The sequence below is a fragment of the Pithys albifrons genome, chromosome 20 (genome assembly GCF_047495875.1).
Source record: "Pithys albifrons albifrons isolate INPA30051 chromosome 20, PitAlb_v1, whole genome shotgun sequence".
Taxonomy (NCBI): Eukaryota; Metazoa; Chordata; class Aves; order Passeriformes; family Thamnophilidae; genus Pithys; species Pithys albifrons.
Genome location: NC_092477.1, coordinates 2,461,678 through 2,583,573, shown reverse-complemented (window position 1 = coordinate 2,583,573; position 121,896 = coordinate 2,461,678). Strand labels below are relative to the sequence as shown.

The window sequence follows — 121,896 nt, the reverse complement described above, 5'->3', positions numbered from 1 at the left end:
ACTGAGGATGTGTGTTGTTCAGAGGTTCTGTTTTAACTGGAAATTTTGGTATGCAGAACAAACCTGCAGACCCCGTTTTATCCCCAGTCTGGTGTGGTTGTGCCTGGAGAAGCCCGTTTTACTCAATGTCCGGTGCGCCTGCACCTCCCATGGCACGGGGAATATCCCGACCCCGCACAGACACCGTGGTGAGAAGGGCAGAACGAGACCCCCAGACCTGCCCCGCCCGCAGCCGGAGGCTCATCCCGGGCGAGCTTCGCACCGCCCGCCCCGGCGGCACTGCCGAGGGTGCCGGACCCACCGCGGCCCCGCAGCCGCTCCCGAGGGACAGCGGGACATCTCCGTGCGAGCGTCGCCCGCAGCCCCGCACCGGCCGCGCTGGGGGGGCTGTGCCGCAGCGCCCGGGGCGGGCGGGGGTCCCGGGGGCGGGCGAGGGGCGGGCGCTGCGGCAGCGCGGGGCGGAGCGGAGCGGAGCGGGCGGTACAGCACCAGGGAGAGCGCCCGCACGGCTCCCACCGCCCCGCGCCGAGCCGAGCCGAGCCGGGCCGGGCCGGGCCGCGCCGAGCCCGCATGGGGCCGCGCTGAGCCGGGCGGGCGGCCCGCGGGCCGGGCGGGCGGGAGGGCGCGGGGGGCCCGGCGGGCTCCGGGCCGCCCGTGGATGAGCACCATGCGACTGCTGCTGCTCGCACTCCTCTTCTCGTCCTCCTTCGCCCGCGCCGGCTGCGACCCCAAGATCGTCAACATCGGCGCGGTGCTGAGCACCAAGAAGCACGAGCAGATCTTCCGCGAGGCGGTGAACCAGGCCAACAAGCGGCACGGCACCTGGAAGCTCCAGCTCAACGCCACCTCCGTCACCCACAAGCCCAATGCCATCCAGATGGCCCTGTCCGTCTGCGAGGACCTCATCTCCAGCCAGGTACCCCGGGACGGCCACCCCTCCCCGCCCCGTCCCCGCAGGACTCCGACCCGCCGCCCTCCGGCCGTGCCGAGCCCCCCGGTCCGCGGAGCCCCCCGGCCGTGCCGAGCCCCCCGTGCGGGTCCTGCCTCGAGCGCGGGGCGCGCTGCCCGCATTGCAGCCTTTATGTAAGCGCGGCCGGCTGCGCGCTCCGCGCTCCCCCCGGGGCACCCACGGGCACCCGCACACACCATGGGGCACGCACGGGCACCCGCACATGTCCCGGGGCACGCACGGGCACCTGCACACACCATGGGGGTCGCGCGGGCACCTGCACACACCATGGGGCACACACGGGCACCCGCACATCCCCCGGGGCACACACAGACACCCGCACACACCATGGGGCACGCACGGGCACCCGCACATCCCCCGGGGCACACACAGACACCCGCACATGTCCCGGGGCACGCACGGGCACCTGCACACACCATGGGGCACACACGGGCACCCGCACATCCCCCGGGGCACACACAGACACCCGCACACACCATGGGGCACGCACGGGCACCCGCACATCCCCCGGGGCACACACAGACACCCGCACACACCATGGGGCACACATGGACACCAGCACATTCTCTCCTGGTACGCACGGGCACACACACACCTAGTGGGGTGTACAAGGACACCCACATACACCTTGGGGCTCTCTTGGCCACCCCTGTACACTGCAGGGCACACACAGACATCCACATACTCCCTGGGGCACTCACGGGCACCCACACACACACACAGGTATGCATGTGCACCCACATACACTCTGGGACACACATGGGCACCTGCACAGCCCATGAGATGTACACAGACACCCGCACACACTCCAGCACAGGCACACCCCCCAGGGCACACATCAGCTCACACCCTGGGGCACACACGGTCTCTCTCACACACACTCACACACACACACGCCTCTGGACATGCATGCTGGGGTGCACACGGGCACCCATGGACACCTCAGGGCACACAGAGGCTCACACATGAAGCCCAGGCACACGCAGACTTGCACACACACACAGGCCCTCATGCACAGAGTGGGTGCACATGCATGTCCCCCCACTACCGTGTGTGCAGAGAACAACATGTATGTACACATAGACCACACACAGCCATGCCATGGGCACACACAGGCACACACAGGGCTATGTGTGCACATGCTATGAGCACACATGGGCATCCACACATTGTGGGAAGATGTGGGCATAGGGAACACCATCTGTGCACACTTACTGTGCACTCACACATGCTCTGGGAATGCCCACGGTCTGTGCACACACATCCCATGAGCACACATGCATTGCTGTGCAAACACAGGCACACACTAAACATGCATGTCTGCACTCATGCCAGTGTGCAGGCATGCTGTGCCACAGGCATGCACACATCCATGTGCACACAGGAGCACACACTGCACCACACACACACATAAAACTGCCCTGTGTGCTCTGCAAACACACACACACAGAATGCTTCATGTACACCACACACACACACACACACACACACACAGAATGCTTCATGTACACAGTTCACACACACAGAATGCTTCATGTACACCACACACACACACACACACACACACACTCACGCAGGTCATACACTGCTGCACCCCCCATGGCACACAACACCACAGACCCCCCCCACCACACAGTGGTGCACACCAGCACCCCCACTGCCACACACACCCAGGGCACGGGCACTCGGCAGGGATTGCAGGGACACAGACACTGCACACCCACTGCCACACACACCCAGGGCACGGGCACTCGGCAGGGATTGCAGGGACACAGACACTGCACACCCACTGCCACACACACCCAGGGCACGGGCACTCGGCAGGGATTGCAGGGACACAGACACTGCACACCCACTGCCACACACACCCAGGGCACGGGCACTCGGCAGGGATTGCAGGGACACAGACACTGCACACCCACTGCCACACACACACAGGGCACGGGCACTCGGCAGGGATTGCAGGGACACAAACACTGCACACCCACTGCCACACACACCCAGGGCACGGGCACTCGGCAGGGATTGCAGGGACACAGACACTGCACACCCACTGCCACATACACCCGGGGCATGGGCACTCGGGAGGGATTGCAGGGACAGAGACACTGCCACACACACCCAGTGCACGGGCACTCGGCAGGGATTGCAGGGACACAGACACTGCACACCCACTGCCACACACACCCGGGGCACAGAGACACTGGGCACAGCCACACAGACACGGTGTGTGCTGCGTGTGAATGTGCACGCAAGCACAGTATGATCCCCTCTGTCTACATGGCTTGTTCTCAGCACACCAGAGCGGGCAGTCCCAGTCCTCAGCGGTGGTGGGTGCCCGGGGTGCCCTGGGGAGCCTGTGGCCCAGGCTCTCCACCTCCCCTGCATGTGCTCTGGGTGCTGAGCCCAGTTACCAGCCCCGGTCCCCCCAGTCGGGTCCTTCAGGGGGACAAACAGGCAGGTACAAACCCATCCGCTCCTCCAACACACCCACACACATGCAAAAAAGTCTACATGGACCCATGTGCGGGTGCAAACACACCCCCAAATTGGAGGAAAGCCCTCACACACAGAGAAATGCATGTATGCACCCAGGCACACAGCGCCAGGAGGGGAGGGGGCTGGAGGTGCAGATCGGAGCGGAGCTGACACCTTCTCGGCTCAGCTTCCCAGTGCGGAGGTGGAGGGTGGCCGGAGACATCCCTTGGGGGTGGCCAAGCCGGGCGCAGCACGGGGTGTGCCAGATCCCGCTGTCCAGCAGCAGCAGGAGAAGGCTCAGGCGGGTCCCTCTCTGAGCCCAGGCTCCATTTGCTCCTCCCGGCCGGCGGATGCCTGTGTCCATGCCACCTCTAAGCCTTGTCCCCATGGCAAAGCCCACGGAGCCCTGCACTGGTGCTGGCGCATCCCTGCGGAGCGGTGGGATGCGGGAGGAAGCCAAGTGGGGCGCAGGAAGGGCTGGCGATGCTGTGGGTCAGGGTGCTGGGAGTGGGCGCTCTGTCCCAACACCCAGGGGTTCTCCCAGCCCCAGGGGCTCGGGGCTCGTCCACCCTCGGTCCTCTCTCGCCGAGGCTGTGCCCGATCAGGGGGGCTGCGAGGCAGAGGAGGGGCTGGGAGCCCGCGCATGTAAAATGGCTCCCGTCGGGCAGCTGCTGTGCGGCACAACACAGCACATCTCTGGCCCCCACACAGCCCCCAGCCTCTGCCCCCAGAGCCTGGTCCTGTCCCAGGGCCGTGCCCCAGCCCTGCTGGTGCAGGTCCTTGCCCACTCCATGTCTGGAAGGCACCGGGCATCTCTGCACTGGACATCCCCTCCTCCTGCCTCCCCAGGACCCCCCAACTCCCTCCCTAGCAATTCCTCCCTTCTCCCACCGCAGTCCCCAGCCCCTGCCCCAGCTGCCTCTGCATCCCAGCCAATGCCAGGCAGGATCCTGCCTCTTCCCCCCAGACCCCAGGTCCCCTTCTCCAGACATGCTTCATTCTCCTCTCCAATCCTGGCAATCTGTCCCTCCAGCCTGGGCACAGAGCACATCCTGGGGCTCGGCATGATGCTTGGGGGAAGAAGTATTATTTCCTCCCAGATATCAAAGTCCTTGAACCGATTCACCCTCGCGGCAGACCTGTCACAAGCTGATGACATTCCTTGAGCTGTGAAGGGGCATTAGTGTAACAAAGGGCCCCCCAGGGATTACCCATCTCCTTCTTCTCCATTTGACACAAAATAGGATCCTTCTTGGAGACCAAAATCCCAGCCCTGCAGCAACAGCAGGATTTTGCAGAGATCCTCCTTCCCCCTTTAGGTATAACCCAGTCCCTTCTCCCTGACATGCTGAGGGCAGATCCCAGCTCCTGCCCCCAGCTCCTGCCCCCAGCTCCCTCATTCCTGTGCCCAGGGCCAGATGGCTGGTTCACTCCCTGGCTCTGCGCTGCCGCCGCAGTCCCAGCTGACCACTTTGTTTGTAATAGTCCTCAGAGGGGAATTACAACTGAGTATTAAATGTGTGGTTACAGAAATCGCATTACACAGTGTGACTGTAAGGGAGATGTTTCCCTTTAATCTGTAATCCATGGAAGTTATTAGTTTAGAGAGTGGAGCGGGTAGGCACGGCATTTCCATTAGGATATAACCCTGAGCAGACCCATCACCTCCAGCCATGGCACAGTCCCTGCTTCCCTGTTTCCAGTTATCTCACTGCTGTTACTGTGCTAACATGGGGCTGTTTAACACTGCAGAAAAGAAAAGGAAAAAAAAATCACACTCGACAGCCGATGTGCTCCTATGAAATAATGTTTGTGTCGTGTATCCTGTCCTGCAGGTCTATGCAATATTAGTTAGTCACCCTCCTGCTCCCAACGACCACCTCACACCAACACCTGTATCATACACAGCTGGCTTCTACAGGATCCCTGTCATTGGTCTGACAACACGCATGTCTATATACTCCGATAAGGTAATGATGCATGTTTCTAGCCTAGTACCTCATACATGTGCTGTAAATCAAGAGTGCCCATCAGGAGGGTTAATGATGTCTACACTCTGTCTGTCTGTCCATCCTCTACAGCTCATCCTGCAGCTCCCTCTCTCTCTCCTGCATTCCCCACTACATTATTTTTTCGCAGCTGCCAGTGTTGACCTACATAGTGCTGGATGATTTCTGCAGTGCTGCTCTGCCAGGCTGCTGGGCTCGCTGCTCTTCAGCCAAGCAAAGGCATGAGCTGGCTCCTGCCCTGCTCACTAGTGACAGTCAGGAGGTCCTGGGGGCTCCACAGGTGCAGGGGGCCCTGTGGAGGGGCAGAGGGATCCTATTAGAGCCTGTACATTGGGCAGGAACTCTCTGTGGCTTGAAGGTTGTTCATTTACATTCACTTACCTGGGTTAATGTGATATTGGTAGGGAGATAACAGAATATCCTGAGGCTTCACAAGACATTCAGTCTGGCCCGCACTCAAGACAGAGGTTCACATTCCCATGTCTCAAACCACTGTCCCTGTGGGAACACAGAGACTTCCAGACTGGATGAGGGTCTGGGGGCAGTGCCCTGGCCTGGGCAGTGAGGTGCTGCCCTGGCCCTCAGCTCAGAGTCCATCTGGCAAACACACCTGGTGATTAGTGACAGCAAAGGGAGGAGCTGAGCAGAGCCAGGACATCCACGTGCCCTTGCAGGATGTCATCCAGGCACACGAGCTCAGTGGGTGAGATAACCCTGTTTCGAGGCACGAATCGGCCTTTGCTTGGAAAATGTGAATATTCACAAATGTAAATGTTCAGTGTAAAAATAGTCACTCCGCCTACATGCTAAATGAAGGCAAATTTCAGGAGGGAGGAGCAGAGGCTCCCAGAGATGCACCAGCAGCACTGCTCAGCTGGAACAGCAGCAGGTCTTGGCATCTCCCAGCAGCAAAGCCATGGTAGGATGGTCAGCAAGGCAAGACCACAGCAGTGAGGGTGGTGGTGGCTGGTTGGTCTGGGGACCTGCATACCCTGGCAGAGTCCCACCAGGCATGGTTAGATGGAAAGGGGTGGCAACAGAGCTGGCAGAGCAAGTGTGGGCAGACAGTAAACATGCAGGGGGAATTTGTTTCATGCTGCTGTGGGGCAGAGGTAAGTCTGATAGAAACATCACTGAGAGGGACCTTATCACAGTGCCCATGATGCAGGGAGAAGGGACCTTGCACACTGTGGGTCCCACTCAATCTCTGCAGGGTTGTGCTCACCAAAGCAAACAGGCCTCCTGTCCACAACACAGCCTTGTTGTGGACAGCTCCCAAGGGGCTGGGAGCTGACCCAGTAGTCTCTGTTTCTGAAAGGTTTTCCCTATTTAAAATGTTTTCTGCAAATCTGTCTCATAAACCCCACCTGAATCACTTCAGGGCTGGAGGAGTGATCCACTGCCACAGTGGTGACACAGTGCAGTGACAGGAGTTGCTCTCCATGGAATATTTTGGGGAGTCCAGCAAGTGCAGGGCTGTGGGCTGCACTTTTCTGGCAGAGACTGGGCATGGAGACCACACTGCCTGTACCAGGCTCGTTGCACCCATCTGAGCACTCCTGCCTGTCTGGCCTCGTGCTCAGCCCCCTGCCCACCAGGGCAGCCAGAGGTGGAGCCTGGGGGCTTGGAGCTCTCTGCAGAGGGGGAAGAGGCTGGCAGGAGATGGGGCAAAGTGACTGGGTAAAGGAGCAAAGAATGTTGAACAGTGGAAGGGGCAGCAAAGGTGTGAGTGGAGTGGGGGACAGAGGGGTGCAAAGCTCTGCACACCCCATGCAGGACAGGCTGCCTCAGGTGACACAGGGACATTCAGCTGTTCCCTTTTTGGTTCCCAGTGATCAGCTTGTTTTTTGGTTTTTTTTTTTTAAATTCAGTAAATTATATCTTTCAGCTTAGTTTCTATGGAAACAAGCTCATAAGATCACTTTGTATGTACGCCCCTGATTGGTTTTGAAGCATCAGGCAATTTTAGCTAAATTTCACATGGGTTTGAAGTGGAGTTAATTATGGTCCTCTCAAGGCTATACTGCCAGGGGAAGGAAGGGTAACCTCAGCATAGACAGGTTTGCCCAGTACCTTTTGATGCTCCCAGAGCATCTCCAGTTGAGCACAGAGGTCCATGAGCTGTAGCCAGTCTACCAAGAAAGGTGCCCAAGGGATGTGAGATTTATTGCTCTCAGTCTCCAACCATTTGTTGTAGAAGTGGTACTGCAGTCATCAAGCTGAAGGCTCTGGCTTGGCAGCCTTTGGCCTCCTTGTACATACATCTTATAAAATCACTGCCTGTTCCTTCACCAAGACCCTCACGCCATCCAGCACAGTCCTGTCTGTACAGTGAGGAGTCTCTGGAAACCCAGTCACCCCTGAGTGAAGTGAACAGAGAACTGGAGGAGGCAAGGGGGGGTTCTCATGGTAAAGTGATCAGAGCAGTCCCCATTGTCGTGGTGTTCATCCCTATGGAGAGTCCTCCATGGAGATCTCACAGACTGAACATTGCCAAAATCACACTCCAAGCTTCCTATGTTGGGCCCCCTGCACAGACAGGCTGGACTGTGCCTTGGTGCTCCTGTTCCCACGTGTCTTTGGGGGTGTTTATATCTCCTTTGCATCTCAGCTGGAAAAATGAGATGATGCTGACATCTTGGCAATATGAGAAATATGAGAGGACACAGAGATTGTGAGAGCAAAGCTTGAGGGGAAATGCACAGCTCAGGAGTCAGGAAGGTCTGGTGCTGTTCATCACCACCATGTACACCACAACTATGTGGTGGGGCTGAAGGGACATCCTGGGTGCCAGAGGTGCTGAGCCCCACACCATACCCTCATCAGAGAGCTATTGCAGTGCAGGATCAAGGGGGTTTAACTGAGACTTGCTCTGCTGGTGAAAGAGATAGAAAATGGAGTTTAGTCATCCTGCACTTGGAGCTATTTCAGTTCCAGCACCTGGTCCTGGTAGTTGAAATGAAGTGAGGTCTGTCTCTCTCATTGTCTCTCTCTCTCCATCTTTGGGGTGGCTTTTCCCTCTGGTTCCTGGTCTCAGAGTAACCACTTCATGCTCAGAAGTGAGTTACTGCTCACTGATATTTTTCTGTATTACTGGTCTCACTAGCAACCCATGATCAGTGACCTTGTTAGTCAGGGTGGGAGGCTGCACTGGAAGTGGGAAAAAGTGATTCCCCTTGAGCAAGGTCAGGATCAGGACTCTTTCACCTGTAAGCAATGACTGGAGAGGCAGGTTGGTGTAACATAGAGATGTTTGCCCTGGGAATGGACAGCACAGCCCTGAGCTGGGCAATACAGCCCTCAGCAGGACAGCACAGCCCTCAGAAGGGCAACACAGCTCTCAGCTGGGCAGCACAGCCCTCAGCTGGGCAGCACAGCCCTCAGCAGGACAGCACAGCCCTCAGAAGGGCAACACAGCTCTCAGCTGGGCAGCACAGCCCTCAGCAGGACAGCACAGCCCTCAGAAGGGCAACACAGCTCTCAGCTGGACAGCTCAGCCCTCAGCTGGACAGCACGGCCCTCAGAAGGGCAGCACAGCCCTCAGCAGGGCAGCTCAGCCCTCAGCTGGACAGCTCAGCCCTCAGAAGGACAGCACAGCCCTCAGCAGGGCAGCTCAGCCCTCAGCTGGACAGCTCAGCCCTCAGAAGGGCAGCTCAGCCCTCAGCTGGACAGCTCAGCCCTCAGCTGGACAGCACAGCTCTCAGAAGGGCAGCACAGCCCTCAGCTGGACAGCTCAGCCCTCAGAAGGGCAGCACAGCCCTCAGCAGGGCAGCTCAGCCCTCAGAAGGGCAGCACAGCCCTCAGCAGGGCAGCTCAGCCCTCAGCTGGACAGCACAGCTCTCAGAAGGGCAGCACAGCCCTCAGAAGGGCAGCACAGCCCTCAGCTGGACAGCTCAGCCCTCAGCTGGACAGCACAGCTCTCAGAAGGGCAGCACAGCCCTCAGCAGGGCAGCACAGCCCTCAGCAGGGCAGCACAGCTCTCAGCTGGACAGTACAGCTCTCAGCTGGACAGCACAGCTCTCAGAAGGGCAGCACAGCCCTCAGCTGGACAGCTCAGCCCTCAGCTGGACAGCACAGCTCTCAGAAGGGCAGCACAGCCCTCAGCTGGACAGCTCAGCCCTCAGCTGGACAGCACAGCTCTCAGAAGGGCAGCACAGCCCTCAGCTGGACAGCTCAGCCCTCAGCTGGACAGCACAGCCCTCAGCTGGACAGCACAGCTCTCAGAAGGGCAGCACAGCTCTCAGAAGGGCAGCACAGCCATCAGAAGGGCAGCTCAGCCCTCAGCTGGACAGCACAGCTCTCAGAAGGACAGCACAGCCCTCAGCTGGGCAGCACAGCTCTCAGAAGGGCAGCACTGCCCTCAGAAGGGCAGCACAGCCCTCAGAAGGGCAGCTCAGCCCTCAGCTGGACAGTACAGCTCTCAGAAGGACAGCACAGCCCTCAGCTGGGCAGCATAACCTTCCGCAGGGCAACACAGCTGTCAGCGTGGCAATACATCCCTCAGAAGGACAGCACAGCCCTCAGCAGGGCAGCCTGGAACATTCCAGAGCAGAGCTGGGCAGTGCAGTGATAGCCCAATGGAGCCCAGTGATCCCATTCAGGAGAGCTCTCCACAGGCTCTCAGGATTCCAGCTGGGACGACAGAGCAACCCCACCAGCCCACAGTGTCATTCCTCTGAAGTGCCACATCCCTTCCTCTGTGAACTGCGGGGAAAGGCAGACAGTGCATTTGAGCCTGAGCTCCCCCACTGAAATCCCTCCCTGCACATGTCTGAGCTCTCTCAGAGTTATCTCGGCTCCCTCCCACGTCCACAGCCATCACGTGGGGCAGTGGGCAGGCTCCTTCCAAGGGCACATTGGCCAAGGCTTCTTTTTCATACTGAGATTTTTACTAGATTTTCCAGAGCTATCTAAACTGGGTTCTCTGTCAATCTCTTTGAAACTGCCCAGGCAGCTCATTTTGGGAGTGAATTGCCCACTCAAGCCTTTGAGGCTTTAATTTTCCTCTAATTTTCTGTAGGAAAAATTATTCCATCAGCCATGGACCATGAGCAGGAATGAGCCCTTAGGCAGACAGGAGTGAGAAGACAGCAAACCCTTCACTCATAGCCCTGTACATGGTCCTGGTGTGGACACTCACACACTGCCTGGTGCTCCCAGCCATGCCCTGTGCACATCCCCTACAGACACGAACTCCATCACCAGGCACCCACAGAGGCATCTTCCCCAGGCAGGGCATGGCCATGTGCAGACTGTGCCCAGGGATTCCAGCACCCAAGCGGTTTCCCTGCAAGGGTACCTGTACCCACATGCTTTCTGCACAGACATTTGTGCATGCACAGAGCCCTGGCTTTCACACACACACATGATTGGCTCAAACAGCTTCAGTTTGTATCTACTTGCATCACCTGTGTCAGGACAACTAATAATTTTCAGTTCCCAAGTCTTGACCTCAGATAGAATCGTCATAGAATCCTAGAATAATTTGTGTTAGAGTGAACCTTAAAGCTCATCTCATTCCACCCCTGCCATGGCCAGGGACACCTCCCACCAGCCCAGGTTGCTCCAAGCCCCATCCAGCCTGGCCTTGGACACTTCCAGGGATGGGGCAGCCACAGCTTCTCTGGGCAACCTGTGCCAGGGCCTGCCCACCCTCACAATTAAGTCCCCAAATTATAACCATGCTCTCTCCCTGTGAATTTTGTCCCCAGCCCCGTGGGCTTCTACTGAGCTTGGAGGCCTGGATTCCACCCCAACCTGTACTCACTGAGTTTTGGCAGGAATGGAATGAAGTGAGGACACCCAGGGCTGAGCACCCAGGTTTGGGTGGGCTATGGGGAGCTATTGCAGGGAGCTGCTCCTCAGCTGGTGTTGGTGTCAGTGGTTCCCACACTCACATCCAGCCCTCCCAGCACGCCCAGAGGAGAGCAAGGGATAAGAGCTCTGCAGAGCATCTTTCAACTGGTGATTTGTAATGAGGAGCATTTTTCCCTGTGTGTCTGATCTGAGGGGAGTGGGTGATGACCCATGAGAGCTGAGTTTGAGCACTTGGAGCAGCAGGGCTGGAGCTGGTGAGTGGTGCAGCTGAGATCAGTGAACACACTGAGCTGTTTGTCTCACAGAGGTTCTGCAGAAAAAAAAAATCAAAGCAGGTATTTTTTAACAGTTATTTGCCTAAAAATGTGCTAATCAGGATGAATAAATCTTTACATCCACATACTCTGCAGTACAGCCCATGTGTCCATGTCCAGGAGAGCTCTGTGCTGGGTTTCAGAGGGATTTGCCAGAGACCTGCAGGATGTCACTGTGTGCTGGGATGGGTGTTATGAAGTTGCAGGTTCCCACCTGCCTCTGCACGTCACAAGTTGGACATGTGAACCTTTGGGGGACTCTGCTTTCATTTTCCTTGGGTGTTGCAAGGAAGCTCAGGAGTCCCAGGCGCTTCCAAAGCTGAGCACAGGCTGTGAGTGCTCATCCTGAGATCTCAACTCAGAATTTGACATGAATTATTCATTATCCTATTTAAAAACCCCAATTCTGTACTCCAAAAGCAAGCCCATGACCCTTTTGACACCACCTCAGAAAGCAAATTTCCCTGAACTGTTAAACCAAGTTGCCCTCAACAAAATTGTTCATCTGAACCCCGTCATATGTAGTTACAATATTTAAGGAAGCCACAATCAGCTCAAACACCATTTTTACAAGCTAGTTGGGAAACTAGAAAATCATTTGGTGTGATATACTGAACTCTCAAAGATTTTTTCATTTCAAAAAGCAATTTAAAGGATTTTGTTCGAATTTTGATTTTTTAACTTGTATTTTTCTGATGGTGTTTTTTTTTTTGCTGAGGTTTTGTTTATTTGTTTTGGGGTTTTTTAATATTAGCTTTTTTGTTCTTTTTTACAGCTCTTTTCTGATTTTTTTTTCCATTTTCATTTTCCCTGGATTTCCTTAAAGCAATTAAAAATGCTCAGGGGCTAAAAATTTAAAATGCTCAGATCTATCTTGTGCACACCTGGCCCAATCTCTGGAGCAGTCCCTGGAAATTTCTGGGCATCTCTGCTGACTCCAAAGACATCTTGAACACTGTGTTGGTGTGGAGACTGTGGTTGTCCTTCCATTGTTTGTCCCTGTGGGACTTCTTCACAATCCCATGGATTAGGGCTGGGCTTATGGGGTGAGCTGCATTTCTCCTGTTCTTCCTGGAACTGGGAATGTTTGTACAGTCAGACAGAACTGTAGCTCTGAGGTGCTCACTGTGGCTCTCCTGTTTTGCTTCTTCCTTTGTTTAAACATCCACAGTTCTGTGTCTCAGTAACCAGGACATGTTCCCAGTGCTTTGGTGGTTTTGCTGCCTCCATCGTTCCCATGTGTTGGGCCAGGGCCACAGCAGAGGTTTTACACTATTTTCTGTGCATTTCGTGGTTTGGTTTGACATTATCACTGTGTTGAGTGTGAGGACAAGGCTTTATTTGGTGTGTCTGTTCCTTCTGTGTGGGGCCATGGGGGACATGATGCCTTTTCCCTTCCAGTGTGAATTAGTTTGGCCCATTCAGGATATTTCTGACCTGTGCTGGATCTAGTCTCTGGAGAAGAAGGTTTGGACAAACCCTCTTTGATCCAGACAACCATCTCAGCCTTAAAGAAAGAAATATTACAGTGCTTTCCTTTTTGTTATCTCTAGTTCAGACTTCTGCCTCATTCCAGCACGTAACTGGGTTGTCAAGTAGGTCCATGCTGAGCATGAGCACTTTGACTTTCTAATATTTGACTCTAGGGCCTTTTGGAAAAGCTGCATTTGTTTGAGAGCTCTGTCAGCTACAGCTTTTGGTCCGATTGCTCCCCTAACAGTGCTGTGCTTAATTAGGCTGGAATTGCTATTGGACAATCACCCAACCATAACGATGTCTTTAACCAAATCAGAGAGGTCAGCTGGGATGTGAGTTCAGAGCTGCCTCCTCCTGTGGAACAGGCTGACCTAGAAACAGCCAGAAAGCATGTTACAAAAGTGCTTTTCTGAACTTCTCTCATGGCAAATAACTAATATATAGCTGCCTGTACCTGTCTCTTGGCACTCTGTGAACAAATTTGATTTTTTTTTTTTTGCTCTCCATTGCTGAGTAACGATTTGGAAAAGTCAAGAGGCAAGGCTGTATTTGCACTGAACATTGCTGGCCCTTTGTGGCTTGATAGGCTTTTCTTCACTGTGCATTTATGGACCACAAAGCAAAAACCCTCTTTGTCATGCTATGGATTAAGCACAGAGAGGTACGAAATCATAGCCAAGGTTTGCTTCTCAGCCAGAAAGAGGGAGAGCAGGTTAGCACTAGAGGTGTGCTCAAGGTGGGCAACCCAGAGGTCTTCCTAAAATGGCTTTGTGATCGCAGCCCTGTCCCTGCAATCCTGACTGACAACCCCACAGCATGTGTTGAGCTCTTATTCTTCCTTGCAGAGCATCCACCTGTCCTTTTTGCGCACGGTCCCACCATACTCTCACCAGGCCAATGTCTGGTTTGAGATGATGAGAGTCTTCAACTGGAATCACGTCATTCTGATAGTCAGTGACGACCACGAAGGTCGTGCTGCACAAAAGAAGCTGGAGACCCTCTTGGAGGAGAAAGAGTCCAAGGTCAGTTCCTGAACATTGTCTTGTAGCTTTGTTTAAGCAACAACAAAACTAGAAGTCTTGGGCTGTTGTTTGTATGTAGATTTCTGTATGTAAAACACCTTTTCTTTCCATTGTAACATGGCTAACATGCTTAAAGCATCAACAGTGTCTGACTAGTACCTGACAGAACTTTGTACTTTATTCATTTCACTTGCTTTGCCATGGTCAAAATCTCCTACATGTAAATCGACTACAAAATGAAGGGAAGGATAACCTGGAGCTCTGCAAATGCCTCGCCCAAGATTCCCACCTAAGGAGAGGACCAGTCGCTCAGCTTAGGGAAGCACCTGCCCCCTCACAACCCCCCGGGGCCAGGCAGACCCAGCAGTGCCAAACCAGCCCCGAAAAGCAGCTTCTGAATTGGCTTCCCGGGGCTCACCTTAGAGGTGTAGGAGGGGCTGGGTGCTGCCCCGAGGGGTGGAGCCCCCTCTGCAGAGCTGTCAGCCTCAGGCTGACGCCCTGTTCCCATCTCCATCGAAGCACATGCCAAACGTTGCTTTCCTGACACCCATCGCTGTTGCCAGAGGGCGGTTGGGGCTGCGGGAGCGGCTTTGTGGAGGAGGTGCACTGCACCTGCACTCAGGGCCAGCAGGGAGCAGGCAGGAAGGCAGGGGAGGTCCCGAGCCTGCTAGAGATTCAGGAGGACAACCAGAGACCTGTGGCGTGGAGAGAAAGGACCAACCAAGCATTGTACACAAGCAGGAGAGGAGAACACGGGAGCTGTTTGGCTGCAATCTGGAAGGCAAGGAATCACCTCCTGCCCTGCAGGGTGAAGTCCCAGCACGTCCTCTTGCCTGGGGCAGGGTGAGTCCACCTCAGATGTGCAGAGACTGAGCCCATCCAAGTCTCCAGCAGCATCAGGCCAGGAACCCGTTCGGGGCTGTTCCCTCCTGGGCCACAGGCAGGGACCTCAACCTGCCCTTCTCCAGCCTCACCAGCTGGACCTTTGGCAGTCAGGCAGCAGCTGAGGAGATGTGGCCATAGACACTTCCCATGCTTGGAGTTGGCGGTTGAGATGAGATACCAGAGCAAGCAGCTGGCGACTGCTCTTCATCCCCTCCCTGGAGGAAGGGCTGGTGCAGGGCTGTGGGCTGGCACAAGCCACGCTGAACTGGCTCTTGCTTTTGGCAGTGATTTCCAAGAAGTCTCATCCTTGTTGCATCCTAGGCCATTGTGAGACACTAAAGTGCCACCAGCCATTGTGGCATCCTCCTGCTCCAAAGCCATTTTTCTGCTGGGTAACAGCAGAATATATTTCTCCTCAAAGCCTCTTCCCAGCAGAATGTCACTCACCCAGGGAGAGCCATTGCCAGTCTGTTGTCCCTTTCCTTGCATCTTTTGATTTCCACTTTCTGTTTTCCTGCAGTTCCTGTGTGTTTCCTTTTGCTGTTTTCTCTCATGCCTCTACTCCCTGCTTGCTCCATGTGATGCTCCCAGACACAAGCTGTATTTCTTCTTCAGTCTGTCCATCTTGTGGCAAAACTTTTAGATCTGGAACTTGACAGATGGGGAGGGTGGTCTGTCCTCAGACCTGCCCCACAGTGGCACTGCATCTACATATGTCTTGGTGTCTCCTGGCAGCCACTGGGCTGCTGCAGATGCCTGGGCCACTCCCCAGCCTGGGGCACCTGCACTGTGGTGGAAGGTCACCTTGTCTTCCCCTTGGGTGTGCCACTGAATTGTTTCTTTTTCCTTTGGAAAAAAGGGCAAACAGACAGGTCTGACTGGTCTTGAAGCTGGTAGATATCCCTCTGGGTCTTTACTGTCTTCATCAATTTCTTCTTCTAATTTCTCTTCTGATCACTGATGTGCTGACTCTTCGTGCCATGAACTGGTACCATGGGCCCTTCCCAGCCTCCTTCTGGGGAGGGAGCAGGTACAAGACCTAATCTCGACCTCTTGAAGTCTGGATCACAGTCCCTGAGGACCTGAGGGACCTGCTCTGGGTCAGAAACTCACCTGCCCACCTGAGCTCTTGGACTGGCACTGTGTCCCCCAGCGTCTGCACTGGCCCTGGGTGTCACTCAGGCACCACTGTGTGGGTTTGCACTTCCACCAGCACTCTGATCCCAGCACTCAGGCCATGTTGGCAGCCCTGGCATACCCATGGGCTGGCCTTGTCTTACATCTGTCAGCAGTAACTCTACTGCTCCGTCCCAGAGCAACTCTGCTCATTCACCTGGGCAGGCCAGCAATGCTGCTCAGCCTCAGCAGTGAGGTCTGAACACTGAAATCAGTCTGTCCAAATCAGAGGTGGCAGGTCCCTGGTGTGCTGGCTCCCTTTCTCTGGGACAGAGGCATTCATGGAAGTGGCAACTTTTTTAATGAATGCTGGAGAACATGGTGGAAAGGGAGCTTTTAATTTGTGGGCCCCTGTGTGAAACATGGGCTGAGGAGCTGGGGAGGGCTGCAGGACCACATTTTGAAAAGGGAATAAAAGGGAGACATTGCTAATCTAGTTCTTGAAATAGGGACAGTGACAGGGAGAGGTGATCAGGTGCCAGCTTTGCTGCACCCAAGACTCTGCTGACCAGTCCAGACCAAGGTACATATCTCAGGCACACAAAGTGATTCATGGCTGGAGGCTGCAAGACGAATAACCAAGTTTTTGGCTACATTGACTAGAGAAATGACCAGTGTCCCATTACTGGAGAACATTCATGCTGTCCTGCTGCACCTCTGTACTCCTTGGAGGCACTTGATACTCCAGGTCTCACTGCAATCTCAGCGATCTCTAAGAAGCCGCTGCAAAAATCCTGGCTCTGGATGTCATCAAAAGTGAAGGCAGACCTGGGCTCTGAGCAGATTTTGCCTCCTCAGATTGCCTTGCAAGGATCCAGTTTCTTTGAACAACAAAAAACCTGTTGGGCTGCACCCAAGAAGAAAGCAAAGATCACACAGCTGCACAGAAAGGAGACCTGCAAAATGTGCTGCCAAAGACTGGCCTGAGTGCTCAGGAAAAGGCAAGCTCTTTAGTTTGAAAAGCAAGACACAGAGATAAGACCTGACTGTCTAAGGAACAACGTGGGAACATGAACCCTTGCACTCCAAGGGTGCAAAAGATCTAGTTCCTGGCAGGGACCTGTTGCCATTGCTATAAGGTTCTGGAAAAATGAAGATCAGCATAGAGCTATGTCCCATACACCATACACACAGATCAGGGATGTTCAACTGTGGTGGGGTGGGGTCAAGAAGAAGAGGTCAGATTTTGTCCCACCAAAACCTGTGAAGCCCTCTCCTGAAGGCACTGTCAGGTTGATGTCACTGGCCTGACCACAGAGGCTGCTCCCAGGAAGGTCCACGGGGCTCTTTGCACTGTGCTGCAGGGTCAGAACTGCTGAGAGCAGAGGCTGTTGGTCCTCAGCACACTGCCTAGAGGAGAGGAAACCTCCACAAGTAGGTTTCATACTCTGGACTCCTCTGGGGCCAAGCAAAAGAGGTGGCTCAGGCAGGAGACAAGGGGAGGAACAGGCTCTCTGCTCCTGTCCCTCATCTCCAGGGTCAGTGCATGCTGTCCTGACTCCCACTGTGATGCTCTGGTCAGCAGCATGGAGACCACCAAGCAGAGAGCCCCACTAGCCACAAGTAGAGCCAGGTTATGAGCATTATGGTCTCAGGTAGCTGCACCTCACAGGGCCACCCATGTGCTGCAGAGCCTTGAGGTGCCCTTGGCCCTCCCCAAGCACAAGGTAAAAGCTGCAATGTCATCCCATGATCACCATTGCTTCATATCGCCACGCTTTGAGCCAACACGGGATGTAGAGAATGTTATCTTTCTCTTTTGGATGTCAACAGAGCTCCCAAAGGCTGCTCCCTCCTTTCATGGGGTGAGAAGTTCAGCTGAGACACCTCACTTGCTGTGAACTCTCTGAGGGTGAACAGGATTGTAATGCTCATAGTGACTCTAGTATTGCTAATACTCTTAACTGTAACAGTTTGCCTTTATCCAGCGCTTTCCGTACACAACATTTTGTCCTTTACTTCCACAGTAATTCCATGGAAACCCAACCACTTAGGCCCTTAGAGATGCGTAGATTGTTTCTGAGCTTAAGATAAAAATTTCTTGCCGAAGAATTCCCCAGTCCCACAAGGGAAATGCAACTGCATCGCACCAGCTGTGACCCTCAGGCTTGCTCTGTGTGCTCTGGCCTTGCACCGTGACCTCCCGTGAGAGCTGAGGCACTCTCTCTCCTGATAGTGGTTTTTGCGAGCTCCAGCGTTATAGAGACCCTTTAGCAAACAGTGGAGGAGGAGGAGGTGGATGTTGGATTGCTTTACTACACGTCATTTTCAACTGTTTATAATATTCTTCTGTGTCTACATATTTTCTCTGTGCACATTATTCATCAGAGTAAAAAAAGGAACTATGAAAACCTCGACCAACTTTCCTATGACAACAAGCGAGGACCCAAGGTATATATGCATGGAAATGCACGCCGCCCACCAACCTAACTAGCAAATGAAAAGTAGCCACAGCCACCAGAAAAAAAATAAAAAAATAAAAAAAAAGAGAAAAAAGTGAAAGAGAAAAAAAGAAAATAAAAGAAAGAAAAAAAATTTCATGACTATGTTTCTTGGTAGCACGTTTTTATGTTGAGATAGTTTGGTTTGGACTTGAGAATGGAAACTTAGCCAGCTGATCCTGGAAGGATTTCTTTTTGAAACATGCATGTGAACCAGTAATTAACTTGCAAGTTTTTGGTTTTTTTTTTTTGAAAAGTTGAACCAACCCCCTTTCCTCCCCAAAGGAAACGGTTCCTTGGTGTAAGTTGTTCACTTTGACTCCTAAAGGTTAACCCTGTGCAATATGTTTTTTTTCATTTCCCATGTTTTTGAAAAACAACACTCGTTTGAGTTTTCAATTGCATTTCAAAGCCTTTTTCTCTTTCCTGTACAATGCACGCCTCTTTTTGGGTCTTGATTGACTTCAGTTTGCATGCACAGTGCAAAAAAAGTAAAAATAAAAAAAATAAAAAAACAAAAAGCCAAAACCTTAAAAAAGAAAGGAAGGAAGGAAAGAAAGAAAAGAAAGAAAAGAAAGAAAAAAAGAAAAAATAACTATAACCAATCTTATTTAGCAGACTTGTGCAGTTTAATGAATTCTCTTGACCCTTTTCTAGATAGCATGGCTCTCACCACCAGTCCTGGGGCTCCCACACTAACCAGCTTTGCTCACACTAATCACAGGCTGAGAAAGTGCTTCAGTTTGACCCTGGAACGAAAAATGTGACCTCGCTGCTGCTGGAGGCGAAGGAGCTGGAGGCTCGGGTCATCATCCTCTCTGCCAGGTAAGGCAGTGCCATCCCTGCCCTCCCTGCTCTGAGTGCCTCACTCTCCCCTCTGCAATTCTGCCCAGCACTGAAGTCGAAGTATATTTGGGGGGTTTCATCCTTCCAAGGAGCCTGAGAGAAACAGGAGTTGGGGTGAAACAGCAGCCAAGCCCCTCACAGCCACTCACTCACTCCCCCAGCAGTGAGTTCCCACAGACAATCAGAAGGGAAAAACTACAGAAATCCTGGGCTGAGATAAAAACAGTTCAACAGGGGAAGGAGAAAGCAAAATCTATACACACAAGCAAAGAAAAACAAGGAATTAATTCACCCCTTCCCAAGGGCAGCAGGTTGTTCAGCTACTATCAGAGAGCAGGGCCCCATCCCACAGAACAGTGACTTGGGAAGACAAACTCCATCACTCCAAATGCCCACCTCGTTCCTCCTTCCCCTCCACTTTATGTACTGACCATGCTGTCAGATGGTTTGGAATACCCCTTGGGTCAGTTGGGGTCACCTGTCCCAGCTGTGTCTCCGCCCAGCCCCCCATGCACTCCCAGTTTCCTCACCAGTGTGGCCGTGTGGAAAGCAGAAAACGTCTTGGCTCTGTGTGAGCTCAGCAATGACAAAATACACTGTATTATCACCCCTGTCTTCAGCACAAACACAAACACAGCCCCACAGCAGCCACTGGGAAGGAAATCCACTCTCCCCAGCTGAAACCAGCACAACCCCACACACGGATGTCCCAGGTAGATGGTGGGTGCTGTGCTGTGCTGGACGTGCTGCTGGCCCCAGACCTGGCAGTCACCAGTGTGGTTGAGATGTCTGTCCTACACAGTGTTAGCAGCTGCAGAACCAGCTGCAGTTACTGATGGCGTGTCCTGGTGCAGTTGTGCAGGAGGGAACTCTTATTGCCCCCACGCAGCATAAGGCCTGGGACAGATGTGCAAATGCTCAGCAGTGCTGGGTGCTGTGGGATCAGATGAAGCTGGGAGAAAGGTTCCCATGGCATCAAGAAATTAGCTGTTACCCAGGGGAACCAGCTGTCAGAGAAGGGCTATCTGGGGTTCTGTCTTCCCTGGCACTGCCATCCTCTTGGGACCTGATACAGGAGTAAAAGGGCCATCCAGCACCTGGAGCCACATTGCCCTTCCCTTCATTAAGCCATTGGAGAGTGTCCAAAGGAGGGACATGGAGATGGGAGAGGGCCTGGAGGGGCAGCGTGTGAGGGCACTGAGAGCACTTGGTGTGTTCAAGTGAAGGAGATGAGACGAAGGGGAGACCTCAGTGCAGGTACAACTTCCTCAACAGGGACAGAGGAGGGGCAGGCACTGAGCTCTGCTCTCTGGGACCAGGGACAGCACCCAGGGAATGTCTGGAGCTGTGCCAGGGCAGGGTCAGGTTGGATCTCAGCAAAAGGTTCTTCCCCCAAAGGGTGGTGGGCACTGAGCAGGCTCCCCAGGGCAGTGGGCACGGCCCCAAGGCTGCCAGAGCTCCAGGAAGGTTTGGATGATGCTCTGGGGCACAGGGTGTGACTTTTGGGGATGGTTCTGTGCAGGGCTGAGGGTTGGACATGATGATCCTTGTGGGTCCCTTCCCACTCAGCATATTCTGGGATTCTGTGATTCTTCTTGTTGCAGTGAGGATGATGCAGCCACAGTGTACAGATCAGCAGCCATGCTCAACATGACGGGCTCGGGCTACGTGTGGCTGGTGGGGGAGCGGGAGATCTCGGGCAATGCCCTGCGTTATGCCCCTGACGGTAGGCACCTGCCTGAGGCACCCACCCCGCTGCCAGCCAGGCTTGGAGAGCCTGCACAGAGCCAGGACGAGTGGCCCCTGCTCCCCACAGGGATCCCTGGGCTGGGGGAACGTGGTGCCATGGTGGTCCCAAACAAGTGGAGGGTCCCACATGTCTCTTGCCACTCCCTCTGCCTGCATGGGGAGTCAGCAGTCCAGCAGCCTTGGCCACACTGCCATACCCCAAATCCACGTCACTGGGGTTTGCAAGCTGACCATCACCTGGGGAAAGGCTTGGTCAGGACAATGGAGATGGAGCACGGAGTGTCAGTGGTCCATGTAGCTGTCCCCAGACTCCTCTGGCAGGCAGGATGGTGCCAGCCCAGGGTCACTGCCCCTGCCTGAAGCTCAGACAACTCCCCACTGCATCCAAGGGCCCCCAGCCCGTAGCCAGGTTCTCCCCAAGCCCTGTTCATGGGAACAAAGCTGGAGCAGCCAGCAGGCCCAGCAGTGCTGACCTGCCTCCCCTCCTCTCGGGCAGGAGTGATCGGTTTGCAGCTCATCAACGGGAAGAACGAGTCTGCCCACATCAGTGACGCTGTCGCTGTGGTGGCCCAGGCCGTGCACGACTTGTTTGAGAAAGAGAACATCACAGATCCACCACGGGGCTGTGTGGGCAACACCAACATCTGGAAGACAGGACCCCTTTTCAAGAGGTATTTGGTACAGGGTCCTGCTGGAGAGAGCAGAGGACCTTCTGGGGGAGAGCTGGAAAAGGTGGGAGCATGTGGAAAAGGTGGAGGAGGATACAGTAGCTTTGTTCAGTGTATCTGCCACTAAAGCTTTGGGGCATGTGGCAAAGGGCTGACTGATTCTCCTGCATGATTTGGATGTAAAGGCTACATGTTTCCTAGAAAACTATCCCAGTCATGGGCTCAGGCAACAGTTCCCAGTTTTTCCAGGCTGTTAGGCCTGGCACCTATTCGAACCCATGCTGTCCTGGGCAATGCATGGGCATCTGGGATGTGTGGGCAGGGAATGACTCTCAGAAGAAAAGATCTGGGGGTCATGGTCTCCTCCAGTCTGGATCTTAATTCCATGAAGGAAAGTGGGAGAGAGGAAGTTTTCTGCTATATCAGGCTAGAGGGATATTTCTGTCAAATTGGAACTCGGTGTTGTGAATGCATTTCCTGCTGAATATTCTAAGGACTGTGGCATGGGTCAGCATGCTGCAAGCAGGGCTTGGTGACAAGAGCCCTCCATGCATGGGACAGGCTGCTCTTGGCTGTAGCAATACTGGTGCTGTGGATTTGGGTATTGGGATCTCAACAGATGAGAGCATGTGTGTGTAGGGTCTTGCTGCCACGGACAGAGGGACCAGCAGAAACTGCATGTATTTCCCAGAACCCAATCTTTGTGCACATCACTGCAGGTGCTGGAGCCACAAGGGCCTCTTCTGCAGGCTGGACTGTGGTACAGCAGCAATTCCCTGCAGAGTTGGGTTCTGCTGAGCTTGGAACCTTCACAGCCTGAAGTTTGTTTTAGAAATATTTCTGGCATCCTCTGCAGTGACGCAGTCTTTGACATGAGCGAGTAAAAGTTGTTCTCCACAAGTGGCTCAGGCAATTGTCCTGTGTCTGCACTATCATCTTTCCAGCATTTAGGGGCTGTTGCCCCCTTGGTGATGTATGTGAATGCCTGGGGCACTATGTAGGCTGTGATGAGCTGGTGCCAATCAGAAGCACCACGAGTGGTGACATGGACATAGCTCCCAAGGGATACCCAGTGGCAGGTGTTCTTGGGTGCTGTGGGACAGATCATTGCTTAAGGTAATGGGACTGATCTGCTGAAAAACAAGGGGCAGTGACAGCAGATACAGTAATGAAAATTCAGGAAAATTACTCCATCCACCAGGAGGGGATGACCACAGGTTTATGAACAGACCATAGGTAGCCTTGACTGGACTTCCATAGGATAGTGTGCATATGGCAGGTAACTGAGAGAAAGATTTGCCTTTCTGATGCCTTCTCAGGTGTCCCAATGACCACAGCAGGTTTCCTAGGTTGTCTCTGCTGTGTTTCTCCCCATAGAGTGTTGATGTCCTCCAAGTACTCGGAGGGTGTCACTGGCCGGGTGGAGTTCAATGAGGATGGGGACAGGAAGTTTGCCAACTACAGCATCATGAACCTGCAGAATCGGAAACTGGTCCAAGTGGGGATTTACAACGGCAGCAATGTATGTACAGGCCTGTCCTGGGTGGGACGAGTGTGTGCTCTGGGGTGTCTGCCTATGGCCTCATGTCTTTCTGCTTCCTCTGTCTCCAATCACAGGTCTTGACCAATGACCGGAAGATTATCTGGCCAGGAGGGGAAACCGAGAAACCTCAAGGCTATCAGATGTCCACCAAGTTGAAGGTAAAAGCAAATGGCCTTAGGAGTTGGCAGGTCTCCTCAGCTCTCTGTGTGCCAGGCCATGACTTCATCTGTCTCCACCTCCACTGCTCCTTTTGCAGCCTCAGCAGCTTTTGCAAACCCAAGGCACCTCAGAGAGGATAGAGCAGAGCAATAGAAGGTACTGGAGGGTGTTCAGAGCACAACTTTCAGCTGGAGTCAAACTACACAGAGTAGCAGGGATCCTTTGGTTTGGAAAGAGACAGATGGGAAGGACATATGAGACAAAACAGCAGTGAAAGGATGGAGGGACAAGGTGTTCACCATTCCTTGTGGCTTGGGATCCAGAGGCCACCTATCACAGGTTTGCAGGAAACACAAGAACGGCCTCCTTTGGCCAAGGCAGGGTTCAGCTATGGAGGTAGATGCTGCTAGGCAGTGCAGAGGCTGAATGGAGAGGTTCAAAAGGAGATTAAACCCTCTTGTAGAGGGTGAGTGGCTGGTGGCTGTGAGGATGGGCTCAGGAATCCCTGAGGAGCTGATGGCCACAAGCTGGAGGTGACAGTGGCAGAAGGTCCCTCCAGTCTTACTGTGCTACTCTTGCTCTTCTCTTAGGTGTCACCCAGCAGCCACTTTAGTGACTTGAGTCTGGGTAGGCTGGTCTTACCAGTATGGCCATCCATCTCTCTTACTCTCCAGGCAAGGGACCCATTCCTGCTGGTGCATTGGGATGCTGCACAACTGAAAAGGTCCAGGGCAGGACTGAAATATCTGCATTAGCTTGTGGCAGTGTGACAGTGTCTAGAGCCCCTTTCCAGGCACTAATCCTGGCTGTGTGGTGTCTTCTCTCAGCTCCAGTTAGGTAGAGGGGGTTTGAGGCTCAAGTGAAAGTGCCACATGAAAGACATTGATACAGCTGTTCCTCATCTCAGGAGCAGGGAAAGCAAACATGCTTAGTGGTGGCCTTGGCAGTGTTGGGTTAATGGCTGGAATTCATAATTTTAAAAGTCTTCTTCAACCTGAATGGTTCTGTGATTCTGTGATTCCCTGTGCCAAAGCCAGGTCCTGCTACTGGGCTGAGCAGTCTCATGGCAGCTGGGGAGGGCACCAGGGCATTTTGGCCACACTGCCTTGGAGAGGGCAACCCAGCTTCCCACCAGGGGAATGCAGCTCTGGAGGGGGACAGAAACAAGAGAGTGTTTGTGCTTTGCTTTGCAGATCGTGACGATTCACCAAGAGCCCTTTGTGTATGTGAAGCCCACACAGGCAGATGGGACGTGTAGGGAGGAATTCACTATCAATGGAGATCCTGTGAAAAAGGTCTTCTGCACTGGACCCAACGAGACCATCCCAGGTAACTCAGCCTGGTGGTGACTTCTCCAGCCCACCCAGCTGATGAAGATGCCCAGCCCAAGAAAGGGTCCTAGGGAAGGTGCTCAGTCACAAAGGAAGCCTAGAGGATGAGGAACAGAAAGGTGACAGCACAGTCAGCCCCCAAATGGCTCCCACCAGCTCAGCCTCTCAGTAATGCTGTGCAAAAATTGGGCACTGGATTCAGGTTTTTGAACCAAACAGATTACTTTCCCACTGTCTCTTTTCTGGAAGGGCTCCAGGGCTCTTTTAGGGTGTTGCATCCCAAGTTTCTGTCTCCTGACGTGCTCCAATTCTCTTTGCCTCCATCTTCAGCAGAAGTGAGAATCTTGGGGTACATTAGCACTTCCTGCACTGATATTAACAGCTCCAGTTTCAAACTGTTATGGAAAGCCTGTGTCAGGGTTAGGAGTGAGCACCTGGGGGTAGGGTGAGCAGCTCAGCAATTCCAGGCTTGCCCAAACCCACCTGAACTGCATCACACTTTCCTGTGCACAACCCCCACATCCCTGAGTTGCATCCTGTGCTGTGTTCAGTGTCCTGGGTCCAGAACACACACCAAGCCCCCTCCATGCTCTGCAGTGGGTGGGTAGCACCAACTCTCAGCCCACCTCACTGGGACATAGCAAAGGAATCTTTTGCCCCCAGCTTGCCAACATCCAGAGATGATGAAGGTAGTGAGGGGGTGGTCAAGGCAGATAGCACTGATGGATAATGTGGTTACATCCCATGTGGAACCAGGGCCACAAGGTGGCTGCTCTCCCTGGGGCAGGTATGGGTCCTGCCTGGGGTCCCTGGCAAAGGGGCTGCCTCCACACAGCCCCCCATTTCCTCCTGCCCATAGGCCGTCCCACCGTGGCTTTGTGCTGCTATGGCTTCTGCATAGACCTGCTCATCCGGCTAGCAGGGGTCATGAACTTCACCTATGAGGTTCACCTGGTGGCTGATGGTAAATTTGGTACCCAAGAGCGGGTGAGTTTTGACAGCCTGTCATGTCTCTTTGCCTGTATTTTGTGTTGAAACAGCCCCAGGCCCTGCTGTGGATCAGGGGGTGGGGTGGGAGGGTCGTGCAGGATGCCTGACACATGTGGGGTCCTGGCTGGTGGGCAATGTGTGTCAGGGCAGGGGTTTGATCCTGTGTTGGCTCTCTGGCAGGTGAACAACAGCAACAAGAAGGAGTGGAATGGGATGATGGGGGAGCTTCTGAGTGGCCAAGCAGACATGATTGTGGCTCCCCTCACCATCAACAACGAGCGGGCTCAGTACATTGAGTTCTCCAAGCCCTTCAAGTACCAGGGCCTCACCATCCTTGTGAAGAAGGTATGGGCTGGGGTGGGAGGATTTGTAGAACAGTGGAGGTGCCCCCTGGTCCCCAGATTGCAGAGGCATGCCAGTTGTGCACCATGCCCAGTTCCCTCCGTGTTGACCCTGCCCACCCCAGGGCAGGCCCCGCAAATCCCAGCCTGCAGGCCGATGAGTTTAATGCTCGGTCCTGTCTGTGTCCTCCTGACCCTTGCTATGTAGCTGAGCAGGAGGAGCTGGGAGCAGGGCAGGGGCCCCCTGGGTCCAGCCAGGCAGGCAGGGTGCTGGTGTGGTGGGTGCCAGCGCTGTTGACTTCTCTCTGTGTGCCAGGAAATCCCACGCAGCACCTTGGACTCGTTCATGCAGCCCTTCCAGAGCACCCTCTGGCTACTGGTTGGGCTGTCTGTGCACGTGGTGGCAGTGATGTTGTACCTCTTAGACCGATTCAGGTGAGTGCACTCCGGGCCATCCAAAGGCTGGAGGGGACAGGGAGATGCTCCTGGGAACTGTCCCCTGGGTCCCCGCAGTGTCTTGCTCAGTCACAGCCCTGCAGCCCTTTGGGGGACTCTCAAAGGACCTAAACCCACCTTCTCTGTGCCACCAGGCCTGGGCTGAGACTCCTGGCCCCTCTGACTGCCTAAGTTAAGAGACGTGGATTTGTGGGGTACCTAGCACCTGGGTATGTGAGAACACACCTGTCAGACCAGGCACCCTGAAGGTATCTAACCAAGAGGATTGTCAGGTTCTGGGCTCTGAGGTAGTTTTCTTGGCCCTTCCTTGGCCCTGTGGCAGCTCCTCTGAAGGGCAGAGAACCTGTCCCCACCTCAGCCCTGTACCCAGAGGCTTTGGTGGCTCAGCCGCAGAGAACTGTGTTGCTGTGGGAGAGGCATGAGCTGGCCAGGATCAGATGATCTTTGTGGTCTGCAGAGGAGTGTGATGGGACTGGCACCAGTGTGAGCTGGACAGGGTTTCAGACCAGCACTGGGGATGTTCAAGGCAGTGGGACATCACAGGGAAGGGCTGTTTGGGACACAGGCACAGTCTGTAGGGATAAGTATTACAGGACTGCATCAGGACACTTAGGGCACAAGGGAGAGCCCCAGGAACAGCATAAGGGAAATGAGAAGAGTTCATTGTCTTGTTTTCCAGCCCATTTGGACGGTTCAAAGTAAACAGTGAAGAGGAGGAGGAAGATGCCCTGACACTCTCCTCGGCCATGTGGTTCTCCTGGGGAGTCCTGCTGAACTCTGGCATTGGAGAAGGTGAGACACAGCACACAGTGGGACTGCTCTGCCCTGCAGCCCTGGCCCTGAGCTGGGGAGGCTCAGGGAGAAGCTTCTCACATGGCTGATGCCCTTCGGGGACCTTGTTCCCTGAGCCTTCCCTGGAGCCAGCTGGTAAAAGATTTGGTAATGCAGGGTGTGGCACACTTGTGGCACCTGAGAGGGCTATCCTTCCACTCCCAGCATCAGTGGGGAAAACAGATCTTTCTTGGATGTATAACTTCCCCAGCATTATGCACCCACTAAGTCTGGGACACAGCACACTCTGGAAGGAACTGGGTTTTTCTTGGTTTGGGCAATGCAGAAGCTCCTTGCACAGCTGTTGGCAGAGCAGGTAGATGGTGCATGGCTGCAGCTGCCATTGGTCTCACATGGCTTTGGCGACCAAGCCCAGCCCTTGTTGTGCCAGTCTGATCTCTCCTCTCTCCCACCAGGTGCTCCCCGGAGTTTCTCTGCCCGTATTCTTGGCATGGTGTGGGCTGGCTTTGCTATGATCATTGTGGCTTCATACACTGCCAACCTGGCAGCCTTCCTGGTCTTAGACCGACCTGAGGAGAGAATTACAGGCATTAACGACCCCCGGGTATGACCCCTCCCTTGCTTTTCCCCTCTCTGCCCTCCTCTGGGCATATAATGCTTGTAGTTCCCACAGTCCTGATTTACCATGGCTGGGATTGTGCCAGGAGGGTGAGACCCAGGTAGCTCTGCCTGGGCTGGTGTGGGAGGGTCTGAGCCCCTGCACTGGATGAGAATGGACAGACATGGGGAGGGATCAGCAGGAAAACCATGTCCAGAAATAGCCCCTATGCAGCCACACTGCCTGCCAGTTCCTGGAGAGCCTCCACTAACCAACGAGGAAACAATTCATTATGGATGAGTTATAACTAATGAAATTGTCCCTGTGGTGCAGTCAATACTCTCCACATGCCTCAAATCCATTTCCTGCTCTGGCAAGGACACAGCCTCAGTTTATCAGCCCAGGCACTCAGGAATGTGCCCTGCAGCAGCACTGACCCACAGCATCCCACACCCTGCTGCGCCCCTGCCCATGGCACTGCCAGCCCCATGGGCTCCATAGGCCTCCTGCACCCTCAGTGCCACTGAGTCCCTGTCCTTTAGAATCCCCCTGCCCTGCCAACATGGTCCCAGAGCACCCACTGCCCTGTGTCATCCTCTGAGCAGATCAAGCTCTTCTTTAGGAAACATGCCCTTGAGGGAGATGGGAAATTAGGAAACACAGCCTTAGGGTGTTAGAGGATTCTGTGTCGGTGGAGATCAGGCATCATGACATTAGGGTGAGTCAGTTTTACTGGTGAAGGACAGAAAACATAGGAGCCCTGTCACAGACTCACTCAATATTCTGAGTTGGAAGGGACCCACAAGGATCATCGAGTCCAGCCCTTAAGTGAATGGCCCATTTGGGGATCTAACCCATGACTTTGGTGTTAGTAGCACTGTGATCTACCCAACTGAGCTGACCTCAGGGTCTGTCGTCACCTTTCAGCTGCGCAACCCCTCCGATAAGTTCATTTACGCCACGGTGAAGCAGAGCTCTGTGGACATCTACTTCCGACGGCAGGTGGAGCTGAGCACCATGTACCGGCACATGGAGAAGCACAACTACGAGAGCGCTGCCGAGGCCATCCAGGCAGTGAGGGACAAGTGAGTGGGGCCAGCACCTTGCCTGGCTGTGCTGGGAAGGGTTTCGGGGAGCTACAGGTGGGTGGAGCGAGCAGGGCCAAGGGAGTGGAAGTCAAAGTGTGTCTTGATGGGACCTCCCAGCTGGTGATGAGTGAGATCTTCCTAGTCCTGGTGCAATCCAGGTCTCTGGGTGGAGAAGGCAAGGTCTGTGTGGGGAACAGCACAGTGGGAATCCTGGACGTTCTGGCCTCTGCTCTTCCTTCTGGACAACTCTGGGTGCCTTCAGTGATTAAATCAGGGCAGGGAGCGCCCTCGCTGCCCCCATAGTGGCCACAGACAGGCTGGACTGCCCAACCTCACCAGTCTGTCCTCTCTCGGTGTCCAGCAAGCTCCATGCCTTCATCTGGGACTCGGCAGTGCTGGAGTTCGAAGCCTCCCAGAAGTGTGACCTGGTGACGACGGGGGAGCTTTTCTTCCGCTCCGGCTTCGGGATCGGGATGCGCAAGGACAGCCCCTGGAAACAGAACGTCTCCCTGGCCATCCTCAAGTCTGTACACAGCTCGTGGCATGGGGCTTGCCCCAACTGCTTGCATGTGTTTGCACACAAGTATCCTCATGCCAGGCACTGCCACCCCTCCCTCCACACCTCTGCAAGGACAGGGTCTGGGGGCTGCTGTGTCTCTCCTGGCAAAGGGGACATGGAGCAACTGGGATGGGGCACCCAGACTCTCAGCTCCAGCTCACAGGGCTGAGGAAGCATCACGGGGCTGGTGGGAGGGCAGAGCAGAGCAGAGCAGGGCAGGAAGCAGGAGCCAGGCTTGGCCAGGAGTGAAAGGAAAGCTGGCAGAGAGAGCTGTAGCCACCCAACACCAGGTCTCGGCGAGCAGGGTGTGGGTGCTGCCATCTCCCCACTTCTCCATGTGTGCTCAGCCAGCCCAATAACATTGCACTGCCCTGGCTTGGCCTTCCAGGGGTTTTTCTTTCAACTCTGGCTATTCCTGTCAGGACTCCCTCTGTGTCCACCTGGGGCTTTTACCCCAGCATGATCCTGCAATGCAGCGTTCCACAAGTCAGTCTGGTATTGTGGGTGAAAAGGGATATTCTGGGAAATGCCACACTCATGTCAGAGAGAGGAATGTGGCAGTGGATGAACAGGCAGCTGGAAAGCAGCAAGTGGAGGGAGAGGGACATGTGAGATTCTTTTTAGGAGAGACAGGGTCAGGAGCCACCATGGTCCTGCCCATCCTGCCCAAGATGCAGAGATGAATGGCCTGAGACAGAGAATGGACAGGGTGTGGAAGACACAGGCAGGATCCAGGGTAATGCAGGGAGCCATGGTGCCCCACCTGTGGGGTGGTCATGGTCATACCGTGGGGATGGGTGGCAGCAGGACAGATGGGATTTGGGACAGCAATGTGAGAAGTCTGAAGAGGCCACAGACGTCCTTGCTGTCCTTCTGGGAGAGGATGGGGAAGCCCAGGCCTGCAGGTGGCCCACAAAGGCAGTGGGGATGTGCCAGGTACAACAGGAAGGAAAGTGCAGGGGGCCCATGGTGAGATGTGTGTTCTGTGCCCACCTCCACCCCCACAAGCTGCTCAGGCAGAAACAGGCACTGTGGGCACACAGTTTGGTTTATTTCCCCCCAAGCTGTGACACCAAGTGAATGAGAAGTCCCAGCCCTCACTGTGCACCTTAGGGAGCTGCCAGACAGCCATGTCCTGACCTAGAGGGTGCTGGGGGTCCCCAAAAGGGATTGGGGTCCAAAACTACCTGAGCTCACAAGTGTCCCTGGCAGGTGGGGGGGAACATTCTGGAGGAAACCAGGAGACATGGTTCATGTCCACTCCCTGCAGCCTCTGCTCAGGTGTGCTCTGAGCACTGCCTACAGCTGCCAGCCCCATCCTTTCCAAGGGAACACACCTTACACACAATGTACACGTGGCTCTTGCAGCAGCAGCTGGCTGCCCCACAGCTCTCCCAGGGACACTGCTCCTGGGAAGCTGTGGGTCCTGCTCCCATCCACTGCTCTGTGCACTGGCTGTGTGCAGGGGGTGTGTGACCACATGCAGCACTGGCAGTCGGGCCATACACACACTCTCTAGACAAAGACCACACGTGCACACGCGTGTGCACTCACACACAGCCAGCACGTCACTGATTCCTATGTTTACAGGCTGCTGGAAAGTGCAGAGCCCTAAGACAGAGGGCACAAAGGCATGTGTGCCCCAGATGCCTCTGGCTGGTCCCCAGTGACTACTCTGTCCTTGTGTTTCCAGGTCCCATGAGAACGGCTTCATGGAGGATTTGGACAAGACTTGGGTGAGGTATCAAGAGTGTGATTCCCGTAGCAATGCCCCAGCAACACTCACCTTTGAAAACATGGCAGGTTTGTTCTGCAAACCTCTTTCTTCCCCTATGCTTGGTAGTCTGCTTTGGCTCAAGATACTCTCCTCTCCAGGGCTCTCCTCTTGGGCCAAATCTCTGCTTCTCCTGGGTCTGTGCTTTCCTCATGCTGGGAGGCTGCTGTGGTGGGCTCCAACTCCACCTTGTTTGAAAGTTCCACAAAGCTTCCCCCACATTCTCTGGGTGCCTTTCTCACCAGTGGGGCTGCCCTGCTGTGAGCATTGCTCCCCTCTCTCTGCTCTGGCCAATCTGTAGCTGTCACTGTGGAATCAGGACTGTCCCAAAGCAGAGGGGAGCAGCACCTTGAGGAGGGCAAGTGGGGACCTTGATACAGGAGGGGACTGGTGATGAGGAAGAGCCCCCAGCCCTGAGGAGCCCTGGGCAGGGAATAGGAGAGGACAATCGATACAGAGGGGTTTTTATCTTGGTCCCCCTCTTTGTGAAGACTGTGAGAATCCCCAGACAGGTTGTCCCTTGCAGTGATGTGATGCTGCTGGTCCTACACCCAGTCAATTCAGGGATGAGGGGTGTCTGATGGGATCCTGTTCTTGCCAGCATCACCAGCAGGGCAGAAGCACTTGGAGAGGAGAGGTTATTTTGCCCTGTCTCCTCAAGACACCACTGCAGAGCCCAGAGGGCTGCAGGCACCCAAGGACAGCACAGAGCTCTGTGCATGGCCATGCTTCCCAACGAGTCAAACCAGAGCACCAGACCTGGGTTTTGATGCAAACAACCCCATCATCCCATGGGACAGGGTCTGCCTGGGGGCTTGGTGCAGCACCCAGCACCCAGCATCACTGCAGCACAGAGCCCTGTGCCTGCCCAACCAGAGCTGGCATGGACATCTAGCCCCCCAGCACCTCTGCCCACCACTGCAGTGCCCACCCTGCAGCACCTGCCATGTAAACCTCCCCGGCCCCTCCAGTACTAGGATGGATAGTGGGCAGACCCTGGGTTGGCAAACGCTCCTGTTGCTGAGTGTAATACAGAAGAAATGAAGTGTCATGCTACAATTTCTATTGCCCCCTGTAACTTTCCTGCTTATTTCAGGTGTGTTTATGCTGGTGGCTGGAGGTATTGTTGCCGGGATATTTTTAATATTCATAGAAATAGCTTACAAAAGGCATAAGGATGCGCGGAGGAAGCAGATGCAGCTGGCGTTCGCGGCCGTTAATGTGTGGAGGAAAAACCTGCAGGTAGGACAAACCGTTTTTAGAGCAAATCTCCACCAGGTGCGTTTTCCATTCCTTCACCAAACCAGTGAATGCAGAGCTGTGGATTAGCATGGGGCCCTCTGTCCCCCAGCCCCCACCCCAGTAGCTCCAGCTGGGCATTACCGGGTGCCTGGAAAGCTGTAGGGTAGTGCCTTGTCCCCGGGAGCTGCCCTTGGCCAATGCAGTCTCTCTCAGGAGGTGTGCACAGCTCCAACCGGGATAAAGATCTGGCCCAAATGCCCCCACAGGGACTCTGCTCTGCTGGAGAACACGTGCTGGAGCCATATCTTGCCCTGGCCAAGCAGGTGGTGCCGGGGTGGCTCCTTTTTTGCAGGTCTCTGCCCTGCTGTCTTGCTCTGGCTGTGCTCACCAGCAGATGGGAGGGTCAAACACTGACACTGAGCAGCCCTTTCCGGTGCTCAGGTAGAGAAATGCTCCAGGGGTGGTTTCCATCACCTCCCTTCCCTGCCTGCTCCCCAGCCATGCAGTAGCCCTTGTCACACCCAGGACTGATTCCAAAATGAGGTGGTGCGTGCTCTTGTCCCTTGGAGACAAGGACATCTCCCCACAGGAGCCAGCAATGCCAGTCCCTGTCAGTGTCAAGGCTGCCTTGGGCTCTTTCCATGGGGGCTGTTGCTCTTTCTGGCTTCTCCCATCCCTGGAACACCTCCTTGCCACTCAGGCAGGGAAGTCCAGGAGGGCCAGAGGTGCCTGGCATTGACACTGAGCCATGGGCCTGTCTGTGGGCCACCAGCCTCACATTTCCCTTACCCTGCTGCTTTTGGGGCTGAGCCCCAAGTGCCCCTGAACCCCAGTTTAGGGCAGCTGAAGGCTCTGTCTGAATTGCCCAGGCTGGTTTTTTTCCTTGGGGAAGAACACGAGAGTTCAAAGAGCAAGAGATCCTTTAGGCGACTAAAGGAGACTGCGCTCGGAGCAGAGCCAGTGAAGGCAAGAGAGAGAACGAGACTCAGGGACCCCCAGAGGAGCCCTGAGTGGTGGCCATGGGGGGGCAGTGCTGGCTGGGGTGCTTGGGGGGCTGCCTGGGTGGAAGTGACCTGCCCGAGAGCAGTGAGGGGAGCACAAGGCCGGGCTGTGCATCCTGAGAGCCGGCTGGGTTCAGTTCACTGATACGAGTCTCGGAAAAGCCATTACTCAATTTTTTTTTTCCTTTTTTACCTTTTTTTTCCTTTGCTTCCAAAAAGCAGCAGCACCGAGGGGGTTAAGGCTGCTGGGACAGAGCACACTAGTCGCACTGCCATTTTTCACTTGCCAACCTTCTAGAAAATACTGCACTGGGTCCTTGGGCAGAGTCTGTGGGACTGTGAGCAAAGCATGCTGCCCTGTGGGGGTAAACAGCCTCATGGTAAAGAGCCGTTTGACATTGTAAGACTTTTCCACAGGAGGAAACGTCAGAGCACTAGTATCTGGTACATTGCTAGAAGGTAGGCAAGTGGAAAGATTTATTTGTTAAAACAAACAAACAAAAATAATGGTTTTTGGGATCACAGTTTTGCCATGGCTATTTCCTGAGATGCCATGGAAGAAAAAGACATTTCATTCCATTCATCTTGCTTTCCTTTCCGTTTGTGCATGTCCGCAAAAGAGAGAACTGAGAAGGAGGAGCAAATGTATCCCCGAGCATGCTCTACGCACCAGCGGGATACATTTTGGTTACCCCCGTGCGGTAGCAGAGCCAGACCTGGTCACTGCGTCCCCCGGCGGAAAGGTCACACTCATTGGCACGAAAGCAATTGGGGAGGAATCGTTGTCAGCGCCCGCCGCCAGCGGGCGGTCCCCTCGGCTCGCTGCCCCCGCACCATGGCGGCTGGTGCTCCCAGCCTGCGCCAACCAGGTCCGACTCGCTAACTCCAACGCCTACATTTTTCAGTTCTGTTTCTCTTTGAGTTCATCCTGACCCCGACGACATCATAGCACTAACGCTTTGCCTCCTCCCTTTCTTTTCCTTTTTCTTTTTTTTGTAATTTTCTTTTTCTTCCAGTTTCCTTTTTTCCTTTTTCTTTTTTTTCAGCCTGTTTTACTTTGGAAAAACAAAACCAAACCACCACCAACAACCACGTTCGGCTTTGCACAACTGCATCATTTGAATTTTTGAACACTTTTTTTTTTTACAGAATATTCATACAATGACTTCTCTTTCAAAGCAGTCCTCTCTCTCTCTTGTGGCACTAGGATTCAGCCTCAGAAAAGGCCCTGAGCAATTTTTTTTTTAGTGGTAGGTGCAGCATCTCACGTCTCGGTCCAGCCAGGGTAGCGGCGGATCGAGGGGCAGAGCGCCAGGCGGAGCATCCCCAGGAAGCGAGGTCAGCTGTGCCAGCCTGGCCACAGACACCCAGGAGAGCAGGGCTCCTCCCAGAGGGGTTTCCAGCACTCCAGATGCAAGGCTGGCCCCTCGTAGCTGTAGCAGTGTGGTGGCTGTGCCATAGCCATGGGTCATGGAGGCCCTTGGAGGACTGGGAGTGACAGAACACCTCCAGTAGCTTTCTCACCTAAATGAAGGCCATGACACGGGGCAGTATTCAAATAGATTTAGAGTTTCCAGCAGCACACTAGAGATCTAATTACTTATACATATTCATTTTAGGATAGAAAAAGTGGTAGAGCAGAACCTGACCCTAAAAAGAAAGCCACTTTTAGGTCCATCACCTCCACCCTGGCCTCCAGCTTCAAGAGACGTAGGTCCTCCAAGGATACGGTAAGAGGAAGAAGAACAATTCTGCCCTCTCTCTTTCTCTCTCTTTCTCTCTTCTGCCATCCCATCGACTGCCACACACCCATCCCGAAGCTGCCAGTGTACATGCATAGCTCATGTTCGTCACCAGTCAGTCAGTCAGTCAGTGAGTCAGTCATCCCGTGTTCCGGAAAGGATGCTGGGATCCTGGAGGGCAGGCAGGAGGTGGCTTGGAGTCCTGTGATGAGTTGGGAGATGCAAACAAGTTTTGTTTTGGTTTTTTTTTTGTTTTGTTTTCTTTCTGCCTGGATGATTTCTGATGTTCCTCTCTGTGCTTCGCTCACCTTACCGGTGCTGACCTCTTGAAACCAATGACATAATTTTTCCTTTTTTTTTTCTGTTCCTGAGTGTTCCTGTACCTGTTTGTCATTGTATGCCTAAAAACAATCACCCCGATTTACTTTGGGCACCGTGTCACCTCACCAAGAGCCATGCGTGTCACATTCTCTACATGTGATTTTTGTTTGTGACGATTAGCATTCGGGACATAGTCCTGGGCACAGGAGTGACAGCTGTCTCTGGTTCACGTCAGCAGTAGCACAGCTCTAGAAAAGAGGTGCAAAGGCTTGAAAGAGATGGTTGTTAAAGACCCAGCCTTGGTTCAAACTTGTGCTTTCCGCTGCTGTCGCGTAACCAGGGAAAAATTCCAAATTGCTGCCTCTAAAGCCAGCTGTTTCCAAATGTGCAAGTGTGTCTGCTCGTGCTGGAGCTTCAGACACTTCAGCGTCAGGTTGGGCTGTTGGTCTGTCGGACTGAGCCGTGTCCCTCTGCATGTTGCCGTCTGTTGTATGACACTCTGCACTGTGGCTACTCTGTTGTCTCGTGTGGCAGCGCCGCTGCGTGTTGCTGCCTGACCTCCTGGCGCGATGGGCTGGCCAAAATCCCCTCCCCGGGGCGACCGGCGGGTTTGTGCCCAGGGCTACCCAGAGCAGGCTCCCCGCCAGGCTGCCCGAGGCGCGGCGGGGACGGGGGGACGGTGGCAGGGCAGGGAGATGTGGCCCCCTTGGTGGGTGGCCCGTCCCCAGCCGCAGGCTTGGGGCGCCCCGGGGAGCAGCATGTGATACCGCAGGGGGTCTCTGGGCCACGGCTCACCTGCCAAATGGAGGAGGCTGCCTTTGACACCAACGCAGGCTCCATACCAAGAAGCTCCTGGAGCACCCCTGGGACACAGCCCCAGGGACAGCCGAGCCCTCGGCTGGGCTCGACTGCCACCACCTCACACAAAGTGCTCCTCTCACTGTCACCTCGAAACCTGGAAGTCATGGGGGGGACCCACATTCTTCCCAGTCATCCTGTGTGCCTGTGGGGAAGAAAGGTATCCCTGTCACCTCCTGCCCTGCCTCCATGCTCCCTGGGTGGCACCTTGTCCCAGTGCTGCGCCCATATCTGGGGTCCCCTCTCCCCACTGCTGCATTCCCTGAGCAGCAGTTCAGGAAGGTTATAGGTTGTGTCTTGGTGGCCTGAGGCACAATCGAGGGACAGAAGACAGAAATGGGGTAGATGATGCAGGGGAGAGAAGGTGGGAAGGGTGAGGATGAGGATGAGGGACAAGTGGGATGCACACCAAAAAAAGGGAAGAAAAAAATTGCAGAGATATCTGCATGTCCTGGGCAGATTCCCATGTTTTTATGTGTTTGAACTACTCCATGATTAGGAAACCAAGGGGTCCTGTCCTGGGAGAGCAGAAGCATGATGGTGCCCTGGGCATCTGGGGGGACCAGTTCCACTGGTGGGCACACTGAGAGAAGAATCCAGGAACAATGGGGCAGCTGGCGTGTGGCATCCATGGTTCCTCCCACACCACTCCTTCTTCAGGGAAGCATCCTGGGCCTGATCCTGCTCCATGGTGTGGCATCCACCCTACACCACACCAGCCCACAGCCCTCTCTGCCCCATGGCAGAAGCACCCAATGTCCTGAGTTGATCAGGTCCAGGGCCCACCAGCACCAGAGGTCCCATGGGTGAGCAATAGAGCTGTTCTCTCCCCCTTCCCATGCCCAGTGGGGATCAGCACAGCCTGGGGCTCCCTGTGCTTTGGGTCCTATCCATGCTCTTGCTGGCACATTGCTCACAGGCCAGTTGTGGAGGGAGATGACCCCATTCATCCCAGAAGATGGTTCCCACTTTGGGGGCAGCTGCAGCTGCAAGGCAGTAATGGTCAGCTGTTCCCACTGACCAGAAACCTGTCCCAGTCCTCTGCCTGCCATGGGGTGATGTGGCTGGGGTCCCAGGACACATTCCCCAAGGAACTGGGCTAACTGGGTCACGAACAAACTAATGGGGTCAACATCCAAGCCAACATGGCCAACTTGGAGTCTAGCAGCTCCAAGGCCCAGCTATGGCAGGAGGTCCGTGGTGGAGCGAGCTTTGTGGTGATGTTGGGCAGACCTGCTGGTTGCTCTGTGGGGTGAGTGGCCAGCAGGAGGGGAGGGTGCTGCCACCAGCTCATGTCACAGCCTGCGCTTGGTGCCCTCCACTTCCATGCAGCAGCCCTGGCTCAGAGACCCCAATGCCCTCCTGCTGTGGAAGGCCCCATGAGTACGTAGCATGCTGGGGCACATTGCCTGGGGTCCTTGTAAAGATGAGAAAGCAGGGAGGTGCTCTGTTTCATGATGTTCATCAGAGCCATGGGCCCACACCAGGTCTTAGATGGGCAAGGCTGGAGAGCCCATGGGGCTGGAAGGCCAGGCTGACCCCAGCCCCACGGGCTCTCCTGGCTGGCAAGAGAAAGATGCAGACCTGGTGGCCTTGCTTCTTTCCTTTTCATTGTCGAGAGTTTTAAAAATGGATTCTGCTCTGCAGCCCTGCAGAATGGTCCCTCAGGAGTGCCAGAGAGACAGGCTGGCACCATGGAGCCAAGACAGCCCTGGGAAGCTACCACCCCACTCTGAACGTCCTAGCGCCCACCATCACCCGAGCTGCACAGCCTCTCCGCGGCACATCATCCCCACCGCCCCAGGAGGAGATGCATGTGTTCCCCATAGGCAGCTCCTGCAACTCGAATAGCACTCGCAGAGCTGACGTACTGCCATCCATCGCAGCCACCCACGATACTGCAACCCCACAGCCGCCATGTGAGACGCATAAACCACACAGACACCCTCCGAGCCGGCACATTGCGTACAGACACGTGACGAGGTGCACAGGTCCCTTAGCCCCCGCAGAGACACACTGCCAGCCCACGGGCCCCCCCAGGCACAGCATGGCACACGTCCCACGTCACCGCCGAGGGCCCGGCGCTGCCGGCGCTGCTGCCCTGCAGCCGTGGGGATGGTGCCAGAGCTGCTCCAGAGCCGAGGGGCTTCGTGGAAAAGGTCACCTTTTCAGTGAAGGATCAGCTGTCCCAAAGCCAAACGCTTCTTGGCTGAAAAAAGAGCCTAGTTTTTTTGGCCCACAAGTACCAAAAGTAGGTCAAAGAGAACTCTTCTTTTTTTTTTTTTTTTTTTTGAAGGGAAGTTGATATTTTCTACAGCAAGATCGCATTTAGCTAGCTGGAATCCTACTTTTTAACTGAGAAAGAAAAGGTAACAAAAACCAACAAAATTCTTCCAGAAAAATCTTCCACCAGCCAGGGACAACCATATGAGCCCAGTTAGGTTGAAGTCATTTTTAAAGACATTAAGTTCTTGTCTATATTTTCTTCCTGGTTGTCATTTAAAGTTTTTGGTGCCTTCACTTCACTTCCATACCTTAACATGTTTGAGTCTCTTCTACGGTTAATATTGATTAATTTCTTGGCTTTATAATGTTTGGTTTGGGGATTATTGCACCATCCCTGTAACATAATTTACCCTAAATTACTGATATGTGCTTCTAGCATTAGTCTTACTTTAACATAGTTTTGATATGATCGTTTTCTTGCTTTTTTCTTTTCTTTTTTTTTATTTTAATTTTTATTATTAAAAATTGCATGCATGAACTCTACACAAAAACAAAAGTAAATGAGAATGTTACCCTGTGATAACTCTGTGATTGGAGGAGATATGCTTTCAAATCAAAAGCCATGCTCTTGTATTTTAATTTTTCTGGCCAGATTCCCCATTTCGCTTGGTTGTTTTAGCATTGCCCACCCCCAGAGCTGTGCAGAGAGGCCAGAAGGCCCCAGCCTGCCCTGCTGGACCTCAGCTTTCCACCACAGCGGCCACACGAGCATTTGCACCCAGGCACACGACTCACACATGCACACACCGCTTTTCCACCCTGCTTGCATCAGGCAGGAGATTCAACAAAGGACCTTTCTTCTACCCATTCATTTTTATATCTCAAGTTCCTCCTTCTCCTCCCCCAGTGACTCACTCAGCCTCTCCCTTTCCCCATCGCCTCTCCTCCCTGCGGGAGTCAAGCCCCATCCCATGAGCACGCACCTCCCGGCAGTTCTGCTACAGAGACATTGCATTTAGCCTGGAAGCCAAATTTTTCACAAGGAGGGGGTGGCTGCACCCGTTTTGGGGAGAGAGGGGTGTTTTTTGGTGGGTTGATGAGTAACCACCAAAAACTCCCCCCAGGGCAGCAGAGCATCAGGATGGCCTTGGCCATTCTCCGTGCCAGCGGGTGATGGACAAGCTGTTGCTCCTTAGCAAAGCAAGGCCATGGTGAGGAATTCCCAGAGGCTCCACTGGAATATTAGCTAGTTCCCTAAGAGGCAGGATGATCCTGTGAGATGCTCCCTGGGTGTCATGTACCGGAGAGACGGGAGCACGCGGCTCCCACTCCTGCCCCAGCTGCTCCCCAGCGAGGAGTCCTTGTGCAGCACAAAGCTGGGCTGGGCAGGGCAGCCCCAAGGACCCCACACAATGCTTGGGGGGCCCCCAGACCTCCCCGTGGCAGGAGGCAGGGTGTAGAGCACACAGGGTAGCCACAGTGCCAGACCTGCCAGCAGCAACACAGAGGCCACCGGAGTCACCACCGACCAACGCAGGGCAGGTCACATCCCATCACCGAGGAGCCCCCCGGGAGCCCCTCAAAATATCAGCCCTCCTGGGCAGGGTGGTGCAAGGGCTGGGAAAATGTCACTGGAGAGGGTCTGCACTGCAGCACACGAGACCCATCGAGACCCTTTCCTGCCCTGGCACCAGTTTAGGACCCCAGACAGCAGCACAGGATGCTTCTGCCACTTGTCCACACAGCAGGGCTGGACAGGGCTTCCAGTCCTGGGTTTGGAGTCAGGAGAGTGGAGCTAGGAGAGCAATGGAGTATGGAAGGAGGAAGGGAGGAAATAACTGCCCAGTTGTAAATTCCTGCCTGGAGGGGAAGGACTTCTTTTCCTTGCCTTTGATGGGTTTTTCTTTCTCCTCTCTTGCTTGCTAATGCAGTTGCAGCAGGGGAGGTCTCCCACTATCCACAAGGAGCACAGAACCCCAAATCCAGCCCACCCCCACTACAGGCTGTATTTTCACATTAGCAATCACTGCCACACTTTATCACAAGTCAACCACGCCGCACATCTCCTCACATTCATGAAAGAATAGTCACAGCAGAGTCGTTCAAGCAAGGAGGTGAAATGCCCTGGCCTCAAAGCACAGCTTGATCTGGCATCAGAGAGGTGCCAAAACCCACCCAGACCCTCCAAACACAGGTTCAGCTGTGGGCTGGGCTGATGAGTCACAGGCTTTGTTTTGTAGCACTCCCAGAGTGCAGAGGGGCTTGCTTAGTGTGGCAGCCACTCTCCCCAGAAGCTGCCCCACGCTCCGGGGTGTCCCCTCTGCCCAGCTGCAGGGTGCTTGAAGAGTGTCTGCAACGACCTCTGCACAAGCCTGGATTGCATTGGGAAGGGGACCTCAGCCAGCAGCAGCTCTCGGGGCTTTGCATCACCCCCAAGAGATATCCTGTAGGGACACAGGGGATATAAGGAGCTGTGGGGACAACTGCCAGAACTGCCTAACATTTCTTTCTCCTTGTCTGTCTATTTGTGTGTTGCAGCAGTATCACCCCACTGACATCACCGGCCAGCTCAACCTCTCCGACCCCTCAGTCAGCACTGTGGTGTGACCTTCTCCCCAAGGACCATCAGTCCTTGCCCAACACAGTAGGAAGGCACAGCCAGGACTGCCTTTCAAGGGACACTGATGGGTTCTCCCGGGTGAGATGGGAGGAAAGCATCCTTCATCCATACACAGTGACTCCATTGTATATCTCCCTCCCTTCCCAGGCCTGCTGCCATGCTTGTGCCCCAGAAGGCACAGCAGAACCAGGACACCATTTGGACTTCACTGTACAGAGATATCTGCTTCCAAGCAGTGCCACGATAACCGGAATTGCCACTGACTGACTCTGTGCAAGGGGAAAGGACTGCAGAAGGCACACGGTGCCCATGGTAGCAGGGAGGAGCTGGGACCAGACCACGAGGACGTGCTTCACTGTGCAGGCTGCAGGCTTCCCAGCACACACACAGCCCCTCAAATGTGTGCTCCAGGTTTCCCATCACCTGGAGGGCTCCAGTGTGATGTGCCCGTGGCCCTGAGCAGCTGGAGCAGCCAATGTGTTTCAGGATGTTGGGCACAAGTTGCTGCTGTGCCAAGTGATCCTCACATCTGTTGCAAGGGCTGGAAAATGTGCGCTCTGCTCCTCACAGGGGATGACCCCTTGCTCCTCCCTCCCATCAGCCCATGGCTGTGATTCAGCTCCTGTATGTGGTCTGTTTGCAGCAGGAGAGCTCCCACCCTGCAGCCCACGCTCCTGCGCTGATCACGGTTCTCTGGAGCCCATAGCGTGCTGCCAGCCAAGATCCCAGCTCCCCACCTCTCCTGCACAGAAGACATCCCCAGGACCTGGCCGTGGCCAGCATGTAGCACTCACACAGTAGCTCTCCTGGCCAGGAATTCTCCATGGGGAATGGCTCTGGATGGTTGCACTGATCTTTACCCAAGCTCCACACTGCCTCAGCACCAGCAATGCAAGGAGAGATGCTGCTGGCTGATCGTGGCTTGCTGCCTGCAGTGTTGGGGCACACGGCCGGCACTGGCGGCTTCCCTGCCACCCTCACCTGCAGACCAAGCTTGCCAGCAGCTCCCACAGCAGCCCTGAAGCCCCAACTCACTGCACTGCATCTGCCTGAACCTGGAGACGTGGAAACTAGATTCCAGTTCAGGAGAAGGAAACCAAACAAGCCAGGCTGATGCCGTTCCTTCCTGCACCTTCCTTCCTTCAAGCCTACACCCATGTGCCAGCACCTCTGAGTACCCTTCCTGTGGGCACCAAGAGTGGTTGCTGAGACACCAGCACTGGGGGAAGCATTTGGCACCAGCCAGGCTGGTGATGAGCAGCTACTACACATGCACGGGCAGCATCAGACCCCATCCCCTGCAAACATGGAAATCCCACCTGCAATGTAGTACCAAGCCCCAGTGGCACAAACTGCCTCCTCCCTGCCCCAGCCAAGCAGATGGGGCTTCCCCCGAGGGCAGGCAGCCCCACAGGCAGGATTTTCAGATGGCAGCTGAGGTCTGTGAGCATCGTCCCACTGACTGCTGTGGCTCCATCAAGTTCATCTCACTCCAGCTGAGAAATTGGACCCATTCTACTTTATACGTCAATGTTAACATTAATACCGAGTTTTTGCAAGAGCTCAATAAAGCCTAGACTGGATCATGAAGTGGTTTATTCCAATGCTGTGTGCCTCTTTCTGTCTCTGGCTTCTGGCAAAGCTGGCAGGGAGCCCCATGCTGAATTACAGCCTCACCCAGCCCCACTGCAGGGTCTGCAAACAGGGTGGAGGGATGGAAGTGATGTAGAAACCATAGGGGAGAAAACCAAGGAGCTGCAGAAGGGTCAAGGAGGGAAGGAGCATCATCATTCTGGGATACCTAGCCAGAGGGTGGGGAACATGCCTTTGCAGCAAAGGGATGGGAACAGTCCAGAACTGCCCAAATGCCAGGACCATGGCAGCTGGATCTGTCTCAACTCCATCCCAGAGAAAATGACCTCCTGCCACTGCTGGGCTTCCCATCTCCTGGGAGCCAGCATGGGGCACTGCCAGTGGGGCCAACCTTTGGGAACAGAAGATGGATCACAGGGGTGAAGGCATCTGGGGCAGTCCCCACACATCACCCACCCACAGGGAGGTTCCACCAAGAGATTTGCAAAACAGAAAGGCAGCTCCCCTGGGGTGAACTGTAGCAACATCACCCATTGACAGCATGGTCTTCACGTGCTGAGACCACCTGCCCAGCCTTCATGGTGGGCTCAGCCTCAGGATGGTCTGAGAGAAGGAGCAGGGCTCTGGTGGCCGAGCAGTGCTCTGGTAGTTTGCCATCTTGTTGAACCACCAGAAGTCCAAGCTTTCTTGAGAAGGACTGAATGCTGTCACTAGAGAGGGTCTGGAAGAAGTGGCATTACTCCTGGGAAAGGCAAGAGGATGATCCTGGCAGAGGTCCTGCATTGCTCCAAAGTACAGGACTGGTGTCACTGGAGGAGCTGCTCCCTGCAGCCCCCCCATCCCACAACAGAGAAGCAAGTAGGAATCTGGCAAATGTGGCAGCTCACTGAGTTGATTTCTCTCTTGAAAACAAAAACAGGAGCAAGCCACAGCTGAGGTGATATTTGCTTTATTCTCTGTGTGATTTATTGAACCCTTGTCAAGAGTTTGCCAAAGGATGCACTGACCTGCCACATTCCTGGTTGGTCCTGCAGCTCTTGCTTAGACAGAGAACAAGGAAAGGCTGGTGGTCACAGCCACCTCATTGTGGCTCTGATCATCTTGGTGTGGGCACAGGATCAGGCAAAAAGGGCTGTTGCTTCTCCTTGAAAGACATTTTTGTCACCCGGCTTGTGCTTTCCTCTGGAGCACAGCTCGAGATCCTTCCAGGCCATCTCCCAGTCACACACTCAGCATGTCCAGAAGCATTTCCACAGGGAAGGGCAGGAGGCAACCAGGCACAGCAGGGGCAACCCCAGCCCCATTTTGTGGGTGATGGGAGGTGAGGCAGCAGGAAGGGCTGCATCTCTGTGCTGTAAACCCACCTGGGCTTGTTTGTCACCACTCCCATCACTAAGCTAGACCTTGGCCTGGGATGAGCTTTAGCCTAGGGAAAAGCTATTGAGGGAGGAACCACTGTAAGCCTCACCCATCCTTTGGCAGTTCCTCTGCTGAACCACACCAATGGAAGCTCAAGGCTCTTCTTAAGCCTCACCATAAACTTCAGTCTCACCCAGATCTTGGTTGTTGGCTGAGCCTTCTCAGCACCAGCATTCCTGACAAGATGGAAAAAAACTAACAAAAGAAATGTTTTGCAAACAGCCCTGTCCTTGAGCAGCACGTGAGGGGTCTGGGGCAGTCTGAAAGCCTCGTGAAGGCTCTGGAATGCTCCAAAATCACAGAGAAATCTTCAGGTGCACCCAAAGGCAAACCAATGTCTGTCAGGATACAGAAGCCAAACAAATGCAATTGGGTGCATGAAAAGCCAAGGCAAGGAGTTTTGAGGGCATGGAAAGGTACACTGGGGCTGCTGGTGTCACTGAAGGCAGAAGGAGAGGGCTGGGGGCACCAAAAGGCCTAAGGAGGTATTAGGAGCAAACTGAAAGGCACACAGATGCAAAAAAAAAAGGCACCAAAAGGCAAATGGTGACTCCTGGGGTGTCCAGAGGAATACAGGGTGTCCTGAGATGTACACAGAGGCTCCCAGGCTGCACCCACAGGCACAGTGTGGCATATGGTGCATCCTGAAATGCACACTGAGGCCCCTGGGCGATGCAAGGGGCAGGACAGGGGGAGAAAGATCACCTGGACGTCACTAGGAAGGGTCTGTGGATGGCCTGGGGGAGCCTCCCAAAACACTGAGAGCATCTCTAGTCAGCATGTGCCCTGCAGGGTGCTGAGCTGGAGGCTGGTCCCCTGCTAGCAGTGGGGCAGAGGGAGCTTGGCATGGTCTCAGAGGGCTCCGAGAAGAACCAAAGCAGGTCCAGGGACAGAGTTTCCTCTCACTGGTCCACAGGGACATGTGTGCAACAGGTGGGTGCAGCCAGCAGGAGCAGGGCATGGGTCACAGCCTGCCCTGGGCTCCAGCCTGGCCACCCTGCCTCAGTGGACCCTGCAGACCCGAGGTCTCCTCCAGCAGTGGGATTCCCTGCGCACGTTGTGGTAAAACACAATGACAGAGCCCATGAAGGTGCAGAAGAAGATGCTGGCAATGAAGGAGAACGGTCCAATGATGAAGAAGGTGACGTAGTGCTCGGAGGACAGTGAGGTCTCCTGGCATTGCCTGAAGGACTCATCCCCAAAGGCCATGATCGGATACTTGTTCAGCTGCTCTGGGACTCTGCAGAGGAGCAAACTCTTCTCTGGAAGAGAAAAGCAGTGCTGGTGGGAACCCTGGGCAGCCAGGAAAGGCAGGTGTCAAGGACACAGGGGAGGGCAGGTCTGTATGGGACAGATGAGACCAGGGCAGGAGGACAGGGGCCAGGCTGACCAAGATCACCCATGTCAGGGTACAAAGAAAGGGAACTATGAGGTTCAGGGCTCATCTACATCCTGAGCCCCAGGGAGTGTCATGGAACAGGGAGGTGGGCACAGGAAAATAGGTTTGAGGCAGGATGGCAGACAGAGCAGGCAAGGTGGAGGGACTGGTTCCCAGAAACAAATGTGGGGACCATTGAGCAGCCAGCCTGGAGATGCCACAGAAGGTCCCAGCCAGCAAAAGTACAGGCATACACCTGAGCTGGAAGCAAGCAGAAAGAGCTGGGAGTGAGATCTTGCTGGCAGAGGTGTCACTGACTGGGCCTCATGGGGGAAGAATGTAGGATCAGAACCAGGTTCATGAAGGCTTTGGGGAATGGGATGAAAGCACTGCATCCTGGCCAGGTCAGCAGTGATGTTCACCCTGACACACAGGCTCCTTTTGCCCCCTCAGGTGCCCTGTGACAGGCGTGGTGCCACTCCTGGGGCCAGGGCTGGTGCCTGTCACTGGGACATTGCCCAGCCCTTCCTTCCAGGCAAACCCTGCTGGTGGGCACCAGTTACAAGACCCAGGGATGTATCCACCTAAGCAGACACAAGGAGCTGCCATGGCCTGAGGACGGATTCTGGGAAATGTTGCTGTACCCCAAGGGCACTGACCACCCAAGCCCCTGGCCAGCTGGCAGCCAGGTAAGGTCCTGTGTCAACCTGGGGTGACCAGCCAGCATGGAGCAGGTGAGGGACACTCCGGGCACTCACCTTGCACTTTTTCCCTGTTGTGGCTGAGCCAGCGCCAGAGGGGCAGGATGCCGCAGCTGCACACCCAGGGGTTGTCCTGCAGGAGAAGGGCTTGGAGCTGGGGCAAGGCACTCAGCACCACGGGCTCTAGCTCTCCCAGCCTGTTGCTGCCCAGGTTGAGCCTGGCCAGGCTGGTGAGGGGCAGGAAGATTTCGGGGGTCAGCACGCTCAGGTAGTTGTTGCTGAGGTCCAGCTCCTGCAGCGCTCCGAGCCCCAGCAGCGCCTGGCCGTGGATCAGCTCCAGGCGGTTGTGGGGCAGGCTGAGCCGCCGCAGCCCCGGTAGCGGAGGGAAGGAGCGCGGTCCCAGCACGGTGATGAAGTTGTAGCCGAGCCACAGGGTGCTGGTGTTGGTCGACAGGCTCCACGGCACCTGGCGGAGGCCCCGCTCTCTGCAGTCCACCTCGCCCGGGAAGCAGCGGCAGGCGGCCGGGCAGGCGGGCGAGAGCGGGGGGCGCAGCAGCAGCAGGAGGGGCAACACGGGGCCCGCGACCCTCCAGTAGCCCATGGCAGAGAGCAGAGAGGGCTCCCCGACCTGTGGTGCTAGGATTTCCCGGGGAGAGGTTCCCTAGTGCCCGATGCCCTGCCCAGCCCCCGTCCCTCGGCTGAGCCCGGCGGAGCTGCTGGGCAGTGTCCGGCTGCCAGCGGAGCGGGTGGCCCTGCTCCGCTCCCTGCAGCCACTCGCATTCCCTGCCCACCCGGCCGCAAACCTGGATCAGGCTCTGCTCCCGGACCCGGTTTTCCTCGGGGTGGAGCTGAGGTTTTTTCTGCAAATATTTTTGCAGTGATACTTGCCCTGGCAAGGTGTGGAGCCGTGCCATCGTCCCTCCCTCTGCCAGGCACTGCTCCAGCCAGGTAAGCAGCCAGCTCTGCATGGCCTGAGATTAACTGCTTGTGTGTGCTGCAGGCTGGAGAGCTGAAAGTAAGCAAAACCAGATCCACTCTTGGCCTCCATCCTCTCCAGGGGCATCTCCCATGGGTGTGCTGCCTCACCAGCCATGTACAAAGGGTTCTATGGGCCCAGGACCCCCATAACTGGCTGGGTGGGACAAAATCATACCATCCACAGGTCTAACCCCATCATCTGTGCTGTCCCACCATGCCCAGGGGTCCTCAGCAGGGAGCTCTGCTGGGAGATGTGGGCTGCCCCAGTAAGCCCAGCCCTTGTTTGGGCTGTTTGGCTCTGGCAGGAAAGCACCTGCTGTGCCAAAATGGGGAGGGTTGGGATAAAAGCCCCATGGGCCATCCCATCAGGGTCTGTGTGCACACGGGGATCACCCAGGAGCCCCCCAATGACAAGGCATGGGAAGGGTGAGCTTGCTGGGCTGCAGCCACCCAAAACTGGTTTATCCTCACCCTGTCAGTGCTGGTTCGAGAGGGCTCAAAGTCTGCCTCCACCCTGTTTACACCTGCTCTGGTTCAAAGCTGCCTGAAGCCCTGCAGCAGAAGGCTGGAGAGGAGATGTGTCACCTCCCAGTGCCATAGTCCCTGGCAGCGCTCAGTAGAGATGGGGGGACCAGGGGCACAACTGGCAGCAGCTTATCCCACTTACAGCCTGGACTAAGGGTCTGGAGCAGAGACACTGTTCCCCCCTCACACCCTCACACTCCTGTCTCATTAGGACCCTGGTGCTCAAGGTCCCAGAGGAATCCCTGTCCCCTCTGCCCCACGGACAAGGGGCTGGAAGGGCAGCAAGGCAAGGCACAGCTGCACCCCAGGCCAGGACCAGAATGTTCCCAAATCTGGGGCAGAAGCAGCAGGCAGACAGTTTATTAATAGCTTCCTGAGGAGCTTTGGTTTGTTTATCTATCCTGCAGCAAACTGAGTTTGCTGCATTAATCCCCATCTGGAAATAATTCAGAGGAATCCTCCTGCCCAGCCCAGCCCAGCCCTGGAGCAAGGGCACAAACCCTCTGACATGTGGGTTGTGTGGAGACCTGTGGGCTGTGGGCTGTATGGAGACCTGAATATTTTGGGATCCCCCTCCAAAAATGCTCTTCTTGCCCAGAAGCTGCATTGCCCACTGCTTGCATCCACCAGGAGTCAGGGGAGAAGTGCAAAATTCATTGAAAAAGTAACCCAAACCAATATTAAAGACAAGGTCATTTCCAGCTTTTGTGTTCAGAGAGCCCAGGAGGCTGACTCAGCTCCTCTGCCAGCCCCTTGCTGCCACTCTGATGGCACATGGCAGGAGAGATGTCCCTGTCGGAGCCATCTTCAGACATCATCCCATGCTCCTGCCTGGCTCCTGTTCTCCACACATTGGCTGTACTCCACTGCACTGGCAGGTTGAGGTACTGTGCCCAGCAGTGCCACCCCTGTCCCTTCACTCACACTCTCAGTGCTTGGCAGAGCATGGGTTCCTGTCCCTGTCCCTTCTCTGGAACAAGGGAACCTGCAAGAAGAGCCCAGATCCCTGTCCCCAGCCAGAGCAGCACTCACTGGTGTCCTGTTCCCCTTCATGATGCCTCTTCCTGAGGTTTTGGGCTCCACGTAGAACAGCACAGCCTGCAGCCTGATCCCACGGCCAGCACCAGGACAGGCTTCCCAGAGCACCTGCTCTGCAAGGACAGCTTGGGTGGCCTGTGCCAATGGGGAGCCCCACAGGGCACAGGGCACAGGGCTTGATACTTGCCCTGCTCTGCCCAAGGTGCCAAACCAGGGTGCCCAGCTAGGATGCCAAAATCATTCCCAGAGTGAAGTGATGGAGAGGACAACCAAATCCCTCCGTTACCAGCTGAAGGAGCAGAGGGACATGCATGGAGGCATGTGGCAAGAGTCAAACCCCACAGAGTGGTTCTGGTGCTGGGGGGATGAAGGTGAGCAGGAGTGGGAGTGCAGAGGCAAGAACGTGTGTGCGGGACAGGGAGCCATGTTTGGTCACCCATCACTGTTGGCAGGCTGGGACCCAACGTGCTGGGCTGAGCACAGAGCCCTGCTGGCACCTGTACACAGAGTCGTGCCTGGGGTAAGGACTGGCCCTTCCCACACTCTTCCCACCATCCACCACTGAGTATCTGGGGAGAAATGAAGAGGGAAAGGTGCATTAAGACTCAGTGATAGCTCTTATCCATTCCTTGAAGGCTTTAATTTCTTACATGTTCCCATGTAATTAAAAGTCCAAAGCAGGACTTCCATGGAGTCTCTGAACCACACCACACTTCTGTCTTCCCTGGAGCTCTGCTGGGAACATCTCAGCAGTGAGGAGTTTTTTATGGCAGGTGACACCAAGTGGCAGAACTGTGCACAGGCGCTGTGCACAGTGTGAGTGCCCTGAGTGGTGTGGGTGTCATCCACAGCGTGGGTGCTGCACATGGGGTGGGTGCTGTGCATGGGGTGGGTGCTGTGCATGGATGGGATGGTTGATGGACTCTGGCTGCAGCCCTGGCGCCCAGTGCAGAGAACAGCCAAGCACCAGCAGTGCTCAGAGGGCATGAGATCCCTGCCAGCCCTAGGGAGACACAGGGGGTCCCCTGTTGAGCCCTGAGGGGGAGCCAGTGGTCCCCAGTGCTGGGGCCTTTATTACAAGAGCTCATAAAGTACGCGGAAAACAGATGCAGAAAATGGGCTCTGAGGAAAGACCACAAGAGCTGCCCAAGCAACATCAAGCCCTGCCCAAGAGCTGTTTTAAACATCACTGTATTTCTCCCTGTTTGGCCTCTGTTAACCCAGACCAGCTGCTTGGAATCTTGTCCTTGCACCCTGGTGTGGAGTCAGGGAAGGCAGGGAAAGCCATGCAGGCATCGAGGCACGACTGGAAAATCAGTGGGATTTGTGTTCACGTTCATGGGGAGAAGGTCAGGCAGGAAAAGGCAACGTGTCATAAGCCACAGAGAACAAGGCCAAGCTGGAGCTCCAGTGAGCTTGGGTTCCCTCCCGCACCAGAGCAAATTAGCTGGAGCAACCTGTTGTGGCTTCCTACCAGCTCTGTCTTCCTCAATTCCAACCTTCCAGCTACCCCAAGGCCAAATTTCTCATGCAAATTGCCAACAGAGCAAACACTTACAGGACAGCAATCCCACAGGGCAGGTTACTTCTCCACACACCTGCATAGGCAGGGTTTGCCCTGGGTTAATCCCAGGTTTACTGACAAATATCACCAAGACATACAGCCCAGCAGGGCCAACACAGTGTCTTTAACAGGTGCGGAGCTTGCAGGGTGCTGGACACGCTCCCCAGGGCATTGCCATGCCAGGCCTGGTGGACGCTCAGCTCTGCTGTCCCTGCTGCAGAGCCACATGCACGGGGAAATGAAGCATGAGCCAGGCCTTGCTCAGGGGCCTGGGAACATCCATGCTGGCTAGACCAGGTTTCTGAGTTGTCAGAGGAGCAGGTGCGCAGGATGAGGGTGCGAGAGCGTCCCCGTCCCCTGCTGCATCCAAGCCTGACCGGATGGGCTGAAGGGCGCTGTGTCCACGCGTGGATCTGAGGCACGGCGCAGGGTCCCCAGAAATGGTCCCCGGTTGCCCCCGGAAGCTCGGCTGCCCACGCAGTGCCCCTCGCCGCGCTCAGCTCTCGAACGCTGCGGTCACGCCACAGCACGGGCACAGCCGGCAGCAGCCGCGCCGGGGGAACAGCGCCGGGGGCACCGCGTCCTGGCACAGCCCCGCCGGCTGCTGGGTCACCGCCTTCTCCTTGCACGAGCCCTTGCTGGGCGAGTCGGGCTGGGACCTGGCGGCCACCCGGGGATGCTCCTTGTCAGCCTTGACGGCGAGGAAGGTGGCCAGGTCCAGGTCGAGCATGGTGACCCCGCCGCGCGGCGTCGGCGTGTTCTGGCGGCACTGCGGGCACGGGATCCAGCGCTGCTCGTTCGTGACGGCGTCCAGGCGCTTCAGGCAGGCCTGGCAGAAGGTGTGGCCGCAGTAGAGCCGCCGCGGCAGCCGCGCACACAGGTCGTAGGAGGAGTAGCAGATGATGCACTCGACGCGCTGGCTGCCCCGGCTCGGGGGACGAGAGGGCACCACGACACACGGCCCCGCGTCCTCGGCCCGGGGGCTGCTGCCGGCCTGGGACATGCTGCGCAGGGGCGGGGGACGGCAGTCGTCAGGCCCGTGTCTGGGGAAGGGTTCAGGAGTGGGATGTAACCCCCGAGTGCTCCCGACATGTGGGAAGATGTGTGGGTTCCCAGGGAGGCACCAGGGTCCCTGCCCAACATCCCTGTTTGCTGCCTGCCTGCCCCGTGACCGGCCCTGCCTGGAAGTGCAGGGCTATGTCACTGCAGTGGGTTGTTCCTGCATCCATGGGAATGTATCCCCCATCACCACCACCCGTCCCAGCCCCTCAGTGCCACACTGCACCCCTGCTGGAATGCTGGAAGCTCTGCTAGCCCAAAGGAAAGATGGGTTGGCCAGACCTCACAGCCTGCTCAGGGCTGCCTGGGCCCTGGGTCCAGGGGAGACAAGTGGTGAGAAGGAGTAGGATGGCTGGGTGGGTTGGGGAGCAGCACTCAGAGGACCAGGCAATGCCACAGCCCTGTTCCTCCCCATCTCTGGGCTGTGCCAGGCCAGTGCTGTACATCTGCCAGCAGCAGGGGATGGACACACAGGCTGGTGGGGAGGAACTGAGGGCTCCAGCCTCATGTCAGGTGGGTTGTGGTATGACCAGAATATTAGCAAACTTCTCTCAGAGGCCCTCACCCCATTCCCTCTCCCTGAGCAACCTCAAGCATTTTGGTGCACACAGGTACCCCTGTCCTCCCCTTGTCCCAATTCCCCCATCCCTACCTGTCCTGAGTTGCTTCCCCAGGCCCTCAGGGTTGGTTGCAGAAGGGCTGCACTGTCCCAGGGGGCTGTGGTGGTCCTGTGGGGAGCATCAGGGGGCTGAGCTGCCAGCAGCTCCCTAGCCAGTCCCTGTGGCTGCTGGTGGCCAATAGTGGGAAGGGGCTCACCTTTCAGGGACAGGTGCTATCAGATCTGCTGCTGGGAAGCCAAGCCTGGGAGATTAGGTTACAAACTCTGGATAACAAAGACCTCTGAAATCTAAGCCCCAGGAGTGGTCATTAACCATCCCTCTGTGCTTCACTAGCAGAGGGAATCATCCCTGTGAGGCCAAGGAGCTCTGGACATCTCCATGGGCACAGGGCTTGGGCATTGGCTGGACTTGAGCAGCAGCAACAGTGTCTTCCACATCCTGGGCCACCCTTCAAAGCCAAGAACATCTGGGCAGATGCTGGCCAGCGGAGACATCCCATCACACTCCAGCCCACACATCCCCAGGTGGTCGGGGCTGCAGGGACAGCTGTGACTGGAGCGGGAGGGCACGGCGAGGCTCCAGGCTCGTGGGGGTGGCATGGCTGGGGTTGGCACAGGCACACCGAGGCTCCAGCCTGCTCTGAGCTGGCAGTGCCACATGTGGGGTGGTGCTCCTCGTTCAGTGCCTGGGGGTCCATGACCTGCCCCTGCTCTCCCAGCTGGGGCTGCAGGCTCTGGTGTTGGGGGTGAGTTACAATGCTCATCACCAGGCTGGGGAGAGCCCAGCACCCTGCAGGGACACCTGCAAGGCTGAGGACAGTGTAGCACCCAGGGAAGGTGACAGCACCCAGGGAGGTGGCAGACTCAGTCCCCACAGCTGCCAGCCCCCTGCACGGTGGTCCAGCAGCTCCAGCCTTGACATGAAGGGTGCTCCAGATTGAAAATGGGGAGTCTGGTAGGGGACAGATCTTGGACCAAGGATCCTGAAGGAGTAAAGCCCATCGTGGAGTCAGGGCAAGGACTGCCAGGACGCTCAACAACATTCCTGTGTAGAACAGGAGAGGGCAGCAGCTCCCACTGCAGGCAGCAGCAGGCAGCAGTGGAGGGAGGGAGACGAGCAGTGCTCTCCCCTGTGCTGCCTCCTCACCAAACATCTCAGAAGCCCCCGGGTCACATTTCCAGGATTCCTCAGAGAAAGATTTCAAAATTTTGGAAACTGAGAGCCCCATAGGTCACTGTGCTGTGCAGAAAGACTTGCATCCTTGGCACCCGTGCCTGGAAATGAGGAAGCAGCACTGACAGGATAGCACCTTCAGGGCACATATCCTGATCCTGATCCTGATCCTGATCCTGATCCTGATCCTGATCCTGATCCTGATCCATCCTCTGTCACAGGCTTCCCCAGGCAGTGCACATGGGGTACATGTGTCCATGGATCCCCAGGCACGGGGGTGGCACCCCATGGCAGGGTTCTGCTCTTGCCTTGTCAGGCTGTTGGCAGGCATGGGATGGCAGGGCCAACTTGGGACAGGGCTGTGCCAGGGCCCTCAGTTTTGGCCAACCCTACTGGCCAAAGTGTGGTCAAGGGCCATGTGCCCTGGGCGAAACAGGAACCAGCTGCATGGGATTCCCACTGTGTCCTGGCATCTCAGTGCACCACCCTGCCTGCCTGCAGGGCAATGGCAGCCCTGGGTTCCAGAAGCCAGGTCAGAAGTGTCTCCTGATGGGCACAGTGTGCTGCCTCCATGGCTGTGTGCCCAGGGACGTGCAGGCAACTGGATGCTGGGAATGTCTGGGCATGTCCCAAAGCTGGCAAAGAGTCCCTGACCCACCTAAAGCACAGTGGGGGCCTGGCTCACCTGCTGCAGGGCCAGGTATGACAGGCAGCTGCCAGTCCCTTAGGCCATAGGAAGCCCTGCCCAAAAAGACTTTTACAGGTGATGGGGTGGTTTTGGCTCTGTGCACAACTGGGCTCTGCTCACAGGCACTGACCCCTCTGGCTGCCTCTGCTCTTACACACACACACACCCACACCCACACACCCTGTCTGCCTTCCTGGCCCACGCCAGCCCCTGCCCAGCCCCTGCCCATCAGGTGCCAGCAGAGCTGTGTCCCATCGAGGGGCTGTGCCACTCCTGCCCATTGCTGTGCACCCCGGCTCACCCACCCTGCTCCCCACAGGCCGGGCTTGGGGCAGGCAGCCCTTGGTGACACTGGCTGTGCATCTGCCACACTGACACTGGGGCCACCATGTGCCCTGAACCCTGCCAAAATACCTGGATCCAGGCACAGGGAATCATGGAACTGTGAAAGTTGGAAAATACCCTTAAAATCATCAAGTCAAACCATCAGCCCAGCACCCACCACCATTAAACCATGTCTCTAAATACCACAGCCACACATTTCTGAACACTTCGAGGGATAGTGACACCACCACTTCCCTGGGCACCCTATTCCAATGCCTTACAACTCCTTCTGGGAAAGTTATTTTACTCATATCCAGTCTAAACCTCCCTTGGCACAATTTGAGGCTATTTCCTCTCCTCCTGTCACTTGTAACCCGAGAGAAGAGACCAACCCCCACTTCACTAAAACCTCCCTTCAGGGACTTGTAGGGAGCAGTAAGGTCTCCCTTAGGGAGAGCAGATCTGCAATCAGCAGCGACACGCATGGGTGAGAAAGGTATTTTCCTGTTTGCAGGACTCATCCCCGAGCACTGCAGGGACCTTCGGCACCGCAGGGTGGGGAGCGGCACCCTGAGCGAGAGCAAAGGTCTGATCCAGACGAGCCAGAGCCCTGCACCTTCAGCCACACTCCAGAGGCAGGAGGAGCACAACCGTCCGCACCACCGAGCACGTCTCGAGGACAAAGCGCACCCAGGGAACACCCACGGGACTCTGCACGCAGCCACCCGGGTCACGCAGAGCCCTGCGAGGTCTGGGCCGCGCCCTGCCCTGCTCACCCCCGGCTTTGCTGCTGCCTCCAGCGCAATCCCTGCCCGGCTGCCTGGCAGGCTCTGCCCGGCCCCTCCCGTCGTGTTTGCCGTCGCGTTTGCCGTCGCCCGGGGGTTGGGCAGTGCGAAGGGCAGCGATGACACACGGCAGATGCTGCACCCTGCCAGTGCCGTGCCCCGGGCTCTGCCCAAGGCACCCCACACCCCTTCGGGGGCAGTTTCCCCTCCCCAGACCGTGCGTGTCCTGCAGAGCACGCCAGAGCCCCGGGACCCCGGGCAGCCCCTGCGGGCTCAGCCAAGGCCCGGTAGTGACGTGTCCCTGCCCCGCCACGCGTGGGTGGGCTCCAGAGCAGGGCAGGGCTGGCGGCGGGACGCGAGAGCAAACAAGGGGTGGATCTGCCCGTCCTCACGCCAGCACTGCCCGGACACGGTGAACAAGAGAGCTCCTTGTGCAGGGCAGGCACCGCGGGGCTGTGTCCCTGCCAGCTTCCTCCTGCGAGCCACAACCCCCCCGGCCACACACCCGAGTGGGACCTGGGCCAGGCAGGGGTGCCAGGACAGGGGGGGCAAACTGGCAGGGCCAAACCTCTGCCAAGCCGCTGCCACCGCAGCCCAGAATATCTCACAGGGCCGGGATTTCAAGAGTAATTGGCTTCCCGGCAGTGGTGGGCTCCTGGATGTGCTGGGCTTCCACTGCTGGTGGGATTCCAGTGCTGGTGGGACCCTAGTGCTGGTGGGATCCTGGTGGTGGTGGGATCCTGGTGGTAATGGGATCCTGGTGGCAAGTGGGCTTCCAGGTAGCTGTAGACTCCCAGTGGTGGCAGGCTCCCAGTGCTGGTGGCCTCCCAGTGCTGGTGGGCTCACAGTGCTGGTGGGAGCTCAGTGGAGGTGGGCTCCAGGCGGTGGTGAGTTCCAAGCACTGGTGGGCTCCCAGTGCTGAGGGACTCCCAGGGGGTCACAGCCAACTAGAGCAGTGCCCCAAAGCCCACCTAGCTGCCCCAGCCAGGAACTTACCCCTTCACCAGTCCCTCCCAAAGACTCCTGCTGTCTTTCTGAAAGACAGGACAGCAATCCTGCTTAGCAGGGCTGTGCTGAGCACCAGACAGTGTCCTCAGGCAGGCACGGGCAGGCTGTACTGGGACTGTCTGGGCAGTGTTGGATCCAGGCTGGCAGAGGGGTGGCAGCCAGCCCAAGAGCTCAGCCTGACACTGCTGCTGCCACGACTCAGCAGTGCAACAGTTAAGCCTGGCTGGGAGGTTTTTGCACTGCCCTTGCACAACATGCCAGGATAAGCAAGAAGCAACTCGGGAATCCCAGCAAACCCTGGGTGGAGGGAAGAGGCACACCTTGGCAGGGGAAGGGATGGCTGTAATTTTATTTGCAGCAACCTGAAGTCATCTGCTAACACAGACACCCTTCCCAAGCCCCTGCTCCCACAGACAAGGCAGTTGTGCAGCAGCCGCGGTGCTTGGGCAGCTGCCGCCTGGCAGTGTGGCTGCCCGTGGGATGCCAACACCACGGCGGGATGCCAGCACCACAGAGGGATTCCAGCCCCACAGAGGGACGTCAACACCATGGCGAGATGTCAGCACAATGGCAGGCTTGTTCCAGGTCGGTGGCGCCAGCCCCAGACGAAAACCCAGCCTGGAGCCGCCGCAGGATGCTGGGAAGAGCCAGCCGGCTCCTCGCTCGCCTTCCTCCTTGCCCAGGGGGTTGCAGAAGGCAAAGCTGGGGATCTGCATCTCCAAGGATGTACCCCAGGGCCATCCCACTGCTGGAGCTGGTCCAGCCCTCTGCACCAGACCCAGTCCCAGTGCTCCAGGATGCAGATGGGGTGAGAGGTTGTGTCCAGCACCCCATAAGTCTGGCAGAAGGAACTAAATGGGGCTGGGTGTTTGCTGGCACAGGGATGTTAATGCCCACATTCATGCTGTGCCATCAAGTGTTGTCCTGGACCACGGCCCAGCACTTTGCCATCCTTTGGCTCTGTGTCCTTCCTGCCACCTTCCCTCTGTCCCAGGGGCAGTGTGGCGAGGAGGAGCAGGACCCAGCTGGAGCTGGAGCTGGGGCTTGGCACAAGGTGCTGCAGCATCCCCGAGATGCTGGGTGTGGGGGGAATGACTCAGTTCTGGGGAGGTGGGTCCCCATGCCAGCTGGAGGCATGTCCCTGGCTCTTCTTCACTGCTCCAAGACAGTCAAGATGTCCTCCTCTGCCATTCACATAGGACTGCCATCATCTAAACCTATTCACTGGCAGGCACACAGTCCCTGCACCTTCTCAGAAGTGGAGGTTTCCCAGCATGGGGAGACTGGCAGGGGCAGCATACACGATTGCAAGCTCAAAATGTTGCCCCATCCCCAGTGTAGGCACTTCTCGGTGGCATCTGCCCTGGCACACATCATCCTCAGGGCTCCCTCACTGGGCTCTCAGGATCTGGCAGGTGCCCATCACCAGCCTATCTGGCTGCAGAGCTCATGGGTGAAAAGCAATGTCAGGGTCTAACCAGCTGCCAGCTCTGTCAGTGCCAGCCACAGGTGCCCATGGTCCCCAGGCCAGCAGCCATGTCCCCTGGCTCCATCCCATGGTCAGCATGGCCCACAGGTGCAGGGAGGATCTTTAGGAGATGACACAGCAGCACTTGGGGCAGCAGGGCCAGCACCTGCAGCAGGCACATCGCCTGCCAGCCCCCTCGTGAGCCTTGGGTGACTTGTCCAGGGTGACAGTGTAGAAGGAGGCAGACGATTCCCCATTGGGCATCCTCAAGCTGGCATAGGGGTTGTAGGGACGGGACCAGGACTTATCTGTGGAGATGGTTGGGCTGTTCCAGCTGTTAGCAGGGTCTGCCTTCTCCTCCAGGCTGTAGGTGGGCAAGGCTGTGGGGTTGGCGATGATGGTGGGCTCATCCGTCAAGTAGCGAGTGATGAAGCTTTGCTGGAACTGATCCCGTGGGATGTGGACGCTGGCATAGGGATTCTCCACGCTGATGCCACGATCCATCTCCCTGCTCCTCATCAGCACACGTGGCCTGTCTGGCATTGCCCACCTCCTGCGAGGCAGAGACCCCATTAACCTGGGCCGTGGAGGGTGTAAGTGCTGAGATTGTTCTCACAGCACGGAGAAAGGACCCCGGCACACCCCACTGGTCTGGGTGCAGACCCATTTTCCCCCTCCCCGGCAGCCCCGGAGGACCCCACAAACAACCAACACAATGGGCAAAGTGGCCCTGAAGGGAAAGCTGGAACTGGAGGCAGGAGAGGGAGGAGCAGGGAGACCGGGGAGTGAGCAGGGTGCTGGGGCAGAAAGGTGTGCTGGGGGCAGAAGGGGGTGCTGAGTGGGAGACAGAGTCCATGTAGGGCAGTGGGGTGGGGTATGAACTTCGGGGTCGGGGCGAAGAAAGGTCTCAGAGGTGGAGGGAAGGCAGTGGGGCGAGGAGAGGGGAGAAAGGGGGTGCCGGAAGGTGGAGAGGCAGAGAGGAACAGTAGGGAGAGGGGCTGGGGAGGAGGCAAGTGCGGGGAGATGGGGAACCGGGATGGGGCGAGGGCAGGCGAAGAAGGGGAGCGGGCAGGGGAAGAGGGACCGGGCAGGACACAGGTAGGGTGTGGGCAGGGTGAGGGCAGCGTCGCCCCCGGCACTCACCGACCGCGCTGCTCCGGCCGCTGCGGGGCCGCTCTGCCCCGGCTGCGCTTCCTCCTGCACGGACCGCCCCGACCGGCGCCGCCCCGACCGACAGACAGACAGACCGGCCCCGAGCGACAGATCGACCCCGAGGGACAGCCACCCAACACTTGACACCCACTGCCCAGCCCCGAGCGACCGACACTCACCCACGGCACCCACTGGCACCCACCCCCCCGAAACCCACCGCCCAGCCCTGCCCACACCGACACTGGACACCAATACCAGGCACTGGACACTGGGCACTGAATGGGGACTTTGGTCAGGTGACACGGGACATAGGCACTGGGCATCAGGCAAGGACACCAGGACTGAGCACCATGCACCGTGCACCAGCACTAGTCACTGGTAGGAGGCACCAGGCAGTGGATACCAGCACCAGCAAGGAACTGGTACTGCGCACTGGCAACGGCACCACATAGTGTGCAGTGGACACCACACAGCAGGCAGTGCTGTCAGGTACTGTCACCCCTGCCAGAACTGGGCACTGACACCAGTACAGGCACCAGTACCATCCACTAATACCAGCACTGTGTGCCAGACACTGAGCACTGAGTTCCAGCACTGGCACCACACAGGTACTAGGCAGGGACTAGGAGGGGGACTGTGCATCAGGAGTCTGTAGGAACCAGCAAACCCCAAGCACCAGGCACTGAGCGGGAGACAACAGGCAGCTGCACCCACTGCATCCTGTGGCTGCCCCCAGACACCACTGCCAGGCTGTGCTTGCTCCCATAGGCACCCAGGTCCCTGCAGCCCAGTGGTCCCACACACCCTGCCTGGCTGTGCCTGACCTCTCCAGCCCTGAGAGCCCCAGTGCCAGGTCTCCACTGGGATCCTCATCCCTCCAGTGAATTTTGGCTGTGGTGTGACCTTGTACCCACCAACAGAGCATTTTCTAGGAAAGGTTTGGGGGCTACACTGTTCCTGCCCCCAGGGCACCACTGGAGGGTGACACACAAGACTGGATGGAGTGAGGGACACAGCTGGTGCTAGGGCAGAGGGGGATGCTGGCACATGTGCCAGGCCCTGGGACCAGAAGTGCTGCACGAGAAAAGATGCAAACTTCCAGCACCCTCCACCCTACTCCTCCTGTGTCCCTGCCATCTGACACCGCTGTGATGCCCTCAGCCACTGTCACTCTTCACACCACCAACTCCCCCAAACTGGCTTGTGCAGAACCCCAATATCTTCCTACAAGCAGTTCTGGGCAGAACTCTGTCCCTCCCAGGAGCCTCAGGAATGCCAGGACAGCATCTTCCTGGACAGCCTGGGGCTGGATGTCAGGCAGAAGGTGCCCCAAATTTCAGCTGAATCCTCTTGGGACTGACTTATGTTCCCCACGGCACTTTGCAAGGAGAAAATCAGCACTACACCACACAGTCCTTGTGTTTGAAAGCTGCAGAACTTCTGCACAGACCTCACAGAGTTTCTCTGGCCCCACAGGGTCACACAGAGGAGAGCCACCTTGTCCCTTTGCTGGGCCTGGCTGCTGCCCAGTTTCTGGAGCTGTGTCTCCACAGAAAAACTCTGTTTGGCTAAGCAGGCAGAGACAAAGAGGCACCCTCTGCCCCGGTGTCCTGCCCTAACCCCAGCCCTGCCCGCCTGTGCCTGGCGTGTCCCTGCCCAGTGTGTCCCTGCTCGTGCAGGGGATGTCTCTGTGGCACTCTCCAGCGGCACATTTCCCTTCCTCCCAGTGCCTCAAGACTTGCTCATTCTGCCTTTTAGCCCCAGATTTCCCTGTTCCTAAGTGGCTCTGCTTGCAGGAAGCTGCAAGGCTGCTCGGCAGGCACAACTCAGGTCTGAGGGGCCCTGAGACCCTGCAACAGCACCCTGTGTCCTCAGTACCTTCCCTCTCCCAAAGGGGCTCCAAAGAGAAGCTCACCTCATCAGAACCTCGGAGCGTTTTTGGGTGGGGACATCCCACACGCTGCTGCCCAGGGCTGCAGACCCCCCACTGCCCCTCGGAGCAGAGTGTCAGCTGTGGTCTGAAGTGTCTCCCCCGTGGTGATGTCTCTCTCAGCATCCAGCCATGGCAGCTCCCATCTCACAGGCAACTTCTGGATTCCCTCACTCCTCTCAGGCTCTGGCACTGGCTCTGCAGAGGCTGGGCTGGCTGCAGTCTTGTCTTGGGAAAGCCCTTCCAGTCTCTGTTGCTGCTCTCCTGGTCTGGATCCAGACATCCTCTCATTTCAAGCCTCAGTTTCCTGATGGCAAATTTGTTATTGGGCCAATAGTGTCTTTAATAGCTCCTTTGCTCTTGGCTGTGGGAGCAGTGGTGCCGTTCCTGGAATGAGCAGCACACTGACAGCCCCACTGGGGGAGAAGGGGCTAATCCCAGACCTCTGGCAAGGAAAGGGAACAGGAGTGGCTGCATCATCTGTGGACTCTATAAGGCCCCTGCCAGACCAAATTGGCCACCATGGTGCCCGGAGAAGGGACCCTGGTCACTTGGGGTCATTGGCACTGGTCATTTGGGTGCTGCTGTCAGACAGGGGCTGCATCCAGCCCAGTCTTGTTGTAGGGGTGGTAGCTGGCACACTGGGGTCCCTCCTCCAAAAATGGGGCACCTTGGAAATGAGGGTTTGTCTGTAACAGGAGCTGGAGAGAGGAGATTGTTGTGGCCAGGAAATGCACTCAGGGAGGTTAAGATGCTGAGACTGGATGCCCTGGCTACTCTGGCAGTGCCCCAGGGGCTGTGCCCATCACTGTCCCTCACATCTGTAGATCATTGCAGCATCAGGCAGACCCAAATCCACACAGCTCTGGGCTTTGTGGCTCTCAGGATCATCCCGTTGTCCCCTGGATGGACAGGATGGACAGTCCCAGCACAAGGCTGCATCCTGTAGGCAGGAGGTGGCTCAGAGCTCCCCTCTCCCCACTGACAGGGGATGAGGTGCCCCAGACCCCCTCCAGGAGTGCTCCAGTCCCCCAGATAGAGGGAAATAAGTCTTTTAAACACAACATTATTCCCAGCAGGGAGATTAAGGGGTGAAAGCCCAAACAGGTCCTTTTCAGCATCATTCCTTGCACCTTGTCCCTCCATCCTGACAGAGCAATGCAGAGATTAGACACAGCAGAGTTGCTCGGGGTTTGTCCGGTGCTGGTGATGGAGCAGATCCACAGCAGCGCAGCCACAGCTGAGGACAGTTATCAGCCAGGAACAGCAACCCACAATCTGAAGCCTGAAGTTCAAACATTTCATTTCTTGGCAAGAAATTCTCCAAACTGAGCTCCAAGAGTGATGTCTGAGAGACTCATGTGGATCCTTGGAGAGTTTAGAGATGATGTAGGATCCTCAGGTGGAAAAGTTGCTGCACTGAAGCTCAAGCTGCTGGTTTGGAGTTGTCCTGTGTGGGATTCACCAAGCTGGGAGCCAGCAGGTGCTTCAGAGCTGTGCCCCCTTGAGTAAATGAAAGGGCTCAACTAATATGAGGCTCTTTGTTGCTTAAAACCAGCCTAATTTCCTGCAATTGTTTGCAAGGGGAAAAGAATCTACAGAGAAAAAACCAACCAAAAGCTCAGTGCCCACCCCAGAGATACGATGGAGAGGGATGTCCTCAGAGACACTGCTTCCAGAAGAAGGTGCTTGGGCTCCATGCAGCCCAGGAGACAACCTTGGTGATCTGAGGAGGACCCTGGGGAAAACAGGAGAACGAGGAAAAAAAGGCAACCTTTGTTTTCCTTTTTTTTGTTGTTTTTTTTTTTTCCTGACTGGCCCATGAGCTCACACAAAAATAAAGGGGCAGCCCTGTGGAGTGCTGGGTTCCCAGCAAGGGCTGCAGGTGCTCAGGGGCAGGACCATCCCCAGCTATGGAACGTGCAGCCAGGAAGAAAGGCTGGCTCAGCAATTCCTCAATAGCCACCCACAAAAGTCAGAGATCCTCACATCGGTACCACAGCAGGGGACCCACAGCCCCCGCCCCTGTGTGACCCAGGGGAGTCACTGTCAGGAGGTTTTGCAGGATACCAGTGACTGCAGAGATTCCATGGGATGCCTCGGCTTGCTGGTGCTTCACACGCGGTAAAAGGGTCATTTATTTGTTAAAAAGAAAAGAAAAGAAAAGAAAACAAAACAAAAACAGAAAGCCACGGGCATGTCCAGTTCCCGGGTGTCCTTCTGCTGGGCACAGGTAAGTGTGTGGCATCCTGGCTGTGGGGCTTCCCCGGTCCCAGCTCCTCCCAGAGCTCTCCCAGTCACCAGGAGTAAAACACTCACGGACAGGTCGCGTATGGTAAATATTTCCCTGGGGCTCGTGGTAGGTGCAGTGTCGTGGCGCCGGCACACGAGGGTGGTGATGCTCTTTCCAGCCCATCAGCAACGGAGAGTGGTGCAGGGGATGTTTCCCAGAGGGAAAGGTTTTGCCACCACCTGGAGGGCATTCGGTGAGCCCCAAGGCAGATGGTGGCTGCTCACCAAACCTGGTGGGGCCGAGGACTTCACTGAAGCTCAGGAGAGCCCTTGGGTGGCTGAGGTGTGCAAAGATCATGGGGTGGGTTGGGCCAGTGCAGCGATGGGAAGGCAAACCCCAAATTCCAGCTGTGTGAAACACACATGGGATGATTCCCTTTGGGACATGACAAGGCTCTTTCAGTGGAGCACAGGTGTGAGAGGTTTTCTTCAAGGCATTTGTCTTAATTCTTGGCTGCCTCTTCATTAAAGAGCAGAGCAAGGGCAGGGGGTATGGAGGGAAGGACCATGGTGTAGCCCAGGGGGGAGGAGCATGAACATCCGTAGGGATGGGTGTGACCAGCACGAGGACTCAGCTGGGCACCCAGCGAGTGGGGAGGAGGCTCTGAGGGCTGTGGGCACAAGGCTGCCATGGAGGGGACCCTGATGGTGCATGTCTGAGGGGTGATGTAGGGAGAAGAGAGCAGCACTCAGGGATTGATCTGCCAGGAATGGAGGGGTTGAGGGCTCATGGAAGCTGCAGGAGTTGGTGCTCTATGTCCCCCAGCAGCACAGCCCCTCATCAGCATCCCAGGGTGGGAAACCCCAGCACAGAATTCAGCTGGTGTCCCCAGGCCTGTGCTCGGCATCCTTTGTGCAGTCCTTGCCCTGCTGGTGTCCATATCTGACCATGGCATGCAAAGCATTTCCACAGTTCTTGGTTCCCTCTCAGGGAAAGCCATGAATCCCAAAGGAGAACAGCAGCTTTCAAAGCCAAAATGGAGTCTGAAGTGACCTGCCAAAGTTGCTCGTGGGAGGATTGTCTGTGGAGCCAGGATGTGTCCTGTCACTTTGGTCAGCACGTGGGTGCACACACCAGGGGCCCTGGACCCTGCACCCATCCTGCAGCAGGTCTGATCCTGCTCTCAGTGCCAGCTTCTGGGGTTCAGCTCTGTGTGGAGGGACAGCACAGGCCTCTCTGTAAAACCCTCCAAAGGCTTTGGTGTTCGCCCTGCAACAAGAGCACCTCCCCACACCCAACAGCTCCATCCTGCTCATGCTGTGCTCTCCCAGTATAACATGTCAGCCACACTGCAGGCTCATGAATGGGGACAGGAACACCAGGAGCACTGTGGGGACACAGCATGTTCTGTGCACAGCTGGGACACACATGCATGTGCAGCATGGATGGGCACTGGGCACCCACTACCTGTCCGGCTCTCCCGGTGCCCACGGGGGTTGAGGAGGGTGCAGGGGCATCTTCACAGTGCCTGGTGTGTCAGGGCTCCTCCAAGCCTGTGCTTGTGCCCCCTACATGAGGATGCTCAAGCTGGGGAGCCACAGCCTTTCTAGTTTAATGCCCATCCCCTGGCAGGGGAATGCTGAGTGTCCTGAGGATAACGAGTTGGATACATAATCCAGCGTCCAGGCTGGCATGGCCATACCGGCATGGCAGGAGTCAGCCAGTGGCTGGCCTGGTGCCTGCCTCTCCCCGGGCTCCACGGCCACAGGAACCCGGAGAGGAGGCGGTTTCCTTATCGCCCTCCCGCAGTCACCCCCCGTCCCTCTCCCCTGCGGCTCCCCGGCCCCGCCGCCCCCGGGTCACGCCAGGGCTTGGCAGCGGCGCGGGGGAAACGCGCATTGTGGCTGCCCACTGCGGCCCAGCTGGAGGAGAAAGCAAGGATTTCCTGGCCTGGAACAAGTCCTTCCCGTCTCCTCCCAGCTGCCGAGTGCTTTGGGAATGAGGGTGGGCTGTTCCCGATGGGCTTTGGACCAGGAGGCAGTTGGTGCTCCTGCACGGAGCTCCTGAGGAATGTGCAAGGAAGCAGCAGGCAGGCACTGAGCCGGGCACTTCGGTCAGCACCACCTTCCAGTGTCAAAATCTTCCACCCAGTCCTGTCCTACCCACATGCAAAATCCCTTTCAGACAGAGCGTCTGGTCAGGATGGAGATGTCCAGCTCAGTGCCACAGGGACAAGGGCAGTGGAGTGACCTTGTGCCATTGCACAGGGATTTCATCACCCACTGCCAGCCTCAGCCCAGCCCCACGGCAGGCCAATGCTGTGGGATTTGTGTCCATGGGCCATAACCTGCAGCTCCCTGTGCAGAGCCAGGCAGCAACAAACAGCCCAGGATGTCTTCCAAAACTAAACACTTGCTCAAAGACACCTGGAAAACAGGCTGTAAGAGCCCCAGCTGGGGACACGGCGTTGGGCAGCTCATGTACATGGCCACGGCTTTTCCTCCTCAAATGTCATCTCCTTCCTGCAGAGGGAGAAGCTGGGCTGAGGCAGGGGCAGCTCTGCCTCCCACCCTTGGCAGCTCCTGCAGGCTCCACTTTTGCTTTCTCTGTGAACACCCACTGTGATGCCGCAGGTTCCGCTGTGCCCCAGCCACGTGGAGACCTTGTGCAGCAACTTCACCTGCTCATGGCTTTTTTTAGGACAAGGCGATGATTTTCTGCCATATTTCTGTGACTCAAGGTTCCAGTCCAGGGCATGGCTGTGGCAGAAGGGCTGTCACTCATCTGCTGGCCTGGAGCATCTCCAACACTTTGCCATCCTCTCCTTCGGCCTCCCCCCCAGGGGTGGATTGGGGATGGCCCCCTCCTGCCGCAGTGAAGGCTTCGCTGTGGCAGTCTGGCAATGCTCTCCACACGCAGCTCTCGCAGCCCCTGGGCAGCACCCAGCTCCCAGCTAAGCCCTTGGCTCCGGCGCTCTCCCAGCGGAGGTCTGGTTTCTGTCCTGCCGTCTGCTTGTCCTCCCTCGCTCTGAACAGTCCCCGTTTGTTTGGCTCTCGCTGCCGGCTGGAGCCGGGGCCGCGTGCCTGCCCCGCCTGTGCACAACGGCTCCTTGTTCACCACCTCCCTCCCCGCTCGGTCCTTGCCTGCTTTAGCAATTATCCCAATTAGCTGTACCCTCTCCTTGCTCCCCAGCTGCACCACGGACCCTCATCCCTCCTTTTCTGCACAGGTGGCACCAGTCCTGCTGTTCTGAAGGGGCCACTCCGGGCTGGTAGGGTGTGGGCACTGGGGCAAGGGCTGCCAGCTTCCCGGGTGGGAAACAGGCCAGCTGTGCAGAATCCAGGGGTTTGCGGTCCATGCTGGATCCCAGGGCTCTCTTCAATCCTCTTTGGTGCTGGAGGAGAATGAGGAAGCTGTACCTAGACCTGCAGTCCCGGGGTGCCAGTACTGTGCCACTGGCATCTGCCTCTGCTCCTTTGCATCACCCTGGGTGCTGCCTGTCCTGCCCCAGCCATGCAGGGTGCTCCCCCCCCCTCCTGCCCCAGACATGCAGGGTGCTCCCCCCCTCCTGCCCCAGCCATGCAGGGTCCTCCCCCACCACCCTGCCTTGCTCCTCAGGCATGTGGGAGCAGCCTCCGGCTTCCTGAAAGCCACGACCCACGTGCCACTGTTGCTGCACCATCCTCATCCTCCCACAACCTCCGGCTCAGCAGGAGCCTGAAGTGGGTGGTTGCAGTTTCCACCCACCAATGCAGGCTGGGGCAGTGGAGGGGCCATTCCACAGCAGTTCCTGGCAGTGCTGTTTCAGAGCCACCTTCCTTCCCCTCTGCCCTCCTGAGCCCATGGAGAAGTTGGAGCACAATCCCTGGGGAGGTGCTGGGCATCCCTGTCGGCAGAGCCCAGCAAGAGGAACAGGATCATTTATTCCTGCATCCTTGGCAGTGGCTTGTACGTCCCCTCAGATCAGAAATCCAGAGCAGGAAAAGCCCCTATCCTCTGCCTGTGGCCACGGCCAGCCCTTGCCCCAGTCACAGCAGCACGGCAGCAGTGTGGGCAACCCCCTGGCAGCTCCTGCCAGCATTCCTGTGCTGCAGCCATGGGGACACAGCACTTTGGCAGAGTCATCACTAGAGAGGGCCAGACCCGGGGCTGCCCCTCCCGGGATGGCTCCGAGCGCCCTGCCCACGCTGACAGCAGCCCTGGGCTCACAGGGTTTGATCTTTACTGCTCGAGCCGGCCTGTCTGCTCCCATTTGTGTCTGCTGAGGGAGGGATGTGAGCACAGGGCTGGCACAGCTGCCAGCTCCGTGCTGGCATGCAGTCAGCCGCTGGGCAGGCAGCCCCTGCACTGGTGCAGAGCCTCCTCCACAGCTCTGCCAGCCCCAAACCCATGTGTAGATCAGGGTCCTGCAGAAAGCCAGGGCTGGGTGAGCATTGGCAGGTGAGGGACACCCAGAGACCCCATCTGCCTTGCTGGGGACAGTCCTGAGCCTGCACCCAAAACTGCACCTTCTTCCCCATCCACAGGACAAGAAGGCTCCAGAGCACCCGAGGGGCTGTGTGGGTGCTTGGTGCCCTGCAGGGCTTCCTGTTCCCCCCCAAACATACACATGTGCCCTGTAGAGAGAGACATGGCTCACGGGGAGCAGGTCACCCTGGTTACCCCTACCCTGTCCTGGGGACCCAGCACAATCCCCAAAGGCTCCCTGACAGCAGTCCAGGCATGCCCTGGTTTCTGTTATGTGGAACCTCCTCACCTCCCCGTGCTACACCACGGATGGAGCTGGCTCCAGTGTGACTCCCCACAGCTTGCAGGGGACACCAACTGCTGCAATCCCCTTGTTCCCAAGAGACCCCCTCCATCCAAGACATTGGGCAGGGGGTCCTCTCTGGAGAGACCAGAAGGGAAAGACAAGCCATGAGGTTCTCAGTAGCATCCCAGATGGCTCTTGGCACCAAACATATTGGCCCAGGCCCTTGGAGAACTGAAGAAATCAGGGAGAAGAAAGGTGATGGAAACCCCGAGGCCAGATGATGCTGTCAACCCTGGGAAACCTCCCTGAGAGCTGGTACAGCCCACCAAGCCTGCCCCATAGGATGCAACCAGGGCCCCTCTGCCACTTCATGGCCCCCAACTTCCACCCAATGTGATGTTGGGGAGTTCACCAGCTCCTGCAATTCCTCACACCTGCTCCACACCCACCCCCTGCAACGTTCCATCCTCAGTTCTGCAAGCCACCCCTCCTCCCCCAGTTGCTCAGAGCAAGTGTTGGTTCAGCTTCCTGAGCTCAAACCACAGCATCAGTGCCTGCTCTGGCAGCCCCACTGTGCCCCACAGCCCCACTGTGCCCCACAACCACTGAGCAGGAGCCGTGCCGGGGGCAGTTCCCAGCCGTGCACCCACACAAGTCCTCAAGGAGGGTTACAGGCACGCAGGGAAAATAAAATCCTCAGCTCAATGCTCAAATTCACCCAACTGACCTAGAAATGCACCCATGGTACTCCAGACAAAAGCACTGGTTGCCCAAGCTGAACAAAAGGGTTGGTAGGATACCCAGGGGGTGTTTCCAGCTGCTGGGAGCCGGGATGAGGAAGCACACTGTGCCCCCAGGTCCTGCCGGAGCCCCGGGACAGTCACGCTGGGACAGCAGGACCACACCATCTGCAAGCATAGCCACAGCTCTGTGTGGGGGGCTGCATCCAGAGCAAGGGGGGCAGCAGCCAGACACGGCTCCGTGGGTCCCATCCACTGCCTTCAGGGAAGTTTTTATGGAAAATCTGAAATTAAGCTGCAAAACCAAATTGCTGCTTCGGTCTGGGCTGCTCTCTGGAGCCGTGTCCCAGCCGAGGCAGCAGCCGGGAGGGAGAAGGAGGACCCTGTGCACCGCGTCCCCCGTGCGGGGACCCCCATGCCCCACCGAGATTCGGGGGCCCCTCCAAGGCGCAGGGGCCGCTGCGCCGCCTCCTTTCCCCGCTCCCGTTCGTGCCTCGCCACGGCAGCCAGGCAGGGCACAGGCCGGGCCGTCCCAGGAGCCAGCAGAGCACCCCCCGGATGCCGCCGCGATTCCGAGGCGCTGCCGCAGCCCCAGCGTCGCGGGCACCAGAGCTGTCTCACCGGCCCCGACCCGCCCAGCCCGCGGAGCAGGGGTGGCAGAGCGGCCATCCCAGCCCTGGCACATGCTCTGGTTTCCTCCGAACCTCAGATCCCTCAGGCTCTGTTAAACCCGCCATCAGCTGTGCTGCATGGGCAGGAGGGTGGTTTCTGCAAAGCTGCCATTTCTATTTCTGGGCCAGCCCTGTCCTGTTTTGCTTGGGCACAAGGTGTTTCATAAAGGAAATGGGTCTTCGTTGCACCCTGTCACCCTTGAAATGCAGCTCTGGAGCTTTGTGGTCACCCCTTGCCTGGACCAGCAGCCCTCCCTGTCAGCCCCCGGTGACACTGCAGCAGGGAGGGAGTTTCTGATGTGACTGTGCTGCTGTGGGATCACCAAAAAGTCATGGTGAAGGCAACTGAGGAGTCTGTGGGACTGTGCATACTCAGGGATGGGGGAGACACAGCCCCAGATGAAGAAGGGGGCTCTGCTGGGCTCCACTTACCCCATGGGAACTGTGGCTGGCCCCACTCCCACAGTCCAAGCCCCTGCTCAGAGTGTGGCCAGTATATTGCTCTAGACCTCGTGCAGGACAGCTTTGAACATCTCCAAGGCTGGAGATCCCCCCACCTCTCTGTGTCCTGGTCTACTCTTTGACCTTCACAGTGAAAAAATTTTCGCTACTTAGCTATAGGGAAATACAGTTGGAATTTCCCATGTTCTGGCTTGTGGCTACAGATCCTCACCCCCTCTCACTCCTCTCAGGAGATAACTGTGGAGAGCAATAAATTTGCCATGAGTGTTCTTTCCTGGCAGCTGATTAGCCCCAGTTCTGCAGGCTGGGAGCTTCTGGGGAGGGGAATGAAGGTCACCACGTCCAAGGAGAGAGAAGATGGTCCCTGTGGCCCTGCTGCCCTGATCTCCCCCCAGTCCATGTGCATCCCTCCTCTTCCTCCCCCCTGCCCTCCTGCTCAGTGCAGCACCAGCAAGGTAGGCACCTACTTCACACCAAGGGCTCACAGAAGTGGCCACAGTATTCATCACTAAACTAATGAATCATTAAGAGTAAAAACAACGATTACACCTCTTGGAATCTAGTGGGGCTTTAGGCATGTCCATAACTTCCAAGCTGGCCAGAGCACTATGTGTGTCAGTCTGTTGTGCCACAGTGTTCATAATTCAACACTCAGAATGTTGAGGTTTGGCTTTAGACATTTTGGGGATCTCCTGAGCACCATTTTTCTCATGGTGAAGGCTCTGTGGACAGCTGCAAGCTTAGGAACCACCACATCCAAACCCCCACCAGTGCATTAGGACTGTGCTGCAAGAGCATCACTGGTCAGGTCCTGACCACCAGCAACCCACACACTGCTTCAAACAGCAACCAGAGAACCAGCTCTGCAGCAGCTGTGCCATCATTCAGCAACCAGCTGGCATCAAGCGACTCTGCAGGTTTCTTGGCAGATATTTTAATAGCATCCTTCCTTCAAAATGGTGTTTGCTCTGCCTGGGGAAGCTGCACAGACAGCTCCTGTGTTGGTGGAGTAGCTTGGCAGTGAGAGCTGCCATGCTTTCCTCTTCTGTTGGGGTCTGTACTGGGCTGTTGTGGGGGCTGAAGCCACCTCACAGAGGCCTGGAGGGTCTCAGCCTGGGATGGTGGTGATTTTGGCACTCGGGATTCCTTCTTCTGATGCTCTTCCCTGGGATGGAGAGAGTTCCAAGGGGATGGATGATGAAGGATGAAAATGTGGAGTATGGGTACTGCAGCCATCTCTCCCAGCTACACCAGGCTGGGGTGCCAATCTGGTGCCACGGAGCAGCCGGGCAGGAGCTGGCACCGGTGCTGCCCAGTGCAGACCTGCCAATAAAGCTGCTCTCTGGAAAGATGAGGGTGAGCTCATTTTTTGTGGGTGAATTATCTGCGTGATGAGTGATTCACCAGTGCAAAACAAGATTGGTGTGAGAAACAGGATGGATTTTGGAAAGAGCTGTTGATGTTGCAGGACCTGGACAAACGAACTTGGTAACAAGAGTAAATAAAGGTGGTATAAGTCACTGCAAAGGGCACCCTGGGAGCCACCAGGAGCACAGACAGCATGAATGGGATCTGGGATGGGGGACAGGAAGGTTCGGCACACACAGAGCTGTCAGCTCACTCAGGTGGAGTGGGAAGCAAAGACAGAGGTACCAACACAGCAGAGGGTCAACACCAGGCAAGGACAGGCCATCCTGTCAGAATGGGTCCATCTCTGCAGGCATTATAAATTGAAAGGACAATAAAATGCTGAGCATACAGCTGGATGATTGAGTAGATGATGGCTGATGCAGACAGCGAGGAAGAAATTTAATGTCAGATTATCTCCTGGCATCATCGTTCATCTCAGCAGAGACTGGCCAGTGGTGTTACAGCTCCCAATGCATCTCTAAAGCAAAGGCTTAGAACTGATCCATTTGTGCCACTGGAAAACTTTGCAGAAAGAAACTGTGGTTTTCATGCAAGACCAACACAATTATAATAATAACCTCTTGATTATAAACAGCAAAACAAAGCTGCTCATGCATGTCTATCCAAGGAAAACTTGATGAAGGGCTCGAGGATAGCAGGTACACTAGAGCTGAGGAGCTCCCTCTGAACCCAAAGTCATGCTTGGCCTGCTGAGAACTTCTCTGAAAATGCTAAAATACATCAGTGCTGCTTGTAAAAGCCAGGAGAAAATGCCATAACACATCATCACAGCTCAAAAGGCATTCTGAGGATATCCACATGCAGCCAAAACACATGCATTTATGATAACACACAATACAATAGATTTTTATAAAATAAAATGCTGCATATATGTGCACATTACAATGTTAGGTATTAAACCTAGGAACAAGAGACAAGAGTTAAAGGCAAAGGTTGGACCTGGCCACAGAGGCTGAGATTTTCTAGGGATATCACCCAAGTCCACAGCCATCCAGGCCTGGACAAAGATTAAGGGTTTGGGTTTTGAGGGATGAGATTCTTTTCAGTTTGAATGGAAAGCAGAGATCTTGGTGAATGAACTCAGCAGAGAAAAGGGAAAACTCTGCAGTGAGCACATAAAGCAGAGGGAGAGCCATTGGGGCAACAGGAAGATCCCAGCACCTTGGCACAAACACACTCTTATTCAGCAGAAAAGATGCCCGAGTTAATTTATGATTATTTTTAAATAGAGTTGTTGCTTAACTCACAAAATAACAGCATAATAACACCGTGGAGCTGGGTCAGCACGGGGATGCCATATGAATTAATAACAGAAAATGGCTCGTGCTCACTCACTTCCTGCAATTTCCTCTGCTCAGTGAGCTCAGGCGTAATATATCGGCTCTTGCTCTCTGCATCCAGGCACGTTGGCAGGGAAGTCAGTAAAAACTGACACAGGGAGGACAGGGAAAATTCAGGGAATCCCTGTTCAGCTGTGTTAGGGTGCCAGACAGCAACAGCCTCACAGATTTCAGCAGGTGAGCAGATCCAAGAATGGAGCTTAGAGGGACTAAAGGCAAAGTCGTTAGAAAATCCCTTATCCAGTGAGAGAAACTTGAAGATTGAAAACATAACCAGTAAATGTTGTCAATAAGGAAGCACAGATTCCCAGGCAGAGGCAGCTGGTGGGTGACACTGTGTGGTCCCAGGGGTGCCACACTCTGGGGTACAACCAGCCCCGCTGAGCCCTCAGGGCACCAGGGCATTGCTCTGACTGGCTGGCTTTGGTCATCTCTTCCAGGCCATGCACCAGTGTGAGATTTTTAGCATCATTGCCTGGGTGAGCAGACCATCTATGGGCTGCACAAGGGCTGATGGAGCTGTGAAACATGTGCACTCCAGCTTTTGTGCTTGTCCCACTGGTACAGGGTCAGGGGACAGTGATGGTGTGAGCTCAGTGTGGCTGTGTGCTCAGGGCACAGCTCCAGGACAACACAGACCCTTTGTTGGGCTGGGTCAGCAAGTAGGTCTGGGCAGGATAGCCTTCAGGGGAGGGCCTCAAAATCCAGGAGAAATCCTGGAGAAGTACAAAAAGCTTGAAAATGGCAGTGGGTGACATGAGCGGGGAAGCCCCAGCAGCACCCAAAAGAACCCAGTGAGCGCCCATCAGCACCCTGCCCTCAGTGGGATGGAGGGATGCAGTGGGTTTGGATTCTGGTGCCCATGTGCCCGAGTCACTGTCCCTGGGGGGGGTTGGCCCTGAACTCTGGGTCCAAAGATGGGAGCTTGAGGCCTCTGTGTGGGGCTGCCTGCCTGGGGACTCCCCGTGCTGGAGGCACCCACATGGGGATGGAGGGCAGCCTGGCCTCTAACGTCTGCCAGGGCATGGCAGGAGCCAGGAAGCACAGGCCAGCAGTCACCCTCTCAGGGCAGCTGTCCCCAGCACGGGCTCTTATCTGCCTGTGTCACTGATGGAGGACAAACCAGCAAGGCCATGGCGATGAGCAGTGCTCTCCAGTGCTCTGGAGAGACCTGGCAGCACTGCTGGGACCCACTGGTGGTGTGACGTCCACCCACCCACCACACTGAGCCCACCATGTCCCCAGGGACACACAAGACCCTGTGCCAGCTGCCCTGGAGCTCAGCCAGGATCGGGGGGCTGCCAAGGGAGCCCCTCTGCTCTGCTCCCGCGGAGGTGGTCATGGGTCCCATGGGACACGGTGGGGTGCACAGTTATCCAGCAGTGGGGAAAAAGCGGTGGTGGGGACACTCCTGGGGGTCCGGCCCCTCCCCAGACAGGGGTTGAGGGGGCTGCTGGCGGGACCCGCTGCCCGGTGTTGCCCCACAGCCGCGGTCCGGGGCGGCATCGCCCGCTCCCATCGCCGGAGCCGCTTCCAGCGGCGCTGGATGCTGAGTCACCGCGGCCCCTCGGAGCGACTCGCGGGGGCCCGGCCGGGGCGGGGGAAGGAGCGGGGCCGCGACAGGGGGTGGGTGCAGGGAAGAGGGGTGCGAGGAGAGTGGGGGGTATGCGGGACAGGGGGGGGATGGGCGGGACGAGGGGGGATGTGCGGGACGAGGGGGGATGTGCGGGAAGGGGGGAGTGCAGGGCAGATGGGGTGTTGCGGGAGGGGGGCGCGGGGCACGGGGGGTGCGGGGCGGGGAGGGCTGTGCGGGAGGTGGGGGTGCGGGGCGGGGAGGGCTGTGCGGGGCGTCAGGCGCTGCGGCCGGCGGGCCCCGGCGCTGCTGAGCGAGAGAAATGTGAGGCGGCTGCACCACTGCGGCGGCACTGCGGGCGGCGGCGGGAGCGCGCAGGAGCGCCCGCGCCGCCGGGCCCCGGGGACGGCGGGCACGGAGCCGCCGCTGCCTGCCCGCTGCTGCCCGCCGCTGTCTGCACCTGCCCAGGGGCACAGGGGCACCCGGTGCCAGCCCCCCGCAGCCTGCGCTGCCTGCCGGGGGTGTTGCATCAGCCCCGCGCCGGGCCGGGGTCCGCGGCCGGGGGCTCCGAGGGGAGCCGTGGGAGGGCTCGGAGGGGTCCCCTCGGAGCGGCAGCGGAGCTGTCGTCGCCTCCCCCGGCCGCCGGTCCCCGCGGAGCATCCGGAGCAGCCCCGCGCCGCCAGCCCGGCCTCTGTGCCCGGTGCACTCCCCGCGCCGCCGCGGCCGTAGCAGGCGGCGGGGCCGGGGGCAGCGGGGCCGGGGCCGGCGGGGCCGAGGGCAGCGGGGCCGGGGGCGGCCCGGCCGGCAGGGACCGTCCCTGTCGAGCAGCGCCTCGGACCCTCCAGCATCCCCGGGGAGCCGCGCCTGGCCGGGGCAGCGCCGCATCCCTCTGCCTTTCAGATAACCTCCGCCGCTCGGGCCTGCGGACCCGCACCGGGCACGGAGTGGGGGCTGGCGGCTGAACCGGGACCCCCGCTCGGGGCAGCGCAGGTAACGGCGGGCAGAGACCGGGGGAGGGGGGAAGTGTCACCGTGCGGGCGTGCGGGACTGCACGTGTGTGTGTGCGTGTGTGTGTGTGTGTGTGTGGTGGGTGTGTGCCCGCGGGGGTGCACATGTGTGTGCGGGGCTGCACGTGTGTGTGTGTGTGTGTGTGTGTGTGTGCGCGAGTGTGTGCGGGGTGCACTTGTGTGTGCACATGCGTGTGCACCGCAGGGCTGCGAGCGTGGGGCAGGGCCGTGTGGGGCTGGGGATTGCAGAGGGAGGTTGGGGTGGGGGGGATACTGCGTGTCGTGGGGGGTGCTGGGGAGAGCTGTGTCACTCCAGAAGCAATACGGGGTAAGGTGGGGGGCTCTGTTACCCCAGAGGTGCTGAGGGTGTTCAGCGCTGTCACCCCAGAGGTGATGGGCTGCGTGGTATGTCAGGGGGGCTGTGTCGCCCCGGGGTTAATGAATGGGTGGGTTACAGCGGGAGGGTGCATTTCACCCTAGGGGTGACAGGGTGCAGGACAGAGCAGGGGTGATGTGTCCCCCAGGGGTGATGGGTGCAGGATAGAGCGGGGGGATGTGTCCCCCAGGGGTGATGGGGTGCAGGGTAGAGTGGGGGGATGTGTCCCCCAGGGGTGATGGGGTGCAGGGTAGAGTGGGGGGATGTGTCCCCCAGGGGTGATGGGTGCAGGACAGAGCAGGGGTGATGTGTCCCCCAGGGGTGATGGGGTGCAGGATAGAGCAGGGGGATGTGTCCCCCAGGGGTGATGGGGTGCAGGATAGAGCGGGGAGATGTGTCCCCGGGGGTGATGGGTGCAGGATAGAGCGGGGGGATGTGTCCCCCAGGGGTGATGGGGTGCAGGTGCAGTGGGGGGATGTGTCCCCAGTGGTGATGGGGTGCAGGATAGAGCGGGGGGATGTGTCCCCCAGGGGTGATGGGGTGCAGGATAGAGCGGGGGGATGTGTCCCCGGGGGTGATGGGTGCAGGATAGAGCGGGGGGATGTGTCCCCGAGGGGTGATGGGTGCAGGATAGAGCGGGGGGATGTGTCCCCCAGGGGTGATGGGGTGCAGGGTAGAGTGGGGGGATGTGTCCCCAGGGGTGATGGGGTGCAGGATAGAGCGGGGGGATGTGTCCCCCAGGGGTGATGGGGTGCAGGTGCAGTGGGGGGATGTGTCCCCGGGGGTGATGGGGTGCAGGTGCAGTGGGGGGATGTGTCCCCCAGGGGTGATGGGGTGCAGGGTAGAGTGGGGGGATGTGTCCCCGGGGGTGATGGGGTGCAGGATAGAGCGGGGGGATGTGTCCCCAGGGGTGATGGGGTGCAGGTGCAGTGGGGGGATGTGTCCCCGGGGGTGATGGGGTGCAGGGTGCTGCACCAGGACTGCTGTGCGTGAAAGGGTGTGACAGCAGAGCGTGGGAACACGGTGGCAGTGTGTGGCACTGCTGACCACCCGGCTCGCTGTGCCCATGGGTGCTGCGGGTGATTGTCTCTGTGAGAGCTGCAGGCAGAGCCCCTGGGGCTGCTGCTGTGTGGGTGTGGGTGATATATGGTGCTCGTTGGGTGCAGGATGAGGGGTGCAGTATGTAGGAATTTGAGGCCTCCTTCCCCAGGGCTGGATACCTGAAGGACCCCAAGTGCTGCCAGGGTATGGCCCCTGGGACAACCCAGCTGCAGTTGGGCAGGAATCCAGCCCCCCCTCCAGCCCTCAGGCACCTGGGGCTGAACCCCCACGGCCTCTCTGCATCCCCAAAGGCTGCTGCTGCAACCAGATGGCCCCCTCGGGCCCCCTCCGGCAGGCCTGGCAGCGCTCGGCAGGAGCAGGCATCCCTCTAACAGGATTTGCAGTGTGATGGAGGAAAGCGCCTTCGTCCTTCTCGCAGGAGAGCTCGGCTGGCGCAGGGGCTGCTGAGGGAGAAAATGGCCACGGGCTGGCTGCCTGCCCCCCATCTCCTGCCCCCAAATGTGGCCTGTCGTCTCCAGAAACCCTGGGACAAGGGCAGGGAGCTGGGAAGGGGGAGAGGAAGCTGGAGGGAGGGATAATAGCAGGGACAGATCAGGAGCAAGCGATGGAGGTAAAAATAGATCCACTGAGTAGAGGAGGGGCTAAACGTGAGAGAAAACCCTGAGCAGAGGCAGGTCGGTGGAGGAGCCCCTTTCAGGCGGGGCCCTGCGTCCCAGTGGGGCACAGGGGACCTGCCCTCCTATCCCCAGGACAGAGAGGGTCCCAGGACCCCACACTCGGGGCCACTGAGGGAATGCCTGGGGGGAAATACCTGCCTGCTCCCATTTCCGCAGCCCAAGCAGCCCAAGCAGCCCAAGCACGCGGGCGGATGGACAGGACCTGCAGGGCTCAGTTGCCAAATTGCTGGGATGCAGGCGGGCAGGCATCCCGAGGGAGTGCTGGCAGCTGGTAGATCCCTGAAGAGCCTTGGATCCAATCCCCTCTCACTTTTCATTTCCAGAGAGCACGAAGCTGAGCTGGGGACAGAGGTACCAGGGACGGAGGGGACAAGGTGTCTGGTGGCCTGGCAGCAACCCAGGTGAGCTGCCCTCCGACACAGGACGCAGCCTGAGCCCCTGCCCTGTGGGAGCTGCCGGTGACGTGACGGCAAGTGGGAGAGGGAAGTCAGAGCAAAGGAATTTGCAAACACATTCCTCAACGCCACGAGGATCCCACTGCGAGTAAACAGGAATAAAGGCTGCGCTGGGGCGAAGTGAATGCTGCCTCTGGTTCCTGAGAGACCCTCCCTGGACTCACCTGCCGCTGGCAGTGCTCAGCACCACCATCCCCAATTTGCTGGTCCCGACTGCAAGTGATCTCGCGTGGGAAGTGGCACTGAAGGCGAAGAGCAGGGCACTGAGTGACTGCCAATGTCACGATAACATCCCAGAGAGGCTGCAGGGAGCCGACGCTTTGATCGCCCACCCAAGAGCATCCTGCAAGGCAGGCAGGATGCCACTGTGAGCCCTGCCTTCCCTTGCCTGCCCCGGTCTCGCACCTGGCACCCTCGGGGCCGGCTGAAGAAGAGGGGCGCGGGGCCCGCTGGCGCTGCCCCGTCTCCCCAGGATGCTCTCCCGCGCCAGCAGCTGCTCCCCGTGCTCCCGCCCCGCAGCCAGACCGAGATTGAAAGCTCAGCAGGCTGCCGGCATGTTTTAGCCTCATGCAGGCGTCCCTCAGAGACCCCAGAGCAGTGGACAGTAATGTGAAAACGATACTCATGTCGTGTCTGAAAGGGCAACAGGTCATCATTAAGATGGAGGCGATGAAGATCATCCACCCGGAGAAGTTTTCGGAGCTGCAGGCCTCGCAGCCGCGCTACGCCCCAGCCCCGCGCCGAGAGCCGCCGCTCGTGGCCAAGCGCGCCTGGCCCTCCGAGTCCGAGATCATCGTCAACCAGGCGTGCGGGGACATCCCCGCCCTGGATGCCGCCCCCGGGCCGCTGCCGCTGCCCCGGACTCCCCCCCTGCCGCGGAGGGAGCGCGGGTACCAGAGCCAGCGCAAGGGCAGCTCCGAGGTCTGCTACCACCGGCAGCCGCCGTCGGACGAGGTGATCGTCAACCAGTACGTGCTGCACCCCTCTACGCCCTGCGAGCCCCTCGAGTGCCCCACCTGCGGCCACATGTACAACTTCACCAACAAGCGGCCCCGCATCCTCTCCTGCCTGCACTCGGTGTGTGAGGAGTGCCTGCAGATCCTCTACGAGTCCTGCCCCAAGTACAAGTTCATCTCCTGCCCCACCTGCAAGCGGGAGACCGTCCTCTTCACCGACTACGGTCTGGCAGCGCTGGCCGTCAACACCAGTATCCTGAACAGACTGCCGGCCGAGGCCCTGGCGGCCAACCCCGTCCAGTGGAGCAGCGACACCGACCGCAGCTGCTACCAGACCTTCCGCCAGTACTGCGGGGCCGCCTGCACCTGCCACATCCGGAACCCGCTGTCCTCCTGCACCATCATGTGAGCCCCGCGCCCCTGCCCGCAGCTCCTGGCACACAGAGGGGGAGAGGGCACAGTGCAGCACCACGGCCGGTTCCCCGTCCCCTCTTTGCCCGTGGCACAGGCAGGGAAAGCTCTGACTCTCATCACGGCCAAGGATATGGGACCGGCGTTCTCGCCAGCACTGTCGGGGGGCGATGGGGATGGTGGGACCTGGCAGCAGCACCCTACACACCGGTGGTGTCCAGGGAGAGGGATGCTGGGATGGGGAGCACATCTACCAGCACATCCAGGGGCTCCAGCTCCCCCCGGCCCTGCAGCAGGTGCCCCTGCTGTGCATCGAGCATCTCGCCGTGCTTCTTCCCCGGGCACCTCTCCCGCTTCTCTCCCTCACTCTCCCGAGAGTGGACACCGGGTCCTGACCAGGGTGACACCCTCCCCATTGCCCCACTGCCAGCAGCAGCAGCAGCACAAGGAGCCCTGGAGGTGCACAATGCCACGCTGGGTCACCCTCCCAGCACGGGAAGCGAGGACAGGTCTCCAGCTGCCCCCTCCTCCCCCGTCTCTGTAAGTTATTTGCCAAAGCTTTCATCTCAGTGGCCACGCCGCCAAGCGCCCGAGTCTCCGTAGCCGCGCCAAGCCGCCGCACCGGCCCCTCGGATGCCAGCAGACACGCGGCCCATTTCCTCCACAGGCCCTTGAGGAAAGCTCCACTTTATCCTCGTTTTGGAGGATTCTTGATTTTCCCCCATCAGCCCCCAGCCTCCCCATCCCAGGCCATTATGTGTTCACAAAGGCATTGAGCTGTGCCCGTTCTCTGCTGCTCCACCTGGGACCTGCACCAATGCCCCGTGGGATGGTTCGGGGGGTGGCATGGGGTCTGGTACCCCAAATTGCTTGCTCCAGCAAGGGGAGTTGGCTGGGCAGGGGGACTGAGGTCTGGCTCCTGCCCACAGTCCCTTCCCTGGAGCAGCATCTCCATGCGGAGGGGCTGGCAGGGCAGCAGCTCCCTGGGCACAGTTTTCTCCAGAGCACCTGGAGGAGTAAGTTTGCTGCCAAAAAAAGCAAAAAAAAAAAAAAACGAAGAAAAAGCCATAATTTGCTGGTGCTCCCACGGGGCTGAGCACCACAACCCAGCATGCCAGAGGCACATGCCACCCAGTCTCAGAGCACCGGGGCTGAGCGAGCCAGAAGAAAGCATCCTGGAAGGAAGAGCAGCCCCTGGCACTGGGTGAAGCCCAGCATCCATCCAGGGAGAGGGGCCAGACCATCCCCCTGCCCACCCCGAGGGAGTGGGTGATGCCACCGGCACGGCCCCGGGGCCACCCCCGCCGGTGCAGAACGGGGCCGGCACCGTCTCTGTGTTGCTCTGCCAATGCCTCCCGCTGCTGGTTGTGACCATGATCATGTTTTATACCCGGCCTTGTTCTAACCCCCATCAGTCTCCCCAATAAAGGTTATATTGGAACGAACAGCAAGCTGGCATCTCAAGGGAGCGTTGCTGTGGGCAGCAGTGGGTGACACACTGGGGTGATGCGCCCTGGCCCTGCTACACCTGTGGGGCAAGCTGGGGGAGATTCCCAGGATTAGGGCTTTCCCTCCTCCAACCTGGCTCTTGGGTCTGGTGCAGTTGTGTCCCCTCCCTGCCAGTCCTTGGTCCCACCACATGTGGATGGGCACGGTGGGGGACCCTGCCCATCTTGGCAAGTGGTCCCCAGCCACACCAAGGGCTCTCAAACACTGTCTGGATGTCCCCTCCCTGAGTGATGTGGGATACTAGGGGGAGGATGTGCCAGCTGGCCCAGGTGGCACTTGCTGTTGAAGGGAGTTGGGCAGGGACATGATCAGTGCTGGGCTCTCTCAGCCCCATCTTACAGGGACAGGTGCACCCCTGGGCCCTGATCATGCCCCTCTCTGCACCATCCCTGGCAGCATCCATGGGGGCTGCTGTGCCTCCGGCAGCATCAACCAATGGCACCTGCTGCCTGCTCCCTGTGAACCCTGGGGCAGTGGGATGGCAGCTCTGGCTGGCTGTGAGAGGCAGGAATTTGCAGCAGAAGCAGCTGGGAGGATGCTCCCAGGACAATATGGACCCCCGGGGTGTGGGCTGAGCACACAGGCTGGTGTGTGCACGTGCAGGGAGGCTGTGTGTGTGCACACTGAGGGTCTCTGTGCAGCCACAGCCCCACTGGCCCAGGGCTGGCCCCTGAATTTCCCTTCTCCAGGGGCAGCAACTGGCTCTGCCCTCTGCCACGTGCCACGGTGGAGCAGCTGCTTCTGAAGCACCAGCATGTCCCACAGCCCCCATGCCAGGGGGTACAGGGGGTGGCTGCAGGCTCCTTGTGCCTGGCTGCTGGTTCCCATCCCAGAAGGGTTTCTCTGCCTGGAAAACAAAACCACATCCCAGTCCATGGTTGCTGAATTACAGCATCAATAATGCAGCTGGTGCCATCCCCACTCCCGGGCACACTGCGACCTGTGTGTCTGTCCCTGCACCCACATCCCCCCACATTTCTGCCAACCTTCATGGATGTGGGGGGCCCATGCAGCCCTGAGTGTGTGGGTGTCTCCTGGTGGTCACAGCAACACTCCAGGGAGTCTGATGAAGTGGCTGCTTAGGGAAGTTGGGGTGGCCTCACATCCAGAGTATGTATCTCCATCACCCCAAAGACTCATCACGAATCCAGGATAAATGTCTCCAACACCCCAAAGGCTCATATCAAATCCAGGCTGAGCGTGCCTGTCCTCAGAGACTTGGAAGCAGTGGGCCAGCCAGGACAGAGGTGGCAGCAATTTTGCCCTCAAAGCCAGAATTTGCCCTTTCTATTACATAAGGATGGAGGGTACAGTGTGTCCTTTCTCACCTCCTCTTGGCTCCTCTTGGGCACAGAGTAAATTTAAAACTGCTAATTTGATTTTGAGTTGCAATTAAGGAAGAAATGGGGCTTTTCAGGAGAAAGTACTGAGCGAGAGCCTATTTCTCCAGCCCTATTAACCTCAAATAAGCACTCTCTGGAAGAGAGGCCATGGGTGCTATGGGGCACAGGGACGTTGGGCACAGGGATGTGGGGTGGTGCCAGCTCTGGTGTCACAGCTGCAGGTGAATTAAAAGTCTTTCAAAGTCTCATCCCAAGCCTTAAAATTCTCCTATGGCCATGCTGAGCTTCATGCCTCCAAAATGGATTTTCAAAGAGCTCCAACCCTCACCAGCTGTTTAAGCATGGCCAGGACAACACCATGGGAGCAGGTTTGGCCAGGTGTGAGCAAAGATACCCCCAAAAGTTCCCAGATGAACTGGCTGTAAAACCTCCTCATTGTTGTAGTATCTGTCCCAGGCTGGGATGAAGCTCTGGGCTCCCCCAGTGTCCAGTTTGGACCATGATGGGGGGTTAAATTGCTCCTGGGGGTGACCTTTTCGCAAACATCCCCATTTTAGGTGTGGGAAGGGCTGGGTTTGGGCTGATTTGGGCTCAGCCTTTGGCACAGGTTCAGGGAATGATGTTTCCCAACCATTCTTCCCAAAGCTTAAGAAGTGTTTGGACAATGCTGTCAGGCACATGTTGGGATTTTTGGGGTGTCCTGCACACAAGACCAGGAGTTAGGTTCTTATGGGCCCCTTCCCACTCAGCACACTCTGTTTCCATGAAGAGCAGCTCCTGCAGCCTGGCTGGTGCCCGGGCTTGCAGGGCTGGGGGCAGCTCTGCTGCTGCAGGTGAGGGGCAGCTCTCAGGCCAGTCCCCATGGACATGGCCCCACTGGTCCCATCCTGCCCCAGAGGTTGCACAACAGAGGCAGTTCCCCATGGACACAGAGAGCATGAGGATCTGGCCCCAGTTCTGAGCTGGAGGCTGTGCTGGACAACACGGTAGCAACGTGCCAGGCTGGAAGGAGGTGGTTGGAGCACCAGGGTTGTGCCCTCCTTGGGGACACGCAGCCTCAAACTTCAACCCAGGGCGGTCACACGCCCCAACGGCCCTTCCAGTGAAGAGGAAGCTGCTTGCAACAACGTGTGCCATCACCCTGCTTTCACAATGGGTGCAACCCCAAAGTGAGAGGATAACTGGCAATGGCACAGAGCCCAAGAGGCTGTCACGGATCCCCAGGGCACTGCTGGCCCTGCAGGTGGGGAGGGACTGCTGAGCTTGGGATTTCTTGGAGTGCAATCCAGGTGAGGACTGCCCAGAGTCTCGGGCACCAGCTCCTGCTCACTCACACTCCATGTTCAAGGCCAGATTCTGGCATGGGAGTTGCCCCCAGTGCCTCACCATGCTGGCCCTGTGCCAGCTGGCCCTCTGGCCGTGCTCTCACAGGCTTGGGATGGGAACATATCCCCAGTGTGTGGGGCTGAGTAGAGAAGGGGAGATGCTGTTGCTGGTTATGGTGCAATAGGGATGGGGATGCCGCTGGCCCAAATTGGATGGGACCCCTGATGTCCAACCCCCTGACCTCTGACATCCCAAGCCTTGCCTGCTCAGGCAGGTCAGACCAGGTGAACTCAGGGCATGCCTAAGGCTGGATGCACTGCTGGTGTCCCCACAGCTACCTGGCATGGCCAGGACCCGGGTGGGGACACACTGGGCTCCAGTGGGAGAAGTCAGGAGCGAGGTCTGGCGCCCAGGAGCAGGCAGGTCCCTGCAGGGCTAGGGTCATGTCATGGGGACACCATCTCACCCTGGTGCCAGCATCTGGGAGATGTGATTGGGGTGCAATGGGGAGTCAGGGGCTTGTGGGAAAGGACAGGGAGGGCTGCAAGTGGAAGGACGGGGTGGATTTGGGGGACTGTGTTGGAGTCCATGGTGAGGAGGGAGAGTGGTTGGGGATCTGCAATGGGGCAATGAGGGGGCAGCAATGAAGAGCTGGGGGGCTGGTGAGGAGGTGGGTTAGAGCTGCACAGGGCTGTGTATGGTCAGATGGGAGTGCTTCGAGGAGCTGTGGGAGGGGGCTGGGGGCTGCAGTGGGTTGTTCATGGTGCTTGGAAGAGCTGTGGGGGCTGTTGGCTGCACAGGTAGGCAGGGTGGTTTTTGAGGTGCCAGGGGACAGCAGGGTGCCTGTGTGGGGCTGTGTGTGGGGCACTGGGGGGGCTGTGCCCACAGCAGGAGCCCTGGGTCAGCCCTGTGGGCCCCAGCCCCTCTCCCCATGCTGCAGCACCCACGTGCTGCCCACCACTATCTCAGAGCACTAAATATAACCCAGTCCCTGGGAGCAGATGCTGCAGCCAGGCTCTGCAGTGCCCTTGGGGTCCATCCCGCAGCACAGGCCCCCAGGGACACTTCCCCTGGGCAAAGTAGGTGCCCCTCAGCATTCAGCACCCAGCGGTGCCGCAGCAGCAAAGGGGAGCACGAGTGCACTGGAGGGTGTTGTGCTCCCTGTGCCCCGTGGGGACAGCTCTGGCCTGGTTCACCCACATGCCTGTCACACCCCCACACAATGCAGAGCAGGGACATGTGCAGGGTCCCACATGGTGACAGGTCCTCCCATGTGTTTCAGTCCCCCCTCCCCGCAGGCTCCATCCAGTCAAAAATGCCTCCAGCTGGGGTGAGCTGGCACTTCTCCTGATGGAGCTGCTCCACTTGGTATAAATAAATATTCCTTGGTGCCACAGGGGCTGGGGGAGGACCCACCTGCCTCCCAGCCTGACCTGTTTTTGGGTGCCTTTCTCCTATCCTGTATCTCAGCACTTTGCCAGAGCAACACATGTCAGCGCTGATGGTGGGACTGGCAGGAGTGCCCTGACAAAGCCAACGGCCCAAATCTCTACCCCCATGGGCAACAGGACATGGGTTTCCCACAGGGCAGTGTGGGCAGGGCAGAGCTCACTCCCTACCAACCTGGTTCACTGTGGAGGAGGAAGGGGAAGGTGGTGGGGGGTGCTGTGTGGTCCCTCTCAGCTGCAACCCTGGGGACGTGCCCACAGTGTGTTCCCAAGGGAGAAGGGCAAAGCCAGGACATGTGGAAAGGTTTGCATGGCTGGGCAGGAGGACAGGGCACAACAGTGTCACCAGAGCAGGGATGGGCAGGGGGGACAGAGACGGGTGACAGCACAGTGGGGTGATGTGGCACAGGGTCTGCACAGAGCCTTGGCAGGGCACCCACAGGAGGCTGGCAGTGATAAATAGAGAGCAGCACATCCCAGGCTGTGAACATGGGTGCCAGCACCCCCAAAACAGAATCCCAGGAGGATCTCAAGGGTCTGGCAACTCCCTGCCACCCACTACCTACCCAAAGGTGGTTGAAAGATGGCATCCCCATCCCTGTCCCCTCAGGGTACAGATGTCGAGGACTGTTGAGGAGCAAGGGTGCAGAGGAGCTGCACTGTGCCTTGGGCACTGCCTGGCTGGGACACAGCCCCCACACAAGGTCAGTTGCCCATTCAGAGGCAGAGCCCAGGCCCTGCTCACCACAGGGACCGCTGCTCCACGGCAGCCACGGGCAGGTCCCACGTGGGCACGGCCCTGGTGCCACTCACCGCAGGCTCCCCACCTGTGTGGTGCAGGGGCAGAGCCGTGTTTGCTCCCTTATCTCCCCGAAGGGCACGGCCTGAGCACGGGCTGGCACGGCTCGGCGGGCGCCGGGAGGTGCCGCAGCAGGGCGGGCACTCCTCTCAGAGTGGCTGGGGACCACTGGCTGTGGCTGCCCCCTCCCTGTGTCACTGCTGGGCCCCAAGGGGACAGGCTCAGCCTGGTCCAAGCACTGAACTCAGCTGGAGACGGCTGTGGTCAAATGCAGTTGTATTTCAGTCCATTCTGGGGAATCCCAGTCTGTCTGCTGTGGGTGTGGGTGGCACAGCCCACAGCACAGCCCTGCTCTGCTCGCAGAGCCCCTCTGGTTCACAGCCCCATGCAAGGGATGTGCCCCAGTGCAGGAAGGGCTCCCACTCCATCCGCCCCTTCGCTGCTGCAGCGGTCACCCGGTGCCCAGTGGGACACAGGTGATGCCCAGCTCCGAGGTCTGCTCCCTCAGCTGCCCACTCCAGATCCTCTGCCGCCTCAACCGCTCCGGGTTCACCAGCAGCACAAGGTATCCCAGGCACGTGGGCACGGCTGTTCCCAGCTGGCACCACAGTCCAGCTGCAGCGCTGGGGGCAGAGCGGGAGCAGGGCTTCTCTCCCCACGCACGGCTCAGCCTGGGGGCGCCAACCCAGCGTTACTTATCGAGGATAAGGAAAAGAATCACCATGAGGAGGATGGGCAGAAAGATGAGGAGCAGGCTGAGCATCTCGGCCGCCAGCAGCAGCGCCAGCAGCAGGAGGTGGCAGCAGCGGCAGCGGCGCTGCAGCCGGGCCAGCCCGCGGATGAGGCAGGGCGGGTACCGCACGCAGGGCAGGCACCCGAACATGCGGCTGGTGTGGAACCGCACCTGGAAGCGATGCTCGAGGGCGCCGGCCAGGCCCGGGCGCCGGGGTGGCAGGGCCGGGGGCCGAGGGGTGGCCAGCGTGCCGGGGGGGGCGGGCTGGGCGTGCAGGAGGAGCAGCTCTTCCTGCAGCTTGCAGATCTCCCACTCCAGCATGGGCGTCTTCTGGCGGCAGATGGGGCAGCGCACGCGGCCGAACTCGGCGCCGTGGGCCGTGTCCATGATGGCGCGCAGGCAGGCTTGGCACAGCCCGTGGCTGCAGTTCAGCAGCGCCGGTTTGTGCCGCTGCTCATCGTAGGGCTCCGTGCAGATGGGACATTCGTCCTCGCTGCCTGCCGGCACGGGACACAGCTCTGCTGCCTCCACCGCCACCTCACTGCTCGACGTCACCTCTTCCTCGCCAAAGAGGCTCAGGATGGAGCTGGAGACTCTTTCCAGGCTGGGAGACCCCCTCTGTGGCGCCAGGCTCTCCCCGCGTGGCAGCACGGGGCTGCTGGTGGCAGCAGCGGGAGGGTCCTGCCCCGCAGGCAGGGAGGCACCACGGGCAACAGGCAGCTCATCATGCCCAGGCAGGAGCGGCTCCGTTGCATCCTCCGCCGGCAGGTTCCAGTGTGCCCAGGCAGCAGCAGACACCTCTCCACAGAGCTGGGGCTGCTCCCCAGGGTCCCCCGACCCCACAGTCTTGCTCTCACCCTGCTGCCTGGCACACCTGTCCCCACTGGCTGCCAGCACCAGCTGGGGGCCAGGCTCTGCCTCCTTGCCCACTGCCAGCTCCATAAGGGTGGCTGCTCCACGACTGCCTCCCTCACCTGCCACCCCGCAAGGCTCCTCAGGGCTGAGTGCAGGATGTGGGTGCTGCTCCAGGGCAGCAGGCAGTCTTCAACACAGCTGCCAGAAGGGTTGGAAGGCAGCAGCATCTGCACAGAGTCCCACTACCCCTCTGGCGCTGTTCGGTGAACCCTCTCAGACCAAAGGGTCAGGAGCCTTCAAAGCAGGGTGAATCCCCATCATCCTCACCAATAGAACACCCCAAGAGGGGCATCCCTGTGAGCATCCAACAGTCTCTTCCTGCTCCTCGTTGTCGTCCTCCTCCTCCTCCTCCTCCCCAGCACCAACACAATACTGACCCGCCACGGTCCAGAGGAGAGCACGCGTTGGGGGCTGCCCGGCACTGCCTGCTGTGCCGAAGGGGTGCAGGCGTGGTGGGCACCCGCACAGGCAGCTGCCTCCTCCTGTGGGCCAGGCAGGGCTAGGGCCGAGCCTGGCTCTAACCAGTCTGGTTTGTCAGCTTCTGGAAGCGGCTCAAATGCAGGCAGCCCGGGGCAGGCAGCCATGCCCGCGCCAATCAGCTCCCGCCGGAGCCGGGGAGGAGCTGGGCCCACGGCCGCCTCTTCTCCTTGTCCAGCACAAATGGAGCCACCTCTGTGCCCAGTGATCCCGCACCTCTGCCCCTGGGCATGGCAGCTCGGGCTCTGTGCTCCTCTGGTACAGGCCTCCAGCTCAGAGACCAGTCTAACCTCCCAACATGGGCCCTGTGCTCCACCAGTGCAGCCCCCCAGCATAAGCCCTGTATTGCCCCAGTACACCCTCCCAGCCCAGACTCCAGTACAGCCCCCCAGTATGGGCCCTGTCCTGCTCCAGTCCAGCTCCCAGTTCATTCCCTGTGCTGGGCCATCTCTCCTTGCCATGTCCCACAAGCAGCTTGCAGGGCTTGGAAGGAAGTATCCTGCCTGGATAGTGCCCCACATTCAGGAGTGGTGTCACCAGCATGATGACTGCCATACAGCAATTCTGCACTGGCCCCCTGGCTGTCCCTGGAGCATGGGGACACTCAGCCCAGGCAGGGGCTGTAAGTGCAAGAGCTCCTCAGAGCAAAGCAGCAGGGTGGGAAGCCCTAAAATCCCCCAGTTCCCCCTCACTGTGGTGCTGCAGCTCAAGTAATGCCCCAGGGCTTTCCTGGCCCCTGCAGGACCCCATGACCCGAGTGTGGGAGGGTGGCTGGGTCACAGGCGTGGTTTGGCACCACTGTCCCTTCCTGTCCTGGCCTGCTCCCAGGGACTGTCCCTGGCTGAGTCAGGCCCTAGGTCCTAATTGCTATTTACATGGTGGCACCCAGTTCGCTGAACTGGGGGAGGAAGGTGGTGGCACCGGTGCCACTGGGGCATTGGCAGGGCCAGGGGCATGCACAGCCCTGAGGCTGCAGGGAAAGGGCTGGAAGTGGCTCCCAGGATGGGGTGGAGGATGAATGCAGCAGAGCAGGTGCTCAGGGAAGGAAATAACTCAGTGGGAACTGGCACTGAGAGCTCAGAGCTCAACATTAAGCAGGCTCAGGATGATGAGCTGGCAGCAGAGACAGAAGAAGCGAGGTTTCCTCCTGTGCCTGTCTCTGCTGGCCTTGGACACTGAAGACAGGGGGAACAGGTCTGTCCAGGCAGCCTCCTCCTGCAGCAAACGCTGCTGACTAATGCCAGGGTGGAGAGACTCCCATGCAACAGTTCACTTCCTCTGGGCCCCGCCACAAACAGCAGCCACTGCCATTGCTGTGGCTCCAGCAATGCCCACGGGTGCTGCCCCTCTGCATGGGGACGACCGGAGCTGGAGCACATGGGATGGCAGATCAGTCCCACGCTGCAGCCAGCCAGCACCAGGCCCCCTGAGACCTCTCACCTCTGCCCCAGCAGGAAGTGGGTGTGGGGAGCCCCTCCAGGAGACAGGGCCCCCTGCCCACCGTGGCCCTGATGCCATCAGGGAAGGGCTGGTTGGGTAAATCCATCCCCTTGGCCAGGCCCCTGTCCAGGTTGGGGTAGTCCCAGCTTTAGGAAGATGCCAGAGGCAGATCACTGTGCTGGCTCCTTTATTCAGGCAGTTTGTGGGGAAGGGGAGGCAGGGAGCCAGGCTTATGACCAGGTTTCAGACTGGAAGCGCTGGGACCGTTCCAGGGTTGCTAAATGCTCCTCTGCTTCCGAGGGTGACAGGCCACCCTCCTGCTGCAACACCGACTGCAGGGCCTCAGCCACCGCCGCTGGCATCTGCTTGGCATTCCTGGGGGAGAGAGCAGGGGCACAATGGAGGGTGGAAGGAAAACCAGGGGCAGCAGCGCCAGTGCTCTGGGATCAGGGGGCAGCTGAACCCACCACCCTGGCAGCAGGGCAGTGGGAACCTGCCTCACCCTGCCACGCGGGCTGCCTGGCACAGGATAAATGACAGGTTTGTCATCCTCCCTCTCCCTCGAGAGCAGCTGTTACCCACAGGGCCTCGGTGCAGGCATTTGCAGGCAGAGCCATGGCTGCAGTACCCAGACCCCAGGGAAGGAACATCACAGCTCCACAGCCTGAACTGCAGCCCCACATGGCTCCATTTGCCAGCAGCCTCATTAGAGGGACATGGGGAATATGCACAGGTTGGAATCTATCGGCAAGAGGGCAGGAAACTGTCCTTTCATCTCAGAAATCACTCAATGTCAAACATGTCTGATCCTGAGCTGGGTAACACACTGTGGGAAGGAGCAGCCGCTCCCATCCTGCTGCTGCCTGCTCAGGAAATCCAACATGACTGGTTTGATGGTGACATTTGGAACTGAAGCCAGTTCAAACCTCAGAATAAGAGAAATGCTGCAGAAAACACAAGCTCCTGTGTAATAAATACCCAAATAGAACTCAATGCTTTCAAGCACAATTATTTCTTAGGGGAAATCAGAAATTCAGACTTTTTTTCCTGAAGAGAGTTTCATTTGATGAACTGCCTGTACGACAAAAAACATCTAATAAAAAATTTCCCAGGCTGCTCCAATTGGCACGAGCATCTGGCAACGTCCTTGCTGTTTCCCAAGAACAAGGCAGAATTCTGACTTGCGTTTGAAGCTGATTAACATCCCAAAATACCCAGAAAGGAGGTCTTCTTTTTTTGGAAGAGTCGTATTGTTTCTGAGTCAGGCACTGATATGCAAGTACAGGATAATGGAGCTGGGCTTTGTGATGGAAAACATGTCAAATAGCTATTTTTTTCATAAAAAGAGAGACATTTTCAATCTTTTTGCCCCTGGGCAAGACAAGCTGGGAACAATTCTAGAGCAGATAAAGCCCTGGCTGCTGAGAGCCCACAGGTCCAGCACAGGCCAAAGGCAGACTCACCCCAGGGCCACTGCTCAGGGACAGACAGCTCAGGACTGACTTTTTTCTAGTCTGGCTGAAACTGAATAGTGTTTTTAGGGCAAAAAAGGCCATTTTCAGGCTCGCCCACCTGCACCCTCCTGTCTGGCACCCCACTGGCAGGTCAGAGCCTGGGCCAGGAAGGGGCACCAAGATCCTGGAAGTCTTTCCACATGGTGTGGACTGTTCAGGAGGGGAGGGCCAGTGCCCTCTGCAATCAGAACAGCTGTCACTTGTACAGGGAGCATGAAGCCCTCAGATTCCACCTGCCTGATGGGGGCTGAGGGACATCCCATGCCAGGGACAAAGCCCACAGTGAGATGAGTGTCAGAGCAACCTCAGTGTCCAAAACATCATCCTAACAGCCATTCAAAAACCTGCCACAGGGACAGATGTGCGAGCTCTGTTCTTTCCAAGACATTGATTCTCTTTTGGGAGTCTCCATCAGCACCAGAAAGTAGGAAACATGATCAAAGAACAGTAGGAAAGAGGGTGGAAGGACTTGATAGCTGCCCAATAGTCTCAGCATTTGGGCTGTGGATAGAGGCACAACCCAAGTCCCAAGAGCACCAAACCCGAAGCCCAGATCCAAGGGTAGGAGTGCCCAATTTTTGGGGTAAGGGCACCAGGGCAGCAAGGCCTGGCAGTGCAGGAGCAGTGCAGGAGCAGTGCAAGCAGCAGCGCAGGCAGCAGCACAGGAGCAGTGCAGGCAGCAGCGCAGGCAGCAATGCTGGCAGCAGCGCAGGAGCAGCGCAGGCAGCAGCGCAGGCAGCAGCGCAGGAGCAGTGCAGGCAGCAGCGCAGGCAGCAATGCTGGCAGCAGCACAGGAGCAGTGCAGGCAGCAGCGCAGGAGCAGTGCAGGCAGCAGCGCAGGCAGCAGCACAGGAGCAGTGCAGGAGCAGTGCAGGCAGCAGCGCAGGCAGCAATGCTGGCAGCAGCACAGGAGCAGTGCAGGCAGCAGCGCAGGAGCAGTGCAGGCAGCAGCGCAGGCAGCAGCACAGGAGCAGTGCAGGCAGCAGCGCAGGCAGCAATGCTGGCAGCAGCACAGGAGCAGCACAGGAGCAGTGCAGGCAGCAGCGCAGGCAGCAATGCTGGCAGCAGCGTAGGAGCAGTGCAGGAGCAGCACAGGAGCAGTGCAAGCAGCAGCGCAGGCAGCAGTGCAGGAGGAGCACAGGCAGCAGCACAGGCAGCAGCGCAGGCAGCAGTGCAGGAGGAGCACAGGCAGCAGCACAGGGAGCAGGACAGGAGGAGCACAGGCAGCAGCACAGGCAGCAGCACAGGCAGCAGGACAGGCAGCAGGACAGGAGGAGCACAGGCAGCAGCACAGGCAGCAGCACAGGCAGCAGGACAGGAGGAGCACAGGCAGCAGCACAGGCAGCAGCACAGGCAGCAGCACAGGCAGCAGCACAGGCAGCAGGACAGGAGGAGCACAGGCAGCAGCACAGGCAGCAGCACAGGCAGCAGCACAGGCAGCAGCACAGGCAGCAGGACAGGAGGAGCACAGGCAGCAGCACAGGCAGCAGCACAGGCAGCAGCACAGGCAGCAGTGCAGGCAGCAGTGCAGGCAGCAGTGCAGGAGGAGCACAGGCAGCAGCACAGGCAGCAGGACAGGCAGCAGCACAGGCAGCAGCACAGGCAGCAGCACAGGCAGCAGTGCAGGAGGAGCACAGGCAGCAGTGCAGGCAGCAGGACAGGCAGTAGCGCAGGAGGAGCACAGGCAGCAGCACAGGAGCAGTGCAGGCAGCAGCACAGGAGCAGTGCAGGCAGCAGCACAGGCAGTGTGGTGGGCAGCCTGGCCTCTGCTCCCTGGGCAGTGAACAGGAATCTCCTTCTCCCAGGAATGCAGCGAGGCCAGTCTTGCCCTGTGAGGTGTTGGGGAAGTTCCTGCTGTTGCACAGGACAGGCAGGAAGGAGCCTCCTGCAATTGCTGCTCCTGCTGACAGCCAGGCCTGGGCTTGCACGGCACTCTCCAGGTCACAGAGTGCACAACAAACCATCACCAGCCTCTCACCAGCTCAAGAGCCCAAAGCATTTCACAACCCTCGCCCTGGGCAGTGGGGAGCAGCCTCCTCCCTGTCATGCAGGGAGCCACAAGGGCAGGCAGGTCAAGGGCTCTGCCCAGGGAAAGAGGCACAGAGCTCTGAGCAGAGCTGCCAACACTCTGTCCCCCACCTTTGCCCAGCAGTTCAAGATGTGCAACCAGTCCAAGACAACTACCCAGAGAATGACTGCACTGCCAAAGGAGACTGGCTGTGGTGCAACATGGCTCATCTCTGCCCTGGGAGGCAGTTTTGGATGTGAAGAGCCAGACAGAAGGTGTCAAGGGTCCCAAGGCCTCGCTCACAAGCCCCAGCACTGGTGGTTCCCTGGTATATTGTGTTTTCAAAGCTTCCTGCCCATGAGTGGCCACAGGCATCATACAACCCTTTTCTCCAGTTTCACCAAGCACTGCTGAAGGAGAGGGGTGTGAAGGGCCAGGGCACACCTGTGTGTGGAGATGCCATGAGTCAGAAGCCACTGACAGTTGGAGGAATGGGCATATGGGGTTGGCTGGAGCAGCTTTAACAGGAGGTCTACCCCTCCTAACTGGAGTGTGGGGTAGGTGTGAAATGACCCTCTGAGCCCAGGTCTTACAGAGACTGGACACAGGGAGAGGAGGAACAACCTGTCCCCCTGCAGCAGCCACTGCAGCCCCCCGAGACCTGCGAAGGTACGGGCTGTGCTCACTCCAGGGGTGGAGCCCAGGGAATGTCTCCAGGCAGGCAGAGAAGCAGGAACATGCAGTCCCACTCACCCAGTCCCTGTGCAGAGATCTCTCTCACTTACCCAGCCAGGTAGACATGAGCGTTCCCAGTGCTCAGCAGCTCCCACAGCAGCCTCCGGTTCTCCTGGATGCGGTGCTGAACATAAACCTTCTCCTCCTGCAGGGAAAGAGGACACTGAGTCTGCCAGCCCTGGCAGCAGATGCAGCTCCTGCTCTCAGGACTGTTCTCAGGTGCTGTTTGCAAGGGCTCAGGGCAGCACAGCCCCCTGAAGTAGGGGGTACTGAGAAAAGCAGTTGGATGAATGGCCACACAGGGAAGGGGAACCCCACACCTGATGTCCGTGCACTGGGATGGGCTGAAGGAAGATGGGCGCAGCAGTAGGAGCTTTGGTGAGGACCAAGCAGCCCTCCCAAACTCTTTGAGTATCCACTGGCCAAGAACATGAGCTGGAAAGGTCTCATGAGGATTTCCTTCCTGCTCTCTCCTCTCTTCTCCCAGCACAGGCAGAGGAGGTTCTGTGGCCTCCCTGTGCCAAATTTGCTGTAGGACAGGGACCCTTCCCTGCATCTCTGGCTGCTGGAGACCCAAAACAGCTTGGAAGGGCAGAAAGCTTGGAGGGATGGCCTTGGTCCCATTCTCTGCCCCTTCACTGTGCTTAGGGCCTGGATTATGAATGACTTTTGGCATAGTACAGCCCAACTAAGGAGAGTTCCCAAAGGGTTAATCCACAGGACTTCAAGAATCCAAGCAACTGCCTACGGCCCTGGCTCCTGCCCAAGAGAACTCCATTGCTAACGTGCCTCAACTCACTGCTGGTCCAGAGGGCTCCCGTGACAAAGGTGACAGTGTGATGAAGGCCAGGCCCTGTGCTGGGCGTCCTACCACGTCGGTTTCTGCACAGCAGTGAGCTGAGCCACAGGCACAGCCCCTTCCCCACATCCCTCCCATCCTGTCCAGACCCAAAGGCAGCAGGACTCTTGCTGTGCCTCAGGGCCCTGCGTGCTGCGTGCTGGAGGTGTGTGTGGGAACAACCCTGAGCAACACCAGCCCCAGCTGTCACAGGAGCTGGTCACCATGTGGGCAGCAGGTCCCACAGCTCCACTGGCTGATTGCACTGGAGTGCCAGGTCACCCTGGGCACGGCTCCATGGCTCCAACTGGCCATCAGTGATGCCAGTCACAAGCACCTCAGCTCCAGCATTACAAACAGTGTAATGAGCTCAGTGCTGCCAGAGGCACTGCCAGCCAGGCTGGGGCTCTGAGGCGGCATTTAAGGACCTGCAACTGCCCAGAAAGCAGAGCACCCCAGTGACAAACTGGGCTCACCATGTCTCAGCTAAACCCCAGGGCATTCTGCTCAGAGTCAGAGGCAGCTGTGTTAGGCTGGGATAGGTCTGCACCATGATGTGACAGGAGGTCACTGCAACGTGACCTCTTCTTCTTAAGAGATAAGGAAATTCTGCTCAGCTATGGAGCATCCCAGCCCCTGCCCAGTTCTTTGACAACGAAGTTTTTGACCAAGTAAGGGCTGTGGTATCTCTTGAAGCCAAAGGTACAACGGTCCAATGAAGCTCATCACACCTGGCTGTGCTCCCACTCACCTCCCAGCATGACTCGGGGGCAGGAGACTCTCAGGACAAAGTGCTTTGGCCTGTGGAGCAGGCAGAGAGGGGACACTCCCATGGGAGTCCTGTCCCTCCACAGCCTGTGAGGGTAGAGGTGGCTCTGGCAGCTCTCCAGATTCACAGAGCAGCAGGTCCCCCACTTCACTGGTCATCCAACAACACTCTGCAGTGCTGCTCCTGTTCATCACAGACTTGGAAAGTCTTCACAGAAGCATCCAGCTCATGCCTTACAAGTGAGTGGACAAAAGATCTGGATTCATGTCAACAATACGCACACAGCCAGGAGAAAGGGCTGGTGCAGCTGAGCTACTGAAAGACCTCCATTGCCTTTTTATCAGATCTCTGTTCCAAAGCCAGGCTGAGCTTTTGGTGCCATTAAAGGACAGGGCAAGGCACTGAAACAAAACCCCAGCTCAGGAAGCCTCTCTGGCAGCATAAAAAGCCCTGCAGCCCTGAGGGGGGATGAGAGCTGCTCACCAGACACTGTCTAGGAAACCAGGGAGCAAAGTGACGGGATGAGTTGTGGGGGTGCTTGTACCCACAGGGAACTTCCTCTTGTATAGCTGAGACGTGGGGAGAGCTGGCACAGAGGCCAAGCTCCCTGGGCTGTCAGTGCTCAGAGTGACACAGTGGGAAGGGTTTTTGCCTGGTGACCCCCCAGGAGGCTTTGGGAGCCTTTTATCACTCACGTGGTCCAGCCAAACAAAGCTGGCTAATGCCTTATCTGCTCCAGGGCTCTCCAGCCCTGTCCCAGCAGCCTTTCCAGCTCAGCTCAGTCAGATAAGTCCCAGCAGGGCCTTGGCAGCTGGGGGGCAAATCACAGCCAGCAAAGAGGTGTGTGAGGGAAGTGAGGTGACACTGTGCCACCCCACCAGATCCATCACAGGCCATGCCAACAGGTACAGGAGACAGACACACTGACAGAGTCCCATCAGTGCTGCCTCAGATGCCTCTGTACCCACCCTCCTCTAGGAACTAACCTGGTCCCTGGAGAAGGCTGTAAAGAGTGTCAGGAAGCCCTTTGCCGACAGCTCTTCCCACTCTGCCTGGAAGTAGAAGTCCTTGGATTTCTGTCGGCAGCCAAAGAACAGGCAGTTCCCTGCAGAGAGCAGAGACAAGGGCTGTGTTGGGAGGACCAAGTTCTCTGTGAGTGCTGGGCACTGCTGGTGCCCACGGGACCTGGAGCTGAGCCCCAAGGCTCCCACCTCTCTGCTGCACCTTGCTGACAGCCCTGGCCTGAAAGGCAAGGAGCCATGTGAGCATGGAGTGAAGTGACCTGTGGCAACCAGAGGCCTCTGTGTGCAGGAAATGCAGGTGTGGAGCAGGTAGGGCAAAAACTGCCCCCTGGGGCTGCCTGTTCCCCTCCACCAGCCTCAGCCTCCTGCTGAAGCCCACGGCTGAGACGGGGGAATGAGGATGGGACAGAGGCAGAGGCATCACTCCTTGTGCAGCAGCAGATGAGCTCAGTAACCCATCTCCAGTCTCACAGAGCCAAGAAAGCCTCTGCAGGGCCCTACCCTGACCCAAAGAACTGCCCTGCAGCACAGCCTGTGAATAACCACTCAGGCTTCACACAGCAGGCTCTGGTCCTCACCTGCCCCCAAGTCCAGCTTGCTCTGGTTCCAAGAGAGCAAAGCCTGCAGCTGTCCAAACGCTCACAACCCCCTAAGCCTTCCTTGCTGTCTGCTGACATAGACCTGTCTGCAGCAAGGGGCATCCTGAGACCCTCCCAGGACCATCCCTCACCTGTACATCCCTGTGCCACCCGCTCCTGTATTGCTGCTCGGAAAGGTGCCACCCCTGTGCCAGGGCCAATCATGATCACAGGGGTGGCAGGGTCAGCTGGGAACTTCATTCCTCCTTTCTTCACCCAAAGAGGCACCTGGACATCACCTGCAAAACAGACTGAATAGCATCAGCCCACCATCCCTGCCCCTGTGCCAGCCTGTGGAGGGTGAGCTGGGCATCCAGCATTTCCAGGATGCTCTAAAGACACAGACAGCACCTGGCTCACCAGCCCCAGCACCAACAGCAAACTCCATGTGTGTGAAAAGCACTTCAGCTGTCTCAGCACTGCCTCTGCAGGAACCTGAGTGAACCCAGGGCAAGGCAAGAGCTCCCAAGCACCCAGGCTGTGGGACAGCCTTCTCTTCACACAGCCTGTGCCAGGGAGGACAGCAGTGAAGGCAAGCTGAGATCCCAACCTAGCTGGACATAAGGGAGGCCAGATTTAACTCAGCTGGGTAAAGAGCCCCATCGAGGTACTCTGAGAAACTCCCATCTTGGCCTGGGGTCATAGAGAGCAATTCTCTACCACTCTGCAGGTGAGAGGCCCTGTGGGCTTCTCGCATTTGTTTGGGGACCCACTGGAGGGGGTTTGTGCTTAGAGCAGATGAGCAGCACTCACAGGCTTTGCAGAACAAGGTGGATGTGCCCAAAGGAAGGATCAGGCTTTCCAGAGTTGGGGTTATGGGGCTGGAAGTGTCCAGCAGAGTACTACCAGCTCCAGGAGAAGCCCTCAATGGGACAGCAGGGCACACTGGCATTGGAAGCAGGAGAGTCAAGCAGCTGTGAGAAAACCAGGAATTCAGGGCAAGCTGGAGGAGCACACTGTGCTCTGAAGAGGACAGCAGCAGTGAAGAACAGCTTCTTGTGAGTTCAGCTCATCCTGCCAAGGCAGGGTGCTCCAGCTCCACATGGAGATGCTGCTCCAGCCAGGGCCCAGGCAGCTCCAAAACACGGCCAGCACACACACAGCTCCACCGTGGTCCGAAGGGACTGGTGCTGGGTGCTGTGACAAGCACACAGAGTCCAAGCAATTACCTTGCTCTGGGTTGAGAGATGCCAGCCAGGTAGAGCAGAGCCCATGGCGGGGTTTGCTGAGCTGTGTCTTGTACTGCACCACTGCCATGAGGATCTGGATCCGGTCAGGGTGAGCCTGTGTCCAGACAGGAGTCACAAGAAATGAGCAGACAAGCAGCACAGCTCCACAGCAAGGGCCCAGCACCTCCTCCAGGGACAAAGCCTGTGCGCAACTTCTCTGCCAGGGTGCCTACAACACTCATCCTAGTCTGAAACAGCCACTTAGAATGGAGCACACCCTTGCCCAAAACCTTTCCCATGGCACTGCTGCTGGAATGCTCTGCACATTTGGGAACAGTGACTGTCCAAGCAAAGAGGCACCCATGGAGGACAAATCCAGCCGTGCAGGGGCTGACTTCTGCCAGCCACTCGGGCCGGGTTCCACTGCCACCTCCCGGCGGCAGGAGGGAGCAGCGTCCCTGCTTCCCAGGGCCTCGCCACGCGGGGCACTCCCAGCCTCTGTGGTACCACAGCCCACTGCTCCCAGTGGCAAGGACACCAGACCTCTGAGGAATACTGGGACAGTCCTGGCACTTGCTGGGCTGCAGGAGAGCAAGTGCCCGAATCTGGAGGCTGGCGCAGCCGTGAGGTTTGCATCCAGCAGGTCAGGCTGCTGCAGACTCAGCTGGACTGTGGGTGCTCAGAGGCCTGGGACCAGAGTCTGGACACACAGGGCATGCAGATCACCAACAGCCAGCCCAGGCCCTGCCATACCCCCAGCTCAGAGCCTGACAGGAGGCCAAAAGGGCTGAGCTCTTACCAGCATGGAGGAGGCAATGGAGAAGGCACGGGCTCTGATGCGAGGGATGAGGTCCAGCAGGTAATCAGCTGGAATGGCACATGTGGTGTGAGGGAAATCCCACAGGGCCTGGAAAGTCAAGAGGGGTGAGGTTTGGTGCACTGCAGAGGAAAAACCTGCACCCCCCAGAAGGCACCCTGCCTGCTCTCAAGGTGCCAGAGGCTGTGCCACATGGCTGTGCCATGCTGCCCTCATTCAAAGGTACCACATCAGGCACCTCTCAGCACTAACCACTTCCACTGCATTCATTGTCCTTTGGCCCCCAGGCTGCAGACGCAGCTCACCTTAGAGACCAGAAGGATTTAGAGCTGGTTTTAACTGCCTGTGGAAATCTATAGACACTTCAGAAAGTGTGTGAAGTAGGTTGAATTCCCCAAACAAAAAATTATGGCTGATCACCCACCCAGGTGCTTTCTGCCATGGCACAGCCCCTGTGGAGCAGGGCTGCCCTGCTCCCCAGCCTCACCCACCCAGGTGCTTTCTGCCATGGCACAGCTCCCGTGGAGCAGGGCTGCCCTGCTCCCCAGCCTCACCCACCCAGGTGCTTTCTGCCATGGCACAGCCCCCGTGGAGCAGGGCTGCCCTGCTCCCCAGCCTCACCTCCAGCGTGGTCCTGCGGGGCCGGTTGCAGTAGCTGTACAGCTCCTCCTGACCCTGAGCAGAGCTGAACTCCTGCAGCTTCTCCCGCTCCAGCTCGTTGGTGGAGAAGTAGGACATGAGCTCGAAGAAGGAGCGCCGTGGCACACAGGAGATGTCCAGGTAGTGGGTGACCAGGTGCCGGATGGTGCAGGGCTGTGGCAAGAGGGGAGGGAGGGATGTGCCTGCAAGGCAAGGCAGCAGGGAGAGCTCAGGGGCAGCCCTGGGGCCAGATGTCTGGCACTGCCTGCCTGCTGCCCCACACCAGGGCAGCCCTGCTACCTGCAGGAACACACACGCTGCACCAATGTGCCAGTGGAGCCAACTTCAGCTACCACTGCTCCTGCCAGGGGGCCCCCACACCCTCCTGCTCTCCCCAGTTTGCTTTTCAGCCCTGCAGATTTGGCAACAGAGGAAGTCAGTGGTGTTCAGCTGTCCCTTACTTTTGGCAAGAGCTTTGGAATAATGCCTTATCCACATGGCTCCCACCCATCCTGCACACAACGCAGAGGAAATAACCAGTAGTGTTGTATGTGTCGGCCTGTCCTTGTTTCCTCTGTATCTCCCAAGGGTGTGAGCAGCAGCCTGGATTTCTCTTGGGTTTGCCTGCCAGGCAAAAATTCCAGCATGGACAGACACAGGAAAGATGGAGGGGGAATAAGTACTAAGGCACCAGGAGAGAGAACTCCAGTTCCATGGGGACTGCAGAGCCAACAAGGGGTTTGAGGGGCTTCCAAGATGTTTCTGTGGTTGTTGGAGCTCATTGGTGGCTGCAGAAGCTTCTGTAGGAGGTCCCCGGGCCAAAGGCAGGCTGTACTCCCCATAAACCACAGGTTTCCTGACCTGGGCCTGGGGCTGAGGAGGCTGCAGGATCCTCACCAGTCTGTGCTGGGGCTGCCAAGGCACAAGGCCCAGATGGAGCCTGGCACTGCTGAATTCCTCCCACAGTCACACTGACCCTATGCAGGATCCACACAATCACAGGACTGGGAGAGAACAGTCCCTATACTGCCAGATAGGCAGGTGTCCTGTGTCCATCTGACACTTCCAACTCCACGAACCAGGTCTACAGCAAAGGAACGGCAGAGCTCCAGGGTGGCCCAGAGCTCAGGGGCCACCCTCTCCCAGCAGGAAGAGAAAGGAGCAGCGGGCAGGACCTACCAGGCTCTGTGGGCTTCAGCACGAAGAGTCTGTCTGGATCCAGGCGAAGGAGCTGGCAGAACTGCTGCACGTCCTCGGGGCAGTTCTGGGGCTGGATCATCACCACGTCCCCCGCACTGAACCTGTGGATGCAGTGGGAGCTGCCAAGCACAGCCACAGGGCAGAGCCACGGGACAGAGCCAGAGGGCAGAGCCATGGGGCAGAGACACAGGCATGCACTGCCATCCCAACCAGCACCCACACCTGGGAAGGCAAGTTCCCAGTGTCACCAATATGCCCTCTAACTGACAGGCAAGGAGAGCTGCCCCATGGGCAGGACCCCCACTGCCACACACCCCTGACTTTGTCATGGAGAGGGACCATGCAGCAGTGACCACATTCCACATTCCCAGGGCTGCAGCTTCAGATATCAGTGAGGACAGGGAGTGGTAAAGGAGGGCAGGCTACAGGACACCTGGTCCCACACAGCAAAGCTTGGGGGAGTCAGGAAAATGCTCACGTGATCCCTGAGCCCGTGATGTCGAACTCCATGAGCCGGACATCCTGGAAGTGGGACTGTGCCGTGACGCGCCGGTTGGACACCACGCGGGCGGCGAAGGGATGGAGCTCAGACGGAGCAGCCGCAGGTGCCGCCGGCGGGAGCAGGTCACCCTCGGGGGGTGGGGAGTCCTCAGGCAGGTAGTGCAGCGTGTATTTTGGGGGTGGGCTGTGGCGGGGAGAGCAATGCAGTGGTTACTCCACGCCACAGCTCCTCTGCTACAGCAGGGCTAGAGGCAAGGAGAGGCCTGGAGTCTCCCACTGCATCCACACCATCACCCCTGTCCCCCGGAGTTGGGTTGTGTAAGGGAATGCAATGCAGACTGCCAGGAGGAGATTCCCAAGGCTCCAGAACAGGCAGAGGGAGCCTGGACGGGCACACACGCTGCCAGGGGCAGAGGCATATCAGGACAGTAAGACAGGCAGAACCTGGCTGGGGCAGCTGACACACATCCCCCCCCGCCAGGGGACAAGGGGACAGCCCAGCCAGGGAAAGATGGGCCACGAGTGGCCAAAGAACAAGGGACACTTAGGACACCAGTAGCTGTGTGGGGAGGGTTCCTGGTCAAAGCAGAGCACATCTCCACTCTGGAGAACAGCAAGGAAAGAGTGGCCTTGTACACCAGCCAGTCCCTGCTGGGCCCATCTTGCCCACCCTGTGCACCCACCGTATGTCTGGACTGATGATCTCAAGGCCAGGAGGGAGAGGATACAAGGCGAGGATCTTGTCCCATAAGGCCAGGAGCCACGGATCAACCACTGCATCTGCCCTGCAAGCAGGAAATTCAGGCTGCAGTAGTGCAACATCATCCCTTAGGGCTCAAGCTCTGCTACCCCTGCACCTGCCCAATGCTGGGGCAACCCTGGACAACCATCCCTGCTACCCCTGCACTGTGGTCACCCCAGGCTGTTCCCTTCCAGTTGTAAGTCTGGGAGGAACATGTCTCAGACACTTCAGGCACCCCCTCACTCTCTGGGGCCCAACCACTGACACCTGAAAAGAACCATGAGCCCCTCTGAGCACCACCTGTGGCAATCACCAATTCCCTGAGACACACAGAGCCTCTGCCCCATGCCAGGTGAGCACAGCTCAGGCTGCTGCAGGAACGTGGCTGTGACACAGCCATCCCCTGCTCTGAACAGGACTGGAGCTGAGCCAGGAGGTGTTGGCACATCCTGGGGATCGTGGGACACCCTGGAGAAGCAGGTGGCTGATGTCCTGGCACAGGACAGTTATGAGCAGAGATCAGCATGTTCACAGAGCTGCAGGAGCAGCCCATGGTGGGAGCTACTGTTCTCCAGGCTGGGGTAAAGCACACACAGCCCTGCCCCAGCCCGAGGCAGCCCACCCTGGAGCTCCCCCCTGCCACACCTCCTCTAGGCTCTTACCCTAGATCATGCTGGTCGTCTCCCAAGGCCACTGGAAGCAGTGGGTTGCCCCCGAGCTGTAACACCCGTTTGTGCAGCTTCTTTGCAATAAAATTAAACCTGAGCAGAGAATAACACAGCTGTGAAGGCAGGGCTACTCCAGCAGCACAGCAGGGACTGCCCATAGCAGCCAGCACATGCTGCCAGGGCCACTGGAGCAGCACAGAGGCAGCACCATGACCTGGCCTGTGCCCTGCCCAGCCCGTGCCCCATCCTGGGGCAGCTCAAACAAGCAGCTGGATGCTACTTGATGGGCCTCACAGGCTGTGCCCAGCTCCCAGAAGGGACTCAGGGAGGTCCAGCTTCCCTTCAGGGCATCTTGTGCCCTGGGACATAGAACACATCCTTCACTCCAGGCCCTCACTGCCCCATGGAGCACATGCACACCCACCCATCCCTCTACAGCTCTTTCAGGCACATGAGAACAATCTTTTGGGATAGAACTGGGCCTGCTGGCTGCCTTCTTATGTTTGATGTCTTCTGTTGCCCAAGCCCACTGGCAAGTAGCACAGCCTCTGTTGTGGCACAAAGCTTCCCTGCAGTTTCCATGGAAAACTGAAGGGCTGCAATAAATGACACATGATGTCTGACCCACTGCAGCAAAGCACCTGCTTGGAGAGGCTGGGAGGGAAGAAATGGGCAGAAACCCAATTCCTGGGGTTAGGAGGGGCACGCTGGTAGCGCAAGGACTTTTATGGCTGGTAGGAATGACATTTCATCTTGAGTCAGGCTCTGTCTCCCCTCATCCCCTCCGATCTCCAGACGCTCTGGTCTCTTCCACAGCCAGAGCTGTGAGGAGCAGCTGCCCAGGAGCTGCAGAGCTGCTTACTTGGGGTAGGAGGAGTCGCCAAGGCCCAGCACGGCGTAGTCCAGCTGGCAGAGGGACCCGGGCGGCAGGTTCTTCCGGAACAGAAACCGCCAGAACATCTACAGAGGACAGAGCCTGGAGTCCTGCTGCTGCCAAGGCAGCCTGCCCTGCCTGCTCATCCCTAGATCCCTGCTCTCCCTCCCATCAGGTCCATCCTGAATCCCAACAGAGTGGGGAGCATGGCCTCCTCCAGAGGTGACCCCTGAAAGCCCCTTCACCAGCTCCTGCCCATGTCCCACGAGATGTGACTGGTACTGCACCAAAGCTCTTCCCTCCAAAAACAACCACTGCTCAAGCTGCTTCTTGAGAGAAATCTCTGGATCAGGAATACAAAAGCAACAAGGACAGGAACTTGTCCTACCTTCATGTTATCAGGTGGGTCCCCCTGGCCGGTGGTTGCACACACAAACACCACCAATGGCTCATGGATGAGGTTGGCCTGTGGGCACAAACATGGAAATGCATGTTCAGGACAGCAGCCTACAAACTGCTCTGGAGCCAGGCTGGGAGAGCTGAGGGTGTTCAGTGTGGAGAAGAGAGAAGGCTCTGGTGAGACCTGAGAGCCCCTTCCAATGCCTACAAGGGCTCCAAGAGAGCTGGAGAGGAACGGGTGACAAGAGACTGGAGGGACAGGACAAGGGGAATGGCTTCCCACTGCCAGAGAACAGGCTTAGATGAGATATTGGGAAGAAATTCTTGGCTATGAGGGAGGGCAGGCCCTGGCACAGGTTGCCCAGAGAAGCTGTGGCTGCCCCATCCCTGGAAGTGTCCAAGACCAGGCTGGACAGGGGTTGGAGCAACCTGGGATAGTGGAAGGTGTCCCTGCCCATGGCAGAGGGTGGAACTTTAAGGTCCTTCCCAACCCAAACCATTCTCTGATTCTATGAAACACCTTTCCTGGCTGTCCCCACATGGCTCCTCACACCACAATGAGCTCACAGACCACACTTGGAATAAAACCCACAGTCCTGCATGGCACAAGCTCCTCCACAGGCCCTGTGCTGCCCACCCACTACTCCCTTGCAGCACCAGCTCACCTCGCAGGGAACAGCTCAGCAGCTGTGACTCCACCCCGGGAGTCCCTGCTCCCTGTTCCCACCCTTCCAGCTGAGACAACCACAGGCTGCCCTCGGGGAGGGCACAGAGACAGGCCCAGGTGACACACGGCAGATCAGAGCAAGGGTGGAGGACGCCCAGGTGGCAGACATGGGGCTGCTGGAGATGGAGCAGGAGCAGCAGTACCCAGAGCACCCCGTGTGTCCCCACTCACCACATCACAGCTGTCCAGGGCCTCCACTCTGCACTGCAGGTGCCGGCGCGTGGCCTCCCTCCCGATCCTCTCTGCCGTGTCCTGAGCTGTGCCAGTCTGGCTGCCAAAGAGCACGAGCAGTTTTCGTTCTGCCATCTGCAAGAGACAACCCAGAGCCCTCAGCTGGAGGGGAAGGGGTGGGGGCAGAGCTGGGCCTGCCCTGGGCTCACAGCACCGACCCCACCAGGCTGCAGAGGAGCACCAGGGGCTGGGCACAGGTGACATCCATGCCAGAGCCAACAGCTGGCACAGGGGCAGTGAATGGCTGGGATTCAGCGGTGGGATACAGGGCTCCCACGCTCCCTTCCCAGCCCTGTGCAGCACCAAATCTGTGTCCTGGCCTGCAGGAGCAGCAGGGACACCACTGTGCTGCTTGTTCCCACTGCCAGGGCATGCAGGGACTAAAATCCACATGCTGGCTCGTTCAGCTGCCCTCGCAGCCCAGGGCAGGTGCAGCCTGGGATCAGCTGCTCCCAGTGCTGGGTCAGCCTTCCTGTCTGCTCTGTGGATCCCTCTCGTGAGGAGGCCTGGGAAGAGCCTGGAAGCTCAGGGACAGAGCAAGGTGTGACCAGACACACACTGCCCTCAGCCACCCTGTCAGGGAGCAGGAACCTGTGCAGGGAATCCAGCCCAGAGCTGTCTGAGCTGGAAATGGCCACTGTCACCATGCCCAAAGAACAGTAACAGTAAATTGAATAAAAGAAAACAAAGTCATAGAATCCCACACTGGTCTGAGCTGCAATGGAGCTTCAAGATCACCCCATTCCACCCCCTGCCATGGGCAGGGACACCTCCCACCAGACCAGGTTACTCCAGGCTCCATCTAACCTGGCCTTGGACACTCCCAGGGATGGGGCAGCCACAGCTCCTCTGGGCAACCTGTGCCAGCGTCTGCCCACTCTCCCAGCCAGCAATTCCTTCCCAATATCCCATCTATCCCTGCCCTCTGGCAGTGGAAAGCCATTCCCTGTGTCCTGTCCCTCCATCTTTGTCCCCAGTCCCTCTCCAGCTCTCCTGGAGTCCCTGTGGGCTCTGGAAGGGGCTCTCAGGTCTCCCAGGACCCTGCCCGTCCGCCCCAGGCCGCGGGGCCGGAGGGGTCGGGGCCGGAGGGTGCGGGGCCGGAGGGGTCGGGGCCGGAGGGGTCGGGGTCGGAGGGGTCGGGGTCGGAGGGGTCGGGGTCGGAGGGTGCGGGGTCGGAGGGTGCGGGGCCGGAGGGTGCGGGGCCGGAGGGTGCGGGGCCGGAGGGGTCGGGGCCGGAGGGTGCGGGGCCGGCCCCAGCCCCAGCCCCAGCCCCGGTCGCCCCCTCGGACTCACCGCGGACCGGCCCCATCCCGCTGTGACGTCACCACTCTGCGACCGCGACCGCTGACGTCACCGCCGCGGCTGAGGGGCCTGCCCGCGCCCCGCCCGCACTGCCGTGACGTCACGGCCGCTCCCCCCGTGACGCCATCGGGGCGCGCGGCCGGGCCGGGCCGGGCCCCGCAATGTTGTTCTCGCTGCGGGAGCTCGTGCAGTGGTTGGGCTTCGCCACCTTCGAGCTGCTGCTGCACGGGCTGGCCCTGCTCGCCTTCTCCGTGCTGCTCGTGCTCAAGGTGGACGGCGCGGCCGCCGCGCTCTCCTGGTGGGTCGTGTTCGTGCCCTTCTTCGCCGCCGACGGACTCAGCACCTACTTCACCACCATCGTGTCCGTGCGGCTGTTCCAGGACGGCGAGAAGCGCCTGGCGGTGCTGCGGCTCTTCTGGATCCTCACCATCCTCAGCCTCAAGTTCGTGTTCGAGATGCTGCTGTGCCAGAAGCTGGTGGAGCACACGCGGGAGCTCTGGTACGGGCTCATCATGTCGCCCGTGTTCATCCTGCTGCAGCTGCTCATGATCCGCGCCTGCCGCGTCAACTGAGGGCCCGGGAGCTGCGGGGCACAGGGACTGCACGGGCTGGTGACAGGCACAGGCTGGTGGCACAGCCAGCACGGGCTGGTGGCACAGCCAGCACGGGCTGGTGACAGGCACAGGCTGGTGGCACAGCCAGCACGGGCTGGTGGCACAGCCAGCACGGGCTGGTGACAGGCACAGGCTGGTGGCACAGCCAGCACGGGCTGGTGGCACAGCCAGCACGGACTGGTGACAGGCACAGGCTGGTGGCACAGCCAGCAGAGGCTGGTGACAGGCACAGGCTGGTGGCACAGCCAGCACGGGCTGGTGACAGGCACAGGCTGGTGGCACAGCCAGCACAGGCTGGTGGCACAGCCAGCACGGGCTGGTGACAGGCACAGCTGGTGGCACAGCCAGCACAGGCTGGTGGCACAGCCAGCACGGGCTGGTGACAGGCACAGGCTGGTGGCACAGCCAGCACGGACTGGTGGCACAGCCAGCACGGACTGGTGACAGGCACAGCTGGTGGCACAGCCAGCACGGGCTGGTGGCACAGCCAGCACGGGCTGGTGACAGGCACAGGCTGGTGGCACAGCCAGCACGGGCTGGTGACAGGCACAGCTGGTGGCACAGCCAGCACGGACTGGTGGCAGGTTGTGCCCATCCCCTGCCCTGCAGCACAGCACCGCGTCCCGCCAGCAGCTCCCGCTGTCCCTGGGCAGGGCCGGCACAGGCTGGGCCCGCCCCTGCCCCGCCACACCGCTCTGCGTCCCGCCAGCATCTCCCGCTGTGCCGCGATCCTGTTCGGCTCCCGCAGCCCCTGCCCTGCCCTGCCGTGTGAGCACTGCTGGCTGTGCCAGTTACTGTATTTTAAAATAAAAATGCGTTGAAGGATTGGAGGTGTTTTCATAGAAAACAGTTGTAACCAAAACTGCTGCCTGGAGAGCAGGAATTGCCCGCAGGGTGGGTGGTTGCTGTAGGTCCCTGGGGTACCCCAGATCCTGCCCTGCCCTGCCTGAGGCCACTGTGGCTGCAGCAGCAAAGCTCAGTGGTTTCCATCTGTGTCCTCACTCCCTTCAGCCCTTCAGTGCTCTGTCAGGGTTTTGCTGGGCCATCCTGTGAGCCAGGCAACACTGATACGGGCATTTTTTAGCAGATGGTTTTTCTTCTTTGTATTTCACTTGCCATCCCTAAAGGTGAAAGAAGAGGTTTGGGGAGGACAGGGTGTGGGGCAGGAGGGTGCACTGCTGGTGCTGGTTGTGGAGGAGGGTGTCACTGAACCCCAGCTTCGGTGTGGAACACTGCTCAGACCCCCAGACTGCAGGAGTTCTGTACTCCTGGTGGAAGCGTGGATCAGCATGTCAAACTGTCACATGGAGGTCCCACTGCCAGGGGCACCCCCGTGTCCCTCGTGTCCAGCTCCCACTGTGAGGGTGTTGGGAGCAGCTGATGGGAGCCTCAGTCCAGCAGCCTGATCTCCTTCCCACACTGCCTGTCACAGACCTGTGTGCTCTGCTGCTGCTGTGCCCTCTGACCAAACCCCTCCTGGCAGCCAGGGCTCCTCCTGCAGCCCCAGCTGCTCCCTGGCTCTGCCTCTGCCCCCTGCCCAGTCCCCCCTCTGTCCCCTCTGCCCTGGGGTATGTACAGGTGGGATCAGGAGCAGGAGCTTCCCTGTAACCAGTCGTGTCATTGTCACTGCTCTGTCAGCTCAGAGGGGCACTGGGGACGTGTTGGTGGGGCTGGTGTCCCCAGGAGACCCTCTGGTGACTGCTCCTCTTGTTTCTGAGAGCAGGTGAGAACTGTGAGGAAGCTCCCACGGGTGGCAGAGGCTGTCCTGTGGTGCTGCTGGGGCTGAGGAGCTGGGGCTGCAGCGGGTGGGGGACATGGAGAGGAGCAGGATGAGCAGCAAAGCCTCTGGGTCAGGAGGGGACACTCAGTGAGTGGCCCTGGGGAGCAGTGGTGCCTTTGGACACACCCATGGCTCCCAGCTAATTAATAAATTAAGGAAGGGGCTCATCAAAACTGAAGAAGATCAAACAGATGAGCACATCCCTCAGCCTCGCTGCGACGCTGCCGAGGAACGGGGCTGTTTCCTGCTGCCCAGCCCTGGCAGGACCTGCCTGGACTGTGAGGAGCGAACACCAGCCCTGTCACCAGTGCATTGTTCCCGACACAGACAGGGGCACAGTGCCACATGTCCCCCGTGCTGCCCAGCTCGCCTGCAAGCAGCTCCTCCAGCAGTTTGGAGCTGCCTTGGGGAAGGGGCAGCAATCACCGTGTCCCAGCTCTGCTCCTCCAAGGTAAGGCATTACCCTCCCCAGGGCATGTGGGGCACAGGAGTGCCACGATGCCAAACTGGCACGTGGGGGGCTGCCTTGATGGGGTGCCAGGGCGGGGGGATTTCTGGCAGCCAGGACCAGCCATGGCCCTTGGCAGGACTCACGCCGGGTACAGAGGAGTGTCCCGTGGTGCCCAGGGTCATCATGTCCTGGACCAAACCTTCCTGGGTCATTTGCCCTGGCACACAACAGTGTGCAGTGCTGGCACACCAGCCTGTGGACACACAGAACTCCTGGGAGCATCGCCCTTGGAGAAATCCTGCTGGACCCCCCACCCACGGACAGAGCTTGAGGGGACAGACCCTGACACATGTCCCCTGCCCAGTGTGAGCCATGGGGCCCCTGCCACTCCCTGGCATTGGGCCAGAGCCTCCTCAAGTCTCAGGCCAACACTCCTCCACACTGAGAGACTTCCAACAAAGGTGAAGATCTCACCTCTGGGTTTATTCTCTCTGCTGAGGTGGGTGTGTTGGGTATTGTTGCCAGCTGGGCCTTTCCCAAACTCAAGAGCACGTCAGGGGAGTGCCCCAGCTCGCAGCCCAGAAGTCTGGCCATGTGGACATGCTGGCCAGCGCAGCTTCCCTAGGCTGGTGCTGTGGAGCCCAGCCCTGAGCCCCTCCAAACCCCGAGGCCAGTGGTGAAGAAGCCCCTGCACCCAGCCTGGGTGCCAAACCAGCATCCCCCTGGCAGGGGGGCAGTACCAGCAGTACCACCCTGCTCCATGTGTCCCAGCTCCGTCAGGGACAGGAGCAGCTCTTGGAGAGACATCTGAAACTGGGGCTGAGTACACTGGCAGGAGAGAAGCCAGTGCTGCCATGTCCAAGTGGCATCTCCAGAGCAGACCCTACCTGAAACAGCACAGACGGGCTCCATGCACCAGGACAGAGGTCCAGCATGACCTGGGCATCCAGAGGGGCATAAGGACTCTCAAAGGAGACACCTGGGAATGAGTGGCCCAAGGAACTTACTTCCCTCCCTCCATCTAGACATGGGCAGCACCTGGGGACTGTGGGACCTCCTCAGTGCAGTTGTGGCAGCAGAGGAGGTCCTTGAAGAGTTCCTCCCACAGCAGGATCTGGGCTCAGTGCTGACACCAAATCACGATCTGGGAGGTGGTACTGGGGAGGTCCTGGTCATTTCACACACAAACCAGTTCTCTTCACCAAGATAAGGGCCTTGGCTGCCTGTGCCAGGTCAGCCCTGCTGGCAAGGAGCCTGGCAGCCCTGCCAAGAATGGCCACTTAGTGGAGGGGAGCTGTAGGTCACCCCTGCCTGGGTCTGCCCCATGTGAGCTCCCCTTGGAGCTGTGGGCCTGGCTGCAGGCCAGCTTTCACTTTCCAGCTCTTCCTGAACCCTCCTGATTTAGCTTTGTTTTGTTTTGGTCTTTTCCAAGCTTTTGTATAGGAACTGTGTCTTACTCATGTGTCTAACCTCATCCCAGCTTCTGACTGCTGGGAACACTGGGACAAGGAGTCAGAGAGTTCTTGGAGAGCCCCTCAGAAATGGAGAGCTGAGTGTTTCCCCCAGATTTGCCAGGAAACCAGGCTCACACAGCCTGACACCCTTCTCTGGTGGGTCACACTGCAGGGGAAGGGGTCACACTCAGAGTATCTGGGCCAGCAGCTGATCAAGTGGGAGCCAGAGAGGGCTTTGGGTGTCCCTGGATAATGGCCAGTGTGTGCCACAGCAAATGCCACCCTATGAGCACACAGGTGCCCTAAGCTGCTGCAGTGCCCATTTTCAGGCTTGGTGTTCCCAGGACCTCATCCATAATTTAGTGGCATAATTCCAAGCTGGCAAGGCTGTGAGTTAAAATGCAGGTCCATGTTCAGTCACTGCTCTTGGAAAGATGTGAGGAGAATTGTGGAGCGAGTGCTCAAAGCCTGAGGGGAGCAGGCAGGGCAGCAGGGGCACACGGAGTAGGAGGAGAAAAGGCTGAAGGAAGGGAGGCTGCAGCAAAAGGGACCTCCCTGGTGCAGCTTCCCAGAAGCTTTACTGAGACTTTGAGGGGAAAGAGGTGTTACAGAGGGGCACAGCCTGGTGACATGGGATACAGGGAGCATGGTGACATGGGACATCTATCCACACACCCCACTCTGGCAGGGCAGCTGCCTCCACCATGGCTCCAGCTGCCCTTCTCCAAACCAGTCTGGAAGTTCAAGGCAGACTTCTCATAGCCAGAGAGTTTCATTGTCTCCTGCAAATACCCTTCAGTGTTTGCTAAGGGACAGACACCTCCATCAATTCATCCTTCTGCCTCATTTTATTATGGCCCCATTGATTGTGTTGGAGGCAATCAGTCATCTCCAGTACTGCTGCTTATCTCAGTCTCCCTCCCATGCTGTCCCCAAGCACTCCCTGGGACATTAGTGGGAAGAAAATTCCTGCCCTGAGGGGGTTTTATCCTTGTTTTCCCTGTGCTCTAGGAGAAAAATCCCTTAAGATGTTCAGAGCCAGAGGAGAGCCCATGCCTGGGCCTCTTGTAAGTCACATCTGAGATGCCCCGACCTTGGTACTCTCACCCGCAGGTAACACAGCTGGTGAGGGATTAAGAGTCTCAGCCTCCTGGGGCATCCCTCTGCCACCCCAGCAGAGAGGAGCCCATGACCACAGTGCAGGGCAGCACATCCTCCCCCGCAAGGAGCTGGTGCCCCTTCCCAGGCACCCTGACCTGCAGGGCTCAGCCACTGCCAGTATCGAAATATTTTCATTGATGTCATTAATTTGGGGACTTTCCCAAGGAGGCAGGTGCTGTTCTAAGTCACATCTGAGCCCAGTGCAGGATGGACCTATCCCCAGACCCACCCTTGTTGTGCTGTAGTGGTGCATGGGGCAGGGAACAGAGTGGGGTGCCCGTGGGTGGCACAGGGGCTGGCTCCAGGCACATGTCCCTGACCCAGAGCACCCACAGCTGGGAGGTGGAACCAGGACAGCCACAATCAGGACACTCAGGCCATGTTTAATAATGATGTATACTGGGAAAGGCAGGTGTGAGGAGGGAAGGTCTGGTGTGCTATTTGCCAGTCAGCAACAGCAGGTGTTGGCATAAAAAAGGGAGCTTTAAATGGCCCCAAATCCACCAGCTTTGCTGGAATCAGCCTGGAAGGTAGGGCTGGAGCTGGTACCTCTCTGGAAGGGGATGGGGGGCAGGAGCAAGTGGTGCAGCTCACCTGGAAACATGGGGCATGCACTGAGCCCCTGCCTGCACCTCCCACCCCCTGGAATGGGGTGACTTCACGGTGCAGAAATTGAGTGGTGGGGAAATGAGAGACTCCTTTTGACCTGAGTCAGTGTTTTCCTTTCAGAAGGCACCAGGAAGATGTTAGTGATGGAGGTGATCTCATTTCACAAACACCAGTCATCCCGGTGACTGGCAGTGATGGCTGGGCTCGAGCCCCACCAAGCCCCACACCGGCCTGACAACTCCCTGCTGGGTCTCAAAGTCATTTCAAGGGCCACAGACAAACAAATACATGTCAAAAGCAGATCAAACAGGGGTGTGTGTGCACTTCTCAGCAGACTTGTCTCTGAAGTCAGAATGAGACATTTGGTACCTTTTTCAATGACGAACAAACAGCACATTTCACTCTCACCAGAGCACAGCCCAGAAGGCAAACAGGGCTGGGGCTGATGGGCCCCAAGGACCTGAGGGGGGCCATGTGAGAGCAGGTGACCCTGGGGCCAGGCACCTCATGGACCTTTCAGGACCTGCGATGCTTGGACACCACACGGCGCTGAGACCTGGCCCTTTGGGTGGGATTAGCTGAAGAGCATAGAGGGCTGAATGCAGCACAGAACTGTCTGTTCCCTACAAGAAGGGTCAGGAAGAGTAAAGTGAAGAGTTGTTTGTTCAGATTTGGAGCTGGAAGGTTTGGTCAGCTGTGGTGCTCACAGCCCCTAGCAGTGCCACCCAAGGACTGGGGCTGTTTTGTGCCTCTCTGTCCCGGGTGGGGTGAGACCCCCAGCTCAGAGCAGCCCAGTGCAGTCAGCGGGGCTTCTCCAGAGTGGGGAAGGTGCTGGACACTCATTCACCCCCTTCCACTGAATCCATGTGAATCCAAGGTTTGTGTGTTGTGTGGAGGTGGGAATGCAGGAGTGGTGGTGGCACCTTCTGGGCTCCATCCACACCAGCAGCACAGGAGCCACTCCACAGGCGATTGCCATGGGAATGTTGCAATGAAGCACCATGAGCCTGCAAAGACTGTGTTGACTCACCACCTTATCACAAAACGAAAGAATATATGTTTATTTTGTTCTTTCAGGTAAGAGTCAACTATGTTTTTCCAAAACTAGGGTGAGACACATGGGAAATGAACCATGGACATATCCCTGTGTCTCAGAGGGGGGATTTGATGACATGAAGTGCCATGAGAAGGTTAAAAATTCACTGAAGAACAGGACAGGACAAACAAAAGAACTTATGAAAGATAAGGAAATAACCAAATTTGCAGGAACTGAGAGCCATGACCTGAGAAACAAAGAGCAAGACACTATAAATCAAATTACAAATCCAAAGACCAACTTTGTGCTCATTAGCATAGTAAAATCCTGGCCCACAAGCTGTGATTGCCCCTTACTCACATAAGCCCCTTCCCCACAGAGCATGAGTAGTAAAATAAGTGTGCAAGGTATCCTTAAATCTTTAAATGGAGATGCAAGAATGCAAAGCCAATGGCTGCAGCTTTAGGTCATTACCTACAGGGAAATGCTGATTTCTATTGATCTGAGCATATAAAAGTGGGTACCTGGCATGCTGGAGGCATGCCAGCTTTGTGGATTCACCACATCTCTGCACGTATCTGCACCCATCTCTGCGTATTTATGAAATAAAGTCAATTATTTCAATTCTATGTGTGGATCAGCTTCTTGCACACAGAGTGAAGGAATTTGGGGCAAAAGGAAGAGGGATTGGCCTTGAAGTCTGGGACTGGCCTGGAGCTCTGAGCCTGGCCAGCAGCAGGGTCTGGCACAGGCCCCCTGGTAGGCGAGAGGCAGGGAGTACCCCTGGACTGCAGCACCCTGATGTCACAGCATGGCACTGTCAGGGCACAAGGCCAGACCTCTGAAAGCACCAGGGAAGGTGCTGGGGAGGTCTGGTGCAAGGAGGGCTCCCCAGCACGTCATTTCCCCCCTGGCATTGCCCTGTGTGGTGCAGCTGAGTGCAGGCAGCTGGAACTGGGTCTTTCCAGGAGATCGCCCTTGTGATAGCCCTGCCAGCCTCTTATCAGAGAGATGAATCAGCAGGAAGCAGCTTGGCCCAAAGAGCAAAGATCTCTGCTCCCAACCCTTCTGCTCCCAGGGCACAGTGCTGGGTACTCTGCTGGGGTGGGATACCCTGTCCATGGGGTACCCTGCCTGTGGGATACCCTGCCTGTGGGATACCCTGACTGTGGGATACCCTGACTGTGGGATGCCCTGCCCATGCCATACCCTGACTGTGGGATACCCTGCCTGTGGGATTCCCTGCCTGCCCTGCTGTGCCCCCAACCTGCCCTGAGGGATGGGTGGCTGCTGGCAGAGCTGGGCAGGTGAGTCATCCTCACACCTTCAGCTCCCCTCAGGTTCTGCAGGGACCCCCAGCCCAGGAGCAGCATGAGACTGGGTCACACACAGGGAAGGGGTGACCACAGTCCCACTTGGGCCATGACAGTGTCATCTGAGCTTGTCCTGTGTTCCCTGGCAAAGCCCAGTCAGTGTTGCTGAGACTACCCCAACAGGGCCATCCTCCCCCTCTAACATGATCTCATTCTAACAAAATTTCTTATCAAGGCACCTACCACTCTGTCTGAGATTCCTGGGCATGGGATACTGGAGAAGTCCCTCTGACCTCTTAATGGGAATGTAGAGACTCATAATGGGAATGTAGAGGCTGGTGAGAGCAAAGAGAGAATGGAAATAAGTTGTGAGGGTGTTTGACAGCATAGAGAAGCAGAGGGATAAGGGTTAAAAGATGTGTCCTTCCTGTGATTTCATTCAAATGAGGAGGAGGAGGGACTAATTGGCTGAAGATAAGGCCAAGCTGGGCCATGAATACAACTGTAAGACAAACAGAAGAACAGATACTTGAGAGTTTTACTTAAGGCTGATGATCTCTGAGAGAAAATAATGGAGGAAAGATCTTCCAGCAGTATCCACTTGCAAAGGGTATAAAAGGCAAGTCCAAGCTGGGTTTGCTGTCCTGAAGGAGCTCAGAGCACGGCAAGAACTGAGAGCCAGCCCTGAGCGATCCCACCGGGACACACGTCTGGGTTCAGGCTGGGAGTGCCACAGGTAAGCTGACCTTATAAGATACAACCACCCTCCCCTCCCACCGAGGGTTTCTGCACTTTCCCCATGCTCTCCTCTGTTCAGTGCAGTGCTTCTCTTGCTCCTCCTAGACCTGATCCTTCCCAGTAGGATGGAGCTGTGCAGGAGTGGGTGTGGGAGCTGGAAGATTGTCGTTATCCCATCACAGCTGTCTCAAACTGCTGGGCAACCAATCCCTCTTTCCTCCTGCTCCTCCTATTTTATCCTAATGCTTTTCCCAGGAAAATGTCTGACTATCCACCAGGATTCCTGAGTGGCACAGCCTGAGGCAGTGACACCTTTCAGAGCAGATCTTGTTGCAGCTCTCACTGACAACATGTTCCCAGGTGTCCAATCACTTTTCTCCCATGTTTGGGTTCACAGGAGCCTTCACCCCAATGATGGCTAACAAGAAGCCCTTCACCAGTGCCATCGTGGGGGTGGTGGTGGCACTCTCCATCATCGCCCTGGTTCTCAGCCTGGTGAAGGTTGAAGATGTGACACTGCCACCCACAGTCAAGGTGAGCCCAAAGGAAGGTCCCTGAGCACCACTGAAGAGACCTTGGGCAGGTGCTCAGAGACAACAGCTCATCTTAAGGGGAAGGGGGGCCAGTAGGAACTGCCTCACAGTAGCAGGGTGGGTGTTTTGTTCCCACCTCAAGGTGCAGGCAAAAGAAACACAGCCTGGCCACCTCGAAGTCAAAGAGGGAAGCTTCCTCTGGCACGAGCCACCATGCCATGCACTTGCTGTGTTTGGAGATTACCTTGGGGCAGATGGGCAGGGCAGAGCCCTGTCCCATCCCTCTGTTCTCTCAGGGCAGGGCAATACAGTTCCACGGGCCCTTTGTTCCTGCCAGCTCCCACCAGCCTGTGCTCACCTGCTCACACCATGGCACAAGGACTGTGCCTCCTCTCTCATCCCCTGAAGCTTAGCATCCCACCCTGGCTGCTGGAGGAGGGGTGGTGGGGCTTTAGGGTGAGGTGGAGGGCTTTATGGGGGACAGGCAGGTGTCTGGGTGCTCCTGGACTGGGCTGCTGTGGCTCTGCCAGTCCCTGCCCAGGCTGCTTGCAGCTGTGGGGTGGCAGAGAGCACTGGAGCTGGTGAATTGCTGGCCCCAAGGTGGGGCCAGTGTAGACACAAAAGGTATGTGACCGTGAAAGGAAATGAAAAAGCATGAGGAAACAATGAAGGAAACGCTTGTGTGAGCTGTCATGGCTGCACTGACCTCAGGAGAGGGAATGACAAAGTCCTTCAGCTGCCCTGAGAAATGCCTGTGCTGGGGTCACCGCTCTGCTCTGCCATGGCACACGCAGGCTGTGCCTCAGAGAGATGGCCTTGGGGGCAACTTCTGGCCCCACCACCCTGGCAGGGCCACGGTGGGGCCAGGGGCAGGCTGCTGCTCCCCACTACCATGATGTCTTGATCTTCCCTTCCAGTATGGGATGGTGTTTGATGCAGGCTCGTCCCACACCTCTCTGTTTGTCTACGAGTGGGATTCAGACAAGGAGAACGACACTGGTGTGGTCAGCCAGACCTTGTCCTGTGATGTCCAGGGTCAGTATCCCCCCGCCAGGGGCTCCATGCTGCCCTGTGTGTTCAAGTGGGGGGTGGGATGGCCTGGCCCCTGCTCTGGGCCTGCCCACCCTGGGCAGCTCTGTCCATCAGGCTGGCACTGTGGGCACAGAGGGGAGCACTGGCTGCAGGCAGGGCATCCCTGACTCCCAGGCCCTCAAGCACCATGTAGTGCCCATGCACTGGGTGGGACTGAAACACCTTGGTGGCAAATGAATTTTCATTCCTCTAACTTGGAGTGCCCCCAGCTGCTGTCCTGGCTGGGAAAGGTGTCACCCATATAGCTGGGAACGCTGCTGAAAGCATGGGAGATGTCAGGAATGCATAGGAGAGGAACTAAGTGTGGGTCAGTTGGGTCTCCAGGGGAGCCTGGAAAAGCACCTTTGATGCTAAGAATGGACAGAACTCACTGCCTTTAGCCCTCCTGATCCCTGATCCCCCTCCCCAGATATTCCCATCAGCCTGTCCCAGCCTGACTCTCTTCCAGGGCCTGGCATATCAAGCTATGCCAACGATCCCCCTAAAGCTGGTGATTCCCTAAGGAAATGCCTGGATAAAGCCCTGAAGATTGTTCCTGCTGAAAAACACAGGGATGTCCCAGCTTATCTAGGAGCCACAGCTGGCATGAGGCTACTGAGGTATCATTGTGGGGCACAGGGGTGGCAGCAGTGACAGAGCTGCCAACAGCCACTGCCAGGACACAGTGTCCTGCACGGGGCCAGGATCCCAGATCCCACATGGCCATGAACAAGCGACTGGGGAGTGGGGAGAAGGGGGGAAGGCAGCCTGGTGGGGTCAGAGGTGTGACTGAGCTGTCCTGAGCGATTTCCTCTGGGGCAGAGGGGCTGCTCAGAGGTGTCTGTTGGCATCCTGGGAGCCCACGTCCGGGGATGGTGATGCATGCCCAGTTCCAAGCAAGAAATGTTTCTCAGAATGATGTTTGCTCTTCATGATTCTTTAAACACAAGGGAGTTGAGATGCCACCAAGGGATGTGACAACTGCTCAGGTGGATAGGGGCTGGTGGGGGAGTGGGGCAGACGCCAGAGTCAATGAGGTGCTGCAGTACCTGTCCTGACCTTTCACCAGCCCATATTAGCTCTCTTTAAATATCAGCCCTCATTTCATGGCTCCTGGTTTTATGGCTGCAGATATCCCACATCATTCCCATGCCCTGGCAATCAGACCCTGTCCCTGGGGAGGAGCTGGCCTATAGCCTGAGGATTACTCACTTCAGAGAGCAAGCACATGCCAACAGCCCCAAGACATCCTCCCCACTCAGGTCTGAAACCAGGCTGGAACCTCCCAAAAGACCCCCTGGAGCTCAGCAACCAGCCTTGCCTTGGGTGCAGTCAGTGGGTGACGTTCAAACCCTGGTCTTGCAGGACAACCCCCTCTGGCCCCCAGCACTGTGACGATACTTAGGCAGGGAAGGGTGTCCTGGGAAACCTCTGTGTGGTTGTGATCAAACTGCACTGGAGGAAAGGGGTTGCTCTTGGTCCTACATGTGTGCTGCCAAGTGGACAGCTGGGATTTGCACCATACGAGCAGCTTCTTGCAGCAGGAAACATCTCACAGGTGTCCTTGTTGCAAAAACCGGGAGTTGTGGAGCTGTGAGAGAACAGACGGTTTCATTGTGTTTCCTCTGTAGCACTGGTTTCAGCTGGGTTTGTGTCCTGACCTTTGAGTCCTTCCTAGGGAACAGAACAGCTCAGCAGCAGGTCAAGTCCTGGCCGAAGTCACTAAAACCATGAGAGAGTACCCTGTGGCTTTCAAAGGGGCTCGAATCCTCACGGGAGAGGAGGAGGGGGCTTATGGCTGGATCACCATCAACTACCTGCTGGACTCCTTCGCTAAGGTGGGAGGAGGGTGGAACACCCACTCCTCTGCTAATACAGCTTTTCTGATTTTCCTTAAGCTTCCTTAGCACGGGAGATGTCAGGGTTAGAGGCTTTGGGGAATATTTCAGGGGAAGAAGACACTAACCCTCTGTCTTGCCCACAGTGAAGGAGGGAGAACTCAGGAAGGGGGGTGTCTGTTAAGAGCTCAAGGCAATCTCCACACCTTGTGGACAGAGGGTCTCTCAGGGACAGCGAGGTTGGCTGCACAGCCCTGTGGGGACCATTTGCTTCCGATGGGCTTTGTCTCACTGCCCTGGGAAGCTCCATATCCCTGTGGCACTGGGAGACTCCAGTTTTGGATCAATGTGCCAGTCTGAAGGCAGCTTGGACCAAAACTCTTGTCTTCCACCCTCTCTCCCAGCCCTGCCAGAGCTCAGTGCAGTGCTGGCACCGTTGGGCTCCTGTGAGAGCTGTCAGGGGATTCCTGGGCAGAATATCCTTCCCTTTGCACCAGCTCTCTGCAGCCTGGTCCTTGGAAAGGGCAGGACCCCAGGCCAGGTCCCCACCAGCACTTTGGTCTGGGGATTGGTGACCCAGAGGCCACGTGAGCCCACAGCATGTTGGCACATCAGTTCCATCTCTCTTCTGGCTCTGGTAAATGACCAGGCTGAGCAGGGGGTGACAGTGGGTGGTGGGGCTTCACGTCCAATAATAACTGAATATCCATTGAATTTAGTAACAAAATCCAGGTGACTTCAATGGGATGAGAATTCTGGTGAGGACAAATAAGCCCAGTCAAGTACTAATCCTCTTCCTCTCCCGTCTCTCCTTGGCAGTTCTGCCCCAAAACACACACGTGGCTTCGTCCAGAGGCAGCCAACATTTTCGGGGCACTGGATCTTGGAGGAGCATCCACTCAAATCAGCTTTATGCCTGAAGGTTCAGTGATGAACCAGAATGAAGCCTCTGAGTTCACCCTGTATGGGTACAACTACAACATCTACACACACAGCTACCTCTGCTATGGGCAGAATGAGATGCTGAAGAGGCTGGCAAAGGAATTAATTGCGGTGAGAGTGAGCTGAGGGGTAATTGGCCTCTGGTCTCATGATGCCAACCACAGACTTATTAATGCATAAAATAAGAACTGGCAAGGCTCTTCCAGAGAAGTATCAGCAAGGACTGAGAGGAAGTACAGACTCCTTGGAGCATGGCAGGCAAATGCAGAGAGGAGCACAGGAATCATAGAACCACATCCCTGGAAGGGAACTTAAAAACTAACTTGTTCCACTCCCCTGCCATGGGCGGAGACACTTCCAGGGATGGGAAAGTCAAAAGGGCAGTTCAGGAGAGATCTTCTGGCAGTACATAAGGGTGTACAAAAATGTGGGACCAGGATTTTGTCAGAGGTGCAAAGTGCCAGGCACAAGCTGGAACATCTGAGTTTCCAACCAGATGGAGAGAAAAAGTTTTCTTCAATAAGAATAGTCAGATATTAGAATAGGACCGAGAAACATGCAGAGTTGCCATCCTTGGAGATTCTCAGAACTTGATGGGACAAGGCTCTGAGTGACCTGCTTTAGTTGGTCATGCTTTAAGGAGGGAGTTGACACAGGGACTCTGTGAGCTCCCCCCAAAACTTGGCTACTCTCTGACTGCAAGAACCTGAGAAAACTGAACAGTAGACCTTTGTCAGGCCATTTTTTGTAAAGTCAGAGGTGAAATGAATCCTCATGGAGCTGCACCTTGCCAGGAGAGCAGCCTTGGTGAGCCAGAGGGGTCTGTTCCTGTGGTACAGCCAGGAAGGTCTGAGGTGTGACCCTGGCTGGGACTGGAGCTAGAGCCAGAGCCAGATCTGGGGTGGACAGGGCTTTGCATGCCCCAAAAATAATCCTGCTGGCCAGGGGAGAGACATGCTGGGTGCCTGAAACGTGTCTGCTTCGGTGGAAGAGGGGATGAGGCAAAGCCGAGTGAGAATTAGTGCTGAGCTCAGGCTGGGACTGCAGATGGCCCAAGACCAGAGCTGAACAGCAGAAGCGTCTTTCCCTGCTGAGGAGGTGGGAGGTGCCGGTGCCCCCGGCTCTGGGGGGAGTGCTGGGTCAGTCCTGGCCCCAGCCGGCCTGGCAGGAGGATCCGGAGGAGACTGAAGCCTGTGTTTTGCTGTCCCCAGGAGTCGGCCCCCGGCACACGCGTCCGTCACCCCTGCTACCCGAGCGGCTACAACGAAACCGTCTCGCTGTCCTCCTTCCGCACCAGCCCCTGCACCAACCGCAGCGACCCACGCCTGCCCCTCGTTGACAGGGAGGTGACGCTGGAGGGCAGCGGCAATGCCAGCCTGTGCCAGGCAGCCGTCAGGGAACTGTTCAACTTCTCGGCGTGCGGCCAGAGCCTGGACTGCACCTTCGACGGCGTGTTCCAGCCCCCGCTCCGGGGGCAGTTCATTGTAAGGCAGATCCGCCCTCCTGCCTCCAGGGCAGGGCACGTCCCAGTGCTGTGGTGTCCCCGCGTGCCCCGTGGCACTGCCACCTCCCTGCAGTGAACACTGTCCCTGGGCATGCCAAAGATTCCTGCTGCCTGGTTTGTCAGCCAAATCTCCAAATGGGATCTTGTTGATAATCACAGAACCACAGAATGAATGGTTTGGGTTGGAAGGGACCTTAAAGGTCTGTTAAAGGTCATCTCGTTGCACGCCCCTGCCATGGGCAGGGATGCCACCCATCGTATCAGGTTGCTCAGGGCCCCATCCAACATGGCCTTGAACACTTCCAAGGATGCATTAATAGAACAGAAGTTTCTCAAAACCCAAGTTTTTTGTAAAAAAGCAGGAATTCATCTAGCAGCCTTCAGGCAAGGCTCTGCCTGCCACCAGCAGGCACCAACCTCCCAGCCCACCATCTGCTGGGACAGGGACATCACTGCCCTAACACTACATGGGGTGGGACAAACCCTGTGAAGTACCAACCCCACCTCCTGCATCAGGGGAGAAGGAGGCAGCTGCCAGGGGTTCCCCATGTAGCTCACCAGAATTTCTGTCTCTTCCTTCCAGGCCTTCTCTGCCTTTTACTATAACTTCAAGTTCCTCAACCTGACAGAGGGGCAGCCACTGGCCGTGGCCAGGGAGGCCATTGAGCGGCTCTGCACAAGGAGCTGGGAAGATGTAAGCTCCCCATGGTGGACAATGCATGGAAACTTCACAAGCAAAGGGGTCCTGGGGTGGAGAGAGAGGAGTCAGGACCTTTCCAGGGCAAGGCTCCCTGTTTCTGAGCTGTGCCCTACACAGCTGAGCCATCCCTGAGCTCTGTGGAGACAGGACTGTCCTGCATCCATTCTTGGGGCTCTCCTTGCTCGTGCACCCTTGGGAAAAGAACAGCCAGGGCAGGTGAGGGCAGCAAGATCTCACCTCCAGCACAGGAACTGAGAATGAAGGGGAGGATGGGGATGGAGGTGGGTCTGTGGCACAGGAGGATGGTGAGTGCAGAGCCAGCTGCTG

At 57.5% G+C, this 121,896-nt stretch overlaps 8 protein-coding genes across 28 annotated transcripts in view; 4 read left to right on the top strand and 4 right to left on the bottom strand.

Annotated features, from left to right (window-relative positions):
- The first annotated feature begins 463 nt into the window (after positions 1–463).
- GRIN1 (glutamate ionotropic receptor NMDA type subunit 1) lies at positions 464–43,080 on the top strand. 18 transcript variants are annotated; one of them, XR_011699507.1, is made up of 23 exons: positions 464–916; positions 5,284–5,418; positions 13,910–14,086; positions 18,476–18,538; positions 19,313–19,413; positions 21,039–21,160; positions 21,680–21,854; positions 23,229–23,373; positions 23,469–23,552; positions 24,747–24,882; positions 25,744–25,871; positions 26,055–26,219; positions 26,532–26,650; positions 27,351–27,463; positions 27,919–28,067; positions 28,989–29,146; positions 29,511–29,672; positions 31,402–31,511; positions 32,579–32,724; positions 34,346–34,594; positions 35,345–35,455; positions 38,294–39,015; positions 41,411–41,490. XR_011699507.1 is itself a non-coding variant. In XM_071574654.1 (22 exons), the coding sequence occupies exons 1-22, from the start codon at positions 659–661 to the stop codon at positions 41,477–41,479; spliced, it is 3,075 nt and encodes a 1,024-aa protein (XP_071430755.1). In that variant the 5' UTR covers positions 464–658; the 3' UTR covers positions 41,480–43,080. The 18 variants fall into 18 exon arrangements, 17 of the variants coding, with proteins under 17 accessions (XP_071430755.1, XP_071430752.1, XP_071430756.1 ...); XM_071574654.1 differs by lacking the exon at positions 38,294–39,015 and having other exon boundaries at positions 41,411–43,080; XM_071574651.1 differs by lacking the exon at positions 41,411–41,490 and having other exon boundaries at positions 38,294–39,455.
- A 938-nt stretch (positions 43,081–44,018) lies between these two features.
- On the bottom strand, positions 44,019–47,426 carry LRRC26 (leucine rich repeat containing 26). 2 transcript variants are annotated; one of them, XR_011699508.1, is made up of 3 exons: positions 46,641–47,426; positions 44,554–45,766; positions 44,216–44,229 (listed from the first exon to the last, which is right to left on the bottom strand). XR_011699508.1 is itself a non-coding variant. In XM_071574668.1 (2 exons), the coding sequence occupies exons 1-2, from the start codon at positions 47,182–47,184 to the stop codon at positions 45,507–45,509; spliced, it is 804 nt and encodes a 267-aa protein (XP_071430769.1). In that variant the 5' UTR covers positions 47,185–47,426; the 3' UTR covers positions 44,019–45,506. The 2 variants fall into 2 exon arrangements, 1 of the variants encoding a protein (XP_071430769.1); XM_071574668.1 differs by having other exon boundaries at positions 44,019–45,766.
- Positions 47,427–51,184: 3,758 nt separating this feature from the next.
- On the bottom strand, positions 51,185–51,691 carry RNF224 (ring finger protein 224). Its single transcript, XM_071574650.1, has one exon. The coding sequence runs from the start codon at positions 51,689–51,691 to the stop codon at positions 51,185–51,187; it is 507 nt and encodes a 168-aa protein (XP_071430751.1).
- Positions 51,692–74,359: 22,668 nt separating this feature from the next.
- On the top strand, positions 74,360–80,485 carry RNF208 (ring finger protein 208). Its single transcript, XM_071574604.1, has 2 exons — positions 74,360–75,088; positions 77,544–80,485. Exon 2 carries the CDS (start codon positions 78,243–78,245, stop codon positions 79,038–79,040), a length of 798 nt encoding a protein of 265 aa, XP_071430705.1. The 5' UTR covers positions 74,360–75,088; positions 77,544–78,242; the 3' UTR covers positions 79,041–80,485.
- A 5,247-nt stretch (positions 80,486–85,732) lies between these two features.
- On the bottom strand, positions 85,733–87,667 carry LOC139681211 (ring finger protein-like). The gene has a single exon (XM_071574457.1). It carries the CDS (start codon positions 87,140–87,142, stop codon positions 86,159–86,161), a length of 984 nt encoding a protein of 327 aa, XP_071430558.1. The 5' UTR covers positions 87,143–87,667; the 3' UTR covers positions 85,733–86,158.
- Positions 87,668–89,172: 1,505 nt separating this feature from the next.
- On the bottom strand, positions 89,173–105,873 carry NDOR1 (NADPH dependent diflavin oxidoreductase 1). 3 transcript variants are annotated; one of them, XR_011699490.1, is made up of 16 exons: positions 105,817–105,873; positions 104,464–104,598; positions 103,555–103,632; positions 103,155–103,252; positions 102,287–102,385; positions 101,566–101,667; positions 100,860–101,066; positions 100,361–100,482; positions 99,164–99,384; positions 98,525–98,632; positions 97,726–97,840; positions 96,649–96,795; positions 95,883–96,001; positions 95,592–95,707; positions 94,879–95,079; positions 93,352–93,434 (listed from the first exon to the last, which is right to left on the bottom strand). XR_011699490.1 is itself a non-coding variant. In XM_071574456.1 (15 exons), exons 2-15 carry the CDS (start codon positions 104,596–104,598, stop codon positions 89,263–89,265), a joined length of 1,791 nt encoding a protein of 596 aa, XP_071430557.1. In that variant the 5' UTR covers positions 105,817–105,873; the 3' UTR covers positions 89,173–89,262. The 3 variants fall into 3 exon arrangements, 1 of the variants encoding a protein (XP_071430557.1); XM_071574456.1 differs by lacking the exons at positions 94,879–95,079; positions 95,592–95,707 and adding an exon at positions 89,173–89,407 and having other exon boundaries at positions 93,340–93,434; XR_011699489.1 differs by having other exon boundaries at positions 94,879–95,707.
- A 66-nt stretch (positions 105,874–105,939) lies between these two features.
- On the top strand, positions 105,940–107,258 carry TMEM203 (transmembrane protein 203). The gene has a single exon (XM_071574361.1). The coding sequence runs from the start codon at positions 105,987–105,989 to the stop codon at positions 106,395–106,397; it is 411 nt and encodes a 136-aa protein (XP_071430462.1). The 5' UTR covers positions 105,940–105,986; the 3' UTR covers positions 106,398–107,258.
- Positions 107,259–114,744: 7,486 nt separating this feature from the next.
- The window catches only part of LOC139681126 (ectonucleoside triphosphate diphosphohydrolase 8-like), an 8,235-nt gene continuing 1,083 nt past the window's right edge, over positions 114,745–121,896 (top strand). Inside the window, exons 1-8 of the mRNA XM_071574324.1 lie at positions 114,745–114,979; positions 115,379–115,515; positions 116,432–116,549; positions 117,055–117,205; positions 118,264–118,423; positions 119,243–119,476; positions 120,577–120,849; positions 121,453–121,563. Of these exons, the coding sequence (XP_071430425.1) occupies positions 115,393–115,515; positions 116,432–116,549; positions 117,055–117,205; positions 118,264–118,423; positions 119,243–119,476; positions 120,577–120,849; positions 121,453–121,563 (1,170 nt within the window). The 5' untranslated portion in view covers positions 114,745–114,979; positions 115,379–115,392. The remainder of the gene's footprint in view (positions 114,980–115,378; positions 115,516–116,431; positions 116,550–117,054; positions 117,206–118,263; positions 118,424–119,242; positions 119,477–120,576; positions 120,850–121,452; positions 121,564–121,896) is intronic.

What these genes read in the sequence shown, in the direction of transcription:
- GRIN1 (XM_071574651.1), top strand. Translation starts at nt 659, where the DNA reads ATGAGCACCATGCGACTGCTGCTGCTCGCACTCCTCTTCTCGTCCTCC. An exon ending in ACAACAAGCGAGGACCCAAG is followed by an intron (nt 18,539 to 19,312) that starts GTATATATGCAT and finishes CACTAATCACAG; the next exon opens with GCTGAGAAAGTGCTTCAGTT. An exon ending in CACCTTTGAAAACATGGCAG is followed by an intron (nt 31,512 to 32,578) that starts GTTTGTTCTGCA and finishes TGCTTATTTCAG; the next exon opens with GTGTGTTTATGCTGGTGGCT.
- LRRC26 (XM_071574668.1), bottom strand. Translation starts at nt 47,184, where the DNA reads ATGGGCTACTGGAGGGTCGCGGGCCCCGTGTTGCCCCTCCTGCTGCTG. An exon ending in CAACAGGGAAAAAGTGCAAG is followed by an intron (nt 45,767 to 46,640) that starts GTGAGTGCCCGG and finishes TTTCTCTTCCAG; the next exon opens with AGAAGAGTTTGCTCCTCTGC.
- RNF224 (XM_071574650.1), bottom strand. Translation starts at nt 51,691, where the DNA reads ATGTCCCAGGCCGGCAGCAGCCCCCGGGCCGAGGACGCGGGGCCGTGT.
- RNF208 (XM_071574604.1), top strand. Translation starts at nt 78,243, where the DNA reads ATGCAGGCGTCCCTCAGAGACCCCAGAGCAGTGGACAGTAATGTGAAA.
- LOC139681211 (XM_071574457.1), bottom strand. Translation starts at nt 87,142, where the DNA reads ATGGAGCTGGCAGTGGGCAAGGAGGCAGAGCCTGGCCCCCAGCTGGTG.
- NDOR1 (XM_071574456.1), bottom strand. Translation starts at nt 104,598, where the DNA reads ATGGCAGAACGAAAACTGCTCGTGCTCTTTGGCAGCCAGACTGGCACA. An exon ending in GCTGAAGCCCACAGAGCCTG is followed by an intron (nt 99,385 to 100,360) that starts GTAGGTCCTGCC and finishes CTTGCCTTGCAG; the next exon opens with GCACATCCCTCCCTCCCCTC. An exon ending in CCATTGCCTCCTCCATGCTG is followed by an intron (nt 97,841 to 98,524) that starts GTAAGAGCTCAG and finishes GTCTGGACACAG; the next exon opens with GCTCACCCTGACCGGATCCA.
- TMEM203 (XM_071574361.1), top strand. Translation starts at nt 105,987, where the DNA reads ATGTTGTTCTCGCTGCGGGAGCTCGTGCAGTGGTTGGGCTTCGCCACC.